The sequence below is a fragment of the Chiloscyllium plagiosum genome, unplaced genomic scaffold, assembly GCF_037043375.1.
Source record: "Chiloscyllium plagiosum isolate Xiang-an unplaced genomic scaffold, Cpla_swu_hap1 HiC_scaffold_4, whole genome shotgun sequence".
Lineage (NCBI taxonomy): Eukaryota > Metazoa > Chordata > Chondrichthyes > Orectolobiformes > Hemiscylliidae > Chiloscyllium > Chiloscyllium plagiosum.
In genome coordinates, this window is record NW_028270142.1 from 53121128 (window position 1) to 53265306 (window position 144179).

At 39.7% G+C, this 144179-nt stretch overlaps 1 protein-coding gene and 1 long non-coding RNA gene across 2 annotated transcripts; one reads left to right on the top strand and one right to left on the bottom strand.

Moving 5' to 3' along the window:
- Positions 1-12222: 12222 nt before the first annotated feature.
- LOC122549187 (desmoplakin-like) lies at positions 12223-82897 on the bottom strand. Its single transcript, XM_087986255.1, has 24 exons — positions 82417-82897; positions 76888-76984; positions 68647-68798; positions 65098-65260; positions 62644-62772; positions 60552-60620; positions 60284-60445; positions 58404-58508; positions 56834-56929; positions 55514-55639; positions 54522-54686; positions 50970-51124; positions 50736-50862; positions 47411-47612; positions 46463-46656; positions 43882-44054; positions 42296-42434; positions 37966-38159; positions 35228-35390; positions 33548-33631; positions 33353-33460; positions 26794-26892; positions 24668-26485; positions 12223-17286 (listed from the first exon to the last, which is right to left on the bottom strand). Exons 1-24 carry the CDS (start codon positions 82743-82745, stop codon positions 14134-14136), a joined length of 8202 nt encoding a protein of 2733 aa, XP_087842381.1. The 5' UTR covers positions 82746-82897; the 3' UTR covers positions 12223-14133.
- Positions 82898-83441: 544 nt separating this feature from the next.
- On the top strand, positions 83442-100898 carry LOC122549188 (uncharacterized). Its single transcript, XR_006311454.2, has 3 exons — positions 83442-83648; positions 85310-85382; positions 99078-100898. It is a non-coding gene; the product is annotated as an uncharacterized LOC122549188 (long non-coding RNA).
- The last annotated feature ends 43281 nt before the right edge of the window (positions 100899-144179 follow it).

A 144179-nucleotide genomic window follows, 5' to 3' on the forward strand; every position in this document is an offset into this window, starting at 1 on the left:
TTTACCTTGATAGCCTGCATGCAGGCACTAGTCACTCTTGTTCAAGCCCAAGGGAGTGCTCCCAATAAATAAGTCTGCCCATCCCAGACATCTTCCTCATTGGAGAGAAGTGGGCTCACAACTGACTTGCATTCACTACCTCTGCACAAAAAAAACTAGCTTGACTCCTCTTCTCACTCCTGTGTTGTTGGACTGGATACTACACCCCGCCATTACATGTATTTTCAGCAGATAGGCGTGTAACACAGGCTAATTGTTCAGCCCTTCCTACTACCTCCTTCTGATCTACCTTCAAACTCAACCCGTGTCGGGGAAGAGGGAGTTCATGGGTGGAGGTGTCCTTGAATTAGCAATACGTCCACCAAATGTAATTAAACAATTAAGAGTCAAATGAACTGGTTGAAAGCTGTTGGGATAGGCAGTCCTTTTAAAGGGTTTATAAAATGGCGAGAAGAAAGGTGGGGTATTATTATCAGGGGGCACACATTGAGACACTGCTTTTAAAAGCCCACCTCCAAACACCCCATCTCCCTCAAAATCCCAAGCTTTTCAAATCATCCTCCAGCCAACACTTCACACCAGGATCCATGCTGTTTTCTTTCTGGGCCTGCCTGCAGTTCCAGCAGTGCTCACAGGTGAGTTCATGGTATTGTTGGAACTGCTGGCCTATCCAATTGGATGGCAACTCCTGGGGTTGGTATTTTCTCCCCAAAGAGGGGTGGAATTTCCACAATTAGGTGCTTTAGTCAGCTTGCAATGTATTGTGGCTTCAAAATAGGCTTCTTTCTGATCTTCCAGCTCACCAGTGGGGAGGGGGGTTCAAGCAATCCACCCCTCTGCAATGTTATAATTAATTTCACCAATTGCCCCTGATATTTCTCATCTGTACACTGACCTTTGGTGGAATTTATCTTCAGGCACAAATTCAGTTTCTGTACATACAGTGATAATGTTCAGTTCTACCTCTCCTGCCTTGGCAACTCAGCTGATTCTGATTTTTCATAGTTTGGACAATTAACTAACATTCAGTATTGAATGAGCAAAACATCTTTTCCAATTGATCAATGCTGTTGTCTTCATTCTTTGTCACAAACTCCATTCCCTGGCAATTAATTCTATCCCCATCTAGTCCCCATCCACCCCACCCAACCCCATCCACCACCACTCTCCTTTACCGGAATAAGCTTGTCCACACTCTGAACAACTTCTCTTTCAACACCTCATTTTCTTCAGGTCAAAGATGTGGCCGTAGGTACCCATTTGGGCCCCAGTTATGTCTATCTCTTTATGGGTTACATGAAACATTCCTTGTTCCAGCATCACTTGGGTCCCCATCCACAATTGTTTCTCCAGTACATTTGTTTCCCTCTCTTATCCGAAATTAGAAATGTTTATCTATTTTGCTTTTAATTTCCACATCCCTTCCACCCCCACCTCTCACCCTTGCTGATTCATCTCTGAATCCACCCTTCCCTTCTTCGACATTTCTGTTTCCATTTCTGAGGATTGGCTGGCCACCAATATGTATTACAAACCCATCAACTTCCACAGTTACCTTGACTATACATCCTCACACACAGCTTCCTGTAAAGAATCTATTCCATTGACCTGGTTCCTCCGCCTCTGTTGCATCTGTTCTGAAGTTGCCAACTTCAAAAGGCCCTTATATATGGCCACTTAAGAGTCTCTTCCCACTGCTATAACGGGTGGTCCAAAATGTCCATCTTCCACAACCAAGGATTCCCCAGCACCATGATTGACATAGCCCTTGGTCATGTCCGACCCATCTCCCACACTTCGGCTCTTACCCCCTGTCTTCCCTCTCACAACAGTAAAAGAGTCCCCCTTGCCCTCCCTGACCATCCCACCAGCATCCACATCCAAAGGATCAATAGCCACCACTTCCACCACCACCAATAGGTTGCCACCACCAGACACATATTCCCCTTCCCTCCCTTGTCAGTCTTCTGCAGAGACTGTTCCTTCCAGGACACCATGGTCCACTCCTCCTTCACTCCCAACACAACTCTACAATCGCAGAAGGTGTAACACCTACCCGTTTACTGCCTTCCTCCTCAACGTCCAAAGGCACAAACATATCTTCCAGATGAAGCAGCACTTTACCTGCACTTCACTCAATCTAGTTTTCTGCATTTGCTGCTCACAATGTGGTCTCCTCCACATTAGGAAAACTACTTTCCAGAACACCTATGTTCTGTCTGCAAAATAACACTGAGCTTCCAGTTACCTGCCACTTTGAAACATCATCAAGTCTGTGGCCAATATCTTTGTTTCAGGCTTGTTGCAGTGCTCCAGTGAAGCTCAGTGCAAGCCAGAACAGTGCCTCATTTTCCATTTGGAAGCTCTGCAAACGTTTGGACTCAGTATTGAGTTCAACAATTTTTGGCTTGAGCATCTTTTCCCATGTCCTCACCCCAATCCCCACACACCAGGTCTTGTCATCACATGGGCTGTTACCACACAATCTATTGTCAACTAATAGTCCCCATTAACAGTTATTCATCTCCCAGACTGATCTTTACCCACTCCTTTACCTGTTTTTCTCTCTCTATCTCCAATTATTGTTTAGTCACCCCTCTCCTTCCCCCCACCCTTCTGTATAAATACCAACCTCTTCTTAGCTAAAATCTGTTCTGAAGAAGGGTCACTGAACCTGAAACATCAACTTGATTTCTTTCCACAGATGCTGCCGTACCTGCTGAATTTTTACAGCAGTATCTTCTGTTTGTAAATAATTTCATCCCTCTCTGAGGCTCAATTGCACACTGTTGACCACAAGATGGGATTCTGACATCATATCTGTCAAACACCAAGACTGACTACAGTACTCCCATGTCTGATTCTCCTCTGCTGAAGCAGAGGAGAAAATTCAGCAGGTACGGCAGCATCTGTGGAAAGAAATCAAGTTGATGTTTCAGGTTCAGTGACCCTTCTTCAGAACAGATTTTAGCTAAGAAGAGGTCAAGATGCTCAAGCCAAAAATTGTTGAACTCAATTGCAATTGGGACCTTTACCTTGACTTTGTGATCTATAACCCACCAATTCTAAAACACTAGTGGTTGGTCACCCATATTCTACTTGCCAAAACTCTTCTGACTAGACTTTAACTCACACTAAGCCATGATCATCCATCATCCCTAAGCTTGCTAACTTATGTTGAGTCCTATGGCAACACTTCAATTCTAAAACTTTCTTTCTTTTCAAATTGCTCCATAGATTTCTTCCTTATTGCCTCTGTAACATTATCCAGCTCTACAATTATTTCAATTCTGGCATCTCTAATATCCTTGATTTTAAACATTCAATGATTGTTGGTGGTGTTTCCAATTGCCTCAATCTAAAATCTGACATTCCCTCCCTAAATCAGCAGCTTCTCTCTTAGGATAAAGTTTTTAAAAAATTAATAAATTTCACTTGATCAATAAAGTGAGGAATTAAATTATATACTACTTAATTATGATTAGGATAATAGAATACCTACATTGCAAAAAGACCCCATTTGGTTTATCAAGTCTGCAAAATCCATCAAAGAGCATCTCACCCAGTCCCATCCTGACCATATCCCTGTAACCCCTTACCCCCATGGCTAATCCTCCTAACCTACACATACCTGTACACTTCAGGACAATTTAGAATTGTCAATCCACCTAACCTGCACATCTTTGGACTGTGAGAGGAAATTAGAGCAACTGGAGGAAACCCACACAGACATGGGGAGAATGTGCAAACTCGATACAGACTGTCATCTGAGTGGAATCAAACCTGGGTCCCTGGCACTGTGAGGCACTGAGCTACCATGCCACTTGTTGCATAAGTTTGTTCTGTAAGAAGATGCAGGTAGACAGGGTGGTGAAGAAGGCGTTTGGCACACTTGCCTTCATTAGTCAGAACACTGAATATAGGACTTGGGATGTCATGTTGCAGCTGTCCAGGACATTGGTGAGGTCACTGATAGAAGACTGTGTACAATTTTGATCGGCCTTCTATAGGAAGGATGTTGTTAAAACTGAGAGGGTGCAGAAAAGATTTACAAAGATGTTGCCAGAACTGGCGGGTTTGAGTTATAGGGAGAGGCGGAATAGGTTGGGGCTTTTTACCCTGGAGCTTTGACAGCGGAGGGGTGACCTTTTGGAGATCATGAGAAGCATGAATAGCCAAGGTCTTTTTTCTAGAGTGGGTGAGTCCAAAACTAGAGGACATAAGTTTAAGATGAGAGGGGAAAAATTTGAAAAGGACCTGAGGAGTACGTTTTTCATGCTGAGGATGATGCAAGTATGGAACAAGCTGCCAGATGTGATGGAGGCTGGTACAGTTACAACATTTAAAAGGCATCTCCATGGATATATGAATAGGGAGGGTTTAAGAGGGATGGCAAATGGGACTAGGTCAGATTGGGATATCTGGTCAGTGCAGATGAGTTGGACCAAAGGGTCTGTTTCCTTATTGTAATACTCTAGAGGCTTTTTTTTGTATGGAAGAAAGTCATACATCTCAGGTCAAAATTAAGGTTTGTGATTTTGGTGCCACGTTATGGCTCAGACTAAAGCAGATTGTTTTTAATATCGACTTGCTAATGAATGTATGACGTTTCTGTGGAGCAGATGGATTTGAACCTAGGTCTTCTGGGGACACTACACTGTCCAACAAGAGCTCTCTCAGCTAATGTAAACATAGGCTAACACACATGAGAGTATGCTTTGAGATAAAAGGCTTTTAATCAAAGGCATGGCTATGTTTTAAAACACAGTTTTGTGAAAAAAGTCTATATGCATGTGTGCATATATGCACAATGTTGGAATTAGGTTCTGTAATGAGTATAGTTGTAGTTAAGTTCTTTTGAGATGTATTATTGGAGACATCTGTGATCTTAGTGAACTTCTAGGATGTGACACTACATCCTCTAAACTCTAAGTTTCCAGGTCATTATGGAAAGGGATAAGAATAGTGCAGAAGTTAAGTATCTATATTGAAGGAAGGCAGATTTCAATAGCATTAGACAGGATCTGGCAAACATAGTGTGTGGATAAATCACCACAAGCTATATTTAATTCAGCTATTCACAGACAACCAAGTGCTGAAACAATGATTTAAACTTTACTGCAAAATAAGACCCCTCAAATAAGCAAGTTCAGCTTCACAACTCAACTTAGCTATTATCCAATTAACTGTAGAATTTAGCTATGATTCCAACCAACAGTGTCTGTCTCTGATATCCAAGGTTTGTTCCTTGTTCAGTGTTGTCCTTCAAAGTTCTACTGCTGAAGAGTTCTGTGTTGAGATCTTATACAGTTTCTTGTCCTTCAGGCCTATTGTGTGACATTATTGATGATCTTTTAGATTCTGTCATCCAAAACATTGATTACTCTTCTGGAGTCCTTGAGTCTTCGATTTGCTTCCTTATTAAATGTAACTCCTCTGTTCCTTATTACATTTGGCCTTAACTGTCTGTTTGACCTCCCACGAGGAGGTTGAACAGTTCATTAACTTCACCAACACTCCCACGAGGAGGTTGAACAGTTCATTAACTTCACCAACACATTCCACCCCGACCTTAAATTCACCTGGACTATCTCAGACATCTCCCTCCCCTTCCTGGACCTCTCTATCTCCATCAACGGTGACTGACTCAACACTGACATTTTCTACAAACCCACAGTTACCTAGTTTACACCTCCTCCACCCTGTCTCCTGTAAAAATGCTATCCCTTATTCCCAATTCCTCCGCCCCCGCTGCATCTGCTCCCAGGAGAACCAGTTCCACCACAGAACACACCAGATGGCCTCCTTCTTTAATGACCGCAATTTCCCCTCCCACGTGGTTGATGATGCCCTCCAGCACATCTCATCCACTTCCCGCACCTCCGCCATCAAACCTCACCCCCTCCAACCACAACAAGGACAGAACAGCCCTGGTCCTCACCTTCCACCCCACCACCATCCATATACATTGCATCATCCTCCGCCATTTCCGCCATCTACAAACCGACCCCACCACTGGAGATATATTTCCCTGCACACCCCTATCTGCTTTCCATAAAGATCATTCCCTCTGCGACTACCTCACCAGGTCCACATCCCCCACCAACCCACCCTCCCCTCCCAGCAACTTCCCCTGCCACCGCAGGAATTGCAAAACCTGCGCCCACACCTCCCCCCTCACCTCCATCCAAAGCTCCAAAAGAGTCTTCCACATCCATCAAAGTTTCAACTGCATTTCCACAAATATCATTTACTGTATCTGTTGCTCTTGATGCAGTCTTCTCTACATTGGGAAGACAGGATGTCTACTCGCAGAGCGCTTCAGAGAATGTCTCTGGGACACCAACCAACCCCACCGCCCCGTGGCTGAACACTTTAACTCCCCCTCCCGCTCCGCTGAGGACATGCAGGTCCTGGGCCTCCTCCATCGCCACTCCCTCACCACCCGACACCTGGAGGAAGAACGCCTCATCTTCCGCCTCGGGACCCTCCAACCCCATGGCATCAATGTGGATTTCACCAGTTTCCTCATTTACCTTCTCCCCACCTTACCCCAGTTCCAACATTCTAGCTCAGCTGCATCCTCATGACCGGTTCCACCTGTCAATCTTTCTTTCCCCCCACCTATCCTCTCCGACCTCCCCTCCGACCTATCACCATTACCCCCAACTCCATCCATCTATTTCACGCTCAGCTACCTCTCCCCCAGCACCACGCACCCCTCCCATTTACCTCTTCATCCCCGAGGCTCCCAGCCTCATTCCTGATGAAGGGCTTTTGCCCAAAGCATCAATTTTCCTGCTCTTCGGATGCTGCCTGACATGCTGTGCTTTTCAGGCACTACACTCTTGACTCTAAACTCCAGCATCTGCAGTCCTCACTTTTGCCTGTCTTGCAAATAATTCCATAAGTTCTTCAGCAGGGCAGTCATTTGTCCTTGTGACATAAGGCAGCCAGTTATCAAGCAGGTATCAAAACAACCTGTTTGGGTAGCCTCAACTCCTCCTTTTCCCATGTATGGCTAACAGCTTTCAATCCCCTATGTAACAACTCTATTCCAGACAGAGTTATTGCTGGTCTCTTCATGTGTAACAGTCGATCTTTGTTGATTCTTTCTATCCATGATCAGTTACTAAAGTTCTAAAGTTTATAATATCACAATAGACTGGGAGCAGCTACTTGCGGGCACGTCTACATTTGGAATGTGGGAGTTTGTTAAAAGTACTAGTGAGAATTCAGGGCCAGCATGAAGGGCAAAGACAGCAAATCCAAGGATATTTAGAGTTTGATAAAGAAAGAAAAGGAAGCATATGTCAGGAACACTGCATTGAAAACACAGGAGGTCCTTACAAAGGAAATTAGGTGGGCAAAGAAGGGTAACGAAATACCTTTGACAGATGGGATCAAGGAAAACACTAAGGCTTTTTATAAGTATATGAAGATTAAGAGGATTGCCAAGGAAAGAAGTGATTGATGCCAAAGGGGCAATCCATGTGTGGCGCCAGTAGATGTAGGTGAAGTCTTAAATGAATATTTCTCATCTGTATTCACAGAGGAGATTTAATATTTAGCATATAAATTTATCATTTAATATTTTGCTGACCACACTTAGATTTCCATCAGTCATTGGCACTTCATGTGCTTCCTTTGTTCAAGATAGGCAGCAAGGATAGGCCAGGTAAATCCAGTTAGTCTGATGTCAGTGGAAGGGAAATAATTGGAAAAAAATTCGTAAGGTCAGGATTAATGAATACTTGGAAAGGCAGGGATTGACCAGGAATAGTCAGCATGGATTTGTTAGACAAAGATCCTGCCCATATAATTTAACAGCTTTTTGAAAAGTTGCCCAAATATATTGTTCAGAGTAGTGCAGTTGATGTGGATTTCATGGACTTCAGTAAGGCCATCGACAAGGTCCTACATGAAAGGCTGGTCCAAAAGATAAGCGTTCATGGGATCCAAGACAAGTTGGTAAACTGGATCCAAAATTGGCTTACAAACAGGAGTCAAAGGGTGATGCTGGAGGATTGTTTTTGCATTTGGAAGCCTGTGACCAGTGGTGTAACATAGGGATTTTTTAGATTAGATTAGATTAGATTCCCGACAGTGTCCAAACAGGTCATTCACCCAACCTGTCCACACCGACCTGAAGAGAACCCACCCAGCCCCATTTCCCTCTGACTAATGCACCTAATACTATGGGCAATTTAGCATGGCCAGTTCACCTGACCAGCACACCTTTGGACTGTGGGAGGAAATCAGAGCACCCAGAGGAAACCCACGCAAAACACGGAGAATGTGCAAACTCCACACAGATAGTCACCTGATCCTGGTGCTGTGAGGTAGCAGTGCTAGCCACTGTGCCACCCCCAGTTGTTCTGGGACCTTTATTTGTAATGCACATTAATGACCTAGATGTCAATATATAAGATTGAAATAGTAAATTTGCAGATGATGTGAAAATTGATCGCATAATTGATAGTGAGGAGGGTGGTTCCCAAGCTACAGCCTGATACTGATCAGCTGGAAAATTGGGCAGAGCGATGACAGATGGAATTTAATCCCAATAATCGTGAGCTGATGCATTTTGGGAGGTCTAATAAGAGGATATACACAATGAATAGTATAGGGAATACGGAGGAACAAAGGGATCTTGGTCTACAAGCCCATAGATCCCTCAAGATGTTAGCACAGATAGACAGCATAGTGAAGCAGGCATATGGGATGCTTGCCTTCATTAGCCAGGGTATAGAATATAGTAGCAAGGAAGTTTCGTTACAACTTCAAACATTTATTAGGCCACATATGGAATACTGTGTGCAGTTCTGGTCTACTAGGACTCCTACTGCACTGGAGCGTGTGTACAGGAGATTCACCACGATGTTGCCTGGGGTGAAACGTCTCAGTTATGAGGAAAGAATGGATAGGCTGGATTTGGTTTCCTTGGAGCAGAGGAGGCTGATGGAGGGAAATCTGATGCAGTTATACAAAAGTAGGAGAGGCATAAACAAATTAAGTCGTGATAATCTCTTCTTCCCAGCGGATGTATCTAAGGACACAGGGCACAACTTTAAAGTGACGAGCAAGTGGTTTAGAGGAGATCGGAGATTTAAAAAATAAAATTCCAGAGGATTATCGATGTATGAAACATGCAGCCTGAGAAAGTGGTAAAGCAGGCACTCTTACAACATTAAAAAAAAACACCTGGTGAGTACTTAAAATGCCAGAGCACAGAAAACTAAAAATCAAGTGCAGGTAATTGGATTAGTTTGGTGTTTGTTGGTCAGCATAGACACAGTGGGCCAAAGGGCCTGTTGCTATGCTATATGACTAGTAAGCAATTGGTGCATCTCATAGTGCCACCTTATTTTGGTGAAGATGTATGAAATGGATAAACTATGAGAGACAAGCTTTCATAAAGGGAATAATCTTTTATTGGCATGTGCAAGGATGAATCAGGAGACAATGTGAAGTGCTAGCATTATGATGACCATTACTTTAAAACAAAAGCAATCAGAAACTGGGCATACATTGTTCAAACAAACAAAATTGATTGTGAATTACTCATGCACTAATAAGCCAATTACAATTCAAAATGCCTTTGTTCATTCAGAAGACGTAATGGTAAGTAAGGTCTGGGTTTTAAGTGATTCAAAACACTAAAAGGAAGATTGCAGTCAGAAGATGATCTTCAATAAACAGAACACAAGTGACCTGTATCCAGCCACCTAGTGGGATGAACTGACATTCTTAAGTGCGTGGCCTCTTTAAAAAAAAAAAATCACATTTGAGTATTATTTATTTTATGTTCTGATAAACTTAATAAATTTGTGAACCCTGTGAAAACTTATTTCTGGCTGGAATAGGCCCAGTAACTAATAATGACCTTTGAACTTCGGCTCTCTCAAAATCAGGTCTTTCAAATAAATTACAATTAGAGACTATGTCAAAGTGCACCCCAAAATCTTAGTCTTTGCGCCATAAAATCCCTCTTCTTCTGAGCTGCTGTGCCAAGCTGGATTAATAGCGCTCTTGAAAAGCACCTTGGCATGTTTTATTACATTAACAACACTACGTAATAAAAGTTGTTGAAATGACAGCCAAAATAAAGAAACTCAGCAAGTTTGCCAACATCTGTGAAGAGCAAAAGAATATTAACGTGGAGTCCAATGTGACCCTTCTTCCGAACTACAGATCATGCAAGATTTGGAGTCAGTGACCTCTTCAACAAGGATTGAGTATATGGATTATGAATATAACCATTAAAATGAGGGTAAAGTGTGTGCCAGCAGAAGAGGATAGGCCGACAATCTGCTATATATCTGTCATGGTACAGTCATTAAACCTCTTGGGATAGAGGTCTGCAATTCTGAGATAAGAATTGGCAGAAGACATCTGTGCCATACATCTCAATGTGGTACAAGAAAACATTTTAAAGATTTCTTGGCAAACCCAGCATTGTCTTGATCCTTCACTGTTCGGATTCAAATAATGGTTTAGAGCTGAGACTCAAGCTGGGTATGGAAGGTTTAAGTTATAAAGAAAGGCTAGATAGGTTGGGACTTTTTTCACTAAGAGGTTGAGAGGAGACCTTATAGACGTTTATAAAATTATGAGCAGTATTGATAGGGTTAATGGTAGGTGTCTTTTCCCGAGGATGTGCGATATCAAACTAGGGGACACATTTTAAAGGTAAGAAGAGAAAGATTTGAAAAAGTCATGAGGGGCAATTTTTTTTTTTTTAAAAAGAGGGTGATTTGCGTGTGAAATGAATTTTCTGAGGAAGTGGTGGATGTGGGAACAATTACAATGCTTAAAAGACATTTAGATAAGTACATGAATAGGAAAGGTTTGGAGGGATCAGTACCAGGAGCAGGAAGGTGGGACTAGCTTAGTTTGGGATAACATTCAGCACAGACTTGTTGGATCAAAGGGTCTATTTCCATGCTGTATGACTGAGTCTTCTTCAAAAAAGATATCTTAAGTTATAATCAGTAAATCAATACAATGATAAACATTAAAAGATTGGATTTTTATTTTAAATAAGTACTGTATAATCTTGAAGATTTCGCAAGTGTGCAAAACTAGCAGAAACCGTTCTATCAAAGGAACCTTTCCAACTTTTGATACACCATGAAACATCATCTGTCAGTCTAGCCCAAATATAAGGCTCATTGTTCAGAACCTGATTTAAGATTAGTTTTCCTCCAAAAATGTTAATTACATCTTGGTATAAAATTTCAGCTTGAACTACTCAGTAACCTAATAGTGATATCCTGTAAAGTGGTTTTAAAAAAAGCCTCTCGAGAGACCCACTGTTCGTAATCTATTGGAAAATCTGAAGCGTTAAGATGCTAGTCAAGAATTGCTATCAAAGAAGAGGAACTGAGGGTTATGCTTCTATGACCTGATCACTTGGCAAAAGTCATAAAAGTTATCATGGTGGACACTGTCCATTTCACAACTACAAGGCTATTTGAATCCTTGATGAGAGGTTATCAATTCCAGTGCTTAATGCACATGAAAGAAAATGTTGACTTTTCTAAGACTTCATTGAAGTGAAGGAATTGAAATATAATAAATGGGTTTTTATGATTAGCATTTTTTTCACTATAATAAAATCCAAAATAACCCTTACAGTATCTAAATTATTTTTACTTTGTCTGACCTATTTATGGGTCCTTAGGTCTACCCAGAATACATACTAGGTGAGTTGGCATGGTCGGTGAAAAGGCAAAGATAATGGATGAGATACATGGAATGCTTAAATAAGCCTGAGGGAGCAAACGGGGATATAAATCAACATGTATGGGTCACTAGACAAGTGTACAAAGTGAGGTGAGTATCTAATTTTTAATTTAAAACTTTATACACCAGGCTCAAGTCCCAAGACAGGCAGGCAGGCTTTCTGCCCAGCTGGCTCCATACCTGGCATCCTGCTCAGGTCTTCCTGGGTCACTTGCCAATTTTCCAATCCCCTGCACTGAAAATTAGGTGGCAGCCATTTTAAAGGACAGATTCACATACCTGGAAATTCATCTGTCTCTGCACACACCCAGCCCAGGAGAAACATTTGGAACCGAGGTGTGGCCAATCATGCACCAAAAAATATGCCTCCTCTACCCTGAAATTGCATTGCCCACTTATATAATGATATTTCAACATGTGAACATAATAGGATTGATAACATAATTATTTAATGAGATACAAAGTCACTTAAAATAATGAAACTATGAAACTTTATTAATAAAAGAAAAGAATACAATCTTCAAATTCAGCATGCACTCAAACCGAAAATCCAAGTAATGAATATTCATCAAAAAAATGCAATGTTAAGAATGATTTCCTCTACCCCACTACTAAAAACGTCCTACTATAAGGCAGTTATGAGATTACATTGACTCCAGTGAAGCCCCTTAAGATCAACTTATATTCTTTATGTACACAAACCTTTCAATACAGAATAAACTCAGTGCTACACAATAAAATCCCATGAAGAATTAACATTTTTAACTGTGTTTCTTCATTGGCACAAATGTAGGGCATTTTGAACTAGCTATATGATAGTGTTAACCACATAAAAGAATCTCTTCAATAGGTTTTGTACTGAAGTCCATAAGCAATAAGAAAAGTAGGCCAATTTGAATAGGTTGTTAACTCCATTTTTCTCCCTGTCACATTAACACCGGACCCACCAAATGATCAAAACTCAGCCTTGAGCATATTCAATGACATAGCCTTCACCGCTCTCTGTGGAAAAGAATTTCAAATACTCTCAGAAGGAAAGTCTTTCTCATCTCTATTTTAAATGGGAAATCCCTTAGATTGAAATTGTACCCTCTAGCTCTAAAACGCGATGGAAACACTCGGGTCTGGCAGCATGCACAGAGTGAGAAAAGAGAGTTCAGGCCAGTGAGGTGAACAGTGTGTAAAAAAAAGCAAATTACTGCAGATGCTGGAATCTGAAACCAAAAGAGAAAATGCTGGAAAATCTCAGCAGGTCTGGCAGCATCTGTAAGGAGAGAAAAGAGCTGACGTTTCAAGTCTAACTGACCCTTTGTCAAAGCTGCCAGACCTGCTGAGATTTTCCAGCATTTTCTCTTTTGGTTTCAGATTCCAGCATCCGCAGTAATTTGCTTTTATCCAGTGTTTAGCCCACTGCCACCTCTCTTCCAAGAATGCCTACCCTGAAGTACTGCTCTTCTCTCAGACAGGGATTTCATTTGTCTCTCTCCCCCTGTCCACCTTCACTGCTTTCCTTTTCTCTGAGTGTTAGACAAGATACTTACTAAGACTCGCTTCCACAGCCATATTTCCTTCCTCGGTGACTGTCTTCACCTCCGACTTACTCCACATGGATTTTAATTCAAATTCCACCCTGCATGCAGCCTCCAGGATTACAGGTACTTGCACACAGCTTTGACAAAGGGTTAGTTAAACTCGAAACGTCAGCTCTTTTCTCTCCTTCAGATGCTGCCAGACCTGCTGAGATTTTCCAGCATTTTCTCTTTTGGAGGTGAATGGTGACCCTTCTTCAGAATAGAGCACACAATCTATTTTGGAGCGGTGTTATTCTTGACTTGAAACCTGAACCCTGCCTCCCAGTCTCTCATCATTTTCAATACTATACTTTCATTTTAGATTTCCAGCGTCAATATTTTGTTTTTGTTTTGCTTCAGGTATTATCTATCAAAGGAGCCAGATGCTTAGCAATTGCATGGTAAAGTATTAGGTAATCTCCCATAACCTCATAATTCCCATATAAATATCACTGGCTATGAGAGTTATTGTGGCATTTGGGGATGTGTGTGTCAGCTGCAGTCTTCAATTTTGAATGTGGGTTGGGCCATCAGTCTTCCATAGCATCCCAGCTCTCTAATGGTACCATGTGGCTGATAATGCACACAAGTGGGCAATCTCTTAATACCTCACCTCAGCTGACAAGCTAACCTAAGTGAATCGTTTATTATTTGAAATCTTGGGATATTGATTAATAAACATAGCACAAATTAAACAGGTACTGATTTTGACAGGGCACAGGTGTGGAATAAAACAATCTGAAAATAAAAGTAAAGATTTGGATCTTCAACAAATTTCGAAAATCCACATTGCTTTGATATTTGTAGCAAACGGTTAGCGCATGGAAGTGCTCAAATGGGTTGTGTGTGTACTGACAGACACATTGTAGGAGGTGGCGTCAAAACTTCCTCTTCGTGACCCGCTTCGTGAACCTGAACGAGAACCTGAACGCGAATTTGGTCCAGAGAATCCACCTGTATTATAAGCACTGTTAATTCCTTTTGTAGAAAATGATGCAGCTTCCAACATCCGTAGGCCAGTTTTATCTTCAACCATAGATCGATCTACTGCCTCTTTATATGAAATCTTCAATTTTGTTTTAGGACAGGTTAGGCTTTTTGAATGGCTACTGGTATCTTTCAGTTTCTCCGCTGTTTTGGCACCCATGAAACCTTTTCTTACTGCTTCATCAACAGTAATTCGTCCTGAAACATTTGGTACAACGAGTCCACCTGTCGCCATCTGATACTCAAGGAATCGTTGTCCGGCTTCATACGGTAACCAATTTTCTTGCATTGCTTCTACCGCAGACAGCCTTTTTTTGCTCTTCACATCTTCAAACCCAACATATGCTTTCTGTGCTGGCTTTAATCTCTTTCCCATGTCTTCATCAATAATAGCCTGAGATACAGCATCGTGAATGAGCAGTTTTTGACCATTTCCAGGATTTATTATACCTCCTGTACAGGCCTGGGCTTCCAACAACCTCTGCCCTGTAATAGCATCAACAATGCTACGACGTATGGCTTCAGAAATTGTTATCTTTTCCAATGTTTCAATATCAAATATAGCTGCAATCGGACTGGCATCATCTAAAGATTCAAAAGATGTTATTTTAATAGTTGGGGATAGGCATGGATTAAGGTTTGTCAAACTGTTTGGTGCACTTCCATTATATGTGCTGATATTAATCTTATCAGTGAACATGTCTGCAAACTGCGTAAGTGTCATACTTCCAGAGCGGTAGGCGTCAAGACTCTTATTATCAATTAAACCTTTCTTTAAAGACTCTTCAATGTCATACTGATTACCAGTTTTTCTGTCAACAATAACTGTCCTTGTGGTTCCATCCGAACCCGTTATTGTTATTTCTTCCCACTCTGCTTCCTGTTCAGAAAGCTCTAGAAAAGTCTCATAATCAATCAAATCCTTATGGTAGGCTTCACGTACTGTCATTTCTTGATTTGTATCAGGATCTACAATTACAACTCTACGTTTTCTCACTGCAGATGACCTAGTGGTTTTGGATTCTTTTTTCTTTTCTCTCAGTGGCAACAAACAAAGACCTGTGGATTTATCAGTTATGCACCGGTCAACTAACTGAAGATAGGTCAGATTTTCTTCTGTGTTGGGATCAAAGAAGCCTTTAGTATCATCATCTGGATCCATCAAAATTTCATTCAATTCTTCATCAAAATAATTACGTTTGTAAGCAACATCAACTGGCAAACGATGGCTATGCTTTGGATCAATAATTCCTCCGGTTGCAATTTGAGCTTCCAGCAAGCGAATACCATGACTATGCTCGATCAGGCCTTTCCTCATTGCCTGAAACAATGAGATGGTGTTCCCAGTTTCTGGATCTTTATAACCAGTAACAGCCCTTTCTGCTGAAAGTAGTTTGCTTTTGAATTCTTGACCTATAATTCCTTTTGCAGCGGCATCCTCAACTGTCAGCTTTTGGTTATTGACAGGATCAACTACAAAGCCTGTGGCTGCCTGAGCTTCCAGAAGCTCGAGGGCTGTGCCCTGTCTAAGCAAGCCTTTCCTCATGGCATGGTAGATTGGAAGCTTCTCCTTTGTGGCTTCAACATATACTCCTGAAATGCTATTGCTGCCTTGCAGGTAGCCCCTATACTTGTCACTGATTTGCTCTACTGTTACTGTTCCATGCGCAAGAGCAGCAGCTGTATTTTTATCTATAACCTTGGCTTCCACAAGATGGTCGACTGACACATCTGCTCTAATCCCTGGTATCATTATTTCATGCTTTTCCACTGGCAAAAGAAGCAAGTCTGTTCCAGGATCTGTTCTACAGGCCAACTTCAGTTGTTGATAGGACACTTTTGTCTTTGTATTTGGATCAACAAAAATTTTTGAGTCATCAAAAGGAGAGGCAAGTGTTTGATACATTTCTGCATCAATCAGTCCCCTTTTATAAGCAAGCTCTTTTGGCAGATATACACTGTTCACCGAATCAATTATCCCTCCTGCTGCAATCTGTGCTGCAAACAAACGAAGACCAGTCTCTCGGTCAACAATATCTTTCTTCATTGCTTCATACAGGGAGATAGCTTTTCCTGTAAATGGGTCTTTAAACCCAGTTGCAGCCTTCTCTGCTGCCAGAAGTTTGTCTCGGTCTTTATAGTCGACAAGGCCCACAGCCACAGCTTCATCCACTGTCATCTTCTTGTTTTTGTTTGGATCAATGATATGCCCAGTAGCTGCCTGTGCTTCTAAAAGTGACAAGGCCACATCAGGAGTAAGAATATTCCTTTTCGTTGCTTCTGACATTGAAAGTTTTTCTCCATTTTTCTGTGAGTAGACTCCAGCTATGTTCTCCAAACCACGTAGATTCAATTTAATTTCATCTGAAACATCCATTGTTGTTTTCTGGCCTCTTAACAGCTGATCTAAAGTTGATTTATCAATAAGTTGGCAATCATACAACTGGTTTGCTGTGACCTTTTTACGGACTCCATCAAATAGAAGTTTTGATGAATCAACTGTAACTATATTCTCTGTCTGAGTCTGTTTGTTGAAGGTTGGCACTTCTCGACTGAGTTTTTCTATTTCTAATTTAGTTTTAATATGCAGTGCTTCCAGTTCTGATCTCTTCGTTCTTTCACTTTCCTCCAGTTTCTGTCTATACCTTTCTTCGGTCATTCGCAGTTCCAATTTCAATCTGTCAATTTCAGCTTTTAACTGCTCAAATTCATTGCTGGTTTTCCCCTTCTCTAATTGTCGTATTTCTGCTTGATTCTTCCAATAACTTAGATCAGATTTAACTGCATCAATTTCATCCTGAAGTCGTTGCTTCAAGCGGGATTCAGCTTCTAGTTGTGCCTTTATTCGACTTAGATCATCTTCATACCGTTGAAGTCTCGATTTATCCTGCTCTAAGAGCTTGATTTTTAGTAGGAGAGACTCCTTTTCTTGCAAAATCTCTTTTTGAGCAGAATGTGTCTGCTGAATCATATTAGTCGCCTAAATGTTAAGGTAAAAGATAAATAATTATTTCTTTCCACATTTCAAAAGTGAAATCATCAAAATACAGATTTTTAAAATGATTACTTTAAACCAAATATATATGTTTGCTCAATATCAATATTATTCTTCCAACTAGTTGTTTAATTTAAAGTTTGTGCTACAGAGATTAATCTTTCAAATGAAAAACTAAGTTATTCTATGTTACCAATCTCAAAAATATTTCTCTTGTGGTTTAATTATCCATTTTTAACATTATAATTTCTTGACTTTTCGTAGTGAAGTAGAAATGTTTTAACATGCAACATTATGAGCTCTTCATCAGAACAATTGCTAAGCAAATTTAAAGACTGTAAAGAACTGGAGCCTGTATTGAATGGGGAAGAGAGGCCTTGGAGTATTCTTATTTAAATTCTCCAAAAAATCTTTAAGTCATCATTTCCTCAATAACAATTGTAAGCAGAGGAGATACTTGGGCCCATTTTAGACAAACTAACTCAAGTAGGGCCATTGCAAGGCTGACTGCTATTGTCTTTTCATATGTGACCACCCTTCTGAGTTTGTTGCTATGTCTTACTGCATCTGGAAGGCAGTGAAACACCATTTCAAGCACACAACTCTTCCCCCCACCCCTGCAAACACCACAGATCACTCAAATGCAACTGGACAGTTGAATGAAAATCCCAGGGACAATTCCTTCCTGCCTCCAAGATAGGCAATCAAATTCAATATGATACTCCATGTTTTTGCAGTTTAGGAATCTGTGATTTTCTGCTGTATGATACACACATATGAAAGATTTAGTCTATTTGCAGTCTGGTCTGTTTGCTTGCTAATACTCAACTAAGGGCTAGAAAGGATTTTGGAAAGATATATCTTGGCAATACTCAAAGGAAGTTAAGATGAGAAATTCACATTTTATGAAAAGGCCAGGAAGAGAGCTATGATCATTCACCTGGTGAATACTTGATTTGAAAACAAGTTATACATATCATTGGATTAAGCCTAAGAATACTGCAGAGAATGAAACAAGGGATATCTCTTTTAAATGCTTTCAGCATCAATTATAGCATCAATTCTCTTACACTGCCTCCTACACTTTATTAAGCTGTCATTTTCATTGCTGTTCCCCCATTCTACAATAAGAGAAACACATCACCATACACTTACAGGATATATAAATTGCATTAATGACTGTTAGTGTCTCCTTTTCATCCTTAATGATAACAAGGATTGGATGGGACAAGTGGGGTAGTAAATTAAGGACATGCTCCACGAAATGATAAAGAAAACTCTTTCATTGCAATGTGTGTGTTTCAACATCTACATTCCCATCTACCCCCAAAAATCTAGCATTTCCTTTCCTAAACCAAATCTGTCTCTGCTTTAAAAATAACACTACTCTGAAGAAAATTCCCTTCATCTGTTTTGAAGGAGCAACCCTTCATTTGAAAATAGTGACGCCTAGTTCTGGGTTACCACAAGAAGAAACTTCATTCTATGTCCACTTTGTTAAGAACATTCAGGATCTTGTCTCAATCAAGCCAGTCCTCACTCTAAACCCCAGTGGAAACAAGCCTTGCCTGTTGAACCTATCCTTTTAAGTTTCATTTGAGGTATCAATCCAGTGAATCTCCTCTGAATTACCTTCAATGCATTTACAGCTCTCAATTTTGTTACCAAAACCACATAAGAGCATTCAAAGTGTGGTCTCATCAATGAGCAATATAAACAAAGCATGACATCCTCACTTTTAAGTTCAACTGGTTTTATAATAAAAGGATAGTATCCCACGAGTCTTCTTCTGACCTGTACCTGCATATTAACTTTTAGTGACTCTAGAACACTTCGATCCCTCCGCAATTCAGAATTCCATAGTTGCTTTCCATTTCTCCAGTAATAATCTGCTTCTTCATTGCTACTATCAGAGTGAATAATTTTACATTTTTCAAAATTATACATTATCTGCCCGATTTTTGCCTACTCACTAAACCTTATTTGTATCCTCTGACAACCATCTTATCTCTTCTTCACAACCTACTTTCCTACCTATCTTGATATCTATGTACAATTATAGATAGCAAGCTAAGAATAGTCAGAGTTAATTATAAGTAATTTGGCCTCGAGCACAGAGCCTTGTGATACTTCTCTCACTATAATCTTACTAACAGCCCAGTTGTGCATACTGTATTTCCTGCCAGCCAATATTCAATACATATCAATAAGTTAACTCCTGTACTATGAGCTTTCATTTTCTGCAATGATCTTTGATGTGATATCTTACTACAATTCCTTCTGGAAATCCAAGTAAAGTATGTTTCCAGGTTTCGTTTTATCCACAGCATGTTGTTACTTATTCAAAAAATTTGGTTAGACAGGATTTCCTTTGGATGAAAGCATGCAGACTCCTCCCACTTACCTTGAGATTTTCTAAATGCGCAGCTACAAATATTTTAATGATCAATTTTATACATTCCGCATGACAGATGGCAATCTAACTTATCTTTAGTTTCCTGGTTGCTGCCATTGTTTATTCTTGAATAAAGGGATTGTATTTGCTAATTTCCAATCTAAAGGAACCATTCATGAAAAGAGGGAACTTTTTGAAAATTTACAGCAATGCATCTAGTTCATTAGCAATCTCTGAGATTCTAGGGTGAAGTCTATTCAGACTTGGAGACTAGTCAGCTCACAACTCTTTCAGCTTGCTTCATATCACTTCCCTTTTGATTGCAGTTTCACCAAGTTCCTCTCTCCCTTCCACATGTTGGAATGTTTTTCCTATCCTCTATTGTGAAGATAGGATCAAGATATTTGTTTGTTTCATTTCCTTATAGTCTACAAAAGGAGCTAAACTCACTTTATTTACTCTTTTCCATTTTAAAAAGGCCCGTAGAAACTCTTGCTGTTTTTACAACTCCAGCAAGCTTCATCTCATACTTTAATTTCTTCCTCTTAATTAACCTTTTCGGGCCGAAACTAACAAAACCATTCTAAAAGGTGAAAGACTTAATCTAAGTCTGTTTAATATATTTTAACTGCATGATAGTGTAATCTTTTGCTATAAAGTCTGTGTCTTATAGTCCTGTTCCACAACTTACCTGATGAAGGAGCATCGCTCTGAAAGCTAGTGCTTCCAAATAAATCTGTTGGACTATTGCCTGGCATTGTGTGATTTTGAACTAAATATATTTCCAAGTCTAGATGGTAAGTGTCTTGGAGCAGAACTTATAGGGAATGGTATTCCCATGTATCTGTTGTTCTTGTCCTTTTAGGTGGTGCTGATTGCAGGTTTGTGCGTACTGTCAAAGGACGCTTGGTGAATTGTTCTAGTGCATTTTATAGATGGTACACACTGTTGTTAATGTGTATCGGTGGCTGAAGGAGTAATTGCTTTTGGGCATAGTGCCAATCAAAAGGGATGCTTTGTGGTGTCAAATTTCCTGAGTGTTGCTGGAGCTGCAACCATCTAAACAAATAGGAAATAGTCCATCGCACACTTGACTTGTGCGTTTTAGATTAGATTACTTACAGTATGGAAACAGGCCCTTCGGCCCAACAAGTCCACACCGACCCTCCGAAGAACAACCCACCCAGACCCATTTCCCTACATTTACCCCTTCACCTAGCACTACGGGCAATTTAGCATGGCCAATTCACCTAACCGGCACATTTTGGACTGTGGGAGGAAACCGGAGCACCCAGAGGAAACCCACGCAGACACGGGGAGAATGTGCAAACTCCACACAGGTGCCTGAGGCGGGAAATGAACCCAGGTCTCTAGTGCTGTGAGGCAGCAGTGCTAACCACTGTGCCACCATGCCACTTGGTAGACAGGCTTTGGGATTCAGGAGGGGAGTTATTCGCTACAGGATCCTGAGCCTTTCACCTGCTCTTGTAGCCACAGTATTTATATGATAGTCCAGTTCAGTTTATGATCAATGGTAATGCCCAAGACGTTGATTTTGGGATTCAGCAATGGTAATTCCAATGAATGTCAAATGGCAATGGTCTAGGTTTTATCTTGTTGGCACTTATGTGGCACAAATGTTACCTGCTAAATCTGGATGTTGTCCAGATCTTTCTGAATATAGACTTGGACAGCTTGGGTAAAAGAAAAATCGTGAATGTTGCTGAACCCTGTGTAAGCATCAGCAAACATCCTCACTTCTGACCTAATGAAGGACGGAAGGTCATTGATGAAGCAACTGAAGATTATTGACCCTAGGCCACTGTTCTGAGCAATTCATGCAGAGATATCCTGAAGCTGAGATGAGTGGCTTCCAACAACCACAAACATCTTCCTTTGTGCTTGCATAATTCCAATCAGCGGAGAGTTTCCCCCTGGATTCCCACTGACTCCAGATTTGCTCGGGCTCCTTGATGCCACACTTGGTCAAATGCTGTATTCAGTTCAGCTTTTGTCCATGTTTGAACAGAGGTTATAATGAGGTCTAGAGCCAAATGCCCTTGGCAGAATCCAACCCAAACTGAACATCAATAAGCAGTTTTTGGAAAGCAAGTGCTGCTTGATAACATTGTTGATGACCATCTTCCCTCACCTTACTGATAACTGAGAGTGTGGGATGGTAATTGGATTGGATTTGTCTTGCTTTTAGTGTACAGGATGTACCTGGGAAAAGCTCCTCATTGTCAGGTAGATGCCAGTGCTGTACTGAACTTGGCTCAGAGCATGGAGCACAAGTTGTCAGTATTATTGCTAGAATGGGTTCAGGGGCCCATACTTTATTCTGAAACATCCCTTTAAATGTATGCAACCATCTCAACTGATCCATTCTATAGTATAGTATGCCAATGAGAATATTTTCACTTTTGCAATATTAACTAATTTCAGCCATCCCACAGTTCATGTTTCTGGCAAAACCCTCATCAATGCCTTTCAGTATCTTGAGACATTACTATGGTAATGTCTTTATGGCTGGACTTCAATGTTCCACCCTCTGTAAACATGGTGATTCAAAACTCCTGTGTTCTACTTGTGTCCTAACTAGCAACAAGTTCCCCTATTACCTGTGTATCGACTAACTTAACATTGACTCCTGGCTTGCGATCACAAAATGCTTAGCTTTTAAAATTCTTATCCTTGCTTTCAAACACCTCCATGGACTTGCCCCTTTCCACCTTTATAAATTGTTCCAACCCTACAATTTTTCAAACTATCAGTACTTCTCTACCTCTAACCTCCTGAGCATCGCTGATGTTGGTCACTCCACTATTGGTGGCCAAGTCAATAACTGCTTAAGGCCTAACCTCGAGAACTGCATTCCCTAAACTTCTTTTCCACTCTACCCTAGTTTCCCTCTCTAAAGAATTTATTGAAGTCTACTACACTGGCCAAGGTTTTGTAATTTACCCAAACTCAGTATTACATCCTGTTGTATAATGTTGCTACAAAGTACCTTAAGATCAGATGGGATGGGAGAGTGGTGATTCATTAAGGGTGGACTGCAAAGGTAGCAACTTGAAAACAGTGTTTTGAAACTTCCACCAACTACAATAATACTTAGGATTACAGAAGTTAGCCAAAACTGAAAAGTCTAAATTAAATAAAATATATTGAATATATTATTGAATACATCTACTGAATATATAAATTTATCCTCGAGTATCAAGGAAGAATCTTTGTAGTGGACACAGAGAAGGCTTCATTTATGCAGGTCATAGACTTCTTTCATGAGAAAGTTTTAAAAACATTAAGCCACAAGGATAAAGGGTAAGAAAAAAAGCCAGTACATGACATGAAACAATTAGAATATGTAATAATCTTAAGAACAAACAATCTTGCACACAGTTAGGTCAGTAAAGGATCAGGACAAGGAGCAAATAATAGAAGTCCTTAACATTTCTCTGTCTCAAAATGATAAAAAGTGATTTTAGTAGCAGAAAATGAGCAATTTAAAGAACAAGAGGATCAACCTTCAAATTGTAAAGAAATAAAACATTTCCATTTGTTATAGCATCTTTCATGATCTCAACATGTTTCAAATCATTTTGCAGACATTAAAACTGCTTTTGAAGTGTGGTCACCGCTACAACACAAAGAGCTGCAGTCAATTTTCACAGAACAAACAGCACAGAGGTACTGACCTGACATCAGGGTTTGAAAAGTAACTTCAATTAAAGGGTATCTGTTGGCCACAGCACGGATAAGAACTCACTTCTTGGTAAGAAACATTCATAGTTAATTCTATTCACGACATTGGCAAGGGAAGTGTAAATTTGCAAAGATTTTCTTTTTATTCACGGGCACCATTAGAAAAGACAATGGCTACCCTCAAGAAGGTATTGCTCTTGTTACATATTGCTGTGCTGTTAGAATTCTATTTTTGGCCCACCACCAACAATCAAACATCAATATTTTTTACAAATCAAGGTGGTGGAAGGGAACTCTTACTCTTCTACGTGAAGCCAACAGCTTTGTTTGTTTTTGAGACAGATAGAATCATAGGACTTATATCACAATGTCACTCGTGCTCAAAATATTCTCAGAAGATATGATGTAAATGTTTTATTTATATAAATGTAGTTATTCCTGGAATCTGATCATTTTGGTGGGAGTCTCCAATCTCATTGAAACCTTGGAAATAGATCATCTGAATCCAACTGAATTGAACAGCATTAGCTGTGCTAATTCCTTGAAGGTTTTGATGATTTTCTGCCCAAATAACAGCATTTGTTCACTTGACTGGTTTTAAAATTGCATTTTGCTGACATATGGATCAACATTTGTGAAATAATCAAATTTATAACAAATCCCTACACATAATGTTGAAGTTAATTCGCAATTGCCTTAATGCAATTTTTAAGATCTGAAACAAAATGTTAACCTCTGTATTTTCCATTATCCTCTAAGCTTGGAAGTAAGTAGCAATAACTACTGTAGAAAGTCAGTCATTGTCTCTAGTAATTTTAATGGAAACCACGGGGGAATTATATATGCAGCCATTTTATCAATCACTCATGTTAGATTAGGGAACTTCAGAAATTCTGCTTCAATTCATGTCCACAATTATGGGTAGAAAATATGTTGCTGGAAAAGCGCAGCAGGTCAGACAGCATCCAAGGAGCAGGAGAATCGAGGTTTCGGGCATGAGCCCTTCTTCGAAACGTCGATTCACCTGCTCCTTGGATGCTGCCTGACCTGCTGCGCTTTTCCAGCAACACATTTTCAGCTCTGATCTCCAGCATCTGCAGTCCTCACTTTCTCCCACAATTAAGAATACCCAACTAAGAATATCTGAAATACTGCAAAGAAGTGAATGACATTAGCTTTGACATTTTCTTTAAAAACACAGTAAACACTGTTAATAAGACTAATAGAAAATACTTCACATGATAAAACAGTAAAACTTGCATGTACCTCTAGAGCCTGCTTTTGGAATGTTTCAACTTCCAGTCTCAATTTTTCCCTTTCATTCTTTAACTCATTAATTAGCCCTTGAAGGTCAGTGGTTCTTTTGTATGTTAGTTCAAGTTGCTGCCTCAATTCAGAGATGGTTCTTGATTTATCACCTTCTGCATCATCTCTGAATCTCTTAAAATCATCAAAATTTGACTTCAAACTTCTCAACTCTTCTTCCAGCTTCAGTCGTTCTTTTGTGAGGTTCTCTACAACCGAACGCAGTCTGTCTATTTCACTTAGACTCTCATTCAAAGCCTTGGTTTTTTCTTCACTAGTTTTTTGGACATGTTCATATCTCTGACAAGCCTGTCTTGTACTTTCTTGCTCTTGACTCAACTGGCGACGCAATGTTTCAACATCAGCATACAGTCTATTCAATTCTCCTGTGCTAATATTCTTCTCTTTCAGCTGCTGGTCAAAAGCTTTCTGCTGTTTGGAAAGATCATCTTCAACTTTTTTCTTCATGATTGAGATATGATTAATTTGTTCTGTGAGCTGAGTAATTGAGAATGTATGATCCTTGCATTTTTGTTCAAGGCACTCAGCCTCTTCCTCAGCCCTCTTTCGCTTTGATGATTCTTCAAGTACGTTCCTTCTTAATTGTATTAGTTCTTCATCAATCTTATATTTGGCATTGTTTGCTTCCCTTATATTGTTTTGCAAACGTTCAACTTCTTGTTGCAACTTAGATCTTTCTCTGGATACTTTCTCACGTTCTACCTTTATGACTGTAATCTCTTGTTCTGTAGTTTTAAGTTTGGTAAGTTTTTCTGTGTCCTTCTTCTGAAAATCAATTTGCTGTTGTTTTAATTTATCATTTTCATTTTCTAAATGTTTCCGTTTATTGACTTCTTCCTCTAATAAAATTCTTAGCTTTTCAATCTCCTTTCCTTTGTCTTGGATAGCCTTGGAGGTATCCTGCTGAAGTGATTTAAGCCTCAGTGTTTCGTCAGTTTTAAGTTTTGTGAGTGTTTGAAATTCTCTTTCAAGTTCCTCTCTCCTCCTAGATTCCTCAATACAAGCTGACTTCTGCTGCAAAGAATCCTTTTCTGCCTTTTTTCTATTGAATTCAGTTTCTCTGATAGAGCTTCTTAATCGTTCTATTTCTTCCATGAGATTCCGTTTCTCATTCAGAGCTTTCTCCAATTGAATTTTCAAAGTTGCAATATCATCTTCCTTTTTTATAGTTAACCTTTCAACTATAGTTTCTCTCTCATGAACCTCTCTTTCAACCCGTGACTTTAAGATCCTGTTTTCCTGCTCATACTTGACCCTAAGCTCATCTAGTTCACTTTCAAACTGTCTCCTTTTTAAAGACTCTTCCTGAAATGCATTCTTAAGCTTTTCTAGCTCTCTCTCTTTGTCTTTGATTGATTTCTCAATCTCCAATTTTATCAGCACTATTTCATCCAGTTCCTTTTGTTTAATTCGGAAAGCACTGTCATGTTCATTCTTTTGCTGATCATACCAATTTTCAGCTGCTTTTCTCTTCCTTCTTTCCTCATCAATTTCAAGTGTCAATTTTGTAATCTTCTCATGGATTTCTTTTATTTGGAGAAGGTACGAGTCCTCCCTCTGCTTGATGGTATCACGGTCCAATTCAACATTTCTCTTCTGCTCCTCGAGGACCATAATTCTTTTCCTGAAGTCTGCATACTCAGTTTGAACTTGGCTCAAATGTTGATCAAGAAACCTCTTCTGCTGAACACTATCAGCATTCTCATCTTGGGCATGTTTAAGTGCCTCTTCCAAAAGTTCTATTTTTGTGTTTTTTATCTGTATAATTAAAATTAGATGGAAGTGGCCTGTGATATTTTGCTTTGTATCCTACATCTTTAATATAAACATAAATTCAACAAACTAAAAAGTTATTTACATTTATAACCTTAGATATATTTTGAGAGCAAATAGTTAAGGCTGTCCAAATAATAAATACGTTCAGCTTTTAAAATGACATGAGAATATATTGGATAAATTTAATACTTTTACTTCCTATTTGAAAACAGACATCAATATTTCATTATTTTCAAGAACAGCTACAACATGAATATTAACTTTCCCGGAACAGAAAAATAAAAATTCACCTTTACTTCTTCCATATTCTTCAGCATCTCACTTAGATACTTGTAATAGTCACCAGATCTCGTAAGAAGTTCTATGTAACGAGACTGTAGATCTGCAGACTAAATGAAAACAAAGAGTAATTTTATAACAACGCGGCTACTTTAAGGATTATTTCTGGAACTATATGATCATGATTATTGAATTCAGACCCCGGCGAGATAGGATCTCAAACCATGAACTTTGGATGACTAGCTTAATGTCATAAGTATTGCTACTAAATCCAGTGACCTGTAGCAACTGCCAGATTCAGTGCCAGATTTTAAATGACAATTTGTTTGATTATTCTCTTCACTTTATATCACCATCAAAGAAAGCTTTCTACTATTTGTATCGCATTTCATAGGTTTTCTTTCTGAAGAAGAAAATAACTGTCAACCAGGGACATGCAGTCTCAGAAAACTTGTTCTGGGAAGCACATACTAGCTATCGCAAATTCCAACCACTGGATGATGCACAAGTAAAACATAGGAGGTAGGGACTGAAATGCACCAATAGGAAACTTAGAAAAATAAAGCAAAAATGAGGTAGATTTATTTTACCTAGCTTAAGACTTGCATTCCTTCCAAGATGTGATGTCCAGAACTGCTCTCAATATTCAGAGCATAGTAGAGGTAAAATAAGACTTCCCCTTTCTTGTACTTTAGTCATTAGGTATAAAGTCAAGTATTTCAATGGTCTATTTTAATTACTTTCTGCACTTGTTCATGAAACATTAATAATAATTGTACCTAGACCCAAAGTTTGTTCAGACCTCTATGGTGTCTGGCTTTTCACCATTTAGAAGGTACCTTATTCCAATCTTATCTCCAAAATGGATAAGCTCATATTTCCTACCGTGAAACGCATTTGTAACAGTTCTATCTGTTCAATTAAAAAGTGTTAATACCTCTGGAATTGTATGCATTCATTCACACAGTTTATTATGCTACCAACCTTTGTCACTTTGGATATATGGTCATTTACCTTAAGTTATTAATAGATACAATGTATAGTTGAGACCCCACTGCAGGCCTGAGGTCATATCCTGCCAAATAGAGAAACTGCCCATTACATCTACTCTGTCTTCTACACTATTCAGCCAATTTCCTAACTGGGTTAATAGCTTGCCAACAATTTTATTCACTTCAGTTATCAGATTCTGAGGGCCTTTTGTGAATGCCATCAGGAACACCATATGAAAGATATCCGCAGACATTACCCTGTCCTTGACTTCAGTCACCTCTTCAAAAATAATTCACTAATCTGTCACAAATGATTTACTTTATACAAGTAATGCTGATGCTCTGATCAGTTCAAAGTTTTCAAGATGGCTAGTCACCCTGTCCTTAAACATAGAGTCCTGAGAGGTTAAATGCCCCATAATTCCCTGACTGTGCTCTATAACCTTCTTAAAAGAGTGGAGGAATGGATACAAATTTCTAAATTAAAAGGAACAGTTCCTAAAACAAGATGACTTATGATTACAATTAAGGCATCTGTAATGTTCTCATTTAATTTTCTTAATCTCCGGGATGGAAGTGATCTAATCTCACTCTTCAGTATCATTACATGAGAATAGAAGTTGTGTGTGTTCTGCCTAGAGAATTTATAACAATGGGTATTGGTTCCAGATCAGGGGAAACACATAAGGGCTGCAACAACCAGAAACGTCTTCACTGAAGCAGTCAATTTCCAAATGCAGTAAGATCTGCACAATATCATGGCTTGAGCTGAAAAGAAGCAATAACATTCACACCATACAAATGCCAGGCAATATCTATTGGCAGTAAGAGACAAAGCAACAATCACCCAACATTCAAAGGCATTATCATCACTGAATCAACATCCTGGGGGGTCATCATTGACCAGAAACTGAACTGGACTTGCCATATAATAGAATAGCTACAAGAGGTCAGAGGTAGAGAAATACTAGAGTAAGTAGCTTACTTCCTGACTCCCCAAAGCCTGTCAAACATCTACAAGGCACAAGTCAGGAGTGTGATGGAATATTTCCCATTTGCCTGGATAAGTGCAGCTCTAACACTGCTCAAGAAAGTTGACACCATCTAGCATAAAGCAATCCACTTACTTGAGAAAGGATGTACTGGCACTAGGTTGATCTGGAGTTGAGGAGGTTGGCTTATGAGGAAAGACTGAGTAGGCTGGGATCATATTTGGAAGAATGATGGGGCATATTACAGAAACATATAAAATTATGAAGGGAATAGTTAAGATAGAGGATATTTCCACTGGTCGGTGAAACTAGGACATAGCCTCAAGATTAGGGGTGCAGATTTAGGACTAAATTGAGAAGGAACTTCTTCACCCAGAGAGTTATGAATCTGTGGAATTCCCTGCCCCAATACTACTTCAGTAGATGTTTTTAAAGCTAAGATAGATTTTTTTTTGAACAATTAAGGAATTAAGGGTTACAGTGAGAAGGCGGGTAAGTGGAGCTGAGGCCATGAAAAGGTCAGCCATGATCTTACTGAATGGCGGAACAGGCTCAAAAGGGACAGATGGCTTACTCCTGCCCCTAGTTCTTCTGTTCTTATCTGGCATCACATCCGCAGATATCCACATCCTCCTCCACCAATTCTCAGTAGCAGCTGTGTGTACCATCTACAAGATGCACTGCAGTAATTCACCAAAACGTCTGAGACAGAACCTTCCAAACCCATGACCACTTGCACCTCTAAGGACAAATGCAGTAAACACACGGGAAGACCACCACCTCCAAGCCAAATACCATCCTGATTTGAAAATATACATCAACTCCTTCAATGTCACTGGCACTGTGGGTCTTTCAACAGCACACTGCCTTCAGCAGTTCACCATTAACTCAAGGGCAACTAGAGATGGGCAATAAATCCTAGTAGACCATCTCAAGTGGATAAAAGACTCACCCAGTTGTGTATGTTGTATTTCTCCACTTCAATGGGCCATGGATACTCAAGTCAGAGTATACTCAAGGCTGATTGGTAGAATTTGTGGACACAAAGGGAATCAAGGAATCTGGTCAAGGAGCAGGTTTGAAGGTTAGTATGGCATCCTCCTGCTTCTTATTTGACCCTTAATTAGGAATAGCAGACAGCCTGAAGATTTGGAAAGACAATCAGAACACGCATGTTAAAGGTCAGCCAGCAAACCGAACATGAATGCTGTCTGCTGCTGAGGGAATTGGAGAAGGAGACGGCAACACAAGGACACCATATTGCTGATTTGATCAGAAACTGCTTCATCAGCACAATCACTGATGTAAGTGATAAGCAGCATCGAAAACATTTGTCTAATCACCACAAATGCATCTCATGGTGTGCCAATTTCCTGCACAACTGCAAACACTGCAGCAGTCCAATGCACCATAGGTAACATTCCACAGCTTTCCGTCTACTAATCACTTTGATAATAAGAACAAAGAATAAAGAACAAAACAGCACAGGAACAATCCCTTTGGCCCTTCAGACTGCGCTGACACATTTTGACCTTCAATATTAAAACTACCCTTACTTACAGGATCTATATCCCTCTATTCCCTTCCTATTCATGTATTCCCTCCCCCAGGTGTTTCTTGAATGCTGCTACTGTGTCTGCTTCCACCACCTCCTTTGGCAGGCACTCAAAACTGTTTGTGTCAAAAACATGCCTTGCACATCTCTTTTAAACTTCCCCTTTGCACCTTGAACCGGTGTCCCGTAGTAATTCACTTATTGGCTTCCCATCACTAATGCATGAGTTGCTGCCACCACTCAGAAGTCACCTCCAGTAGAAGTGCTGGAGGCAGGAATATCTCTGCAAACTGGCCTATTAAATCTTTTTAAAAATAATATTCCTCTCTCATTCTGCTCCAAATATGCCCCTAGAATGCTGGGAATCGTTTTCAGAAAGCGCTTTCATTCCCCAATGTCATGCATTGTCTGCACCTCTGAGATGATGTTTCCCAAGACGGAAACATTGACTCACAATATCCCCCAAACATCCACATGCTTCGATTGCAGAACATCAACCAAAGTGCCACCCATACATAAACATAAAGAAGGTGAAATAAATTAACTGAAGGATTAAAAATAAGCTAGCTTAATTAAACACATGGACTAATGAAATAAATAAAGAATTATGTTTATACATGTATAGTCATCAATAGTTTTCTTTATTTTGTCACAGAATGTGTGAGTGACTTAAATGGCTGGCATTTAGAAAGGGGTGGTAGGTACACCCTTAGTGCCACTAGAAAGGAATCATGACTCCGTGGCAGTGCAGGATTGCTGATATAGTTCCATCAAGAATGGATCTGAACAATTTGAAAGGGAACTCACATGTGGTGGTGTTTCCATGTTCCTGTCCTTGTCCTTCTAGGTGGTAGATGCTATTGTCAAAGGCGATTTACTGCAGTGGATCTTTAGATAGTACACATTGTATGTTGGAGGTAGAGTAGAAGTGAATGTGGTGCCAATCAAGAGGGGCAACTTTGTTCTGGATGGTGTCAAGCTTCCAAAGTGTTACTAAAGTTGAACTTATCCAGGCAACTGGAGAGAATTCTATCACGCTCCTGACCTGGGTCTTGTGGATGGTGGAGAGGCTTTGGGAATTTAGGACGTGAGTTACTTGCGGCAGGATTTATAGATTCTGATCTACTATTTTTAGCGAATGTACTTATTTTAAAAAAAAACACACATTTCTCTTCAGTTTCCTGGTCAATTATGAGGATGCTGATAATGGGGGATGATTTGGAGATGCTGTTGTTGGACTATAACCTGGTGTTGTGTGATTTTTAACTTTGATAATGGGGGATGCAGTGATAGCAGAGCCATTCAACATCAAAGAGAGATGGTTAGATTGTCTCTTGTTGGACATGGTTATAGCTTGGCACCTAAGTGGCAAGTAACACTGGCACCCCATCGTTACACCAGGCCTGGATGATCTAATCTTGATTTATGTGGACATGACATTTATCTGTAACATAAACTACCACAAGTAATGGAAAAGCAGCACATTTTTACCATTCTGAACTCAATTTCCAACTTTTGCATGCAGACAGATACTATACAGATTCCTGCTGAAGGGCTTGTGCCCAAAACGTCGATTCTCCTGCTCCTTGGATGCTGCCTGGCCTGCTGTGTTTTTCTAGCACCACACTCTCGACTCAGATACGATACACCCGGTCTGATTTTCCTTTCCACAAATGAACTAGAAATTGGACGAGGTATGCAAGACTATTGGTGTACATTATCCAGTTTGCCACCTGTGTCCAGAGTGAAAATTGCCACATGGAAATTTCACTGAATGGAATGAAAATCAATAATGACACAAAAGGCCAGCCTGATCAATGTGCATTTGAGCATGGACTCAAAAAGAGTACACTGGGAAATGTGAATGGAGATGATGTCATTGCTGAGTTCACACCTTATTAAATATGTAAATAGAATATCAAACAGGTTCTACTATGGACAAACATTCCACCTCAAAACTTAACTCTGCACTACACCCAGATGATCCTTTTTGTCCAAACACAAGCACATACAGAAGAAAATTTATCTCATTAATTTCTCACTAGAAAGTATGAGGAATTGGTGAATATTAACTTACATATAATACCAATAGGTTTAATTGGTGTTCGCCCTTTAAAATTAATGATCTAAATGATGAATTAGTTGAGAAAACATGAAGGCTGTACAAACAACTACAAACAAATGCTTAACAACTAGTCGTAACATCTTACTTGATGACCATCATATAGCTGATAGAAAATGATTCCATGGTATCTTTCAAATACAGAAATAAAGTATATGGAAGCATAACAGAGCAATGTGGAAAAGAAATCTGACATAAGCTGCTTAACTTGGAAATGCTAACAGTGGGATTGAATTTTTTTGGGCTTTTCCTGATCTTTCACTAGAACTTTGGTACAAATCCTGATGAAACACCATTGAAGGCCATTCACACTATTAGGCTCCACATTTTGGCTGCTCTTAGACTGAAGTTAGGGGCTATAGTCAGGAGACATCTTTGGAAATTGTTGGTGAATTTCTCAATTTATGGTCAATTTTAACACCGAAAAATAAAGCAAACAAAATGCCAGTGCTCATTTCTGAAGTGGAAGAAAAACAAACAAACTCTAAATGTTGTTTAAATTCAGTAGTGATTTCAACATTACTGTTTGCTCCCTACAATGGAAGTTGGTGCTTGATGGATGGAGGTTGGAATTTTAACCAGTAGTTCTCTCTAAAATAATACCACTAAGATATAGACTGAAATTGAAAAACCAGGTTTACACCTTAAAACAAATAAATAATAAAGCTGGAAAATTACTGTAGGTTGTAGGAGTAGCCAGATGGTTAATGGCTTAAATAAAGGAGGTTTGTGCTCACATTCAAAACGCGAACAAAGAATGCTGTATGAAGAGCTTAAACATTCAATTATTAATAAAAACTAAAGAAACTTCTGATCTTTAAAACTAGGGAGATAGATTTCAGAATACCGCAGCTTGCAGAATACTGCAGCTTCAGGCAAAAGTAGTGAACAAATAAATGGTTTACACACCTCATGAAGAATTTTACTGGAAATTGATTGTGCCAGCTGCCTCTTGATGGGAATATTAAGCAGTGTTTCCAGACCAGCACTGTACGATGCTAATTGTAGCTCATAATCCTGTTTCACAAATAAGATTATGCATATGAGACATCCCACTCTCACATACAAAAATAATACTTTTCAGTCCATATTGGAGTTTCTTACCTTCACTGATGTTGCACATAGGTCTGCATGTTTTTGGTAGGCTTCGACATTGCCTCTTTTGCCCTTTATTTCAGCATACAACTTCTATTCAACAATAATAAAAGAATATTAACACCAAACTGGAAGACGATATAAAATTAGCCCATTTCGGTAATAATATTCAACAGTAGGCAACTGAATTAATATATTTTCAGAATTGATGCATATTTGAGGGGTACCATATATTTGATTTAAAATGTAAACTCTGTTCCTCTCTCGAAAAATCCTCAGTACTCCAAACAGGCTTTTGACTAAAGGTCAAGAAATTCCTTCCTATACCTTTCCACATGACAAGCACTGTCTGAAACCTTCTTATTTGAGAACTTTGAAACCTTCCTCTTCAACCAGGTTGCTGTCATTTGTCTTAAGTGTCAAAGCCTGACAATACTTCAATAACACACAGTCGGTCATATAACAATGCCAAACATGCCACAAAAGTGCAATTTGTCGAAAACCCCCTGGTTTGTGTTTTCTCATAATACGTCTTTACTAATGCTTCAGGCCTAAAAGGACTCATCAGCAGGCATAGGCCAGTCAGGGTAATGGGGTGCATTTGGTGTTTGGAAAGCTTTGAACTCAGCTGCACTCTGACAGACAATTGAGCCAAGAGGAAGGAGAAATATTAATGTTCATATGGTCGATTTCAAGTGGAAAGATATCAATGAGTTTCCTATCTCATTCCTGGTGCTGTGTAGAGGGATATGAAAAGCTAGACTGGTGTGTAATGGATAACAATGTTAAGTGTGTGTGAGAGAGTGAGAGCAAGAGAGAGCATGAAAGAGAGGGTGTGAGAAAGAGAGAGACACAGACAGAGAGAGAGAAAAAGAGAATACAAAATCATGTGTGTTCATCCCCAAGGTCCTGAATGTATTTTAAATGTGTGCCAGTCTACAATCCATGGTCCATATTTTCGATTGAAAGAGATGGTGAAGCTATGAATGTTTATTGTCTTTCTAAAATACATCAGACAAAAATTTCTGGAGCTTGCACCAATGCAATTAAATCTGGAAAATTAAAACTTACTGCTCCAGCCATGCTGCTCTTCCATTAGAATCAACATAACAGCATCTGACCAACAGACTGAAATTGAAAGCCAACCAAGAATGTTTTCAGCTTTACAGAAATTTTAAAAATTTTAAAAATTGTTTTTGTCTGTTACCTCTCTCTCACACATATATAATCTCATATGCCTTTCTTCTTTATTTTGCTTTCAGAAAATGGTTTAGATTTCCTGGCTTGGACTTTTCATGTCTTGGAGATAATTCTTCAAATTGATTGGTTTGACAAATTGCATCACATGTCTAATACAAGTTCAAAAGCACCCACCCCCCCCCCCACACTGATCTGTAGGTCTCTGCACAAGTATAATGAATCATTTAATAATTCATAGTCTCCAATATAAACATCAAAGCAAAAGGAATACTGAATGTCCGATACTGTAATTAGTATTTTGCAGAAACATGCAGCCATGATTACAATTAGTTTCCACATTGTGATTTAGTACAAGATATAATCTGGAAATTTCATTACATTGGGCAATCTGGATTTAACCCTTCAAAATCGGTTTGTTAAGTAATACAATGAACAGACAGTCATTTTATAAGAAAGCAAATGCTATAAAACGTTAAATGACATACCAACCTTCTGCTCATTTAGCTGATCCACAATTGCATTTGTGTCCCCAAATCTATTGACCTGCAACCCATCCTGTTTCTGTTTTGTTGCATCAATCCACTTGCTCAGATTCTGAAACAAATCTCCATAGTCTTTTAGCTGCCTATATTCCTTGTCTAGGTCCAAGTATCTGCATAATGAAAGCAAAGAAAGTCTAATTCCACAAGAATAATAATACTTTTTTTTTAGAAAATGATTTAACTATTAGTTAACGTGATGAGTTTTCTTGTGAATTATTATGCAACCAAGTTATATTCTGAATGTTTTGCATGACAACCTCAGGAAGGTTGAGGTTCTAGCAAGGAACTACAGGAGATGCAAGTCTGAGAAAGGTCATTTAGATTTGTTAACTTGAGCATGGCTTTGGAATATATATTATGCATTGTTCATTCCAATATTTCAAATTTCCAGTGCAATTACAATTGCACTGAAGTCAATTCAGAATATTGATCCTCTTCAATATACTTAAATTGGGAGTATTATACTTTGAAGACTTTGATCCCTGTTCTGAGGGCTTCAAGAAATTCAGACACCGCTACCTCGACTTTCGATTGATCACAGTTCTAAACACCCTCTCAACCTCTTTTCAAGTATAACATAATTATAGTCAATGCAATTTGAGAAAGGTTCAGGAGTCCACCCATATCCCTCACCTGCATTTCTTCCTGCAAAGCAAGAATGCAAGTGATGAGAGTTTAATTATTTAATTCCTTTGTTAAGAAATACTGAGCTTATATTTTCACATCACTGAATCTCAAGGTCCCTTCTCTGCTGGCTCTATTATAAGAGAACAGCCTAGGGTTGGTTGAGCCTCAAGTCAGTCAAGGAGTCAAAAGAGGACATACAATCAAAGACTAATACTGAACAATTAGTGTGCAAAAAAAAAGTGACCCAAAGCCTCATCACTATGGCTCCAGATGCCAAGGTGGAGACTTTCCTTAAAGCAGGAATTCTTACCTTTTTTTTAATATATGTATCAGCCCCAAAAGATTGACACACAGAAACAAATCCTACATGGAAACATTTTCCAGCAGGATTTGGTGCTGTTACAGTATCTCTCTACATACAATGAAGTAGATTTGGTGCAAACATAATCTAGTAGTTATCTTTTTTGTTTGAACATACAATATAGGAGTATATGCAGGCCATTCAGCCCACCAAATGAGATCATGGCTGATTAATAATCCTTAACTCCACTTTGCTGCTTTTTATCCATAATCCTCAATTCCCTTAATGAATAGCAATTTGCCTATTTCAGCTGTGAATACACTTAACTTCGACAGCCACCTGCAGTAAAGAAATCCACAGGATCACCATTGTTAGAAAATTCACCCACATCTCTGTCTTAAATGGACTACTCCTTATTCTGAGATTATGTTTACCTATCCCTAAGAATTTTATGTTTTTGATTGTTGTGTTTTTAAAAAAAAGTCCCATTCCTCTTAAATACCACTAATCGTTGCCATATTATAGGAGTTTTCTTTCAATTTGATCACGTCCATAACTCCTTAACCATGGTTAACAATGGTTGGCTTATCCACTTCCTAAAATCCTTCTTCCTCTCTGGGATACATCTTTGTTGTGTATTGCATACCTTCAATGTCTCCTCAATCTAGAACTGAAACCTAGATCTTAACACCATAAGACACAGGAGCAGAAATTAGGCCACACAGCCCATCGAGTCTGCTCCACCATTCAATCACGGCTAAGTTTCTCATCCCATTCTCCCACTTTCTCCTAGGAACCCTTGATCCCTCTTGACAAATCAAGAAACTATCTATTTGAGTCTTAAATACACCCAATAACCTGGCCTCCACAGCATTCTGTGGCAGTGAATGCCATAGATTCACCACTCTCTGGCTGAAGAAGTTTCTCCTTATCTCCATTCTAAAAGGTCTTCCTTTTATTACAAGGCTGTACTCCATGATCCTAGTCTTTCCTACCAATTGAAACATCTTCCCAACATCCACTCTGTTCAAGCCATCCAATATTCTTTAAGTTTCAATTAGATCTCCCCCTATCCTTCTAAACGCCATCAAGTACAGACCCAGAGTCCTCAGATGTGCCTCATATGTTAAGCTTTTCACTCCTGGAACCATTCTCATGAACGTCCTCTGAACACGCTCCAGGACCAGTACATCCTTCGTAAAGATAGGAAACCCAAAACTGCTCACAATACTCCAAATGTGGTCTGACGGGAGCCTTATAGAGCCACAGAACTACATCCCTGCTTTTATATTCAAGTCCTCTCAAAATAAGTGCCATCATTGCATTTGCCTTCTTGACTACTGACTCAACCTGCAATTTTACTTTGAAAGAATCCTGGCCTAGAACTCCCAAACCCCTTGCACTTCAGACTTCTGAATTTTCTCCCCATTTAGAAAACAGTCCATGCCTCTATTCTTCCTACCAAAGTGCATGACCTCACACTGTCCTACCTTGTACTCCTTCTGCCCCTTCTTTGCCCACTCTCCTAATCTGTCTAAATCTTTCTGCAATCTCCCCTCCTCCTCAGTGCTACCTCTCCCTTTATCTATTGTTCTATAGTCTTCTTATAGTTTTTGGAAAATTCAGTCTTCCAGGACCCTTGATGACATTGGATTTGAACCTTCAATCTCATCATTCAAGTTAAGGTTGTCACAAAACGGAGCCAAAACAATATAATCAAATAAGTTATTTTCTTTCATAGATTGGCAATACCCAACCTGCTGTCAATTTCTTTGTTAATTCTCTGCCATCGGTCAGATAGCTGCGTGACTTTTTCATTGTATTTAGTGAGGTCTATGTCACACTTGTAGAAAGATGGCATGATGTAATCATTGATCCGAAGGGATTCCTGCATATTTTGCTGCATTGACATGATTAAGTTCTTCTTCTGATCCAGTTCACTCTTCATTTTCTAAAAAAAAGTGCAAAAAAATTAAATGAGTTTTGTTCAAAAAAAACTGGGTACTATTTATCCAACTTCCACATTACTTGATCCGACTTTTCGTTCAAAACATTGCCGCAAGCTAGGTTAGCCAGCATGAAACTAGCAGCGCATGCCTGAGAGTAGACCAGCGAGAGCAGAGGAATCTTATGCGATTTTCTGGACTTTTCGTTCTTAAAAACAACAACCTATTTGTTAGCTGGAAGCACGGTTATTTTTGCTTATTGAATAGAAAAAGGGAGACAGGAATTCAGGTGCTGCACTGCTGCGAGGGTCTGTCTAAAGTAGAGACAGAACTTTAGAGAACTGTAACTAGAAGTATGTGTTGGCAGACCATCTGTAAGCTCCTGGGGTTTTCAGATTCTGTTGTGGACATGCTGGTGGACCAGGGCTGGGATACAAGCAACACCCTTTCAACTTTATAAAGATGCTTGAAATACCTGTTTAACATCTCACTCATGTTTTGTCTGCGTTACTTGGAAGGAATATTATTTTACAAGTACTTCTAAAATTGTAATGGTTCTTAAGTGGCAGTAGAGTTTTGAAATATTCTGGATTGTGACAAATGCTCAAGAAATACAAATCTCTATTTGACAGAAAGAAATCAGAAGGATGTGAAATGTAGGTAAGCCATCCAACCAATCGAGCCTGCATTAACATTCAATTAGATTGCCGCATACCCATACGAAACACATCAAAAGATGCAACGATATTCTTCAGAAATTTATCAATTTTTGTTTTCCCTCATTCTCTGAGGTCGGAGATTCCAACAAATCACCACCCCCTGGGTGAAGAGATTCTTTCCATCTCAGTTTTAAATGACCTATCCTTCTTTCTGAGATTATGTCCCCTGGTTATAGACTCCCTTGCTGGCAAACTGCTCTACCTATGGTTACCTTGTCATTCCTTGTAAGAATTTTGTAAGTTTAAATCTCTTATTCTTCAAAGCTCCAGAGAATACAAGCTCAGTTTCCATAATCTCTTCTCATAAAACAATGCCATCATCCCAGGGATGAGTATGTTGTACATATGTTGCACACGTATAGTGAGTATATCCTTTCTTAGATAAAGACTGCAAATACAATACTCCAGATGTGGTCTCACCAAGGCTCTATACAACTGCTAAAGGCATCTTTACTTCTGTACTCAAATCACCTTGCAATGATTTGCCTTTCGTATTGATTATTGCACCTGCGTGCTAATTTTTAGTGACTTATGGAGTAGAACATTCACGTCCTGTTGTACCACCACTTTCCAGCCACTCAGTATTTATGAAATATCATGTCTGAATTTTTCTAACAAAGTGGATAATTTCTTCACATTATATTCCACCTGCCATGTTCTAGCCCATTCACTGAGCCGATATCCAAATTTGCTTGAAGCCTCCTTGCATCTTCTTCCCAACCTCCACTTCCACATAGTTTTTTTTTGAAATCAGCAAAATTAGACATATGAGAATTGTATTCACATCCAACTTATTAATATAGATTGTGAATTAGTTGTGGATCAGCACTGATCTTTGCAGTATCCTATGCCTTACAACTAACATCCTGAGAATGATCCTACTATATAAAATATATGAATATTTCTCTTGTGTTTACCGCCTGCTGATATCTTATAAAAATACATGTTAACTATGTCACTTCTTTCAAGGCTGTTGAAAAATCTGAAGAAAAATATGTATTTAAAAAAAACAATGATAGCAAAACTTTCTGCGAGGTTTCAGGATGCTTTGGTAGGAAGGTTTACAATCTTTTTTATCCAAAAAAAAAAGCATACATTTGCAACTAAATAAAGAGATTCCCAAACAAAAGAGAATTAAATGTTTAATGGAAATTGTATTTTGTCAGAGATCAACGAGAAACTCACCAACTTAAAAAAGGGGTGCTGAGATTGGATGAGAGAGACAGAATGCTAATGGCATTGGAAAACCCCTTGATCACCAGGCTAGAGAAAGGTAGGAAACGAAACTGACATTTCAATGAGTTGCAATTGCAAGCTATAGCAAGTGAACAAGTGCATGAAAGATTAGGCTTAGCTGCATCAGCTGTCTCAATGAAATGATCAACCAACACAGATTTTGACAGTGTATGAATGGCCATTGTGTCAAGTCATCAGAGATGGCAACATCCATGGAATTTTAATTGAGCATGAGGTGGCATATTTAGAGGATTGGGTAACATGAGAATGTTATGAAAATATAATAACGACCTCAGAAGCTAACAATTTGTTCTTTTGAAATAGAAATACTAAATCCTTTACTGTCCCAACTGAATATTTTATTATGTTAAGATATAGTCTCAATACATATTTGGGTCATTTATGTTCTATGCTGAATTCCAAGGTCAGCAAAGCTCTTGAAATAATTAAACTGAGGGGGATTTGAAATTTGTTACAGATTAATATTGAAAAACAATTAAGAAATCCATTTTATGCTAAAAGATTGCCACACTGCTTCCATTGTTAGTCCTGTATTTGAAACCTTACAACTGAGAAAACCTTTCAAATGCAACTGACATACAATATCTGTAAGATACCAATAAATCTGTAAGCAATGGGTAAAACAGCATTGGACAGGTTAAGAACCATATGCTTATTCTTTTCTGTGGAAAGAAATAGATAAAATAGCTTATATTGTTACTTATATCGAAACCTACACTGTAGAGCCTTTGATTTTTGGTATTTGTATTAACAGTACCTAGCAAGAGCAAGGCTAAATGTCATGGAGGAGGTTATGTGGAGACTGGTCAGCTGAGCATTAAAGCAAAATCATTGTAATAAAAGATTGAGAGATCAACCAGATCTGCATCTGGAGGGTTGAATGTAAAACGCGCATCTTCTATGACTGCATCTTATATAATCGCATTATTAGCCCAAGTATGTTGGTTAATTTAATAAACCTTCAATGACTTAGAGTCATAGAGATGCACAGCACAGAAACAGACCCTTAAGTTCAACTCATGTATGCCAACCAGATATCCTAAAATAATCTAGTCCCATTCACCAGCATTTAGCCCATATCCCTCTAAACCCATCCTATTTATGTACCCATCCAGATGCTTTTTAGATTTGTAATTGAACCTGCCTCCATCGCTTCCTCTGGCAGGTCATTCCATACACGCACCACCCTCTGCCTGAGAAGTTGCCCCTTAGGTCCCTTTTATATCTTTCCCTCTCACCCTAACCTATACCCTCTAGTTTTGGACTCACCTACCTTGGGAAAAAGACCTTGCCTATTCACTGTATCCATGACTCTCATAATTTTATAAACCTCCATAAGGTCACCCTTCAGCCTCTGACGCTCCAAGGAAAAAAGCCTCAGCCTATTCATCCACTCCCTATAGCTCAAACCCTTTAAACCTGGCAAATTCTTTGCAAATCTTTTCTGCACCCTTTCAAGTTTAACAACATCTTTCCTGTAGCAGGGAGCCCAGAATTGAATGCAGTATTTTAAAAGTGGCCTAACCAAAAACCTGTACAACCGCAAAATGACATCCCAACTCTTGTACTCAATGCCCTGACCAATAAAGGCAAGTGTATCAAACACCTTTTTCACTACCCGGCCCACCTAGGACTCCACTTTCAAACAACTATGAACCTGCAACCCAGGGTTTCTTTATTCGGCAACAATCCTCAAGACTTGACTGTATGTTAAATGCATTTTGGAGTAAAGTTATAAACTGCAGTCCATATATGTAATACTGCAAAATTCATATTCTTAACAAACATTAGCCTGTTGTTGATCCACTGACCACTATCAGAATATTTACCTCTGTTCAGTGAGTATAGGTTCAATCTTGGGTGGAACCCTCTGCATAGCTTAAAAAAACTGTACACTCAATATTAAGACTTTCATTCCAAAAATGATCACCTTGTATTGCAGGGGATATGCTTGTCTACTGAGATGTACCTCAGTGATAATTTCTCATAGTAGATTACATTGTCTTTTTAGAAATCACAGTGAATAAAATAGGCAAGTTCCACAATCATTAGACAACTCACTCCAGCAAATGAATCAACCACTTGAAGAAGCAGAAAACTACTTCTAATGTCTTCTGGAAGAGAACTGAAAGTAACATAAGCAGTTTTGATAAGATTCGGTTTACCTTCAGATTGTTTCTGTATGACTCTATTTTATCCAAACTCATCGGGACGGTTTCCTCCTCAGTTAATCTCGCTTCATAAACTTTTATCACATCTTCTGCCTCAAGAATATTTTGGAAGAGTAACTTCAAGGCCTTCATTCTAAAAATAAATCAATGCAATCAGATTAGATTCCCTACAGTATGGAAACAGACCCTTCGGCCCAACAAGTCTACACTGACCCTCCAAAGAGTAACCCACCCACTCCCATTCCCCGTCCCTATATTTATCCCTGACTAATGCACCTAACAATATGGGCAATTTAGCATGGCCAATTCACCTAACCTGCACATCTTTGGACTGTGGGAGGAAACCTACGCAGACACAGGGAGAATGTGCAAACTCCACACAGACAGACAGTCGCCCGAGACAGGAATCAAATTCCGGTCCCTGGTGCAGTGAGGCAGCAGTGCTAACCACTGAGCCACCGTGCCACCATAAATTAGTGCTATCATGCAAAAATATAACAACAAGCAATTAACAATGACTGAGAAAAACATTCCAACATTATTCTTACCAGGATCAGAGATGAAAATCAGAACCCCTGGTGCAGCTGTGGCTTGGGGCCTAAATATCCAAAATAGGCATAGTGGGTCCTGCCCCACACAGCAGACCATAGATCTCTGGATCCTGCTTACTGAGCACTGATGCACCCCACTGACTCAAGCACTGTCTCAGATGTTTTCTAAGAGGTCAAAACAAGCAACTGCAGGATTCGATTTTCTGTTACCAATAACAACGATGCATGGAGTGCTCTGTTGTTGGATATCAGCAAGGGTCTTGCAACTTTTTGATGCACACTGTGGTGTATGAGCTCCAGCTTTACTTCCAAGGGTTCACTTCTTCAAATAGCAAGCAAGAATCCACAATGATTTTAGGTTAAAAGTCTATTAAATATGAAATTATTATGCTTTAAAATGTTAGCCCAGTATTTCTGAGCAAAAGAGGCTTCCTCTGCCAATCCATAAAGGCCATGTTAAAAAAAAAATCAATGGATTGAATCTTCAGGTTGAAAGTTTCTGAAATTTTGTTTTTAAATTAAATCCAAGCTTTTAGCATGATTGATCAGGTTCTTGATCAAAATATTGTAATTTTGAAAAATAGACATGTGGTTTCAAAGGTTACATTTTAAAAATATCGTAACTTTAAGCAAATCTGTTTGATCTAGTTTTCTAATGCCTTTTTACTGCTGTGACTATTTTATACAGTGTGCACTCCAGTGACTGTTAGCTAATGCTTGGTGTCAAGACAGCCAACACAGGAAAGGAACATTGCTTTAACGTAATTGACATTCTCACCATGGGGCTCCCAGTAAGTGATCACACAGATCTGCTCTGGTGAATGTGAAGTGCAGCCTATTTAGGGTTGTTATCTGATTGTTATCAGATTTTACATTTGGAGCTGCTTGACACCATTGATTGGAAAATGATTCCAATCGCAGAAACCTACACTAGACAAAAGATTTAAGCAAAAGAAAGAAATGTATTTTTGACAATTATTCACATTACTTAAAATGTTATAAAACATGGTTAACACTTCCTTCACTCACCTCTCTAAATAGGCAGATGAAAAATCACTGCCATTCTTCAGTCTCTGGCCTATCAGACCAAATTCTGTTTCAAAATATCCTCTTGACTCACTTGATGCATTGGGCGAGTTATACCACGTTTTCTGTAGGCTGACAAAGTCATCATCAATTGTATTCAACTCATCTTGTGCAAGCTGTACAAGTCAAAAGTGAAAATAAAAATTAGAACACAGACAAAAATTCAATGTTCATTTTATCTGAATCTGAAGTTAAATGCAACATATTCTGCAAAAATTCAGAACAGCTTTTGAAGTTAGTGATTGTATCAGGCTTTTAGACTACTTCCAAAAGGTAGTGCACAAAGACCAAGCAACCAGCAAAGGTCTGTTACTTCATTTTTATGTTAATACCCAATTTTATTCTGTTTCTTCTTATTCAGAAGGAACACAGAACAAGTTTAATTTTGTCAATTTTGTACCCATCATGATCAATGTTGCTAACAGTGTCTAACAAAGTATATTCTTATTTTACACCTACCTTCAAATTAGTTGGAAAATCATCCACTTTGGAACGGTAGCTAAATATCAGAATTTCTCTACTCCAAGCCTGTGATTTTGTATTCATTAAATTTAAAGCTGAGTATCAGTTAGCTGTTAGAATAATAAGCAATATTGAGGACCTCAAGATTCAACCTATTTAAAATTAACACCTCCAATAAAATCAGATTCAAAAAACTCATTAAGGGAGCCCAATAATTGAATAATCAAAATTTAAATGTTTTCTTGTCAACTACAAGACTGCTACTGGGAGAATGTAGCCATTTCAATTACAAAGCTCCTCTAATCTGCTACTCCACATCTTAGGACTAATCTAAAATTAGTTCCTTTTTGGAAATAACATTGTACTTCTAGTTCTCATTTCAAGACGGAAGGCTAGTGTTTAATAAAGATGGTTTTACATTGTTGATGGCCTACATCCAGAAGGCTTTGCTTAAGACTGACCAAAATCATTTAACATTGCTGACCTCTGCTCCTTGCAGAAAAAGGAAGGCCTCATTCTATTTAATTTGCATTGAGTTGAGAGGTGAAAAGACTATCTTAATGACAAAAGCTAGAGTAGCAGATGTTCTGTTCTGTTCAGATACAAATGGCACATTGGGAAGAGCAAACAAATGAAAATTAGGCAGGACAGGACAAATGTCATGTGCATAGGAATTGCTTGCTTTCTGTTCTTGGTATTTAATTGAAAGAAAAAAACATGTAGCCTTCATGACTGTCCAACGTTCCCATATGCAGTCTATTCAGTGTTATGATGGATTCACACTTTATCCTTTTTGGGGAGCTTGAGTTTGAAGAATTGCACAGACATATTGGAACTTTAAAAAAAATCAAAAAAATACATTGGAACTTCGCTATTAAACAAAACATTTCTTAGAACCTACATTCAGATAATTACTGCCTTGGTTGCTTGAACTCACTTCAGGAAAAACACCTGACTGTTTTTACAGCTGGGTTTTTTTTGGGCAGTACTAATTGAACTGTGCTTTTGCATTTTGGATTTCAGTTGGAATTGGGGCTAAGGTTTGTGAAACAATCAGTTGCTCAGCTCATACGTTCTGTTTCTACAGCAGCTTTTGTGAATCCAGTATGAAAACAGTTTGTCCTCTTGAAGCATCATTGGAAGGCTCCTCAATACTGTAATCTTCTGAGTAAGCTGCATTTGCCCAGAGCCAAGAGCCTGCTGTCAGCCAATTTATCATCAGCACAAATTAGAGTCAAGTTGGGGGAAGGCTTGTTCTAGTTTTCACATCCATGGCTCATGGAGATTAAACGTGCACATGTTGAAGTGCAGTTCCTGGGAAACACCCAATTTTTATCGGTGTGATGCCAAGCTAAACATGACTTATGGACTTGACACTTCAGTAGGAAAAAATTAAAGCTGCATGATTTGTTTGAGGGATAGGGGAAGCTTTTTGGATAAGTACAGGGACACCATTTGAAACAATAATATCCCTTTGGAAGAGAGTAGATGAACTCCGGGATTGTTAACAGTGAACATGACAGCTGCTAAAAAGTGGATAAACACTTGGAACTGTCAAGCTATTAAGGCATTTAAAACACTTGGCAATTAAATGTTTGAGGAAACAGTCGACAGTTTCAAGAAAAAAAAAGCAATGCTGATAGTTTCTTCTGTCTTTTAACTCAAGTCCAAGGGCATTATTATAGGGTTTGTCTCCAGCACTGATTTTACACCTTGTCATTCTTATAATGAGATACCTGTCAGGTCCAAATGATTATAATTTCTTTAATCTGGGCTATGAATCCAAGTCTTTGTTTTAATCACACATTATATTGTTGAAGAACTCAAAATGCAGCCTTTTGAATAAAACATAACAAAGTCACCAAAGATGCTAAAGAACTTCATTTTGTTTCATCTCACAACAGGCCAGACGTCAGGCCATGGTGCATATTGTATGAGTATCTCAGCATGGTGCTGAAATCTGCCCGTGGTAGATAATTGGATGGAGGGCACAGGAACAGTAAAGTGTGAATACAGCATAAATCATGAAGGAGTACACAGGTTTCTGATTCTTCACACTCACCTCTAACTCAGACATCCTTTGTGCAAAGTCCATGTGTGCATCAGCATCAATGAGGAGATGTATTTTTTGCATCATTTTATACTCATTCTGTTCCAAACGACGACGTATCTTTTGGAGCTCCTGTTGGAAATTCACGTCAACCTTTGGTGGTGCTAATTGCGGTGGTGCTGCAACAGCTTGAATTATTACTGGTCCTGTATTTCAAGACAATATAAAAGATTGGTATTAGAAAAAGTAATAACTAGGAAGGCCAATATCTTCACAGAACACACAAACATTGCCTCATAGCCAGTCTCATCAAGCAAATGACCATTCACAAAAGAATTCAAATGTCCAGAGAGAAAACAAAGTTTATTTTCTTAACACACCAATCCCTCAAAATGCAAACAATTCTGAAATACTTAATGCAATCTTGCAAACTGTGCAAACCTTTCCCACTCTTTTTGTTAAATGAGGTTCATACAATTCCATCAATATAGCAGCACCCTGCTACATATGGTAATAGATTAACTGAACTATTCTTATCTTAAATTCTTTTAATTCCATTCTTAATCAGGTAGTTACTAAACTGTTTTAATAAGTTAATCTTGATGTCATGACATGACATTTCTTCTTTCTCTAGATGGTGGGGGACATGGGACAAAAGTGACAGAAAACCTGGGAGGCAAGAAATGTTTTGAATTTCAATATGAGGCTAAAATAAAATAAAGAATTCCTGACCTTTCTGCAGAACTAGAATTGAAACATTAATGCTAGTTTCTCTCCACAGATACTACCAAACTTGCTGAGTTTCTGAAGCAATTTAAATTTCTGTTTGCTTATGGCTCGTTGATCTTGCAAGCAACTAAAATACTCTTAAAATTGATTATGGTGGAGAGTTATCTTTCATCTTTGAAATTATACAGGACATTAAAGAAATATAAAGGCATCACAGTGAATGTTACAAACCACGATCATTTTTTCTTTCTTCCTCCAAAACAGTCACCAAGTTTACGTAGTGCGTCTTGCTTGAGCCAAAATCAGATTCTAGTTTTCTCTTATCTGCATCAGTGAAATATTCTGAAGTTTTGCTGTACATCTGGAAAGTTTGAAAGTTCTTTTCCAGATTTTTAATGACAAGCTCATAATCCTCACGAGACATTGTCCGTAACTGAAAAAACACAAAACAGGGATATTAATTGCAAGAGAAAGTTTTTTGATTTAATTACCCTAGCAATTCACATCAGCTTTTCGGTGGGGAGAGCTGTAGATGAGCTCCTCACTATTTATGGTATAAAGATTGGAAAATCAGGAGCAACATAATCTCAAATTTCTGATATGCATTCCTAAAACAGGCAGGCTCTTCACGAGATGAGATCAAAAATGTCCTCATAAGCTGCAAATGTTGAATAAACAGGTTGTGCATTTTCATTTCCATCTCATCTTCCAATTTTTTAAAATTACTTACACAAATATTTTAAGAGCAATCACACAATGGAGAGAATACATGGTCTTTTGACACTACAGATAAATCCATAAACTAACAGAGGCAGGTGATTCACTGCAGCCTAACAGATCATTAGCATGGATCTTATTGTCAATGGCAAAGGAAGGGTACTGTACACTGACTTCAAAAGATCTAGGAATTCTTGTGGTGGGAATCTGGTGCTAAGTCAAAGGGTATATCTTCACATGCAGCAGAGATGTCATCACCAGTCAGACAACCAAGGAAACCAGAATAGGAACAGAGGTAGGCCATTCAGTTGTCGAGTCTGCCCCAACATTCAACATTATTATAGCTGATCAAACGCTTCAACTCCTTTTACTCCCCTATCCCCATAACCATGGTATGCCACTAGCAATCACAAACTATCAAAACTTAAATTAAAAATATTGAATGTCTGAGCTTTCACAGCCTCTGTGTTAGAGAATTCCAAAAATTCACACCCCTCTGAATAAGTGGCACCTCCCTAATTTGTGCCCTCTGACTTTTAGACTCCTCAACCAGGGGAAACATTTTACACATCAATCCCTTAGAGCATTTTATGGATTTCACTGAGACCACCCCTTATTCTCCTCAAATCTCGAGAATACAGGCCCAGCTTGCCCAACCTCTCTTCAGAGGACAGTCCCACCATCCCAAGAACAAATATGGTGAACCTTCATTGCAGTCCCTCTATTCCCTGGAATGATTGGCTTGTCTTATGAGGAAAGATTGGACAGGGTAGTCTGACTTTTAATAGAATTCAGAAGAGAGGAGGGCAATTTGATTTAAATTTAACAGATGGATGTCGAAAGAATATTTCCTCTTGTGAGTGAATACAGAACTCTTTCGAATAGGAGGCATTCTTTGAAGACATAGATAAGGAGAATTTATTTCCTCAGAGATGGTTGAGAATTTTTCGATCACTCTGCTCCAGAAAGCAGTGGAGACAATGTCTTTTAAGGTAGAGTTGAATTGATTTTATAGCGTAACAAGAATCTAAGGTTATTAGAGGTAGAAGGAAATGTGGAATTTAGAATCAGAGATGTACAGCACGGAAATAGACCCTTGGGTCCAACCCGTCCATGCCGAGTAGATATCCCAACCCAATCTAGTCCCACTTGCCAGCACCCGGCCCATATCCCTCCAAACCCCTCTTATTCATATACCCATCCAGATGCCTTTTAAATGCTGCAATTGTACTAGCCTCCACCACTTCCTCTGGCAGCTCATTCCATACACGTACCATACAAATCTTCTCAAAACTCGCTAGTACCACCCTTTGCATGAAAAAGTTGCCCCTTAGGTCTCTTTTATATCTTTCTCCTCTCACTCTAAACCTATGCCCTCTAGTTCTGGACTCTTCCACCCAAGAAGAGACCTTGTCTATTTATCCTATCGATATCCCTCATGATTTTGTAAACCTTTATAAGGTCACCCTTCGGCCTCCGACGCTCCAGGGAAAGCAGCCCCAGCCTATTCAACGTCTTCAATAGCTCAATTCCTCCAACCCTAGCAAAATCCTTGTAAATATTTTCTAAATACTTCCAAGTTTCACAACATCCTTCTGATCGGAAGGAGACCAGAATTGCATGCAATATTCCAAAAGTGGCCTCACCAATGTCCTGTACAGCCACAACATGAGCTCCCAACTCCTGTATCAATACTTTGACCAATAAAGGAAAGCATACTAAATGCCATCTTTTCTACCCACGACTCCACTTTCAAGGAGCTATGAACCTGCATTCCAAGGTCTCTTTGTTCAGCAACACTCCCTAGGACCTTACCATTAAGTGTATAAGTCCTGCTAAGATTTGCTTTTCCAAAATGCAGCAGCTCAGATTTATCTAAATTAAACTCCATCTGCCACTTCTCAGCCCATTGGCCCATCTGATCAAGATCCCATTGTAATTGGAGGTAACCTTCTTTGCTGTCCACTACTCCTCCCATTTAAAACATGATTTTATTGAACTTGAAGGGCCAAATGGCTCCTAATCTGTGTGTCTGTACACCAGAAACAGGAAGTTAAAAGCACTTAAAATACTTTACTATTTATCTAAATTTTCAGAGAACAAAGTTCAATTGTAGAATTGACTGTATTAAGATAACAGGTTAAATAAAGACAGAATTTTTAAAGAATATGTTTTTGCTACCAGGATAATAAATCTAACGTCCCACAAAAACAGAGTAAGCTTTTCAGTGTAGTAAGAGTACATTTAAAAAGTGGTTTTTATAAAGTTAGTATTTATAAAGTGGATTTTATAACAAATCAGTATTTTTTTAAAGTTAGCACATTGCTAAAAATTCAGATACATCCCGTTTCACAATGTGCTAACTTTTACAGTAGGATTAATCGCATAAATGTGGACGTTTTCACCAAATCATGATTGCAGCCCCAGGAACTTTTATAGTGCACCATGTAAATGTGGATGACCCAACTGCAACCTCTGAACTTCTGCATTTACCTTGTGTTCATTCGGATTCCTGAAGGTGCTGCCAGCTTCACTGCAATAATGATGGCAAGTGCTGACAGTATGCCTATTATTAATATTATTATCATTATTTGCCTTTTATTATCGCAGCCAAATCCATAACTATTTCTAGTCTTTCCTTCCCCTAGGAAAAAGGTGCTCCCCCTCCAGTAGGGGTACCATACACAACTAATGTGGAACTTCAGTCTCTCCCATTAAATCAAGAGTGAATGACATGCACTTTTGCCATGTTTGTATGATGTATTACCTTATTTACTTTCATTAACTTCCTCCAAATAAATAAACTTTCAGGAATAAAAATTTATTTTGAAGTTCTTACCACTGACATGGTCCAACTGCGTATCTTTTCAACGTCCATCATGCAGTATTGCCAAGACACCAAGCTCTTCATGTTAATGTACAATTGATTCCACAGAGAAAGGATAGCTTCATAGTATTGATCAATTCTGAATTCAAAAGACATAAAAAGCACCATTTAATAATTAACAAAGCACCCAAAATTGTATTTGAAACTTAGCGTGACATATAAAGGAACAAGGATGGAGTTTCCTACTTGTTTGCAAGGTCAATTGCACCAGAATTTGGAGGTGGGATGAGAAGACAAACCGATGGAACCATCATTTCCATTCCCCCAGGTCCTATCACCCTCCACTTGCTGCGTTGGCTGTTGTCCAATAAAATGCATTCATCTCCCCGATGAACAACCCTCTAAAAGTTGTGAATCAAAGAGAATTACTATATTAGGATTATCACAAAATTAATTTTTTAAAATTACATTGCCTTAAAGTATCCACAAGGGAGTACATTTTATAAGTCCTAAGCATATTGGTTCCAATAAACCACAGGAAACAAAAACCATCCACACAGCACCAGCAACCTGGATTCCATTCCACTATTCGGCACTCTTCTGTGTGGAGTTTACACATTCTCTCAAGTCTGCGTAGTTTCCTCCGTGTGATCCACTTTTCTCCCACAGTCAAAAAGATATGCAGGTTAGATGGATTGGACATGGTAAATTATCCAAAGTGTCCAGGAATGCGCAGGCTCGGTGGATTTGCCATGGCAGATAAAGAGTTATGGGAAATGGGTGGGCTATTCTTCGGTGGTTTGGTGCAGTCTCAATGGGATAAATGGCCTCTTGCTGCACTGTAGTGAGTCTATGATTTACCTATACCAAACACATTTGGTAAAAGGGTTCCTGGGAGATACTTTTAATTTGAATCTCAAATGATTCAATCGCTAACATAAAAAGGTCTAATGCAGTCTATTCCACCTATTCAAAATTGCTGAATTTCAATCACTTGATAATTAAGATTGCATTAAAAATAGTCTTCAATTAAGTTTAATTACAATTACTTATTCAAATTACTGGGCAATTCAAAATCCATAAGATATTGAATTGTACAGTACTTTTGTTTTATACGTACGTGGGTATTGTACATTGCTGGCAAGGCCAACATTTATTGCTAACATAATTGCCCTTGAGTTGAGTAGCTGGCTAGACCACTTCAGAAGGCAGTTAATAGTCAACCATATTGCTGTGTAGACTCAAATGTTGGTATAAGTAGACCCAGGTAAGATTGGTAATGACCTTTCCTACAGGGAACCAGGTGGCTATTTATAACACATGGACAATGACTACATGGTTGCTATTAGACAAGTTTTCTAATTCCAGTTGTTTACTGAATTCACATTTCACCATCTGCCATGGTTGGATTGGAACCCATGTCCCTTGAACATTAGTCTGGGACTCTGGATCACTAGTCCAGTGACATCACCACTGTGCCACCACCTCCCCATTAATGTAATCAAAAAAAGTAAAAACAAAACTACAGACATAACATAAAGCTTAAAAGAATGCATTTATAAATGAATGATACTGTTAGACAATTTGATAGCACAGCAAACAAACATATATGCCACTAACATCATAATGGACTTGATCCAACCTGAGCTTAAAAATGTGTTGCTGGAAAAGTGCAGCAGGTCAGGCAGCATCCAAGGAGAAGGAGAATCAATGTTTTAGACATAAGCCCTTCTTCAGGATTCCTTGGATGCTACCTGACCTGCTGCGCTTTTCCAGCAACACATTTTTAAGCTCTGATCTCCAGCATCTGCAGTCCTCATTTTCTCCTAGTTGATCCAACCTGAGTTAGAGCAGTTTCAGCCTTGAACTGATACTAACTTCAGTATAAATGTGACCTCAAAATTTCATGAAAAAAAAGCCACAAAACTTCCCTGAGTTATGTCCAGTTCACACATTGGTTACTTAGTTATCGCATCCAAAAAGGTTAATTATGTTGTTTGATTATTGCAAAGTCACCATATTTTCATGGTTAATTTTACACTTAAGTGAGTAAATATGGAAAGAATTCAAAAAGGAAATCAAGGTAAATTGAAAGATAACACCTAAATTGAACTTTTCTGGTATTGAGGAAAGATTTGAATAGTTCAAGTTTAAGCTTAAAATTACACAATGAGAATTTCTCATTTTGACTGGACATTTTCCATTTAGACTCACAGAGTCATAAAGATGTATAGCATAGAAATTGGGTCCAATTGGTCCAATTCATCCACACTTTGCATAAAAAACTTGCCCCTTAGGTCACTTTTAAACTTTTCCCCCTCTCACCATAAACCTATGCCCTAGAGTTCTGGACTCCCTACACCCGAGGGAAAAGACCTTTTCTATTTACCCTATCTATGCCGCTCATGATCTTATAAACTTCCAAAAGGTCACCCCTCAACCTCCAATGATCTAGGGAAAACAGCCCCAGCTTATTCAACTTCTCCCTATAGCTCAAAACCTCCAACCCTGGCAACATTCTTATAAATTTGTTCATAGGAAGGAGACCAGAATTGCACACAATATTCCAAAAGTGGCCTAACCAATGTCCTGTAAAGCCACAACATGACCTCCCAACTCAAATACTCAATGCTCTGACCAATAAAGGAAAGCATACCAAACACCTTCTTCACTATCCTATCTACCTGCGACTCCACTTTCAAGGAACTATGAACCTGCACTTCATGGTATTTTTGTTCAGCAACACACCCCAGGTCTTTATCATTAGGTGTACAAGTCCTGCTCTGATTTGCCTTTCCAAATGCAGCACCTCAAATTTATCTAATCAAGATCCCATTGTACTCTAAAGTAACCTGTCCACTACACCTCCAATTTTGGAGTCATCTGTCAATTTACTAACCATATCTCTGATGTATACATCCAAATCATTCATATAAATGATGAAAGACAGTGGACCCAACACCAAATCCTTGTGGCACCCCACGAGTCACAGATCTCCAGTCTAAAATGCAACCCTCCACCACCGCTCAGTCTTCTACCTTTGAACCAGTTCTATATCCAAGTGGCTAGTTCTCCCTGTATTCCATGAGATCTAACCTTACTAACCAGTCTACCATGAAGAACCTTATCGAAAGCCTTACATAAGTCCATAAAGATTACATCCACCACTCTGCCCTCATCAATTCTCTTGGTTACTTCTTCAAAAAAACTTAAATCAAGTTAGTGAGACATGATTTCCCACACACAAAGCCATGTTGACAATCCCTATCAGTCCTTGCCTTTCCAAATACATGTAAATCCTGTCCTTCAGATTTCCCTTCAACAACTTGTCCACCACCAATGTCAGGCTCACTGGTCTATAGCTCCCTGGTTTTTCCTTACCACCTTTCTTAAATAGTGATACCACTAGCTAACCTCCAGTCTTCCGGCTCCTCACCTGTGACTATCGATGATACAAATATCTCAGCAAGGGGCCCAGCAATCACTTCCCTAACTTCCCATAGAGTTCTAAGGTACATCTGATCAAGTCCTAGGAATTTATCCACCTTTATGCATTTTAAGACGTCCAGCACCACCTCCTCTGTATTGTTCCAATGGCTTATGTTAACCGCGTAAATCAAATACATTTCCTCAAAGTTACAATAAAGCATTGTCATTTAATTTATTACAAATATAATCCACTAGTCAGTACCTCATCACTTAAAAACAGAAATCCCACTGTGCAATGGTTGTTTTCAAGATTTCGAAACTGACTGAACTGACAGGGCCATTTAGGAAAATGCTCAGCAGAAACTGTACCTGATCCTGTTTGTAGTCACAAAGAGCCTTGAGAACGATTTGGTTTGAAGTTCGCTGATCAGCACTAATCAGGGGATTGCGTGGTTTCAACTGTACTATTTTCTTGGATTTGTTTACCAAGTTTGACACCTGTCTTTTATATTCATGGATTTTTTCTTTATCCTTCTGCCAAATTAAAACAAAGAAAACATGTATCATAAACAAAAAGCAAAGTGAAGAGAAGAAATAGGTCACAGATGATCACATACTCTTGAAAACGTACCACTGCATTACAGCAAAGTGTTGAGCAGTTATATAGTTGAATACTGGCTAATGTCTCATGTTAGAACATTCCAGAAAGCACGTGAACAAAAGTAACAACCCACAAGGTTAAGTGCTTTGATTTCTCTAATTCCCTCCTCCAACAATCATCACCATTCAAGCTGAGCCATGACAAAGTTGCCGTTTGTTAATAATAACATGCAACAAATCAGATACAGGCCAGTGCCTTAGCAGAGGTGCCCAGAGGTAATTTATTAAAAATAGTAACCTGTTGGAACATGTTATGTAACACCTCCAAAGCAGATGGGACTCGAGCCCAACTTTCTGACCAAGAACATTATCACCATGCCACAAGATCCTTGGATCACGAAAGAGAAGTTAAGGAAGGCACTAATGAGATTGCAGCTGTACATTTCAGCATCAACCTTCCCGATTTATGATTGCTCTTGAACAACAGGGATCAAAGACACTATTCTCCTTGGATTGCCTGTGCAACACTGAAGTGGAGGGGAGTTGAGAAGGGGTGGGGGGGGGCGTGGGGATCATACATGGCAAAGTAGGTATCTAGCCCTTTATACCTGGAGAACAGGCACTCCACAAGGCAAACTGCAGGAATGTTAGGCCTAATGCTTAATTGTCAGATCTTTAAGAAGCCTAACCAATGTCATAATCTGGCAAACATTACACATCCAAAAAAAAAAAGTCTTCATTTTGAAAATCATATTGAATACCTCGGATTCTGTGATCATCTTCTCCAGTTGTGGCAGTGATGTTGATCTATCACAAACAAATTTCTTCCTTAGGGAATCCTGCATTTTCTTCAATGAATTTTCAGTTGCTTGAGCATCCTCAAAAAACTATAAAATGAAGGTAGCATGTGAGTCACTGAACTATTAGCATGAACAGAATCATGATTAATTTGTTGCAGTTGATCACCTAACCATTTATATCCTCGACTTGGCCCCCACCTAAATGCCATAGTTGGACTGATTGAGGGTGCAGAAGTATGTAAGAGGAAAAGAAATGCTGAAAAGAATGATTTCCTTTGGAGGGTGAGGCTTCTGAGTTAATAAACAGAAAGGGCAGAGACATAATGAATATTTTCACAGTGGAGGGCACAGGTACAATCGCAACAGTGACAGGTAATGCAGAGGTTATGTCAAAGGAGGAACGTAGAACAATCAACATCACTAGGGAAAAAGTACTGAGCAAATTATCAGGATGGAAGGCAGACAAGTTCCAAAGCCTGATGGCCTACATTCTCAGGTCTTAAAGGAAGTGGCAACAGGAAAATGGATACACTGATTATAAGATATCTAAATTCTCTGGATAGCGGAAAAGTTTCAGTGGATTGGTACAATACTAATATAATGCTCTTATTCAAAAAAGAGGGCAACAGTACATAGGAAACAGTAGACCAGTTAATTTAACATCTGTCATTAGATATAGTTAAAATCCAATATTAAGGGATATGACCCATCTGGTTGCATCAACTGGGGTCATAACACATCGTAAAGCATGGATTATAATATCTCTACAACTATCCAGACTGATAGGATACTGAAAAGGAAAAATATAGTTAGCTTCTGAAGCAGTTTATATAAGACTAGTATGTTGTCACTGTCTGGAAGGCCCATAGAAGGCTAAGAGGTTCAACAAGAATGTAGCTAGTACCTAATATGGAATTAAAAAGTGATGTCAGTAAATTCATAAGGTATACGTAGCATAACTACAACTGGCCAGTGTGATGTTTTTATACAAATCTCAGTGGAATTGGCCATGGATCATGTATTTACTGCATGAACAGTCTGTGCAGGCTCTCAATTGGATGACTGCGATAATACATTAGTAGGTATTGTAATCGTTGCAAATGAAGCATAAAGCCTTTGCTTGCAATTGAATAAGTGAGGTCATGTTTCAGCTTGGCTGAGACATCTTGTCCTTGCATACATCTGAATGAAGTAATTTGAGGCTTGTCTGATTACTGCAGGTACGGGAGGGTGGTACATATTTAAATTAAATCAATTGATCTGCAGAATTATATAGCATACCTGGAAATAGTTGGAATTTTCTTTGAGATGAACTTCAATGCACTTTGTAAGCTGGAGAATCCAACTCCACTGTGTCTGCAGAGTATCAATGTAGGCCTGCAATTTTATAAAAAGTGCACAGATTTTTCAATCAATATATAAAGCAGATTGTTATTTAATAACGTGGGTAATTTTTGACAACGAAAATTATTCTTATACAAGCTCAGTTATCAATATCATTTTAGGTCCTGGTGCCCTGTCATTTGGAAAAAAGCCTGGCAGATGATCCATCATATGTATATATGATCAGATGTTAGAACTTTAAAAAAATTCCAAAGCTGTATGAACTGAAGATTAGTCTATCCAACCCATTCCCCAAGTTGATGAACTCCTTTTTAATTCCAATTCTTGTTTTTATTAAAATATTCAGCATTTGGTGCTTTGTCTCTGTAGGGTTAAGCATAGAAAAATCAAAACTCTACTTCTTCAAAAACAAATGAGGCTACTTTTTAAAACAAAAAACTATGCAGGCACTGCCAGAATGCAAATCTAATACTTCTGCGTGAGAGAACAGAAATGTCTAGTAAGAATGTAAATTGACAATTTGCAAGGATGCAATTACATTAATTATAGATGCTAGTATATTTTTCCATTGTATTGCAAATGGAAATACTAAAATGGGTTGACAATAGCAGCGACTCTGTTAAAATGCAAGCTGAAGTATTGCAATTAAAACTGTTTTAAATACTAAGTATTAATTTTTTTTATCCACACATGCTGACTTTAAAAAAAATCATGTCCCCATTGAAACAGGATTTTCAAGGCAGAATTGGATGGCAAGTTTTGTTTTAAACTTCTAGGCTTTTAATATGTTAAAATAAATGTGATCAAGATAGGAAATGAATACAGGGAAAGTCTTCGCTAGATATCAAATAATGCAATTTCTATTCCACAAATGCGACCAATGAAGAATTCAGCAATTAACAACAATGATCTCCGTTGCACTTTTGCATCAATCAATTGCCTCCTGTGACATGAGGCATTACTTTAAACACGTTCTTAAGTAGCAAACAAGTCTGATATAAGCATCATCCTGATCAAAGGTTTGGAGCAATTATCACTAACATCTCATACAAATACCTCGGTAATGAACAGTGACAGAAAAACAGCACGTTCTATTTGGGGAGAGAGAGAGAGAGAGAGAGAGAGAGAGAGAGAGAGAGAGAGAGAGAGAGAGAGAGAGAGAGAGAGAGAGAGAGAGAGAGAGAGAGAGAGAGAGAGAGAGGGAGAGGGAGAGAGAGAAAGAAGAAAAAGGGGGCAAGATTACCTGGACTCCAACCATTAACACTGTTTCTCTTCCTACATATGCTGCCAGGCATGCTGAGTTTCTCCAACACTTCCTGTTTTTGTTTCAGTTTTCCAGCACCTTCGATTCTTTGTATTATTTTAGCAATTGTGATCATGCTTCAAATTTTTGAGCTGGGTTGGCTGTAGCAGTCACTTCCCCATCTTTAAACTTAATAGTAAACTTGACTATACTTATTCAAGATTCACACTGCTTCTAAATAATTGATTATCCAGGCACCCCCACCTCAATCTTGTCAGCTGCGGGATGATTATTTGCTATTAGCTGGTCACCATCTTGTTTGAGTCTGTTTAACTGCTTTTCCTTTTCTTCCAACTTGCTCATCATCATCTAACAAAAGCAAGTAAAATTTAAATGATTAAACACAAGGTGCTGGTAAGTAAAGCAGTAAGCAGTCACTTGTTAGTACAAAACGCCAATATTGCCGAAGCTTTCCATTTGGTTCTTATTAGGCCAAACACAAGAATGCCAAATTTTCAATGATCACAACAATTTACACAGAGCAATAGGATAACAGAGCAGTTGTGTTATCAAGTCAACCCTGTCTGAGGCAGTGCTTTGCAGAATGCAACAGAACTACAGGTTCCCCTGGGTAATTCAAAACAAAGATCCAAGGCGTGAATATCTCCCTTTTATTTTCAGAGAAAATAGGGATACATTCACTGACCAAATATGTTTTAAAATAGAGAGGACCATTCTCACTATCTAGACTACAAGGACATTTACAGGTACAATGTGTATAACGCTTGAAGCTCATCAAGTTATCATTTCAAGACAGTTTAGCTTCACCACCATATTCTGTTTTCTTTCAGTGTTCCAGCTCGAGATTCAGTAGTCATTTTTTTAAAAAAAGGAAATCAATTTGCTTTCCATAATTTCCTTTTTTTACAATTAAGAGTAGTTTGCTGTATGATATTCATAATTATGCATTTATTACCAAAGGTTAATTATACAGGATGCAAGCACAACAAAACTCCATGTAGAAAACAAAACAATAAAGCTGAAATATTCCCTCTCCACATCCAATTTTCCCTTACCAAGCAATGTTTCATGCAGGAAGTCAGAGTTTCCAAAGTTAACCAATAGATATAATGATTGGTACCCATTAATTATTCAAAAATATGGAAAATTTTGACTGAACATGTGAAGCTTTTGCCAACTATTTTGGTGGATTAAAATTTCAAATTTGAAAGCATTAAATTTGCCAGTAATTTGAAATTTCACTCACTTTAGAAATTTGAGGAAAGAGGCTGAGAAGACAGAGTACAGGGACAGAAGTAGTAATGTGGCCTGCATAGTCATGTGTGTTTGTTTTTATTCAAATTTGGTTTGGTAAAGCAAGCCAATTATCAAGTGTCAGTCATCTTTTAAAAGTGCTTGGTATTAACTCACATGCATAATTCTGAAATTAACACGAAGATTTCTTTCCAGCTGTGTCCAGTTATCAGAAGGATATTATTATGCTGGAGAGGGTTCAGAAGAGATTTACCAGGATGTTGCGAGTATGGAAGGTTTGAGTTATAAAGAAAGGCTGGATTGGCTGGGACATTTTTTTCACTGGAGCATAGAAGGTTAAGAGATGTGACCTGATATGTGTTTATAAAATAGTGAGGGGTATAGTTAGGGCTAATTGTAATTGTCTTTTCCCTAGGATGGGGGATTTCAAGATGAGGGGACACATTTTTTAAGGTGACAGGAGAGAGATTTTAAAAAGCCACGAGGAGCAATTTTTGTTAACATTGAGGGTGGTTCGTATGTGGACTGAACTTCCTGAGGAAGTGGTGGATGTCCGTACAATTACACCATTTAAAAGACATTTGGATAAGTACATTAATAGGAAACATCTGGAGGGATATCGGCCAGGAGCAGTTAGGTGGGATTAGTTTAATTTGGGATTAATTTGGCATGGACTGGTTGGACTGAAGGGTCTGTATCTACACTATGACTCTGTTAATAGTCTCACCTCACCCAATCCTATTAGTTAAATTACTGGGAGGTTAGAAGCAACGGCTATGAAACACAGAGAACCAATTTGCAATTCTATCTTGTAACTGTAAAGTGCAGCTTTTGTGAGTTTTGTGGTATTCTGAAATATATGAACTTACAGAGAAAGCTTCTTGCTTTTCAGCAATTCTTGTATTTTTATCACTCCAATCATGAACAAGTTCTTCTTCTTCACGGTCATTGATCCACATTATTTCATTTGAAGTTGCTGAAATGATATTCTGGAGTTTTCTCAGTTGTTCAAGTCTCTCTGTGGAAGCTTTCTATTGAGGTACACAAACATAAAACTAAGACTCATTACTTGCTCAACTAAAATACCAAATTCGAAAAAAAAATCTGATTTTATCTTTGTGAAGGCTTTCTGCTCACCAACATACTGTCGTATTCATTTTGCAATGCTTGCATGTGTTCCCTGCTGCTTTCAGAGAAGTTGCCTTGCTACATGAGGAAGACAAAGTAATCAGTATTTCTGAATGCACAATTAGTTTCTGATTTACACATCTATCAGAAGAAAAAGGCATTGGCAATTGCCGTGCAATCCAGATATTGCAATTAATTTAGCAAATTTGCATAAACAAACACTTCTCTAGTTAAGCATTTCCAGCAGCAATCAAGTCTCTTGTGATACTCAATTCCCCATTCAGGAGCAATTAGTAACTTAAATGAAACCTGTTTTCTATCACATCTGCCAACCAGTCCTCTATCCATGTCTGCACACCACCCCCAATCCGTTATGCTTGATTTTTACATGCTAACTTCATTTCTGGGATCTCCTTGAAAAACTTCCAAAAGTCCAAGAAAATCACATCAACCAGCTCCATCTTACCAATTCCACTAATTACTCCTCAATAAATTCAATTAGATTTGTTGAACATGATTTCCCTTTTTTAAAATCAATGCTAACTAGGCTTGAGATTGAAGATGCAAAATCGATGGCATGTATCCAGCACAAGGCTGCACCAAAAGTCCAGCAGCTCAATAAAAAAATGGTGTCTAGTTATAATATTTGCAGTGAGTAACAGATTCCTGGTGCACATAAGAATAAGGAAGGCCCACATATTGACAAACAGTGGTCCCTTTATAGACTGCGAATTAGGACACAGTGGAACTGTAAATTGAGTTTGAAAATGAATGGCAAAATGTATTCTTGACCTCAGCAATTTATGTTGATTTTACTTCCAGTGCAAAGGAATCCTATTTGAGCAGCACATCAATTGCCTTGTAGTAGTTTGAGGGAAGAGACACTTTAAAGCACAAAAGTACAGCTATGTGAATAAAAATGGATTTTGGAGTACATTAGAATATTTATGATATGCACACAATTTTTTATTGACCAGTTAATGCTAAGTGCTCATTCATTTTTTTTACTGTAAAATACATTGCTGAAAATAAGCCGCTTTCATATCTATTTATAAGAATTTTCTCCCAAAGCGTGAATATAAGCTCAAAGAAAACTGTAAAAATTACCAACGGAGGGCAGCATGCCATTTAGCATCTATAACCTTGAAAAGTTAAGACAGTTTTATAGGAATAGTCATCTTGAAAACCTATTGGTGACCAGCAGTAAAACTTTAGTAACGGCTATAACAAAATTCCAGTCTTCACAACCCTGCAAATAAAATTTCCAAGATATTGCTTTTGCTAAGGTAGTGATTCTCATAACAACATAATGCGCTTCAGAAATTAACACACAGACCACTTGCAGCAAGTCATCTCCTTGACTGTAACCATCAACTGCACATCTTTGCTGTCTGCTCAGAATTGTCTTAGCCTAGGGGTACTGCTAGAATCAAGGTCTAGCTTCTTTCCCTCTTCTAATGCAAAATAAAAGCTGTACTTTGTGATGTGGTAATAAATACATGACAACTCCACTCCTGGTTAAGAAATTGCACTGTCCTTAATGGAACAATCCCACATGACTCATAGCAAGGCACTTCTTGGGCCTGTAAATCTCAACAAAACATGAACTACATTGGAGTAAAACGTTGTGCTGTTGTCAAGTACACCATTTCTTAGGCTCGATTTTAAAACATGTTCCTCTCATTCACTTCAGTGTTCTTCATACACACTTCCCACACAAGCTTAATACTTCTAAACACAGTTTCTAACTACACATCATGCTCCTTTTCAAACGCTGAAAATTATAACTGATTGGAGCTTCAAGTACTGTTCATCTAACAAAACAAAAACTCCTCCATCAAAACATAGGCCACGAATTTCTGATTCTGTACTTGCCACAGAAAGATCTTCAATCGATTCACTTTAAAAGAATTCAAATCCCAGTGCCCATGACAGGAGTGGAAAACCTCAGTCACTATACCTTTCTAATGTTGGAATATTTTAAATTCAAGACAGCTACTCAAAGTATAGTAATGGCATTCTTTTACATTTATCCTTTCATTTACAGTAACACAATTTACTTATTTATACAAAATACTTAACAATTACTTTGTTTAATTACCTGTTCCATTCTAGCTTTATCTATTTTCCAGCGAAAGTCTTCGAGGTTCCTATGGTAATTTTGTTGTTCATTTATCTGACGCTCTACTGAGGTTGCATCTACTCCCCAATCTTGCATGTCCATCAGACTCTGTTTGGAAAATGGAATACCACATTTTTGTAATATTGACATTTTATCCCCTTTTTTATTGTGATTTAAATGACTTTAACTTTAAAGGAAATATGGTTGATATACTGCCTTAATATAAGACACATCAAAATGGCATCAAAACTAAAAACAAACAGGCACAGTTCCATCACATGGTTCACAAGATTCCGCGTAAAATGAACACCAATGATATTTTCTATATGTAATACACAGAGCTGAATAAACTCTCCTTTACCATCTAAGGACTATAGACAGATGCCTGCCCTTTAATCTTCCACTCAAGCCACTTTACATTGAGATGAGAACATGAATATGGCCCACCACCTCACAGTAAATGGTAACATATAATAACATTCTCATTATATTCACTTTGGGAAAATGTCTAATTTGTATCTAATCATAAAATCCTGACAGTGTAGAAGCAGTCTATTCGGCACATCAAGTCCACATCAACCCTCTAAACAGCATCCCACCCAGTCCCACCCTATCCCTGTAACCCTGCATTTTCCATGGCTAACCTACCCAAAATGCAAATCCCTGAATGCTACGGGCAATTTAGCATGGCCAACCCACCTGACATGCACATTTTTGGACTGTGGGAGGAAACCAGAGCACCTGGAGGAAACCCACGCAGACATGGAGAGAATGTGCAAACTCTGTTGCCAGAGGGTGGAATTGAACCTGGATCCCTAGTGCTGTGAGGCAGCAGTGCTAACCACTGAGCCACCGTGTTGCCCAAAACTCTAACTGATCCAAACACCAACATCAGCTAATATCCATTCTAATATCTATTACGAATTATTCATCATCTTTGGTGCACATTTTAAATTAAATAGAGGGATCCATAGACAGATGTCTGTCCTTAAACCAAATAGCCACTGCAAAACATATCTAAATAGCCCAACAGACTAATATATACTGTGTTTTTTCAAAAGTTTTAAAAACACCTTAAGAATCATTGTGTAGATGGACTTAGCATAATAAGTACAAAGTGATAAAAGTTGATATTGCAGAAACATATAACATTATCATCTGCAATTCCATGGCAATCATACTTGGAGTAAGAGGATGATGAGGCTACATGCTTGAGAAGAAGGAAGCCAAGAATGGACAGCATATTGAACAAAGGGAGCATCCAACTTGTGAGTACAGGCACCAAACAGTTGACAAACCAAAGAGTTCCTTATCTAGGGTTTTCTTATCGGCATTGTATGAGTTCCCTATCCCTCAGCACATAAAGTGAGATTTGTCAACTATTGGCACTTGACCTGCAGCTTTTGGATACAAGGACACAGCTGCAAGTGTGACAACTACTATAACTTGTTAATTCAAGAGGGGTCAGGTAATAGTCAACAAGCAACAGTTAAAATGTGGGCAGGAATACACTAAAAGGGTACAAGGGAGCAACAGAGAAATCAATAATTTTTTTAGCGTGAAATCCTACAAGAGCAGTGTACTTATGTCAATGTGGCAATTAAGGTCTCATTTGGAAATACAAGTCCAATGGTGTTGATTACCATTGAAGTTAATTATTTTATTCTGCACATCAATGAACATTATGCAGGAAGCAGCTGCAATTCTTTTGTTCTCAGACCACCTGCGATACTTGAAACATAATCATAGCAACATGACCAAGAATGATTAACGACACCTCTCTGTCAATCAAGGACAAAAGCTGTAAACAATGATCTATTGAGTGCTATTTGATTAATAATTGAGGTTCTACAGACATTTCAATGTGATAATGTTTGGCAATGCCAGAGTCCCTCAAGTTGTCACTCAAACATTTCCATCTTTGGGTTGAGGAAGTGGAGTAAGGAATGATATGAGGGAAATCTTATAAAGGATAAAGTGAATGAGTCAGTTATTGGTCATAATACATGGAGAATAACGGTAGGAGAACTCTATCTCTTCTTCAACCAAGACGAGTATCTTCCACTCAAGCCACTTGGTATCGAGATGAGGACTTGAATATGGCCCATCATCTTATAATAAATAATTGCATATCTTCAGATGTTCCCATTATATTCACTTTGGAAAAAAAAAATGTCCAATTTGTACCTAATTGATGTAAACACAAATATCATATAGTTATAACATAACTATAACATTTATTATGATTTATTCATTATTTTCTGTGCAATTTTTAAAAATAAACTTACAATTTAGGGGATTAGTAGTATAATGCAAGGACAGAAAACTGTGAAAAGAAATACTAATTTAAAACCTTGAATACAAAAATGCTAATTCCCCTTTTCATTATTGTGTAAGTATTTCAAAATGTTTTAATGCTGCAATTAGACTTACCTTCTGCTGATGTAACCAACTGAACAGCTCTTTAGTTGATCTTGAGAGCCCTTCATCCCAGGATCTTTTGGATCTCTGGGACCTTAATGTCCTGGTGCGGTCAACCATTCGTTCAGTGATTGCTTTTGAAATGGCACGCATTTGATTACGATGGAAATTCACACTGCACAGAGTTTTGAAGATAGTGAATACTAATCAGTAAATAGCTGAAGAGGACACCAACAAATTATCATACTGATCCTCCACTCTTAGTTTTTAAATTGCATTATCTATATCAATCTTATGTGGATTAAACTATTCCAGCAATTTTGTGGATTCAAATTTTCATCTTTGCTTTCTAGGTGTAAAACATTATGAAGCAGTAAAGGGGCTTTGGTATAGGATGATAACATGTTGATAAGAGAGATTGCCTGGCAGGGCCAAGCAAAGAGAGGATTGAGGATAACTTAATTACACATCCTCCTAAAGAACTCAACTGATATTTCTTTTAAATCTCACTCATCTCCACGTTGTCCAGTTACTACACTGTCACCAAGATGAGATCATAAATTTAAATTATGCTCTTGTTCAACTGTAGCAGGAGCCTCAGCTGATTTGAAAATTTATGCAAGATAACAGCCTGAGATAATGCCTAGTGATAAGTAGATTTTACTTTATCTAAACTAGTTTTCTATTCTCATTAAGTGAGGGGAGTTAAAATTGGCCCCAAACAGGGCAACAACAGATAGTCATGTTATCACAATGCAGATCAACTTCCAACACTAGAAAAACTAAATAAACAACAATGTGGCCCAGTTTATTTTCTGTTAACCCTGCTTATTGTTGGATTTCCATAATTACTTTGATTTGAAACTAATTTGTGATTACGTCAGTAATTTGAGGTCATCCAACATCGTCCTGTCCTGGCAACTAAATTTAATAGTAAGTTCAATTAGAAAAAGCTGAGCATGCAATGGAAATAAAATGTGAAGTAAATCTCCACCCAGCAGCTTTTTGAGTTGGAATTTTTAAACTTTGTCCTACCAGCCAACGTTTGATAAGTTGTATCACAGTCTGACAGATTGGATCTCTCCTACAATGATTGCCTTATCTTAAACAGACTGTCAGAGGGATGGAGTAAGATTGTTAGAATACCAGTAAACATTCTAACAATATGATGTAGCAGCATAACAAGATACAGAACTGAGATAATTAGTGTTAATTCAAAACTAAATATTGGACCCTGGCTAAAGAGAATCCTTTTTAAAAGGTTCACGTCCATGATCTTTCTTATACTCTGTACAGTTAAATCTGTTCAAAGTTTGTGCGAAGATTTGTAGCTCGGGTGCTCGTTGCTGTGGTTCTGTTCGCCGAGCTGGAGTTTTTGTTGCAAACGTTTCGTCCCCTGGCTAGGCGACATCATCAGTGCTTGGGAGCCTCCTGCGAAGCGCTTCTTTGATGTTTCCTCCAGTGTTTATAGTGGTCTGTCCCTGCCGCTTCCGGTTGTCAGTTTCAGCTGTCCGCTGTAGTGGTTGGTATATTGGGTCCAGGTCGATGTGTTTGTTGATGGAGTTTGTGGCCTAGAGGCATGGCATTCATCCACAAACTCCATCAACAAACACATCGACCTGGACCCAATATACCAACCACTACAGCGGACAGCTGAAACTGACAACCGGAAGCGGCAGGGACAGACCACTATAAACACCGGAGGAAACATCATAGAAGCGCTTCGCAGGAGGCTCCCAAGCACTGATGATGTCGCCTAGCCAGGGGACGAAACGTTTGCAACAAAAATTTCCAGCTCGGCAAACAGAACCACAGCAAATCTGTCTTGGGCTGTAAAACTGTCCTGATATTGTGTATCAATCATTATGACCTCAAAGTCTATTTGGGTTCTATCACGACAGCATTCATTATTGGGCAAAAGGTTTATGAAGAAATAGCTTTCAAAATTTCAAAGTTTTATCATTCAGATTCATTATTGAGCTATTTACGATAATAAAGGTGGTTACTTAAGGTATAAAAGATGCTAAAAGAAATTGATGAAGCAGACAGAAAAGATGTTTCCACTTGTGGGGCAATTTAGGATAAAACCTCAAAAGTTTTAGGTCATAGAGTGGCTGATTTAAACAGAAACGAGGACAATTTACTTCTCTCAAAAGGGTCGAGAGTCTGTGGAAGTCACTATGCTATACTGTGGTGGACACGGGGACACAAGCAACAGTTTGAAGAGTTGTGGGGAATGAGCAGGAAAGTGGAGTTGATGCCAGGATGAGATAAACCATGATGATGTTAAATGACAGAGCAGGCTCCAGGGGCTGCACCTAGTTCTTATATTGATAGAAATAGCCCATTGGATAACAACCATTAACAGTAATGGCAAAAAGGGATAAAGAAAGTAGGGTAGGGACAGAGAGAGGAGGACCAACAAGGAGATCGGAACTAGTTTATTTATTAAAAACATAGTATGCATTGAAATCTTTCCAGTGCAATTTTTCTTTTAATACTAATAAATCATCTAATTATAATGTAGGATTTGTTTCACAAAATGAAGTACGTCAAAGGTCATCTTCCTAAAGTTATAGCATAACATTTTCTCTTCCTGTTGCTTGGCATTCACTTAACTATCAGTATTTTGTTTCATTACAGTGTGTTGGGCTACTGAAGTTTGTGCTAAATCAAACACCTACACTCTGACTTGTCACATTTTGAAACAGTGTACAGGTATCCCCCGCTTTTCGAAAATTTGTTTTACGCCACTTGGCTTTTATGAAAGACCTACATTGGTACCTTTTTTGCTAAACAAAAGCAATCCAAAGAGGATTTTTGCTTTTACAAAAAATGGCAAAATTTTTCCAATATAAATTAATGCTTCTTTGTTTTACGCCATTTTGGTTTACAAAATGTTTCATAGGAATGTTCTGCTTTGGGAAAGCGGGGGATATCTATATCAGTTTTTTTTAAAGACAGTGTATTAAAGGATCATTTTATTTCAATCAATGCAAAATAAATTACTTCTTTTGAACCTCAAAGTCTTCAATATATTTTTTGCATAGTGAAAGCGGTTTCCTGTCTCATTGCCCAAAACGTTGGTGGATGGACAATGTGGCTTTACTTGCATAAGGATTAGATTTCCATGCCCCTTTTGGGGGAAACTCCTGCCTTAGAATGCTGCTGGCCAATTGGAGGTGTAATAATTGTTAGCCCAGTCATACCAGTTTCTCGTTCTTAAAATGGGAGACAGGTCAGGAATGAGCAGTTAACACACATGCTGTATTTTACAAACTATCATCCCCTTCCATCACCTTCAAAACAGCCTGCGAGAGATCGTAAAATTCTACATAATAAGTCCCAAATTTTGCTTTGTCTAGACAACGTTTTCTGTTATACATCACAAGATTTTTGTGAACATTTTAACAGGTTTGGAATGACACATAATCGAGCAAGAGCTCCACCATGATCAGTGAATAGTGGAGTAGGGCATAAGGCTGCAAACAGCACATCCTTGTGTGACTGAACAAGATTTCCAGTATATTTCAGTTTTTAACTCAAAGCAGTTTTCCTTACCTTTTTTGGATTGATTCATAAGGTTTCCCACTGCGTTTTAAATCATTAGCATAGCCTTCAATTATAGCTAGTTGCTCCCCAGCCACTTTCAACAATTCATCAATTTCTATTCTGTGTCTTCCATGCAGCCCAACATCAAAAGCATCCAAATCCTGTAAATGAAATAGCGTGAGAAAGAAAATTGAACTTCTGAAAGTTTTAACCAAGGAAAATTCTACTCCACTGCAACATAACTCAAACAGATCTCTCATTCTTCTGAACAGTTCATAAAACATGGCCCAGAAATTCCAATCAGCCAAGTGAAGTAGAATACTGCATGCAATTCTGGTTTCCTTCCGATCGACAAGATGTTGTGAAACTTGAAAGGGTTCAGAAGGAATTTACAAGGATGTTGCCAGGGTTAGAGGCTTTGAGATGGAAATGTGTTGCTGGAGAAGCGCAGCAGGTCAGGCAGCATCTAGGGAACAGGAGAATCTTCTTCCTGAAGAAGGGCTAATGCCCGAAACGTCGATTCTCCTGTTCCCTAGATGCTGCCTGACCTGCTGCGCTTCTCCAGCAACACATTTCCATCTCTGATCTCCAGCATCTGCAGACCTCATTTTCTCTTTAGAGGCTTTGAGCTATAGGGAGAGGTTGAATAGGCTAGGGCTGTTTTCCCTGGAGTGTCGGAGGCTGAGGGGTGACCTTATAGAGGTTTATAAAATCATGAGGGGCATGGATAGGGTAAACAGACAAAGTCTTATTCCTGGGGTAGTGGAGTCCAGAACTAGAAGTCATAGATTTAGGGTAAGAGGGGAAAGATATAAAAGGGACCTAAGGGGCAACATTTTCACGCAGAGGGTGGTGTGTGTATGGAATGAGCTGCCAGAGAAAGTGGTGGAGGCTAGTACAATTGCAACATTTAAAAGGCATCTAGGTGGGTGTATGAATAGGAAGGGTTTGGAGGGATATGGGCCGGGCGCTGGCAGATGGGACTAGATTAGGTTGGGATTTCTGGTCAGCATGGACAAGTTGGACCGAAGGGTCTGTTTCCGTGCTGTACATCTCTATGACTCTAAGTCTATCTTTTAATTGGATCTCCCTTTGTTAATATGGTATGTGTGGTGTGGGTGGGTGTAATGTTTGCACATAGAGAATTAGAGTCCAACTTAACAGTTTAACAGCAGGTTTTGTGGATAACTATTAAGCTCTAGTCAGTCAGAGCCCTCCAAAATCTCTAACTCTCTACCTGGAGTTGGGGTCGTTTTTGGTGGTTTCTAAACACATGTCAATTCCCCAAGGAAATTTCAATTTCCACTGAGTCAGCCCTGTGGGGATCTCCAGGTGGTCCTAATGCACAACTCCAATTCACACTCGTGCAACAACAATACGATCAATGGATTTTCTGGGCCAACACGTTATCATTTTGCAAATAATTATTTGAATATCTGAAGATGACATTTTACTGCTTCAGTTAAACTAGGAACTCAAACTAATGTTATTTAAACACATGATGTATTTTGTGCAGTTTTTAGATGTTGCACAAATTCTTGACTGTATCCTGAATTAGGGGAATACAAGAACACAAGAACTAGGAGCAGGAACAGCAGCAGACAATTCAGGCACTTGAACATGCTCCACCATTTAATATGATCATGGCTGACCTCATTTTAGCTTCAACTGTACCTTCATTAACACTTCATCCCATTACTAATTTTAAAAATCTGTCTTATTTTCCTTAACCGTATTCAATTTCCTGGCATCCACTACTCTTTTGGACAGTGAATTCTACAGTTCGCAACCCTTTGAGAGAAGTCATTTCTCATTTCCATTTTAAATCTGCTACCCCTTATACTAAAACTATGATGTCTCATTTTAGAACATCCCACATAAGGAAACATCCTGTCTGTAACTACTTTGTCAATCACCTTTTGGCATCTCATAACTCAAACAGATCTCTCATTCTTCTGAACTCCAGCACAGTATAGGCAGAAACTGCTCAATCTCTCTTCATAAGAATGACTCATTTCTAGATGGTCCATTTACCTAACCTATCCTTATCTATTTATGAATTTCTTAATTCTTCATTGCAACTTCCTTGCCCATCTATGTTAGTGTCATATGCAAATTTGGTAATATTACTTTCTGTAGTGGTTATAATGAGGTCAGTCAGGTGGACCTCATAGAACAGGAGTTTCCTAGTTAGGGCTGTTAATCTAGTCCACCAATCAGGGAGCCCTGGCTGACAGATATATAACAGGAGTGAAAAAGAAAAAGAAAAGGAAAAAAAAAATAAAATAAAATAAAAAAAAATATATATAACAGGAGTGTGAAGACCTCCTCGTGGGTCTGCTCCTGGGCCTGACCAAACTGGCCATTAACAGGTCCAGGCAGCGGGCCGTGGAGGGGGTCGTTAGGGCCGACTGCCTGCGCCTCTTCCGCTGTTACGTTAGAGCCCGGGTGTCCTTGGAGAAGGAGCACGCGGTGTCCACCAACACCCTGGTGTTGTTCAGGGAGAGGTGGGCGCCGCAGGGAGTGGAGTGCATCATTTCTCCCTCCAACTCTATTTTGATTTAGTCCCTACCCTCCCCTTCACTGTTTTGATCACACAGCACTGCCCTCTGATGTGAAGGGCAGTGTTTGTCACTGGCCACCCGGGTGTTTTCCTATTTTCCTGGTGGTGGAAATTGAATAAAGATTTGTGCACTGTGTCTTACACGTATACACACACACCATGGGTGCTGGGGAAAAAAAAATAAGCAAAAGAAGAAAAAAAAAGAAAAAGAAAAAAAAAACAGGAATGTCTTCACTGTGTCTCAAAAAAAAATAAACAAGAGGGGAAGAGGGCAAAAAAAAAATATATAAATAGGGATTGGAACAGGTCCAGGCACCGGCCAAAAAAAAATAACAGGAGTGCACTGGCCACTCGGGTGTTTTCCTATCTTCCTGGTGGTGGAAATTGAACAAAGATTTGTGCACCTTGTGTCTCTCACACCTACACACACACACACACCATGGGTGCTGGGGAAAAATAAGCACTACCGCAGTTAGGCGGTAAAGAAAACAAAACAGTATTGTCTTCCGCGGTTACGAAAAAAAAATATAACAGGAGTGTTACAGGTTCTGTTTACTCCGAGAACTAGCTCCGAGGGAGCCAGTCAAGTGTAAAGTACTAAGCACATGTAGATAAGAGGGTGACGTAGTGATGGGATACCAGTCTTTGTAGAGTTATTCCACTTTCTACCTGTATATCCAAGTCATTAATGTAGGTGGTAAATAGTTGCAACCAAAGGACTGAATAATCTGGTACTCCACTACCTGTAGTTACATTTTACAAATCAAAAAAAGATTAATTTATCTTAACTTTATTTTCTGTTGGTTAGCCAATCCTCTATCCAAGCTAATAAATTACCCCTAACTCAATGTGATATTAACGTGTATATTGACCATTTGAGCAGCACCTTATCAAATACATCCCAGAAATACAGATATACTACCTTTACAACATCCCCTAATTCACCTTGTAAAACGAGCAAATTAGCCAAACATGATTTAGCCTTCATAATATTAAGGTCTCTGATGGACTGTGTTTTGACTATCCAAATGATCTGTTATTACTTCCATAATCCATTCAACAATTTCCCAATGGCTCATCAAACTAACTGGTCTATAGTTTCCCGCTTTATGCCTCCATCCATTTTTGAATAAGGACATTACATTATTATTTCCCCATCCATTGCAACATTTCCTGCATGCAGAGAATTTTGGAATATTATAACCAATGGATCCAATATCTCTGCTGCCCCTTCCTTTAAGGCCCTAGGATGTGTGCCATCAGCCTGCGGACTTGTCTGCGTTCAACATCAAAAATTTGCTCAGTACTTTTTTCCCTAGTGATGATGGTTGTTCTAAGTTCCTCTTTCCATAATCTCTGCATTATCTGTTACTATTGGGATTGTACTAGCATCCTCCATCGTAAAAAAAGTAACAAAATGTTGACTGTGTGACCCCAACATTTCTATGCTCTCTACTATCAACTCCCCTGATATCAGTCATTCACTGCAGCAAGGTGGCTCAGTAGAAGCCAAGAAAATGCAGTTTCAAGTGACTCTCAACGTTAGTCAAGTGAAGGGTAATAGTAACCTGGTGGGAGGCAACAACTGTAGGATTAAGTTCCATCTACCATGGTGGCTAATAATTGGCCTGGTTTATACAGTGTATTGCAAGGTTTGTGATTTTTATATATTTTAATATAATTTACTATAATTTAAAAATCATTCACATGCCTGGAAAAGAAAATGCTTAGTGGACAATCTATTCACTATTAACCAAATGTTGTGGTGTTCATGAACTTACATAAAATATGGTTGCTGTGTAACTCACTTTAATATGTTACTACCGTTAATATGATATAGAAATAGTGTTAAGATAATCTGAAATAGATTGTTCTTTGGTGGATGCAGAAGTGTCAGATTCATATACATTTTAGGATATCATAATACAGAGTTTGGATCTTTGAACTATATCATATGTAAGTAGTTTGGTTTATTTGATTTTTTGTTCTGCAAAATAAACTTATGTTTTGTTGTTAAAACCAAATCTGCAGCATTGTGTACTTGTGCTTTAGTCAGAAATCACTTATTTGAAGAAGAAAATATAAACTATTAAGCCACAATTCATTCTGGGATCTGAACTGCCCAGTAATGGCAACAACTGGATCATAAGGATTACAAGCTTCAAATAACGGGTGCCCACGCCAGGCAGCAGCACCTCCATATCCTTGGTTCTTCACAAGGATAACAAGCCCCATAAACAATGCGTGGGCTACTGTCCACCACCACCTCCCCCCAGTACTTCACTTGGGGTTTTGCGGAGTTTGCAACCTGAGCTTTGCTTATCAGCAAGAGGAATATCTTAAAATGAAAACAGAATGAGGGAATTATGATTATTCTCCAGGAGAAACGTACCTCACTTCAAGTGGTTATGCATCCAGCATTGTGGATCGAATGGACAATGAGCTAATTCTGTAAGATATGACCGAGAATAGGAATGAACTTGTATGGGAAAACCATCAGTTAAGGACTCACAGCAATGCTGTTGAGCGAGTCCTTTCCTTCGTTTGTTCTGTACCTTTTAGCAGTCCCTATAAAAGGACTGTTATGATCACTGCAGAACTGGAATAACTTGTCACAACAAACACAACACATACTCCATCTTTATTTGTTTTTACACATTTTATGTAACAGATACGTGAAGCAGGTGCAGAATCGTTCCTTATACTTTAAAATTGATCTAACACCATTTTGAGATGGCCATCAGAGATGCCACTAAACAGTAAAGATCAATAATGTGACTGTTGCGTAACTGACTACAGGCTAAAATAAATTTCATGCCCAAACACTGACATATGACAACTTCTAGCCCAAGATGTCCAACTTATATTTACTGAATGTGACTAATCCCTCAGGTTTAGAAATCAGATCTAAAAGACAATATTTCACACAGCAGAAAATTTGATATAGCACTGAAGTAGAAATTTATTTTCCAGGGCACAAATCAGGCTATAAACATTTTTATTGATTAGCTTTCCACACACACAATGGGCAGAATCTCAGAGGAGTCTGAATGATGTGGTCTATGGCAAGATACATTGCACAATCAGCCAACAATTGCAGAGAGACCCCTCTCAATGCCAAGATTATCGCAGTCCATTGTTTACACTTTCAACAAGGGGTCTGCACAGATACCATTTGACAGGGATTAGCACTCGTACGAGTCACAAATCGCTCATTAATATTCAACCGCCCTTCGTATCAAAGTTGTCAAACAAGTGAAAACCAGAGACAGCACCTGAAGGATTCAGCTCAATGCTTGCTTCAATCACCATCCATGTTGGGACACTGGGCACCAAAGTCTAACAGTAAACCCCATGAGCACAGGCCACTCCATGGATTCCATAACCATGAACATCTGACACATGCCAACCTCACAGAACCCACATGGCTGACGTTCCCTCTAAGCTGCACAGCTGGAAAATTCCATACACTCCACTTCATTTCCTGATCCATTTGCCTCTTCTTCCAGAAGGCATGGCCATTCATAAATTTCAGAGGTCCACATATTGGAAAGAGAGGGAATGTTGCTCATGTACATCTCTATTCCACTTACAGGATGCTGCTGCACTTTAATGCTGCAATGGCATCTATTGTTACAATGCTGCAAAAAGGACACTCTGTGCTCAGGAACACTGAGATTGTGGTCTGAACTGTGTTGCATCTCTGGGGTGATCACAACATCCGTTCCTTGCATGCCTTGCCTCTGTTTTACCCGTTCAGCCAGATACACCAGACTCATTAATACAGCCTTGCTTTGCCATTTAGCACAGGCACAAAGGCAGAAAGCATGTCATGGTTGCCAGAGACATTGGTTAGGTCAAGGAGCATTGCCTTTGCTCAGCAGCTCCCAGGCAGATTCTGATACCAGTCCAGGCTTTCTTGATGTGGTCAAAGTCACCAGGTGAGAAGCTGAATGATGGGCAGTGCACCATTAGAACAATCAGAGACAGACAGAGGTTGAAAGTGGGTGGCACAGTTGTTACTTCTGGTGCAGGTGGGGAGGTGTCCTAAGTGCAGAGGGCATGCAGAAATTAGTGGTGTTGAGATGTATGAGACGGAGTGGAAAAGTTGCAAGCAGCAGTGATAGTGGTGGAACATGAGACTTACTGGGAGATGGCTACAATGGCATACAGTGAGAGAGGGGTTTTGGAGAGAAGATGTTGATGGGTTTTACCCGGGCTGAGTGGAGAAGGATCTTACATTCATGGGTCTTCCTCTAGGTGACTGCGTTCATGGAATACATAGAAATATAGATACTAGGAACAGAAGGCCCTTTAAGCATGATGTACCATTCAATATGATCACAGCTCATCCTTTATCTTGATACCATATTCCCACTTTCTGCCCATACCATTTAATGCCTTTAAAACCTAAAAAAAAGAGCTATAATCTATTTCTTGAATACATTTAGTGACATGGCTGCCACAGACAAAGATTTCCACAAGTTCACTACTCTACAAAAATATGTCTCCTTATTACTGTATTGCTAAATGGTCTACCCAGTAACCTGGAAGTGTGGGCCCTGAAACTGGACTCACCAACCAGGGAAAACATCCTTCTTGTGTCTGATCTGTCCAACCCTGTTAGAAGTTTATGTTTCAATGAGATTACCTCTCATCCTGTAAGCTCTAGTGAATACAGGCCTAGGTGAACCCATCTTTCCTCATAGGATTTCCAGTATCAGCCTCGAAGCCCCACTGTATTCCCTATATGGTTGTATATCCTCTCAAGTAGTGAGACCAAAATTGCAGACAGTTCACCATGGCCCCATATAACTGCCGTATGACATCGCTACTTTTGAATGCAAATCATCTTGCAATGAAGGACAACACACATTTGCCTTCCTAATTGCGCTTGACTGTCTATTTGGAAAAGGAGCAAGTCAAACAAACAGTCAGGGAAGACAGGAACAAAGCAGAGAACAAGGTCGGACTGATAAAATGCAATAGGAAGAATACAAAGGGGAGACAAGAGAGGAAGGGGAGTGGCATTTCTGATAAGGGATAGCATTACAGCTGTACTTAGGGAGGATATTCCTGGGAATACATCCCAGGAAATTATTTGGGTGGCTTTAATTATAATTATGCCAATGTTAATTAAATCAACATGTTCTTTTTTTTAAAAAAGCTGGGGGACAGATATTTGTCTTGGTGCTTGGTATTTTGTTGCATAGCTGAATGACCACCTATCATACGCAATACATGATATTTATTTTTATTTCTATTTTGAAGGATAAGCCAAATTTGATGTGATGTCTAACAGCTGACATTTTCTGTACTGTTGTTTTGTACTGTCATCTTAGAATGCTTTTGACTGCTCTACCTCTAAAGAATATAGTAACAATTGTAAAGTTGAAGGTTGGCTGAATTATTATAGATCTAATAAAAGAACATTCAAAACTTTATGGAGGGTGAAATGAAAACAATACACAGTTATTTGAAAAAACTCTAGAAAAATAACTCTGGAAAGTTTTAAGGACACAAAAAACCTCGTGGTGATGCACCAGATCAAACACGGAGCTCATTTGTGAGTTATTTTTGATTTTTGCTAAATTGAGTGGACAGGGACGTGAATATAAATTTTTGTTGTAATGTAAGTTCCTCTTATAACTTAATAATGATAGCTTTTGATCAGAACAAGAATTTACCTCTTGGAGCAGAATCTCAGCCCGATTAAGATTGTTCGCACATTCATCTGTCATCGCTTGAATCCAGTTATGTTGTCTTTTAAGTGAGTCCATTTTACTTCAAGGAAAAGAAAGTGTGCATTATGTAAATACATTTATCAAAACTCATTTTACTGTGCTAATGTACACATGAATATCTTTAAATTATTGCATTTTACCCTCATCACTCCTGTCTTCACATCTATGCTCATTTCTCTCCTCTGCACTCATTATCGGATCACGTCTTGATCTGTTCCCTTAAAGCTTGGGACTTTGCCGGATGAGCATCCATGTACCATTACAGCTTTCTCACCAAGATATTTTCACTGCTTCCATCCTTTATCCTCTGCCTGAAGTGGTTTCTCAGCCTCAGCAATTTCAATCTCCACTCATGTTTTCTTCTAAGTTCATTGCCTTCTTAATTTCTCCCTCCATGTAAAACACCACAGCCTATATTCATCACCACCCCCTCAATGCGGTCATCATATCAAACATAGGTAAGGCAATTTCTGATCACTCCATTAGATCATTGTCCACTCTCATCTACCCACTCCAGCCTATGGCATTAAATCTACCTGACAAAAAATTATTTTTAAAAAAATACAACTGTCTAGCCTCAGTCTCAAAAATAAACTTTGTTGCATCTAACATACCATCACCTTCAAAATTGATGCTCCAATTCTTAGTGAAATCGTTGTACTCTCTCTCACTCTGACTGCTGTGCTCCATAAGGACAGGGATATAGATAGGGTGGACAATGGGTATAGCCATTCATTACCAGATCAGGTTAGATGTCAGCACCCCATTGAAATTGCTCATTATACTTCAGGATGATCCTGAAATAAAGAAAAACCTAGGTCCTTTTCTCAACAGCAAATCTTCTACTTAAACCTTTCTCCAGTCTAATCCAGGGAGAAAGTGAGGACTGCAGATGCTGGAGATCGGAGTCAAAACGTGTGGAGCTGGAAAAGGACAGCCGGTTAAGAAGCATCCGAGGAGTAGGAGAGCTGATGTTGAGCATAAGCTCTTCAGCATGACATTCCTGATGAATAGCTTATGCTCGAAATGTCAATTCTCCTGCTCCTTGGATGTTGCGTGACCAGCTGTGCTTTTCCAGCACCATACTTTTTGACTTTAGTCTATTCCACCCTTGTCTCCACCAAGTGCAATTGAAAGGAGTCCATGGGCATGTTGGTCACATAGATTGAGATCATCCTATCTGCTGCTTTTTGTCACCTAACCCCCTATTCCATACCTCTCCACTACCTTCACCCACAATGCCCACTCTGAGCTCTTCTTGTCCACAAGACTCACCAGTGAGCCTACTGCTAAAGCATTGACCACCCAATTTCCTTTTTGGCTATCTCAAGCTTCTCTTTCTTCTAGTACTGCCACAGGTCCCCAAGCTAAATCTGCTTTAATTATCCTTTTATTAAAAAGGACTAACCATCTTACCTCCTTTCTACCTTCTTTTCTGCTCTCATGTGTGATCACCTCTTGAAAGTTTCCAACTTTTACTTTACTAAAACTGCTAAAACTGCTTTCAAAGTCATAAACAATATCCTGCTTTAACTTGATCATGGTCAAACAGTCTGATCAGTCTCAAGCTGTCTACAACTTTCCACACAACTGACCACATCCTCCTCCTCCAAAACCTCTCCACCATTATCCAACTGTGTGGGACTGCACTAAATGAGGTCAGTATCACTCAATAGCTTACCTTCGTATTCACATATCATAATCTCTAATGTTAACATCAATTCTCATCACCACAGCACCCTTTCGTCTACGTGTTGTCCCTCAAATATAAGAATATTATTTACCATATTCAAGCTAACATCACTTGGTTCACATTATTTCTCTCAATGGTGTGGGTTTCCTCTGGGTGCTCTGGTTTCCGCCCACAGTCCAAAGATGTGCAGGTTAGGTGGATTGGCAATGCTAAATTGCCCATAGTGTTAGGTGCATAAGTCAGAGGGAAATGGGTCTGGGTGGTTACTCTTCCAAGGGTTGGTGTGGACTGGTTGGGCCAAAGGGCCTGTTTCCACACTGTAGAAAATCTAGTCTAATCAATTTGTACACTCTGAAAAGTCAGATTCCTTATTTCACAGCCAGTAATGATTGAAGGAATTTTCTATTCAAGCAAATATTGGGAAGAGTGAAGAAATTGGCTGCAGTGTCCAGCAGAGATTTCACAACCTAGTCACTAACTCCACCCTTTACTCTGGCAAAGATGACACTGAACCAGAATAAATACAACCTCAATATCATGTTTAACCCCCGATACATCAGCAGGACTACCTGTCACCACTTCTGTAGCATTACTGGGCCTTGTCAATGCCTCAGCTCCTCTGCTGCTGGAACTCTCTTCCCAATCTTTCCTACTTCTCAGCTTGACCATCCCTATTACACCCTTGGCTGGTGTTCCATATTCCGTTCTCCCCTCCACTCAAAACCAGAAGTCAATTAAAACACATCTGCCCATGTTTGAATTTGCATAAAAAGTTTCATTCACTAGTTAACTCCGTGCTCACTCGACTACATTGAGAGGTTTCATCAATGAAAGTCAATTTTTAAAAATGTTTCATCCTCAATTTGAGATCCATTCATGGCCTCACCCTCTAACCTCCATAATGTTCATATCAGGTACTCATGAGCATCCTTAATTTGAATTAGCACACCTTCAGTTGTTAAGGTTTTGAGCTTGGAAATTCCTTCAAACCACCTCACTTTTTTCCTTTAAAAAGATCTACATCAGATCAAGCTTATGAACATCTCCCTTAAAATCTCTTGGCTTACTTTTTTGGGCTTTATAATGCTTCTGTGAAACACCTTGTGACATTTTATTACAGTAGAGAGTCTGCGCAAGTATAAGTTGTTGTTTCCCTTACATGCTCATACATTTCAACTCTTATATGCCACAATACAGTTTGAATGTTGGAAATATTTAGATCAGCAATTCAAAGTGCTAAGACAAAAAGGTTGAATGCAATTGTTCAAAAAAAAGGTGCATGAAGTAAACAGCACACCTAACCATATTTGAACTGAGAAAATTAAACATTTCACAATCCGCCACTCAAACAAAATAAAGTGAATTCAGGGAGAATGACACTTTCAGCCTTTGGTTCACAATGGGAGAGGAGAGGAGGAGGAAGAGGACGAGGAGGAAGGGTTATCAATAGGTTGGAAGATCTTGGAAGATCACAAGCACACGAGATTTCTGACTACTCGTTTTACTCTCATGGTTGGGTTCATGGTAGGAAGTGAGGAAAAGAATTGTAAAAGAAAAAGGAAATGCCTTCCTCTCGATAGTCAACAGTTGTTTATTCATTTGGGCAAAAATTGCTCAGAACATGCAGCTTTTAGGTAGATTTTAAATAAGTTACAGTTCTCATCTCGTCATCTCATTTGAGGTTGGCTCAGCGGTTAGCACTGCTGCCTCAGTGCCAGGAACCCGGGTTCGATTTCAGTCTGGGTGCATACTTGCCCCATGTCTGCATGGGTTTCCTCTGGATGCTCTGGTTTCCTCCCACAATCCAAAGATGTGTAAGTTAGATGAATTGCCCAGCGAGTTCAGGGATGTGTAGGATAGGCGCATTACTCAGGGTAAATGTCGAGTAATAGGGCAAAGGAATGGGTCTGGTTCGATTACTCTTCGAAGGTCGGTGTGGACTTGTTGGGCTTAACAGCCTATTTCCACACTGCAGGGGTTCTATGATTTCTATGCTGTCTTCCCTCCACACACAAAATGTGAAAGAATGAGTAAGGAGAATGAAACACCAGGATATTTATATTGTCCCTTTAACATTTCTGAACACTGCATAGAAGAGTTATGAAGCTTTGACACCAACTCAGAGGAGGAGTTTATGGCAAGTAATCAAAGCATCTTAGGAGGTAGAATCAGAGGGACATTGTTAAAAAACAGAGAAAAGGCGACATAAAAAGAGCCTATGAATGAAATTGCAGACATTAGGACCTAGGCAGTAGAATGTACTGGCATCAGTGGTTGAAGCATTACAATAAAGGATATGCAAGATGCCAAAACTGGAGGCGTGCAAAGATCTCGAAGATTGTAAGGGAGGAGATTAGACAGATTGGGTGTGGTAAAACCATGGAGGGACTTAAAACTAAATTTAAATTTTAAAAAGTTAAGTTATTGCCAAATCGGAGCCTAAAAGGTCTGCAGGCACCAGAATCACAGATGAATGACATTAGTGCAATTCAGGATACTGGCAACATGATTTTGGATGAGCGTAGGTTTATGTTTGTGAAAGAGAGATGGCAACAGTCATGAGCCCACAGGGAAGAAAGACATGGTTCCTGCAGATGAGCTGCAGTAGGGTAATGACAGGCAATGTCACGGAGATTAAATTAACCTTCCCACTTTAAAATATCTGAAAGTATTTATAGCCAATGAACTCCTTTTGAAGCATAGTTACTGTCCTAATACAGGGAACAAACAGCTCATTAGCATATGGCATAGTCTTATAAATCATCCTGTAAATGTCGAGTAATAGGGCAATAGATCATCAGGGGTGGCACAGTGGTTACATGCTACCTCAGTGCCAGGGACCTGGGTTCGATTCCCACCTTGGGCGACTGTCTGTGTGGGATTCCTCTGGGTGCTCCGGTTCCCTCCCACAGTCCAAAGACGTGCAGGTCAGGTGAACTAGCCATGCTAAATTGCCCAGTGTTAGGTGCATTTGTCAGAGGGAAACGGGTCAGTATGGATGACTCTTTGGAGAGTCAGTGTGGGCCTATTGGTCCGAAGGACCCATTTCCACACTGTTGGGAATACAATCATTAGATAAATAGTTTTACTGGTGAGAGCTGAAGGATAGACATTATCCAGAACAAAACAAAATCCGCACTCTATAGTACTTATTTATGAAAATGCATCACTTTACAAAGTATACAATAAAATTTGACCAGTCATAGCGAGAGCTATGCAACAGTAACAGACCCTTCAGTTCAACTTGTCCACGCCAACCAAATATCCTAAATTAATCTAGTCCCATTTGCCAGCATTTGGTTCCTATTCCTCTAAACTCTTCCTATTTATGCACTCATCCAGATGTCCTTTAAATGTTGTAATTGCGCCAGCCTCCACCACCTCCTCTAGCAGCTCATTCCATACACACACCACCCTCTGTGTGAAAAGATTGCTCCGTAGGTACCTCAAATCTTTCACCTCCCATCTTAACCCCGTGCCCTCTAGTTTTAGACTCTCCTACCCCAAGGAAAAGACCTTGGCTATTCACCTTATCTGTGCCCCTCATGATTTTATAAAGTTTGACACGCCCAGTTACAGGTGAGGCTCTCTCAACCCCCAGTGTCCATTTTGAAGCAGTAAATACTGTACTTCCTACTTCTCTCATTTTCAATTTTTTCTCTACCCGCAGCATTAAAAAACAAACAAGATGGCATGCAATTTTAAAAAAAAAATCCAAAACTTCACCACAAAGTTGGTTAAATCGCTCGGGAAGGAAGAGTGATTCATTTTGTCTTTACCTGGAGTACGGAGCTGTCTCGACCATGTTGTAGCTTCTGGACTCGGAGATCCGGGGGTTCTTGGAGGGATATGTCATTCGGGTGGTGGTGGTGGTGGTGGCCCCGAGCAGTTCACCACCGCCGCCAATCCCTGAGCCCAGACCGTATGGATGTTGCCCAGACAGGTGGAGGTCACCCCCGCCAGCTCCGTACTGCAGGTGGATCGGAGACGTGAAGACATCGCCTGCCCCGTCGCTGCGGGTGGAATAGTCACCGGACGATCGGAAGGTGTAGTGTCGGTCAGACACCGAGCGGCGATTCAGCGCCGTCTGAGAACCGTGCAGACTCATCCCCCTCCTCCGCCAACTGTTAGTTAGCTAACCCTCTGCAGCACTCCTCAGGTCCAGCCGCGACTGGAGAGACAGGGATAGAAATTGAAAAAAAAAATCCAGCCTTTGGCTCAGGACGACGGACAAGCCCAGCACCTCCACACCTTCCCGCAACACTGCGAGCAAATCGCAGGAAAAATTCCCCTTTGGCTGCAGAAACTCCGCCTTGAAATTTGAGGGCGCGACACAGTTACACCCTCTCGGCATCCGCCCATACCTGAGTGAGGCCCAACCGGTGTTTGTGTCCTCGAATCTGAAACGCCTGAAGCAGTAAAGTCTAGGGTGTGTGTGTGTCTTTAATGTATATATTTAAATAAGACAAAGATCAAACCGCCGCTCTCTCTTATTCTTTTTTCCCCTATAAACCAAGCGGAGCATTAATAAGAATTTAGTGAAATAAAACTGGACACGACTGACTGTTGTGAGGGTGCTGGTATCTCGTTGTTAATTATTTACTGTGTGGGGGAGAGGTCTGTTTTGGCGATAAAGTTACGCAATTCATGAGTGACCTGGGTTGTGATCGAGCTGTTTGTGGAATAGCTTTAATCAGGAGACAAACTTACACAGATCTCTGTTGTCAGATCTATCCAATGATCCAATTAATTTAAGCTCCAGTTGTTAAAACTGTAATTTGGAAGTTTAAAACTTTCGATTTCGACTGATATTTACTCCGATCAAGCGACTTCGGGTCGATGAAGTGCACAGTTTTCCTGTAAAACAAAATCCAAGTGGAGGTAGTAGGGCGTCCAAGATGTTGGGTTGTTAATAACCGATCGGCTAGAATTTGATCTGGAACAATGTTTCGTGCATTCGTAATGTAATTACTTTCACACTGAAAATGATCCGACATTTGGGAGAATGAAGGTTGTTTGTGTTTTGACTTTAAAAAGTAGAATGCCTCAACCCCCTGGCTTTTCGAAACCTTTTGCAGTGGAGAGCCAGTGGGTGGAGTGAGACCGGTTATGTTTCAATTTAACTCGAATTTACATGTTTTATGTCGCTACTCTAATGTGGCCGTTTGCAAGCATCTGTTTTAACCTGATTTTTTCCCCCCAAAAGTACGTCGACAGTAATAAACACTGAGACGTTTACACGAATGTAAATGCGTCACAATTAATTGCAGTTTTCCACTTCCGGTTTCTCATTTCAGTGTCATGCATTCTCACCCAAAATGTAGGAGAAACTTTGATTAGGTGCAGGGTAAAGGGTGAACAACTTGGTTAGGCTGAACTATGTAATAGTTTCAATGCAACACTGCTCTAGTTCTGATGTGGAGGAGCCGGTGTTGGACTGGGGTGGACAAAATTAAAAATCACACAACACCGGGTCATACTCCAACAGGTTTATTTGGAAGCACTAGCTTCCATAGCACTGCTCCTTCAGGTCGTTGTGGAGACACAGCATTTATAGCAAAACATTAGTGTCATACAGTGATATATTGAATAAACCTGCAGGTTACTGTTCATTAATATGTAAATCCCAGACCTTCTTTGAAGTAATCTTCTCAAGATAACTTAAGGTTCCACTTCAAAAGGTGACATCTCAGCTCAGACAATGCATTAAAAGTGTGAGATCAGAGTCTGTCTGTATCCCAATCTTGAGTCAGACTGGTCCTGTTTCCAAAGTGGAATTTATAAAATATTACATGTATTGACTGCCTGTAGATTGTATTTTGCTTAAAATGCACAATGTGTCTGCAAATATAATTCTGCAAATACAGATTCACCCCATATACTTGTATGTGTGTATGTATGCATGAGAAAAGTGTGTGTTTGAGTGCATGTGAGAGAGTGTTTGGATGTGTGAAAGCTTGGTAAAGTGTGTATGTGTGGGTATGATGGAGCAAAGGCTGTGCGAGGGTGTGTGTATGAGAGAGAGTCTGTGTGAGTGTGTGGGTATGTAAGAGTGTGTGTGCACGTGTGCCTGTGTGTGTGTGAGACAGTGTATGGTGTAGTGGAGTTACCTGTAGCATGAAATGAACACAAGATCCTGGATGAGGTCATCCTCATGGGTACTGAACTTGGCTATCAGCCTCTGCTCAGCCACTTTGTGTTGCTGCCTATCCTGAAGTTCACCTGCTCCAGTTCGTCATCCTCGTCCCTTAACATGAACACTCCATCATTCCATTATTCACACCAAGTCCTTTGGAACTTCATCGAGACTGATTCAACCAATTTAAATAGAAATTTACCATCTGCAAAATGGAGGTGACTTTCATTTTAGATTAATTGTGAATTTTAGGCAACTTTCATTTCGGATTAATTTTGAATTTTAGGGTGCCTTTTCTATCCTAGTTCACCTTACCTCAATGTGAATATACTTCAATATGATGAATGCAAAGGAGTTGGAACTTTTAGAGTAAACTTACATCTGGTTTCTGCTTTGGAATTTTTTTTTGGAACTTTACTGATAATCTGATTAATATCTTTTGTATACTCTAATGTGGCCGGCAAACATCTGTTCAAACCGGATTTTTTAATAAAAAAAGTCAGAAGTAATGAACACTGAGCCATTTGTTATTACAGTCCTGATCTCTTGCTAGAAGACAGCACCATGAACAACGATCAGATCCAGGAGTCCACTCAGAATTGTCTCCAGGTAAAGAGTGACTCCAACTGTGTCTTAAATGCTCATCGGTGTCCTTCTTTGTGCAGTAAAGAATTTCTTCTTTGATCAGAGCTTGAGTTAAGTTTCTAATTATATATTGTGTCTCTGTCTGAAGTATTATGAGCGCTGAAGCTATGTTCCAACCTATGGCCCTGAGTGAGATACTGGTGAATCCAACAATTAAATAAAGAAGGAAAATGATAAACATTGATGACAGAGGCCACAGTCACGGATTGGAGTTCTATGTCACCTGGTGACCAGTTTAAGTGAACCGCCAGTATAGATTTTAATGCCTTTTGATATACTGTGTTCTGCAGTGAGATAAAGATTGTAATAGCAATTCTGCTATGTAATGGATATTGAAGTGTATCAGGACACATTCCATTAACTTCAGTTCTGCCACATAGAGTCAGAGAGTCATAGAGGTGTACAGCATGGAAACAGACCCTTCGGTCCAACCTGTCAATGCCGACGAGATATCCCAACCCAATCTAGTCCCACCTGCCAGCACCCGGCCCATATCCCTCCAAACCCTTCCCATTCATATACCCATCCAAATGCCTCTTAAATGTTGCAATTGTACCAGTCTCCACCACATCCTCTGGCAGCTCATTCCATACATGTACCACCATCTGCGTGAAAAAGTTGCCCCTTAGATCTCTTTTATATTTTTCCCATCTCACCCTAAACCTATGCCCTCTAGTTCTGGACTCCCCGACCCCAGGGAAAAGACTTTGTCTATTTATCCTATCCATGCCCCTCATAATTTTGTAAACCTCTATAAGGTCACCCCTCAGCCTCCGACGCGCCAAGGAAAACAGCCCCAGCCTGTTCAGCCCCTCCCTATAGCTCAAATCCTCCAACCCTGGCAACAGCCTTGTAAATCTTTTCTGAACCCTTTCAAATTTCACAACATCTTTCCGATAGGAAGGAGACCAGAATTGCACACAATATTCCAACAGTGGCCTAACCAATGTCCTGTACAGCCGCAACATGATCTCCGAACTCCTGTACTCAATACTCTGACCAATAAAGGAAAGCATACCAAACGCCTTCTTCACTATCCTATCTACCTGTGACTCCACTTTCAAGGAGCTATGAACCTGCACTCCAAGGTCTCTTTGTTCAGCAACACTCCCTAGGGCCTTACTATTAAGTGTATAAGTCCTGCTAAGATTTGCTTTCCCAAAAAGTAATGACTTGGTGGAGGAAAGCAGTTAAATATGCAGATGACACAAAAATAAGTGGAAAGGCAGGTTATGACAGGGATAAAACAATTGAAAGAGAGGTATTGATAGGTTAAGTGGTAGGCAAAAAGTTGGAAATGGTATGTAATGTGGGAAAATATGAATTTATTCATTTTGAAAGAGAAAACAGAAAAACAAAGAATTATTTTAATGAAAAAGAAACTGCAGAAAGCTGCAACACAGAGTCTTGCACACTATGATATAATAGAGGGCGGTCACAACAAATTATTTTACAGTCGAAGAATGTGCCCAAAAGTGGCAAAATGCAGAAACAAAAAAAAGCTTTGCTGGCAGAATAAAAAAAAGTATGCATAAAACACAGACAACTAATACACAGATGCAGCAGGTAATCATGAAGGCTACTGGAACATTGGAATATATGTCTTACTGCTATTGTACAAGGTACTGGAGAAACCACATCTGGAGTACTCTAAGCTGGTTTGGTTATTTAAGGAAATATATTTGTTTAAGAGAAGGCTGATAACTCAATCACTCCATACTGAGGGTTATGAGCAAAGACTAAACAGGCTAGGAATCTACTCCATAGCCTTTAGAAAAATGAGAGGTGATCTCAATGAAACATATAGGGCTTGATAGAGTAAATGCTGAGAGGATGTTTCCCTTCATGGGTGAGTCTAAGTCCAGAGGGCATAGACTCAGAATTAAGGGGTGCCAATTTAAGATTGAGATGAGAAGGAATTTCTTCTGTCAAAGGGTTGAGAATCTTTGGAATCCTTGTCACAGAGACCTGTGGGGCAGAGACTTTGTGTATTTTTAAGGCTGAGATAGATTCTTGATCAGTCGGGGAATCAAGGGTTGTGGAGAAAGGGTAGGACACCAGGTGAAAGGAGTGTCAGATCAGTCATGATTCTATTGAATTGTGTATCAAGCTCAAGGGGTCGAATGGCCTATTCCTGTTCCTACTTCTTAGCATTCTATGGGAAGCTGATACCCTTGATGCACACTATGACATAATAGAGGGCGGTCACAACAAATTATTTTATAGTCGAAGAATGTGCCCAAAAGTGGCAAAATGCAGAAACAGAAAAAATATTTTGCTGGCAGAATAAAAATATTCAAAGGATATTCAATGGAACTAGATAATGTCAGAAAGTTATTACAGGCTATAGGAGAACAGCTTAGCTGAACTTGTCAAATGCAGCAGGGATGATGCTGAAGGTATAAGCAGGGATAATGTACTGTGGATGCAGTCCAGAAGATGAAATTTGTGATTTTGGTCAGGGTAATCGTGGTATTACCAACAGGGCAGACAAGACAAATAGATTCAAATGGTGAATTGCAAGAGTTTAAACATGCAACCAACACATTCAAGTAACTCAAAGAGGAAAGGGAGAGTAAGGATGGACCATTATTAGGATTCATTTCTTTCTCCTGTCATTGCCTTCACATTCATCACTTAACTGCACCTTCCCAGCCCAATGGACAGATTGATAATGGATGCTATTTGGACCTGGAAAAATTGAAGGAGGGCCATGGAGGTTTTGAAACAAGTAGGAGTTGTATTCAAACAATGAAACACTAGAAGATTGCCTGTAATTTCACCCTTACCTGTTTGAACATACCAGGAAATACTCTCAATGACAGAAAGTCCTGTTGCTCTTCCAGCTTTCACGAACCCCTTTGCACAGTCTCACAAACAGTACAGTGGTCTTTTGGCACAGAATAATGATCGGGAGAAACCCTTATAAAGTAAGAAAGAGTACTCGAACATCCAAGTTACTTTTAGAAGAGACAGATGCTCCTCACAAAGCTCAGATTTTTGCATATTAGCAATATTTGTTTAATTTTTGGTTAGGATTCATTCATAAAATATCTTGAAAAAAATAAAAATCACACAACACCAGGTTATAGTCCAACAGGTTTAATTGGAAGCACACTAGCTTTCGGAGCGACGCTCCTTCATCAGGTGATAGTGGAGGGCTCGATCGTAACACAGAATTTATAGCAAAAATTTACAGTGTGATGTAACTGAAATTATACATTGAAAAATTGATTGTCTGTTAAGCCTTTCATCTGTTGGAATACAATGATAGTTTCACTTCTTTCATGTGTAAATCACAAACTTTTTTTTAAGTTGCATTCTCAGGTTAGCTGTTAACAATGGTGATAGCTAGACAATATGTTGAAGGTGTTAGCCCCCTGTGTTCTCTGTCTATGACCTGATGTTTAGATTGATTCTAATCTAAAAAGTGAGATAACAGAGTTTTACATAAATTCATGCAGTTTTTGAGCTCAGAGTTCTACATGAATGTATACAGTTTTTGAGCAAAGTACAATGTAACTCTGCAAGTACAAATTCACCACACAAAATATATGTGTGCATGTGGGTCTTTGTCTGTCTGTGTGTGTCTGTCTGTCTGGGGTGGGGGTTGTGAGTATGAGAAAGTGTGTGTGTATGTAGTGAGTGCAGAGTGTCTTAAGTCTGTGAGGAGGTGCATGTGTGGATGTGGGAGTGTGTGTGTCTATAAGGGTATGTGTGGATGTCTGTGTGCGCGTCTGTGTGTACCTGTGTCCGTGTGTATGTGAGAGTGCGTGTGTGTAGGAATATCTGTGTGTGTGTGTGTGTGTAGTGCAAGGGTGATCACCTGTAATGTGACATGAACCCAAGGTCTCGGTTGAGGCCCTCCCTATGGGTACCGAACTTAACTATCAGCCTCTGCTCGGCCACTTTTCTCTGCTGCCTATCCCGAAGTCCACCTTGGAGGATGGTCACCCGAAGGTCCAAGGCTGAATGTCCTGGACCACTGAAGTGTTCCCCAACTGGGAGGGAACCCTCCTGTCTGTTGATTGTTGTGCAGTGCCCATTCATCCGTTGTCGTAGCCTTTGCTCGTTTTCACCAATGTACCATGCCTCCGGGCATCCTTGCCTGCAACGTATAAGATAGACAACGTTGGCTGAGTCACATGAGTACCTGCCATGTACAAGGTGGGAGGTGTTCCCATGCGTAATAGTGATATCTATGTCCACAATCTGACACGTCTTGCAGTGTCCACCGTGACAGGGGTGTATGGAGTTGCCCTGAGAGCCGGGCAGTTTGCTACGAACAATGATCTGTTTGAGGTTTGGCGGTTGTTTAAAGGCAAGTGGAGGTGTGGGGAAGGTCTTGGTGAGGTGCTCATTCTCATCGATAATGTGTTGCAGGTCATGAAGAACATGGCATAATTTTTCAGCCCCCGGGAAGTACTCCAAATCTTGAAAAAAAGTACTTACCATTCTGGATGCCTGCTGAGCAATCATGTAAACTGTCCAGCCATTGGCTACATTTTCCAATTGTTGTTTTATTACACTTTTGACTTCAGAAGACAACGTTTTCTGATTGTCTGCATTTTTGTAGCCAATGCTACCAGAAGTTCTTGTTACATAAAATTAAAATTTTACTGTAAGACTTCCAATGCATTTTCAAACCATGTTTTGTTCACCAGTTTAGTGTATGTTCATATTTATATGAACGAAGCAAGTACCTTTTTACTATTGTAAGTGAATTGACTTGTTCTTGCCAAAATAATCAATAGATGGAGTAGGGTATAGAAATCTGAGAAGCAGCATTACTTCATTAACACAAATGTAACAATAAGATTATCAATGTAACAATAAGTAGTATGTAAAGTTCTTGTTAATTTATTTCATTAGCAAGATTTAAGCATGACAGATTAATGTGGTTATCGCAATAACTAAACATCATTTATTTAATTTCGTGTTGGAGAAATGTACAATCAATATCTGATATTAAGGGTATTAGCTAGGCTCTTGCAATGTTATTTCTCCTCCCATGTGGACCAGATCCACCACAGAACACACCAGATGGCCTCCTTCTTCAAAGATCGCAATTTCCCCTCCTAAATGGTCGATGATGCCCTCCAGTGCACTTCATCCACTTCCTGCACCTCTGCCCTCAAACTTGACCCCTCCAACCACAACAAGGACAGAACCCTCCTGGTCCTCACCCTCCACCCCACCAACCTTCATATACATTACATCATCCTCTGCCATTTTTGCCACCTACAAAACGGATTCCACCACCAGAGATAGATTTCGCTCCCCTCCCCTATCACTTTCCATAAAGACTATTTCCTCCGCGACTCTCTTGTCAGGTCCACAACCCCACCAACCCACCCTTCCCTCTTGGGAAGAGCGAAACTAATGTCATTTACAAAATACCTTGCAAGAACTGTAACAATAGACAATAGACAATAGACAATAGGTGCAGGAGTAGGCCATTCAGCCCTTCGAGCCTGCACCGCCATTCAATATAATCATGGCTGATCATTCCTAATCAGTATCCTGTTCCTGCCTTATCTCCATAACCCTTGATTCCACTATCTTTGAGAGCTCTATCCAACTCCTTCTTAAATGAATCCAGAGAGTGGGCCTCCACTGCCGCCTGTGGCAGAGCATTCCACACAGCAACCACTCTCTGGGTGAAGAAGTTTCTCCTGAGCTCTGTCCTAAATGGTCTACCCCGTATTTTTAAGCTGTGTCCTCTGGTTCGGCACTCACCCATCAGTGGAAATATGTTTCCTACTGCCAGAGTGTCCAATCCTTTCATAATCTTATACGTCTCAATCAGATCCCCTCTCAATCTTCGAAACTCAAGGGTATACAAGCCCAGTCGCTTCAGTTTTTCAGTGTAAGGTAATCCTGCCATTCCAGGAATTGACCTCGTGAACCTACGCTGCACTCCCTCAATAGCCAGAATGTCTTTTCTCAAATTTGGAGACCTGAACTGCACACAGTACTCCAGGTGTGGTCTCACCAGGGCCCTGTACAGCGGCAGAAGCACCTCTTTGCTTCTATACTCAATTCCTCTTGTTATGAAGGCCAGCATGCTATTAGCCTTCTTCACTACCTGCTGTACCTGCATGCTTGCCTTCATTGACTGGTGTACAAGAACACCCAGATCTCTCTGTACTGCCCCTTTACATAAATTGATTCCATTGAGGTAGTAGTCTGCCTTCCTGTTCTTGCTACCAAAATGGATAACCATACATTTATCCACATTAAACTGCATCTGCCATGCATCTGCCCACTCACCTAACTTGTCCAAGTCGCCCTGTAATCTCTTAACATCCTCATCACTTTTCACCCTGCCACCCAGCTTTGTATCATCAGCAAATTTGCTAATGTTATTGCTGATACTATCTTCTATATGATTAACAGATATTGTAAAAAGCTGTGGTCCCAGCACGGATCCCTGCGGTACCCCACTGGTCACTGCCTGCCATTCCAAAATGGAGCCGTTTATCACTACCCTTTGTTTCCTATTAGCCAACCAATTTTCAATCCAATCTAGTACTTTGCCCCCAATACCATGCACCCTAATTTTACTCACTAACCTCCTGTGTGGGACTTTATCAAAAGCTTTCTGAAAGTCCAGGTACACTACATCTACTGGATTTCCCTCGTCCAACTTCATAGTTACATCCTCAAAAAATTCAAGAAGATTAGTCAAGCATGATGTCCCCTTCATAAATCCATGCTGACTCTGTCCTATCCTGTTACTACTATCCAGATGTGCAGTAATTTCATCCTTTATAATAGACTCCAGCATCTTTCCCACCACTGAGGTCAGACTAACTGGTCTATAATTACCTGCTTTCTCTCGCCCACCTTTCTTAAAAAGTAGTATAACATTTGCCACCCTCCAATCCTCAGGAACCGACCCCGAATCTATTGAACTCTGGAAAATAATCACCAACACATCCACGATTTCCCGAGCCACCTCCTTCAGTACCCTGGGATGCAGACCATCAGGCTCCGGAGACTTATCAACCTTCAGACCTAACAGTCTCTCCAACACCAAATCCTGGCAAATATAAATTCCCTTAAGTTCAGGTCCTTCAGCCACTGTTACCTCAGGGAGATTGCTTGTGTCTTCCCAAGTGAACACAGATCTGAAGTACCCATTTAATTCCTCTGCCATTTCTTTGTTCCTAGTAATATATTCCCTTGTTTCTGTCTTCAAGGGCCCAATTTTTGTCCTAACCATTTTTTTGCCTTGCACATACCTAAAAAAGCTTTTACTATCCTCCTTAATATTCTTGGCCAGTTTACCTTCGTACCTCATTTTCCCTCTGCGTATTTCCTTCTTAGTAATCCTAAGTAACAAACACTACATTGGACAAACAGGCAGAAAAGTAGCCACCAGGATATATGAACATCAATTAGCCACAAAAATAAATGACCTACTCTCACTAGTATCTTTACATACAGCTAAGGAAAAACTCCACTTTGACTGGGACAACACATTCATCCTAGGACAAGCCAAACAGAGACATGCGCGAGAATTCCCAGAAGCATGGCTCCAACCGGAACTCTATCGTCAAACATATTGACTTGGATCCCATTTACCACCCCCTGAGAAAAAGAACAGGAAATGACATTACCAACCCAAGGCAACCTAAACATATAAATAAAAAGTGTGACATACCACCAGTCCTTCACCGGAGGTTCACTAGTTACCTAGTATGGTGACGAAACATCTGAAAACGAACCTTCCAGCTTAGCGAGCAAACTTACATCCAAGTAATGAAGAGGATTGATGAGGGTAGAGTGGAATATGTGATCTGGGCTTCAGTAAGGTGATCAACAAGTTTCTGTATGGTAAACTGATTAGTAAGGTTAGATCACATGGAACATAGGCGGCACGGTGGCACAGTGGCACAGTGGTTAGCACTGTGGGCGGCACGGTGGCACAGTGGTTAGCACTGCTGCCTGACAGAGCCAGAGACCCGGGTTCAATTCCCGCCTCAGGCAACTGACTGTGTGGAGTTTGCACGTTCTCCCCGTGTCTGCGTGGGTTTCCTCCGGGTGCTCCGGTTTCCTCCCACAGTCCAAAGATGTGCAGGTAAGGTGAATTGGCCATAATAAATTGCCCATAGTGTTAGGTAAGCGGTAAATGTAGGGGTATGGGTGGGTTGCGCTTCGACGGGTCGGTGTGGACTTGTTGGGCCGAAGGGCCTGTTTCCACACTGTAATGTAATCTAATCTAATAGGGAGAACTAGCCATTTGGATAGGGAACTGGCTCAAAGGTAGAAGATAGGGAGTGGAGGTGGAGGGTTGCTTTTCAGACTGGAGACCTGTCACAAGGATTGGTGCTGTTTTCCCTCATTTCCTCATTTTCCTAATTTATATAAATGATTTGGATGTAAACGTAGGCAAATGACACCAAAATTGAAGGTGTAGTGAACAGAAAGAAGATTACCTCAGAGTACAACAGGATCTTGATCAGATGGGCAAATGGGCTGAAGAGTGGCAGATGGAGTTTATAAATACAAGGTGCTGCGTTTTGTAAAGGCAAATCAGGCCAGGACTTATACACTTAATAAGGTCCTGGGGAGTGTTGCTGAATAAAGAGACCATGAAGTAAAAGTTCATGGTTCCTTGAAAGTGAAGTTGCAGGTAGACAGGATAATGAAGAAGGTGTTTGATATGCTTTCCTTTATCAGTCAGAGCATTGAGTATAGGAGTTGGGAGGTCATGTTGCAGCTGTACAGGACACTTTTGGTAAGGCCACTTTTGGAATATTGTGTGCAATTCTGGTCTCCTTGCTATAGGAAGAATGTTGTGAAAATTGAAAGGTTTCAGAAAAGATTTATAGGGATGTTGCCAAGGTTGGAGGGTTTGAACTATAGGGAGAGGCTGAATAGACTGGGATTTTCCCTGGAGCGTCAGAGGCTGAGGGGTGACCATATAGAGGTTTATAAAATCATGAAAGGCATGGATACAGTGAATAGCCAATGTGTTTTTCCCAGGGTGGGAGAGTCCAAAGCTCGAAGGGATAGGTTTCAGGTGAGAGGGGAAAGATTTAAAAGGGACCTAAGGGCGAACCTTTTTCACTCAGAGGGTGGTGCATATATGGAATAAGTTGCCAGAGGAACTGATGGAGGCTGGTACAATAGCAACACTTGAAGGCATCTAAATTGGCATATGAATTGGAAGGGCTTAAGGGAATATGGGCCAAATGCTGGCAAATGGAGCTAGATTAATTTAGGATATCTGATTGGCATGGAATTGGACTGAAGGGTCTGTTTCTGTGCTGTATAACTCAATGACACAAAGTTCTAAAGATCACAAAAGAAATGGACAGACTGGGCTCTTTTCTCCAGAAAACAGTATGAGGAATGATCTTATTTGAAGATTTAATATAGTAAAAAGTTTCAATAGGGTAGATGTGGAGAAAATGTTTTCACTTGCAAAGGACACCAAATCTAGACCCATAATTATAAGATAGTTGCTAATAAATCTTATAGGGAATTCAGCAAAAACTCCTTTAGCCAAAGCATGGGGAAAATGTGGAACCTGATAGTAGAGATGGCCAATATATTTGCTTTTAAGGGGAAGCTAAATTAACAGATAAGGAAGAAAGGAATAGAATGGGTTACTGATGAGATGAATAAGTGTTGGTAGGACGCCTGTGCTTAGCACAGAGACATCAGGATTGATCAGTTAGATCAGAATTTATGAAGTTCTGTAAGACTCTCAAATGCTCAGGATACAAGAATTGAGCACAGTTCTGACGGACATCTTCAACATCTCCCTGAGCTGCGCCATCATTCCAATGTGCTTCAAAGCTGCTACCATCGTCCCCATGCCGAAGATGTCTTCAGCATCCTGTCTCAATAACTACCTCCTTATTGCACTTACACCTATCATCATGAAGTGTTTCGAGAGTTTCTGTGCTTTAGTCTTGACTAAATTCGTATTACAACTTGATTATTCATTTTCCTTCCTGGGATATTTGTCCCAGAACAGATTCACGAGGCAATCACACAAAACCTTCCTTAGCTGATGTGAAATTTATGATGTTCATAATCATTGAAGAAAAATTAGTTAGGATTTGGCTTTTTTTTTACTCTCAGTTTTTAGCTTGGACAAAATATTTGTGCTTTTTTATGTATTAGGGTTTTATCCTTTACTGCAACTCTAGAGTCCATTCAATATGGTTCAGCATCCAGTTTAATTTACTTTAGACATATAATTCCGTCTGTATATTGCAAGTTTTATTAGCTGAATTTTACATTTCACTTCTTGGCAATAAAGAGTTAAAGCAAAAGTGAAGATGAGCAAAAGATTTTCATTTTTTAATTTATACTTTCAACAATCATGAATTACTCAGGTGGGTGTATGCACCTATGGAAATGTTGAAGCAGCAGTCCTTTTTTGTCTTCAAATCCAGTATCCTGTCACCAACAAATTATTTTGACTAATTCTCTACCTGAAACACACCCTCCCACTTCAACACAGAAACCCTACTCCACCCATGTGAAGATTTACGTTTGGTTCAGCTTGATTTAGTTTAAGCCCCAAGTTATCACTCAAGTTGGCTTTACTCCCAGCACCCTTGTAGTATTTTGGTACAGAATAAAAATCCCACCAAAGTAGATTTTAATTGTATAGTAATTTACAGATGGTAACCCAGAAATGCTATTTTGTCTCTATCCATATTAAAGAAGATGAAAAGAGTATAAAGGAAGTAGGAGTATACTTAAGAGGGAAATCAGGAGGGCAAAAAGAGACATGAGATAACTTTGGCAAATAGAATTAAGGAAAATCCAAATAGTTTTTACAAATACATTAAGGACAAAAGGGTAACTAGGGAGAGAATAGGGCCCCTCAAAGATCAGCAAGGCAGCCTTTGAGCCGCAGAAAATGGGGGAGATACTAAATGAAATTTTGCATCAGTATTTACAGAGGAGGAAGTGCTGGATGTCTTGAAATGGGTAAAGGTGGATAAATCCCCAGGACCTGATCAGGTATACCCGAGAACTCTGTGGGAAGCTAGAGAAGTGATTTCTGGGCCTCTTGCTGAGATATTTGCATCATCGATAGTCACAGGTGCTGGAAGACTGGAGGTTGGCTAACGTGGTGCCACTGTTTAAGAAGGGGGGGGGTAAGGTCAAGCCAGGGAACTATAGACCAGTGAGCCTGACCTTGGTGGTGGGCAAATTGTTGGAAGGAATCCTGAGGGACAGGATGTACATGTATTTGGAAAGGCAAGGACTGATTAGGGATAGTCAACATGGCTTTGTGTGTGGGAAATCATGTCTCACAAACTTGATTGAGTTTTTTGAAGAAGTAATAAAGAGGATTGATGAGGGGTGAGCAGTAGATATGATCTACAAGGACTTCAGTAAGGCATTCGACAAGGTTTCCCATGGGAGACTGATTAGCAAGGTTAGATCTCATGGAATACAGGGAGAACTAGCCATTTGGATACAGAACTGGCTCAAAGTTAGAAGACAGAGGGTGATGGTGGAGGGTTGTTTTTCAGACTGGAGGCCTGTGACCAGTGGAGTGCCACAAGGATCGGTGCTGGGCCCTCTACGTTTTGTCATTTACATAAATGACTTGGATGCGAGCATAAGAGGTACAGTTAGTAAGTTTGCAGATGACACCAACATTGGAGGTGTAGTGGACAGTGAAGAAGGTTACCTCAGATTACAACAGGATCTTGACCAGATGGGCCAATGGGCTGAGAAGTGGCAGATGGAGTTTAATTCAGATAAACGCAAGGTGCTGCATTTTGGGAAAGCAAATCTTAGCAGGACTTATACACCTAATGGTAAGGTACTAGGGAGTGTTTCTGAACAAAGAGACCTTGGAGTGCAGGTTCATAGCTCCTTGAAAGTGGAGTCGCAGGTAGATAGGATAGTGAAGAAAGCATTTGGTATGCTTTCCTTTATTGGTCGGAGTATTGAGTACAGGAGTTGGGAGGTCATGTTGCCGCTGTACAGGACATTGGTTAGGCCACTGTTGGGATATTGCATGCAATTCTGGTCTCCTTCCTATCGGAAAGATATTGTGAAACTTGAAAGGGTTCAGAAAAGATTTACAAGGATGTTGCCAGGGTTGAAGGATCTGAGCTACAGGGAGAGGCTGAACAGGCTGGGGCTGTTTTCCCTGGAGCTTTGGAGGCTGAGGGGTGACCTTATAGAGGTTTACAAAATTATGAGGGGCATGGATAGATAGGATAAATAGGCAAAGTCTTTTCCCTGGGGTTGGGGAGTCCAGAACTGGAGGGCATAGGTTTAGGGAGAGAGGGGAAAGATATAAAAGAGACCTAAGGAGCAACCTTTTCACACACAGGGTGGTGTGGGTATGGAATGAGCTGCCAGAGGAAGTGGTGGAGGCTGGTGCAATTGCAACATTTAAAAGGCATTTGGATGGGTATATGAATAGAAAGGGTTTGGAGGGATATGGACCATGTACTGGCAGGTGGGACGAGATTGGGTTGGGATATCTGGTCAGCATGGACTGGTTGGACCGAAGGGTCTGTTTCCATGCTGTACATCTCTATGACTCTAAGTGCCTCCAATTCTATTTAATTGTGCCATGATAATGATGAAAATGTACTGTGGATTTTCAAATTCTATCATCCAACTGTATGTCTGTGGTTTTCACGGATTGTGTCACAAAGCTAGTCCCTTTTTTCCCTAAAAGCTGTTCCTTGGCTCAAGGAGACTCTGTCCTTGAATTTTTTCAGAGGGGCAATAAACTTGGCTGGACTCCAATCAGTCTGGTTTGGGACAGAGATGAAAAGGATTTTCAGAGGCCTTTTGTTTATATATAAACAGATGAGACTTCGGGCCAAAGTGGTCATGCTTTAGAAGTGACTGTATAAAGAGAGGGGAGTGGTCAGCTCTCCAGCTAGCTGAGCTGACCTGAGCTGAGCAGTTTTAGTTCAGTCCTAAACTAGGAAGTTCAACAGGGAGCTGTGTGGAAACTCCCTCTCTTTTCTGCCCTTCAACTTCAACCTGTAAGCGTGTGTTCCATTTATACTGTTTTTTAAAGCGAGTTTGCTTATTGGAACTGTTGTGTGTATTTAGAACAGTATAATTAAGTCTCGATGGATAGGTTGAGTTCTGTAGGGGTTCTTTATTCTGTTTTTTGTGTTTCATTGTGTAATTTTGTGAATACATTTTTTGTCTGTTTTAAAATCTAGTGGTCAACCTAGCTACTGTACACTTACCAAAACAAATTGCAAAGTTAGGTCTAGGGATACCTGCTTAAGAATGTTTTGAGTGGTCTGGCTTAGTCCATAACAATTGAAATAGTTTTAAAAATGAAAAATGCCTGCTAAAAATGGCCAGAGCAATCAGATGTTCACAATGGTTGGAACCAACATGAAATAAACAAAATAATCTGAACTGAAATTTTAAAAATATATCAAAGCTAGTCAATCCAGTCAGGCAATGCAGAAATCCTAGTCTCCTGTTTTTATTTACGCCATATGATAAATTTCACATATTGAAGCTGAAAGACATCATCTGCAATCATCAAACACAGAAGCAGTGAATATTTATACGAAATGTATAAACAAATTTGTATTTCAGAGAATTGATTTTTGCAGAGCAGGGGTAATGATTTGTTGCTGCAGAACTGAGAATGCTCTCTCTCTCTCTCTCTGCCTCTCAAAGGACAAAGCACCCCATTACAACACAAAGTGGAGAAAAACAAGTGGACATCAAGAACGAGCTGTTTTTTTGAGAAGATTTGTAGCTCAGGTTGATGTTCTGGATGTAGGTTTGCTTGCTGAGCTGGAAGGTTAATTTTCAGATGCTTCATCACCATACTCGGTCATATCTTCGGACGAAGCTTCGCCCGGAGGCTCACTGAAGATGCTACCCAGTATGGTGATGAAACATCTGAAAATCAACCTTCCAGCTCAGCAAGCAAACCTACATCCAGGACAGCAAGAATTTAAGAGGTTCTATAAGATTTGCAAGTGCTCAGGATACAAGAATTGAGCACACCCCACAGTTCTCACAGACATCTTCAACATCTCCCTGAGCTGCACCATCATTCCAACATGCTTCAAGGCCGCTACCATCGTCCCTGTGCTGAAGCAGTCTCAGCATCCTGTCTTAACAACTACCTCCCTGTTGCGCTTACACCCATCATCATGAAGTGCTTCGAGAGGCTCATGATGAGGCATATTAAGATCCTGCTGGACATCCTGCAGTTCACGTATCGACCCAACCGCTCAACAGATGATGCGATTTCCACCACCCTCCATCTGGCCCTCACCCACCTGGAGAAGAAGGATACCCACATCTGATTACTGTTCATAGACATCAGTTCTGCATTTAACACTGTCATTCCTCAGCACCTGATCGGGAAGCTGAGTCTGTTGGGCCTAAATATCTCCCTGTGTAACTGGATCCTGGATTTCCTGACTGGGAGACCTCAGTCAGTCCAGATTGGGAATAGGATCTCCAACACCATCACAACAAGCATGGGGGCCCCCCAGGGTTGTGTGCTCGGTCCACTGCTGTACACCCTGCTGACACATGACTGTGCAGTAATGCATAGGTCGATGACATCATTACGTTCGCTGATGATACGACTGTAGTGGGTCTCACCAGCACGAATGATGAGTCAGCATATAGAGAGGAGGTGCAGCAGCTAACGGACTGGTGCAATGACAACAACCTGTCTCTGAACGTGGACAAGACGAAAGAAATGGATGTTGATTTCAGGAGGGCACGTAGCGACCACACTCTACTGGACATTGACTCCACTGAGGAGATCTTGAAGAGCACCAAATCTCTTGGCGTACACCTGATGAAGAATCTCACCTGGACCCTCAACACCAGCTCCATAGCCAAGAAAGCCCAGCAGCATCTCTATTTGTGTGCAGCCTAAGGAAAGCCCACCACCCAGCCCCCATCCTCACCACGTTTAACAGAGGGTTCATCGAGAGTACTCTGAGCTGCTGCATCACTGCATGGTTCAGGAATTGCACAGTCTCAGATCGTAAGACCCTGCAACGGATAGTGAGGATAGCTGAGGGGATCATCAAGGTCTCTCTTCCCTCCATTACAGACATTTACTCCACACGCTGCATCCGAAAGGCTGAGAACATTGTGGAAGACCCCATAACCCCTCACTCAAACTCTTCTCCCTCCTGCCATCTGGCAGAGGATACCAGCGCATTCAGTGTCTCACAGCCAGATGTGCAACAGTTTCTTGCCCCAAGCCATCGGGCTCCTTAACACAGTTTAATTGGAAAGAGTCTGATCTGAAATTCATTCGTATTGCTGGTAGAAAAATGTCTATCAGTCACCATTTTTCTGTTACACTGTAACTTGTGTGTTTTGTAATTTATGTTGTACAATTGTGAAATTTGTTCTATCCATGTAGCACCTTAGTTCTGGAGGAATGCTGTCTCATTTTTACTGTATCTGTTGCATTTGGTAGAAATGACAAATAAAAGCTACTCTACTATAAGTCTCAGGTTAAAACAATTATGTCTCACGGAATTTAACCTTTCATCTTTTGTGGCTTCTTTTGGAATATTGTGTGCAATTCTGGTCTCCCTCCTATTGGAAGGATGTTGTGAAATTTGAAAGCGTTCAAAAAAGGTTTACAAGGATGTTGCCAGGGTTGGAGAGTTTGAGCTATAGGGAGAGGCTGAACAGGCTGGAGCTGTTTTCCCTGAAGCATTGGAGGCTGAGGGGTGACCTTATAGAGGTTTACAAAATTATGAGGGGCATGGATAGGATAAATAGATAAAGTATTTTCCCTGGGGTGGGGTAGTCCAGAATTAGAGGGCATAGGTTTAGGGTGAGAGGGGAAAGATTAAAAGGGACCTAAGGGGCAACTTTTTTACACAGAAGGTAGTGTGTGTATGGAATGAGCTGCCAGAGGAAGTGGTGGAGGTTGATACAATTACAACAATTGAAAGACATCTGGAAGGATATATGAGTAGGAAGGGTTTAAGAGGGATTTATGGCAAGTGCTGACAAATGAGACTAGATTAATTTAGGATATCTGGTCGGCATGGACAAGTTGGACCAAAGGGTCTGTTTCCGTGCTGTACATTTCTCACACTACTGAACTCTTACCCCGCCAGTGCATTTACAAGCTTAGTGTTGTATCATTTTTCTTCTCAATGTTGACATAATAAAACTGGAGACATAGAGAGTCCTGCATGAAAAGAGGCTCACCATGTCCATAACTGTCATCAAATGTCCACCTATTCTAATCCCATTTTCCAGCACTTGGCCCGTAGTTTTGCATGCTATGGCATTTCAAGTGTTCATCCAAATCAATTTTAAATGTCGTGAGTGTTCCCACCTATGCCACCATTTTTCTCATCAAATCCAGGTATCTATAAAAATGTTTCATTAAATCCCCTCTAAATCTCCAGCTTTTTAACTTAAAAACTGTGTCCCCTGGTTATTGACCCCTTTCCGGGGAAACATTTCTCCCTAGCTACCCTGTCAATGCCGTTAGAGCTTGTATACCTTAATCCAATGCCTCCCTCAGCCTTCTCTGCTTTAAGGAAACAAGCTGAAAATGTGTTGCTGGAGAAGCGCAGCAGGTCAGGCAGCATCCAGGGAACAGGAGAATCAACGTTTCGGGCATAAGCCCTTATGCCCGAAACGTCGATTCTCCTGTTCCCTGGATGCTGCCTGACCTGCTGCACTTCTCCAGCAACACATTTTCAGCTCTGATCTCCAGCATCTGCAGACCTCACTTTCTCCTTTAAGGAAACAACCCCAGGGTAATCTCTCTTCATAGCTGAATCACTCTAACTGAGGCAGTGTCCTGGTGAAAATCATCAGTATCCACTCTAAATTGCACTTGCATGCAAAAAAACTCTGAAATTGACACCTTACTGACAAATAGACATTGGATAACTAATGAAAGAGAGATGTAATTTTCTGCTTTAAAAAATGTAAATCCCTCCTCACCTGTTCACAACAAGATCAGGGAATAACTTTGCAAGTTAGTTCATACAGATCTAGTGAATGAATTAGGGGGAGAGAATGAATTTTGTTGAAAATCTATTTTTAAACAGTTACAAAAAAGCTTTTTTGGGGCCCATACTATTATAGTTTTCAGATGTTTATTTTTGAAGTTAATAATTTCATAGAACAGGACAAGGTAATTTACAAAGAATTAAAAGCCTTGGAAGAACCAAAAGATGCATTTTTGTACTTAAAGTCAGAGTTCTGCCCATAAACCAGGAAAAAACGAAACTGTAAAATGGGTAGTGAGACATTAGTAGTGGAAATTGAGACAGAATTAGAGAGGTGGAAATCGGAAATAGACTTCAAAAAGAGGGAGAAGAACAGAAAATAAGATACGGGGAAAGAAAGGAAATTTAAGGAAAGGTAAGAGTGGAGGAGGAGTTGGGAAAGCAGAAGGAAATTTAAATTGAAACACGTGTTGGGGGGGGGGGGATGTTAGGTGAGAAAAGAGTCTCTACAGAAGGTACCTCTGGTGAGGGAATTACCCCTAGAGCAGCTCTAAGGACCAAGATATTCAATTCCCCTATTTAATCGCGAAAGTTTAACAAAGACAAGTTGAGCACCTTTATCTTTTTCAAATAAGATCATAAGACTAGAATCAGAAATTAGGCTATTCAGCCCATTGAATCTGCTCTGCTATTCAGTCATGGCTAATAAGTTTCTCAACCCCATTCTCCCACTTTCTCCCCGTAACCCTTGGTCCCCTTATAATCAAGAACCTATCTATATCAGCCTTAAATATATTCAATCACATGGCCTTCACAGACTTCTGTGGCAATGAATTCCATGGATTCACCACTGTCTGGCTGAAGAAGTTTCTTCTTATTTCTATTCTAAAAGGTCTTTCCTTTACTCTAAGCCTGTGTCTTCGGGTCCTGGTCTCTCCTACCAATGGAAACATCTTCCCAACATTTACTTTGTCCAGGCCATTCAGTATTCTGTGTGTCTTAATCAGATCTCCCCTCATCCTTCTAAACTCCATTGAGTATAGACCCAGAATCCTCAAATGTTCCTCATATGTTAAACTTTTCATTGCTAGGACCATTCTCATGAATCTCCTCTGAAAATGCTTTCAGACTAGTACATCCTTCCTGAGATATGGCTCCCAAAGCAGCACATAATACTCCAAATGTGGTCTGACCAGAGCCTTATAGAGCCTCAGAAGTACATCCCTGCTTTTATATTTAGGTCCTCTCAAAATAAAAGCCATCATTGCATTGCCTTCCTAACTACTGACTCAATCTGCAAGTTTACCTTGAGAGAATCCTGGACTAGGACTCTCAAGTCTCTTTGCGCTTCAGACCTCTGAATTTTCTCCCCATTCAGAAAATAGTCCATGCCTCTATTCTTCTTCCTAAAGTGCATGACCTCATACTTACCCACATTGTACTCCATCTGCCATTTCTTTGGCCCCTCTCCTAACCTGTCCAAATAGTTGGGAGAGCAATTAAAATGGCCAATCAACTGTTGTAGAGTAAGCAAACAAAAAACAAAGCTCACAAAGTTTACTCCTTCTTGCTTGAGAATGATGCAACCAGCTATGTGGCAACAAAAGGGGCTTTTTAAGTGCCTGCCTGAAGGAAACCAGTAAAAGCTCCTGGAAATGGCCTAACCAGATATACAGAGAATTTGAATGCCTTAAGTAACTTTCTTTTGATTAGTGGCAAAACACACTTAAAATTAAGGGCACCTTCATCACTTAATTCTTTAAGGAGTTCAAAGACATCATATCTTTTCTAATCCTGACACATGTTAAGGAGCAAAGGGTAATAGGGCCTGGAATGGCTACCTTTCTATCTGACGATGGATGTCAGAGTACAAAAGGACCTTGATAAAATAGGCCGAGGAGTGGCAGATGGAGTTTAATTTAGATAAATGTGAGGTACTGCATTTTGGAAAGGCAAATCAAGGCAGGACTTAAACACTTGATAGTAAGGCCCTGGGGAGTTTTGCTGAACATAGAGACGTTGGAGTTCCTTGAAAGTGGAGACACGGTAGATAGGATAATGCAGAATGCGTTTGGTATGCTTTTCTTTATTGATCAAAGCATTGAGTATAGGAGTTGGGAGGTCATGTTGCAGCTGTACAGGACACTTTTGGTAAGGCCACTAATGGAATATTGAGTGCAACTCATGTCTCCCTGCTATAGAAAGGATGTTGTGAAACTTGAAAGCGTTCAGAAAAGCTTTACAAGGATGTTGCCCGGTTGGGGGATTTGAATTATAGGGAGAGGCTGAATAGGCTGTGGTTGTTTTCCCTGGAGCATCGGAGGCTGAAGGATGACCTTACAGAAGTTTATAAAATCATGAGGGGCACAGATTTGGTGAATAGCCAAGGTCTTTCCCCCAGGGTAGCGGAGACCAAAACTAGAGGGCATAAGTTTAAGGTGAGAGGGGAAAGATTTAAAAGGAACCTAAGGGACAACTTTTTCATACAGAGGGTAGTGTGTGTAAGGAATAAGATGCAAGAGAAAGTGGAGTAGTTTGGGAACCATGGCAACATTTAAAAGGCATCTGGATGGGTAAATGAATAGAAAGGATTTAGAGGAATGTGGGCCAAATGCTGGCAAATGAGACTAAATTATTCAGGATGTCTGGTTGGCATGGATGTGTTGTACTAAAAGGTCTGTTTCCATGCTGTTCATTACTATGACTATATGACTCTATGCTGTTGCACAACTCTAGAACAGGTAGAACTTGGATCTTCTAGCCCAGAGGTAGGGACACCACAACAGTGACGCAACGGCCCTTAGGAACTCAATGTTTTAGATATTATTAAGTCAACCACATCCACAACTATCTACTCCTTCCACCACCAACAATGTAATAGCAATATCAAAATGATGCACTGCAGAAATTCACCAAAAATCCTGAGACAGCACTTTCCAAACTCATGGCTACTTCAATCTAGAAGGACAAGAGGCAGCAAATATATGGGAACACCACCATCTGCAAATTAATAACCATCCTGACTTGGAAATATGTTGACATTCTTTCACTGTAACTGATTCAAAATCCTTGAATTCCCTTCCTAACAGCATTGTGGGTCTATCTCCAGCATGTGGACAACAGATGTTCAAGAAGGTCGCTCACCACTAGATTCTCAAAGTCGACTAGGGATGGGCAATAAATGCTGGTATGCCAGTGGCAACCATATCCCATGAGTAATAAAAAAGACAAGTTGAAGTTTCACCTTGTGGAAGAGCCACAAGGAATATCATTGACCCTGAAATTTTGCCTGAGAAAAGTAGTGTTCCAGCGAAAGCGGAATGGATTAAGGAAAAACCCAGTTCATGCCCCAAAGTGGGCACTACTTGTGGAGACCAACAGAGACATAACAGCGAGCTGAAAGATCAAATAAACAGAACCAAGTTTCAAGCCTCAACTAGTACAGTTGGGTTCAGGTAAAGTTCAGTGCATTTGCAGATGCACATACAGGCATTGAATGGGATGCAAATGTCAGATCACCACGCACTAACCTCCAAGAAATCAAATTTGAAAAAAATGTCAGAATCTAGTACATGGATTGATGGATTGGGCAGTGGAGTTTTAAAACTCAGACAGATAGCATCGCTCAGGGAACATCTCTAGCTACTATTCGCAAAGCAGGTTTTGAACTTGGGCTAGAAAGAAGAGAGTGAAATTACAATGTGTGTGTGTGTTATTTCTCCAATTTCTGTATCATTATTTCATTCTTGTCTTGAAATGGAATGCTCAACATAAACAGGAAAGAGAAGTATTGTTCGCATTCATTAGTCATGATGGGCAAGTGTTGTGATAGTGATAACATATGGACTATTACTTTAAAGGTTCATCATTAATTTTAATGCCTAGCATTTTAATGGACTGAAATGGATTTGCAAAGGAAAACCATTGATTTTAAAAGTAAACAGCTGATCATACAAGTGAAGCATACTTCATGAAACCAAAGTGGAATAACTGAAATCAACTCAAATGAAATTTAACTTATATCAACACACACTGCAACTAGCTCATTCCATCTTCCATTTTATTTACTCCTGTGTGATAGGCTTTACATCTTGAAGATGAAAAATATCACCTGTAATATTGAGTTTGGAAGTGGGCTCAAACATTGAAGTTCACAAATCTGCTAGTATTTCAGAAAACCAATTTTTGATGAAGATAGACTTGTGATTGCAGAACTGGATAAAGCTCTTGGTTTCTCTCTGCCTCTCAAAGGACAAAACACCTCTTGACAAAATAAATTGGAGATAAACCTAGACATTAACAACATATCCTCATGCTACTACTAAGGATGTAAAACAGTGGTAAAAAAATCAGGGTCTCAGGTTAAACCTTTATTCATGAAGAATACCTTTAGGACATTAGACTGTGTATTCCTTTTATATTTTTAAAATGTATTCATGAAATTTGGGCAATACTGGCTGGACTAGCATTTATTGACAATTCCTAATTGCCCAGAGGCCAGTTAAGAGTCAGCCATGTTGCTGTGAGTCTGGTGTCATGTGGCGTAAATTGAATTGGCTGAAGACTGGCATCCATGATGCTGGGGAACCCCGCAGAAGATCAAGATATATAATCAATTTGGCACTTCTGTCTGAAGATTGTTGCAAATGTTTCAATGCTATCTTTTTCACTTACATGCTGGATTTCCTTGTATGGGGAATAGGGACATTTGTGGAGAATCCTCCTCTGTAGAGTTGTTTAATTCTCCACTACTATTTCTGACTGGATGTGACAGGATGGCAGAGCTTCGATCTGATCCATTGAGTATGAAATTGCTTACCCTAGTCTTTCCATTGCTGCTCATACTAATTGGCACATAAGTAGTCCTGTGTTACAGCTTCATCAGATTAACATCACATTTTTGGAGTTGAAAAGTGTGGCACTGGAAAAACACAGCAGATCAGGTAGCATCTGAGGAGCAGGGAGTCGATGTTTCAGGTATAAGCTCTTCGTCAGGAATGGGGGGGGAAGGGGGCTGAGAGATGAATAGGAGGGTGTGGGTGGGAGTGAGGGGAAGGTAGCTGGGAAGGTGATAGGTAGATGTAGGAGGGGGTGATAGTGATAGGTTGGAGGGGAGGGTGGAGTAGATAGGTGGGAAGGAAGATGGACAGGTAGGTCAGGTCAAGATGGCAGTGCAGAGTTGGAAGGTTGGATCTTGGATGAGATGGGGGGGAGGGAAGATGAGGAAACTGATGAAGTTGACATTGATGCCATGTGGTTGGAGGGTCCTAAGGCGGAAGATGAGGCGTTCTTCCTCTGGGCATCGGATGGCTAGGATTTGGTGGTGGAGGAGGCCTGGGACTTGCATGTCCTTGGCGGAGTGGGAGGGGGAGCTGAAGTGGTTGGCCACAGGGTGGTGGGATTGTTTGGTACATGTGAGCTAGAGATGTTCCTTGAAACGTTCTATGAGTTGGCATCCTGTCTCCCAATGTGGAGGAGACCACATCAAAAGCGATGGACACAGTAGATGAGGTGTTTGGATGTGCATAAAAATCTCTGCTGGATGTGGAAGGATGCTATGGGGCCTTGGACAGAGGTGAGGGGAGAGTTTTGGGTGCAGGTTTATTACCTCTTGCGGCAGCAAGATATGGTGCTGGGAGTGGAGGTGTGTTGGTGAGAAATGTGGACTTAATGAGGGAATTGCGGAGGGAATGGTCTCTGCAGAATGGTTTCTGCAGAATGCAGATAGGGGTGGGGAGGGAAATATATTGCTGGTGGGGGGTCTGATGATAGGTAGGGAAAATGGTGGAGGTACATTTTCAAATCTGAGTGCTGCTGCACCTGGCATGCCCTCCTGCATTTCTCATTGAACCAAGATTGATCCCCAGGCTTGATGGTAATGTAGAGTAGGGTAGATGCCATGCCATGAGTAGGTGCAGTTCTGTTGCCAGTTACATACAGTGCCTCATAGATGCTGTTATGCTTCGCTGGCTTAAAATGCTGAAAATCAAGCCTTGCTATTTACAGAGTTCACAAAATTTAAAATTAATTTTATGACACAAAGATTCTTAATATTTTTGAAGGATGTAAATGTGCAAGACTTGATGTATTTCAATTATTGTGGAAATATCTGAGGTAGTTTCTTTCAAAGAGTTTGTTGAAAAGTCACTATGGACATTGGAGTGTTTAATCAAGGCTTCTCAGAAATCACACAACTGGTGATAACTGCTTGCTTTGCTGTGGATCCTGAATAGTTTGGAGAAGGGTCACTGGACTCAAAAATTTTAACTCTGATTTCTGTAATTTTCTGTTTTTGTTTAAGATTTTCAGTATTGTCAGCTCTCTGTTTTATTATCCTGACATGAATTGGCTTGGAGAAAGTGCTTTTGTATCTGAATGACTTGAGGACATGAAGTCTGTTAGGAAGGTCCGCTCCACTGATTTTTTTTCTATTTCTGAAAGAATCCTCTTTTGAGCTTAGGTTGAAACCTATTTGTTCTTCTGACAGAGTTATTGGAGAAATTACACAATATTGTACTTCCTGAGCAAGCTGTGCCCGAAAGTCACCAGAGACGATAGTGCGATTAGTGAGAGTCAGATGTCCCAGAACAACAGTTCAACAAATTTTGGAACATTTTATGCATTATTCTTCTTTGCATGAAGAACAACCATCTTTGACCAGACAGTTTTTTTATGTTTAAAGTGAATCACTGTAAACAGAAATCTATTGTTTTCCCTCTTTAATGTGTGGTTATTTTGCAAATATTTAGAGTGATAGCATTTGCGCTTTTATATCACTGATTGTTAACCACTTATGGTATTTAATTGACTGTTTTATTTGATAATAAACCAATAATTGTGTTCATTAAGAAACTTGATTGATCAAACTTGTTGTTTAAAATCTGACGTAACCTATTTAATTGGCCACCTTGATAACTGGAAAAAGTACTTATATTTTATGCAATAGTGTAACTAGTCAATATTGCACTCTTCTAGCCTTGATCATAACAGTACGTTTGATGTTGAATCTGTACTGGAACAGATTTCCTGGTGAGTGGCAAGCTCATGTAGATTGCTATTCAAGCTGGTTTTATTAATGAATATTGGAGACTTTTTTAAATCATGGCTTCCTGAAAATCACATGACTGGTGATAACTGTTTGCTTTGCTGTGGATTCTGATTTGGACTGGAGAAAGGTCACTGGACTCAAACTTGAAAAAGAGAAAAGCATTTCTGAGAAAAGATTCCAATCAGCTCTCCCTCAGAAATGCAGAAGCGTACTTGCATTCTGATAGTTCTTTCCCAGTGTAGACCTGTCAGAGGCAAGCCATAGGCTCTTTTGACAGCAGTCAGCTGTCATAATCAGGAATGTGAAGGTACTGACAGCCACTCTGATAGCTGCTGTCAAAGGCTAAGTACACAAGGTAAGAGTAATGTTCAGGTGCTAAGAGGGTTGGATGCTGGATGGATAGAGGTTTGGTGTACCAGGTAAGTAGTGTGCTATCTGGGGTACAAGATAGCACTCTAGCTGAGATGGGGGGTTAGTGTGCCACCTGGCTGTGTTAGGATGCCAGCTAGAGAGATGTCAATTACAGGGGGGTAGGGTGCCAACATAGAGTGCCATGCACCAAGGGAGCAAGTAAGTGTTTCAGATATGTTGGGGAGGCTGGAAAATTCAGGTCCAGTAGGAGTTGCAGAGGCTAGGTGTCAGAACTGGGGGACTTCAGGTCCAGCGTGGAGAGGTGGTAGGTGTTGGGTACGGCCAACGGGCAAAGGGGAATGGACAGTTGGGTCCAGCGACAGGAGTTTGAAGTCACATTGGGTCCAGTGACAGGGGAGTCAGTCTGGCGGAGGTAGAGTTCAGCTGCAGAATGGGTGGGGGTGTCGTTTGCAGGAAGGGGTGAATGTCAGGTCCCTGGCACATAGTGAGGGCCAGATCTGGTGACAATAGCATGTGGAGTGTTAGGAGTTGGGGGGTCAGGGAGGGTCTAACAGAAGGTGTTTTGGGTGGTGATGTGGGGTGGGGGTGGTTCTGTCAGTTCCTGGAGGTGGGCAAATGGAACTATTTAGTACCAAGAAAGGTAGGCGGAGTGTCAAGTCTGGAGGTGAGTGGCTGTTAAGTCAGGTTTTGGGGATATAAGGTGGCTTGGGATGTGTGAGTGGGGTATGTATGGTCTCTATTTAATAGTTACATGCGAATTATATGTATTTAATAGACTAAATTTTCCTGAGTAACAGTTTTACTTAATTATATTAGAATCATCTGAAGTCTCCAGATTATATAGACTTCCATGGGTTTTTGGTATAGTGGGAATTGCCCAGCAGAAAATTCAATTTCCAGGTGAATTCCTTTGGAGTCTGCTAGGTTGGGGATTTCAGTGTCTCCAAGTACAACATCAATCCCTGCTCACCATCCCACTATTTGGCCAGTGGAAAATCTGCCCAATTGTTTACTCAGGGTTAGCAGATGATAAAAAATCTTTCTTTCACTCAAGGAAACTTTGCAGTTGGCTCTTCACTGATACAGTAGACATTGAGTATTACACTTTTATTAGCCTTATGCTAAAAAGAATATACTCAGAAGTTTGAAAAGTGAGGAGAAGATATACTCTTTCTCATTTGGTCACAGCGATAGATAGTTAGCAAATAACGCAAATAATTTTCACAGAAACTGTACTTCAATCAATTACTATTCTCTTGATCAAATTAGTGTATTATTCCTGAAACCTAGTTAATGAAGAAATGGATTGAGATAAGGAGATAATTACATTGGTTACATTTCTTTCTAAAGCTTTAAATCAGACTGCTTACTAATATAATATTTGTGCTCACATCTGAGAATGCAGTTAATCAATCATTCACTCGACAAATTCAAGGTTGCCAAAAGCTAATTACTAATTCCAATAACGTGATAAGGTAAACCATTCTTCAACTGGAGCCCGGCCCAAACTTGGGCTAGACCCAAAGTCAAAGTTCAGCCCCAGCTGAACCATATCCCATATAGAGACCAGCCTCACCTTAATTGTCTGCTTCTAGCACAATTTTTTTGGAATATACTCACATATTCCTGCACAAGTTAGGATTAATATTTGCATTTTGCACCTTTAATGCAAGGCAGACTTTCCAAGTATTTGGGCAATATGAAATTGGGTTTAGATATTTTTAATGAGATTTTGAGAAATCTGCTATACATTGAAACTCACAGAAGATCAAAATATCCATATTATGCCAATGCTTTATTCATAATTGCTCTTTATTTTGAATTATAAGTCAATTCATGTTTCTGCTTAAAATGATGCCATTTGTACCTGTGTTAATTAGTCAGATAATCTCAATTGAAATAGAATTTACCTTTTGCTAATCATCACAACCCAATATTAATGTAAGGATATATTCACTTTCAACTTATTAAATAACCTGAATAGACAAGATGTTCATTTCCAGTCCTTTAGTGTATTGTTCTTTGACAACGGCATCTCACATTTATAAAGGCCAATGTAATGTATTGAAACATCCAAAGGTCTTTACAGGAGCTTTATTTAAAGCTTATGCAAATGGGCATCTTGAAGAAGAGGGAGGGATTGAGATGGAGTGGTTTAGAAAGAGGATTTCCAAGCATAGGACCCAGACTGCTGAAAGTACAGCCACTAACAGTAGAACAACTAGAATAGGAGAAGAGCATAGATCTTGGAAGTTTGTGGGACGAGAGGAAAAGGGATTAGGGAGCTAAATAAACAGATACAGTGGTAAGAAGAGATGAGATCATAAAGTGATTTGAAAATATGGATGAGAGTATTAAAATCGAAATATTGCTGATGACATAGCCTATGTAGATATTTTTAATCATCTTACTCCAGATGTGTTACGACACACCTCTGCACATGTAGAGCAAGTGGGACTTGAACCCAGGCCTTCTTGCCCAGAGGTTAGGGCATAGCTAATGTATTTTAGTGAGCACAGGAGTGATAGGTGAACAAGCCTTGGTGTGAGTTAGGATATGGACAGCAGTGTTTTTGATAAGAGTATGGAGAACAGTGGATAGGAGATAAGCCAGAAGTACATTCGAATAGTCAAGTATAAATAACAACAAATACATAGATGAATCTGGGGTGATGGCAGGCAATGTCAAGGTGCAAGGGGTCATGATGATTGAGTGAACATGGGATCTTGTGGTCAGATGAGATGTGAAGATGACAAATTGTGTGGTTCAATCTCAGAGGGCAATGAAAGAGACGGACAGATCTGGTAGCCAGTGTTGTCAGAGAATGAAGACAATGGTTTGGATCTCTGCAATATTTATTTACGGGAAATATCTGCTCAGCCAGAGATGGATGGTGGACAATTTTTTAATATATATTCACTTGTGGGATGTGGGCATCACTGGCTGGCCAGCATTTATTACCCATCCCTAGTTGCCCTTGAGAAGGTGGTGGTTAGCTGCCATCCTGAACTACTGCATTCCACCTACTGTAGGTTGACCATGATGCCATTAAGGAGGGAGTTCCAGGATTTTGACCCAGTGACAGTGAAGAAATGGTGATACATTTCCAAGTCAGAATAGTGAATGGGTTGAAAGGGAATTTAAAGATGGTGGTGTTCCCATATATTTGTTGCCTTTGTCCTTCTAGTTGGAAGTAGTCATGGGTTTGGAAGCTGCTATCTGGGGATTTTTGGTGAATTTCTGCAGTGCATCTTGTAGATAGTACACACTGCTGCTACCGAGCATTGGTGGTGGGTTGTGGCTGCTTGTGGATGTAATGCCAATAAAGCGGACTGCTTTGCCCTGGATGGTGTCAAGCTTCTTGAGTGTTGTTGGGGCTACACTCATCCAGTTAAGTGGGGAATATTCCATCACACTCCTGACTAGTGCAGTCTAAATGGTTGACAGGCTTTGGGGAGTCAGGAGATGTGTTACTCGCTGCAGTATTCCTAGCCTCTGACCTGCTCTTGTAGTCACAATGTTTATGCAGTGAGTCCAGTTGAACTTCTGGTCAATAATAATCCCCACTACCAACATCCTGGGAATGCAGTAATGGTGACAGCATTGAATATCAAGGGGTGATGGTAAGATTATCTCTTATTGATGACAGTCATAGACTGGTGTTCGTGTGGCGGGAATGTTACTTGGCATTTGTCAGCCCAAGCCTGGACATTGTCCAGATCTTGTTGTATTTGAACATGGACTGCTTCAGTATCTGAGGAGTCATGAATGATTCTGAACATTGTGCAATCATTGGCAAATAGCCCCACTTCTACCCTATGATGGAGGGAAGGTCATTGATAAACCACCTGAAGATGATTGGGTCCAGGATGCTATCCTGAGGAGCTCCTGCAGAGGTGTCCTAGAGCTGAGATGACTGACCTCAAACAACTACAGCCATCTTCCTATGTGTCAGGTATGACTAACCACCAGAAAGTTTGCCTCCTGATACCCATTGATTGCACTTTTGTTAGGATTCCTTGATGCCACAGTCAGTCAAATGCCACCTTGATATCAAGGGATGTCACTCTCACCTCACCTCTGGAATTCAGCTCTTTTATCCATGTGTGAACCAACGCTGTAATGAGATCAGGAGCTGGGTGGAACTGGCGGAACCCAAACTGGGCATCCCTGAGCAGGTTATTGCTGAACAGGTACTGCTTGATAGCAATGGTGATGATAACTTCCACCACTTTACTGATGATTGAGAGTTGAGTGAAGGGGTGGAAAATAGCTGGGTTGGATTAGTCCTGCTTTTTATGTACAGGACATACCTGGGCAATATTCCACATTGTCAGATAGATACCAGTGTTGTAACTGTACTGGAACAGCTTGATTAGGGGAGCAGCAGGTTCTGAAACACAAGTCTTCAGTACTATTGGTGGAATGTTGTCAGGGGCCATTGCCTTTGTAGTATCCAGTGTCTCCAACTGTTTCTTGATATAAAGTGGAGTGAATTGAATTGGCTGAAGACTGGTACAGTAGCGCCTCGACATACGAACGACCCCGTTCACGAACAAATCAGTTTACGAACAGGATTGTATGTAAAATTTTGCTTCAACATACACATGAAATTCAAGGTACGAACGAAGGTACGAATGCAAAAAGCTCGTGTGCGACCACGTGGTTTCATTGTTCTGCTTTGCTACGCGCTTGTTGAACGCAAAAGCTCTCGGGCCCCGTGTGATCTCATTCAGTTCATCTTTGGCGCGTGCGCTGTGGACAGCGTTCATTGCCACGTCCAAGCATTCTTACACTATCCAAACAATGGGAAAAATTGATTCAGTTCGCGAACCGGGTCCTGGAACAGATTAAGTTCGTAAGTCGAGGCGCTACTGTATCTGTAATGCTGGGGATCACTGGAGGAGGCCGAGATGGATCATCCAATCAGCACTTATGGCTGAAGATTGCTGCAAAAGCATCAGCCTTATCTCTTGTGATAAGTCAGAGACAGTGGCTCAGAGAAATGACAGTCAGGTAGAGCTGGATGTTATCAGTATATATTTGGAGTTGTATTTTCAAATTATATTGCCAAGGGATAACATATAGTTCAGAAATAGGAGGCACCAAAGGCAAAACATAAATTGTTGTATATTTCTCATTTTAAATAAAATAATACTTTGATAAATCCTTAATTTTTGTATTTGCTTTGGGCCAGTTTTTGCTGCAGAAGAGCATTTAATAGAGTCTACTAACTTGGTCTTGCATTCTTCAGCTCAAAAATGTTTTTGGTCACAAACTGCTGAAAATGAAGGTGATAACAGGAAGCAGGAAATCTAAGACCCAAATAAGCACATTAGTGCCGAACCAAATAAATTGTAAGATTGGGAAATAAACACAGGAATATTGACAAGAAGTTTGAATTGAATTTGTCATCTTACCTAGAAAGTGAAGTAAAGGGAAGGAAATAAAGATTAAGGGAGAATTAAAAGCATAGGAAGAAAAAAGATCTTTTGATTGAAAAATGTAAAGATAACTAACTTCAGAATGAAGAATTTTCAATGTAAACTTTTTCCCACACAAAATAAAAGTAAGCAAGAAGGAATCAAAATATATTTCCAGGAGTGAAAGCATGTTAGTTTATACCTCTTACTATTAGACAATCAGTTTTTGTGCAATCATGAAGACAGATTTGCATTAACATGGAACCTTTCACGTCTATTGGATGTCTTAAAGTGCATTATAATGAATGAGTTACTTTTGAGGAATAGCATTGTTGAAATGTAAGAAATACGACAACTAATTATGTACTCAATAAGTTCCCACGAAGAACAATGACCAGATATTAATACCTTGTGATATTTATTGAGGGATAACTATTGGCCAGGACCGGAGGAATTGCTCCCCTTCATGCTTGATGTTTAATCTGGTAGACAGAACTTGGAACAGCATATAAGCCAGTCAAACTTGCATTGGGTTGGGTGTTCAACCTTGTTTCTTAAGCTCAAGTGGAACTTGAGCCTAGAACATTCTGACTCATCAGTGCTCGTATCTGCGCCATAGATATCGCTGAAGTACAGTGAGACTTGAGTGTGGGAAGTTAACAACTGCAGAAACCACAATGATCTATACATTAATTCCTGGGTGTGGCAGCCAACTTGTAATGTTTGTGACCTGGCAGAGGCTTCACTGAGTGAATAGATTTACAGTACTTCACAAGTAGATTTAAAAGATAAATGTTTGCCAACAAAATGAAGTATAATGAAACTTGCATTTTTTAAAGAATGAGTTATGCATACTCATATTTTATGTCTTAAAACATGTAGTTGTACAAGCACTCCAGGTGTCATTTCAATGGCTGCAGTTAACCTTCAATGCCAATAGCTAAAACATTGTGTGTTCATTCTATTATGGAGAAAATTGTTACAAAGGTACTTCATATTTAGTATTTCTTGGAGGATGTAGGTTTTGAAGAGCTGTGGAAAATGGATTTATATCATATTTTGAGGAAATATCTGAAGTGCTTTCCTTAAAAGAGTTTATTGAATGGTCACTGTAGTCATTGGAAACTTTCTTTCAATCAGCCTTCATATGACTGGTGTTAATGGTTCGCTTTGCTAGCCTGGAGAGCTTTTGGTTTGATTTGGTCTGCAGTTGAGGGAGACAGGGAGGGGAGGGGAGGGGAACTGCCAGATAGAGCTGCCCAACCTTTTCTGAAAAGAAAATCTGTTGTTAACTTCAGCTTGAAACCAGCTTTTTTTTTTCTGAAAGAGTGATTGCAGGAACATCACAATATTGTATTTCTGAGCTAGTCTTGTTGATAGTGACTCCAGAGACAGACATGCATATTCATGACTTGACCATATGTCCTGCAACATTAGAACAACAGATAGCAGATCATCTAACCATTGGCCAAATAGAGTCAGAGAGTCATAGAGTGGTACGGCACAGAAACAAACCCTTCAGTCCAACTCATCCATGCCGACCAGATATCCCAACCCAATCTAGTCCGACCTGTCAGCACCCGCCGCATATCCCTCCAAACCCTTCCTATTCATATACCCATCCAGATGCCTTTTAAATGCTGCAATTGTACTGACCTCCACCACTTCATCTGGCAGCTCATTCCATGCATGTACCATCCTCTGCGTGAAAAAGGTGCCCATTAGGTCTCTTCTATATCATTCCCCTCTCACCCTAAACCTATACCTTCTAGTTCTGAACTCCCCCACCCCAGGGAAAAGACCTTGTCTATTTACCCTATCCATGCCCCTCATGATTTTATAAACTGCTATAATGTCACCCCTCAGCCTCCAACACTCCAGGGAAAACAGCTCTAACCTATTCAACCTCTCCCTACAGCTCAAATCATCCAAACCTGGCAACATGTTAAATCTTTTCTGAACCCTTTCAAATTTCAAAACATCCTTCTGATAGGAAGGAGACCAGAATTGCACGCAATATTCCAACAGTGGCCTAACCAATGTTCTGTACTGTCGCAACATGATCTCAGAACTCCTGTACTCAATATTCTGACCAATAAAGGAAAGCACCTTCTTCACTCTCCTATCTACTTGCAACTCTACTTTCAAGGAGCTATGCACCTGCACTCCAAGGTCTCTTTGTTCAGCAGCACCCCCAAGGACCATACCATTAAGCGTATAAATCCTGCTAAGGTTTGCTTTCCCAAAATGCAGCACCTCACATTTATCTAAATTAAACCCCATCTGCCACTCCTCAACCCATTGGTTCATCTGATCAAGATCACATTGTAATCCAAAGTAACTTTCTTCGCTGTCCACTACACCTCCAATTTTGGTGTCATCTGCAAACATACTAACTATACCGCTGAAGCTCACATCCAAATCATTTATGTAAATGACGAAAAGTAGTGGACCCTGCACTGATCCTTGTGGCATTCCACTGGTCACAGGCCTCCAGTCTGAAAAACAACCCTCCACCATCACCCTCTGTCTTCTACTCTAAGCCAGTTCTGTATCCAATGTATGTTCACTGAGTGAAAGGATTTACAGTACTTGGAAGTGTATATGTGTTTGCTTGTGCATGATGAGATTTGGAGGGTTAATCATTTATATTTCTATCTAGTCAACAGTATGTAGTAACCAGCTATTGTGTTTTCATTGAAAGTTGCTAGAGTTGGAGGGTTTGAGGGACAGGCTGAATAGGCTGCGGCTATTTTCCCTGGAGCATCGGAAACTGAGGGATGACTTTATAGCAGTTTATAAAATCATGAGGGGCATGGATAGGGTGACTAGCCAAGGTCTTACCCAGGGAAAGAGTCCAAAACTAGAGGGTTTAACATGAGAGGGTAAAGATATAAAAGGAACCTAAGGGGCAACTTTTTCACACAAAAGGTGATGTATATATGGATTGAGTTGCTAGAGGAAGTGGTGGAGGCTGGTACGATTACATTTAAAGGCATCCAGATGGATATATGAATAGGAAGGGTTTAGAGAGATATGGGCTAAATGCTGACAAATTGTACTAGATTAATTTAAAATATCTTGTCAGCATGGACGAATTGGACTGAAGGATCTGTTTTCATACTGTACAACTCTATGACTCTAAAACTTATGCTTTGTCTAGATAATAAACCAAAATATATTTTCATTTAAAAAAAACTGATTTATTTAAATACAAGCAAAGTCCTGTGGCTGCTGGAAATTTAAAATATAAACATAAACTCTATGCATCTGACAACATCTGTGGAAAGAGAAGCAGAGTTAACAATTTGAGTCTGATGTGAGTCCTCTACAAAATTGAGGGGCTCTGAAAAAATGATGTCTGTTATACTGTTGAAACAGGGGGGAGGAGAAGCAAATTAAACAGATGGTAAGGCATCCTGGAACAAAAGTCAAAGGGAATCCTGATGATAATGGAGAAGCTATATAGATGAAGAATAAGTGTTATTCCTTTGTCATAATAGGAGGAAATGGATCAACTCTGTTGAGAGTAAAATGCATTCCAACAAGGCACTGGATGAGGGAGAGGGGTAATGAAAATGAAAGGCAGAGTTCATGGTCTGAAGGTACTTATATCAATGTCGAGTCCTGACAAGGAAAGGAAAAATGAGATGCTGTTCCTCGAATTTGCATTGGAATTCTCTGGAACGCTGCAGCAGACCTGGGAGAGAAATGTTAGTCTGAGAGTGAGTTGATGTTTTGAGGTGAAAAGTGACCAGCAAGTTTGAGCCAGAATACAAGTGTTGAGGCCCCAGTACAAACACTTACAGGACTACACTCATTAATCATGCCAATCAGACAAAGACCAATTTATGCAGACACTCTGTTTTCTTCCAGCCAGCTAATCTTCTCTCCATATGAGTCGAGAGTGTGGTGCTGGAAAAGCACAGCAGGTCAGGCAACATCCGAGGAGTAGGAGAATCGACGTTTGGGCATAAGTCCCTCATCAGGAATGAGGCTTGTGGGCCAGGGGTCTCATTCCTGATGAAGGGCTTATGCCCAAAACATCGATTCTCCTGCTCCTCAGATGCTGCCTGACCTGCTGTGCTTTTCCAGCACCACACTCTGAACTCTGATCACCAGCATCTGCAGTCCTCAGTTACTCTTTCTCTCCATTTGACTGTGTTACTCACTTCATCATGAGCTTTAATTATCCACAATAACATTTAATATGGCTCCTTATGTAATGCCTTCTGGATGTCAAAGTGCAGTACATTTGTAGATTCCCTTTTATCCATAGCACATTTTACTCCTTCAAACAACTACAATAAGTTGGTGAAATTTGATTTTCCTTTCAAGAAACCATGCTAACTTTTCCCAATTATCTTCAGATTTTCTAGGTGTGCAGCTTTAATCTCTTTAATTGTTGCTTCTAACACATTCCCCGCAGCAGACAATAAACTAACTGGCTTATAGATTCCTGCTTTCTGCCTTCTTGAATAGAGGTATTATATTTGCTACTATCTAATTCAATGGATTCCTGAATCAAGCAAACCTTGAAAAATTTACACCAAGGCATCTACTACCTTATTAGTAGGACTACCTCATCTTTCTCGAGTCATGCTTGCTTGGGACTCAAGTACTTAAATGACCTCCATATCTGAAATATTGCTGCCACACCTATCCCTATTAAGTTCCACTATCCATTTATTCCAATATATATTAGTTCCTTGACCTGCAAAGCAACAAATTAATAATTCTCCTTCTTACTCTAGATTATTTATTCAATCACAAGCTAGGTGTGCCACTGGGAAAGCCAGCATCTATCATTCATCCCTAATTACTCTTGAGAAGATGATTGTCATGAGCACACCAAATGTATCCTCAAGGTAATTGGTGAGCTCCAAATTTGTCTCAGTCATACATAGCATATTTTCAGTTTGAACATTTTAATTTAGAAATAATCAGCAGCACAGTTCTGTGCTTTAAACAAAAAATAAAAGTTAGTTTACTACACAACTATTCTTAAAAATGATTTAAATAAACATTTATGGGGCAATTGGTAAAATATAGATACAAAGAATCAAAGTAGGTAAAGATGAAAATAAAATCAGTCTATAAAATCATTACAGTTTGCTAGAAGCTTTCTGATTCCAAAATGAAAGGGGTTGAAAGTTAGAAGTTAGATTCAGCAGCTGCACTGGCTTCTGAGGTAAAATAGCTGGAGGTTGATCCAATGGGTGGACTGAGTAGTACACGTTCTGGGAGGGAGCGAAGGTTCCTTTACTTCACTTTCACTATTTATTTCAATTCTGCTTCAGTACCATAATCCTTCAGTTGGTTTGTTTTCCTTTCCCTCAGTAGTCTTTCTCATGGATTCTGCACAAACTCACTCAGCGCCCGTCCTATACAGAGCAAAAAAATTAAAATAGCTGCTATCTTAAAACCAGCAAATCATGCTTTCATATTAGGTATTAGACTAATCCAATATATTTTCAATCAAGGTAATTAATTTTATTTTCACTATCTCAGCTATTAACTTGAACAGTTCTCAGTGTCAAGTTGTATAACTTTTCATCTAGCTTTTCACACCTCCAGAGAAACCACTATCAAGCAGTTTCTGTTTACCTTTGGAAAGGTTCATAGAATTTCAAAGGGTCTCTATGCTTTCTTCCTGAGCTAAGTAGTGTCTTCCCATTTGCAGCTCAATCCGCAAGTGTAAGTCATTTGATTTCTGGGGTCTTTTTAAAACATTTTTTGTCTATTTAAAAGACAGATAGACTGACTTTCTTGAGAAATATAAAACTTTTATAATTATACAGTTGTGACAGTATAGGTGCTGTCATCTTGAATATAAAGGAATGCTAGGTAATTTCGGAGAACAATTAAGAATCAATAACATATCTGAGTTGGAGTCACATGTAAGATTTGACCAGCTAAAGATAACTGATTTTCTTCATTAAAGGACATTATTGAATCAGTTGGGTTATTGCAAAAGTCCACTAGTTTCCCGGTCACCATTCTTGGTACTACCTTTTAGAAATTCCGTAACTATTTCATTTAACTTCAGCCATCATTGTGGGATTTGTCACTACACCATTAGTCAAAACCTTTTAGTCCAGTAAAATAACCAATATGCTATAGTTTCCCATATTCCTCCATGCTTTTGTACCACACTAGTTTTGCATTATACTTTCACTCTATTTGCTCTATACTTTCGGTCGACAGTACTTTTTACCTTCTCATCTCCCATTATTGGAAGCAAAGCTTTCAACCTTTTATGGCCCAAGTTCTGAAGCGCCCTTCTTCTATAACTTCCTTAAAGGACTTTATTGATACCTTAAAACCATGAAAAACAATCTTTTCATAAATTCTCCCAATTCTACCATTTTTTTCCTTGTTCTCACAGATAAAACACTGAGATATTTTATGAAATTACTATTATGCTAATGTCACTGGACTAGTCATCTAGACTCTTTACTGTAATGTTCTTTTTTGTCTCTTTCACTCCAGCATGATAACGAGAAACCTTGTATGAAGTACTGTATAATTTGTAAGTCTATAAAAAGTACAAGTGTGCTGGTAAGTTATGAGTGGCTTAAATGGCTTGTTAAAATCATGACAAAGTTTCTGCTCCACAGAGCCAACCCCAGTTCATCTTATGAACTGGAAACATTGATGTCAGTCCCATCAACCTTCAAGATTTAGTGCTATCAACAGTACAGAATAGTGTATGATCCACAATATCCATATCTGATCCTAGAAAGTATGTACATTTTGTTGAATTCATTGAAGATTTTTGTGTAGCAAAGCAAGCCACATAAAAATGGAAAAGTGAAGTGGCTATCAAATGATAGTGTGGAAACACAATTTGCAGTTAGAGTAGATTGGCAATTCCTCATAAACTTTAAATGTATTATCCAAAGGAAGTTGCTCCTATTAGGTAAATAATTTATAACTTCATAAATTATAGATTCAGCATTCTACAGCTGTTAAATGTATTCAGGTGAATATTGAAAGAAGCAAATACACAAACCTGAAAATCATATCATGTATATCTCATCTTTAACACAACTAATTTACTTTTCAAATCATCCAGTCCTCCTCAGCAGAATTATCAAGATCCAAATATCTGATGGGGAATTCTCACAATAACACAGAATATTTTTTAATGAAAGTTCATATTAGACATTGAATGAAGTCAAAAATTCCACATGAAACCCAAATATCTTTTAAAATGTTTAGATGTGTATAAAAGATTTGTTGTAATGTTAAAATAGGACATTTCCTCGTGCATAGATATTTGTCATCCAAAACAGTAATCAAAAACAAGTAGGCTATATTACTGGAACAGGTTGACACCTGTGAAGGGTTTTTGAAATCACTTCATAAACACGTATGAGATGCACACACCTAGTATTAAATTCAATGCATATCTCTCATTGTAGAATTTGTAAGCAGAAAAAATAAGCTAACAGTTCCAACCAAATGCACAACAGTCAGGTTAGGTTTTGTGTGAAAAGTCACATTCATAATGTAATCAAATCTACTGACAAAAGTAGTTTGATGGTACAAGTGTATTCAACATGAAATAGCAAAAAATATCACCTTCCATGCAGAAAAGAAAATAGGTCAATATATAGAGGGAAATATATCAAGTTTCATTCATCATATTATGAATGCAAATATAAAGTGGACCTGAAAGAAAGGTGCAATTATGACATTTGAATGTGCAGGAAGATGTTAACATAAAGTTTCCAAGGGAATTCTTGAGTATTGAAGTCAGGTATCATAGCTTTGTTAAGCATACAGTCATAGTACTTAAACATGCATTTAAAGATTGGAATTACAACCGCATCTGAAAACGGTTTGGACATTCAGACCAGTCCAAAGAAGAACCATAATGGATTTAAAAGGTTAACACAGTTTCTCTTTCCACAGATGCTGCCAAACCTGCAGAGTTTCTCCAGCATTCTGTTTATATTACTTTACAGGGAAGTTCCACCATTTGCATGCCCACCCTTCTCAAGTTCACTCATCCACACAAAACCTACTCTGCACCTTTTGTCGATTGAGATCACTCATTCTTGGTTTCCTGGGAGTGAACTTGCACAATGTACATGCATTGTATATGCGCATTCGAAAATTATTGACTGTGATGGTTCTTCAAGCATGCGTCCCCTTGTAAACAGCAAAGCGTTACTGTATTCTATAGTTAAAAGCTCAGTGCCCTTAGCCTTTATGAATGTTAACAGTTATTACATGTTTCCATTTCTTATGAGTTTTTTATACATTCCTTGTCTCTATGAGACAAACCAAATTTCTATGTTACATAATTTGACAACTTTGTAAAAGAAAAAATACTACTCATCACTTATCAATAACTGTACTTCTCCTTACTTAATAAGTTTTTATCCTATGGATAAAAAGAAGTTAACTCCTGAAATTATCAACAATAATTTCACTCACTTTACAGATAATTGTGACCATATTTACCAGGTGAAGTCTGTAATTATAAGTCTATTTTAGTTTTGTAAAATAGTACCAATTGCAAAGTATTATGTATACCGAGGCATTTTCCTTTGTAAAACAAACTGTTCTGCCGCACTTGTTATCAAATAATTAAAATTCCTGCAACTTATGACATGATATGCAATAGCATGTCTTTGATTAAGTTGGCCATTGGCATAGTATCAGCCTTAGTTCAACAATCCATTGCTCACTGGTTTAACATTGACTATACCCTTAAACTTAGCAGGCAAAGGCTAAAGGTGAATATTACAACAATGTAATCATAATTAACTAGTAGCATAGTATCGATAGACATGGTCAGTCTGAATAACCTTATTCAAATAGCGTTATGAAAATATTGCTTTCTTGAAAAGCTAAAGTATGGGCAGTTGAATTAGATATTGAGGAAAGCAGAGGGCATGAAGAAAGGAATCTCAGCAGAGTTCATTCTAGGGATAAGTTGACAATTCATAACTTATACAAATACAATTTAGCTTTTCTGAATTCACAAATGAGTAACTGTGCATGTTGTTTATTAAATTCAATAGCAATACATAGTGTGTGCATTGCATTTCAGTCTTACCAATGTACTGTGATTTATTTGATAGATCTTGACAGATTTCACATACTCTGAGCAAAGTATCCTACATCATCTACTGTCAAATGCATTCTTGGCTGAGAAAACAGCCTTACACCCTCTTAGAAAACAGTCAAATGTTAGCCCTTTCGTATCATTGTATTCCATTTCTGTCCTGTCAGTTAAGTTTTGTAACTTCAGTTTAAGGTAGGACATGGAGGAAAATCTAACCTGTATGTTGCCTCATGTAACAGGGTTGGATTTCCTGAATAACTTATCAATGTGGCTACTCTGTGTAAATGAAAGATACAGTAACGAGTATGAACCTGACTGCTTCAGTTAATTCAAATTTAATACTTTAAAGCATAATGTTTTACAGTAAGCAGAGCTGTCAATATGCATACCACATGTTCCTTAAAGCAATGTGGAATATACAATAAGTTGTTTCATCTGTGCATGTCCTGAGACATCTCTCATACATAGAAACAATAATTTGCAAAATATTGTGGAGTTTGTGTAAATACCTAAAATCTGTGTGCATCTCCTGTATATTCGGGTGGCACGGTGGCTCAGTGGTTAGCACTGCTGCCTCACAGCGCCAGGGACCTGGGGTTCAATTCATACATTGGGTGACTGTATGCATGGAGTTTGCACATTCTCACTGTGTCTGCTTGGGTTTCCTCTAGATGCTCTGGTTTCCGCCCACAATCCAAAGATGTGCAGGTTAGGTGAATTGGCCATGCTAAATTGCCCATAGTGTTAGGCGCATTTGTCAGGGGTAAATAAAGGGTAGGGGAATGGGTCTGGGTGGGTTACTCTTCGGAGGGTCGCTGTGGACTTGTTGGGCCGAAGGGCCCGTTTCCACATTGTAGGGAATCTAATCTAATTATGAACAGGAATGAGAAACATTGACATTTACTCAAAAATAATGATGTCAAGCAATTATTTTATAAGAAGGGCTCTTATCTCAGGATGAAGGTGGATTTTAGTTCACAGCATTTAACACCATGGTTAATAAGAAATGTATACTATTTATTCATGGGCCAAGAAAATGTAAGTACTACTACAGGCTCCAGAAAACCTAGAAGATCTATTACAAAATCCTGGGGTAGATACTTGCTGAAACATCAAGGGTCTCACCTGTTCGCTGCAGAGTCAGCAGGAGACCTATATGCTGTTTTTGAGAAGACCCACTGAAGCCAATGAAACAGTGATGACAAGGCCACTATCATCCCTCTCTTGAAGACGCAGGGTTAGAAGTCTTGCCGGCTGAGAAGAACATGTGTGAAGTTGCGACACAGGGAGGGCCGTGGCTATAGCAGGAGAAGTACCATCCAGTCCCAGGATCACAGATGGGCCACAAGGGGTGGGAGAGTCCGAGGGGAGGTCATGGGGTGAAGGACACAGGGCCTTTCACTGTAGAGATGAGATGTTCAATGTTCAATTTTTAACTGCCATGAATGCCAACTGGCAATTGCATGAGGTAACACGAGGTATTTGAACGGTCATTAATTTGCCAGTTAAGGGCCTTAATAGGCATTGGTGTGGGACCGTTGACCATGGACCTTCTGCCTTGCACTTAATACTGACAGAGGCAGGAAGGAGCAGGGTTCATGTGTACTACTATCCTAAATAATTAAGAGTCTTCCCACCTCCAGGCTTGCTGTGGATCCTGTCCATAGAATTATTACAGCACAGAATGAGGCTATTACATCTATGCAAGTACTTTGTATTGCAATCCAGTCATTTCTATTCCCTCATTGTATCCTCATAAACCTAGTAAGCTTCTATCCCTCAAGTGCCCATCCAGTTTTCTTTTGAAATCATACATCTTCTCCATTTCCACCACTCCTTGTAAGCAGTAAATTACATGAACTCTACATGCATTATGAAAATCTCCTCTGCATTGTTTGACAAAGATATTAAATTTCTGCTCAGGCCGAATCCTTGTACAATCGGCAAATGGGAATAAATTGCTTTTGTTTATCTTTTTTAAATCTGGTGGCAACCATCCATCTCATGAGAGAATAGTTTGCACCTTTGGTGGTCAGTTCTGTGTTAAGTATCATCTAATGTGGCTCAGGAATTCCAGTTTGGCAAAGTAGCCTTTGTAGTGTTTATTGCAGAGAAAGATAGTGGGCTGAGAAGATGTGGGTTTGCTGATCTCTGTTTTCTCTGGACCATCTTCTCTGCCAGCTGAGTTTTTTGTTACTATTTATCTCTCTCATTGACCTGTTAAACAGTCAGCCATCAGAAATCACAGCCATCTGAACTGTTTCACAGTTGTCACTCTCAATATCCACTACCTCCATATCTTGCTTGAGGGTGCCTTTGTAAATGAGGATGAAGGCCCAGGGGTTCTGACCAGTGGGCAAAGTATAGAACAACTTTAGGTATTCCCTTCATCCATTTGAAAAACATTGTTGAACCAATCTAAACATTGTTGAACCAGTTGAAACCAGTCTAATAGATTGAGCATGCTCCACAGTCCAGGGCCTCTGCATTGGTGACATTTTCCTGACAAGGGATGCTGCAGATATGTCATAATCTTGTACACCTCTATTTTCCCTCACCTCCTTATACTCCAAACAGGACAATGGCAATTTCTCCAATCTTACCTTGTCAGTAAAATCCGTTATCCTTGCAACCATTCTGGTAATCTTCCACTATGTTCTCTCATGGGCTCTTATATCCTTACTAAAGTGTGATAACCAGAACTAGATGAAGTACTATTGTTGCAGCCTAATCAGAGCATTATAAAGATTAACATACTTTTATAGTCATACATCCATTTATGAACATTCAATTTGTTTTACGAATTACTCTTTTAATTAGTCCTGGCATGGTAATAGTTCTAAGTCCATGGTTCTCATGTCCTAATGTGCTATTAAATCTAACAAGTCCATACTGACCCTCCAAAGAGTAACCCATCCAGACCCAATCCCCTACTCTATATTTACCCCTGATTAATGCATCTAGCCTACACATCCCAGAACACTATGGGGAACTTAGCATGGCCAATTCACCTAACCTGTACATCTTTGAATTGTGGGATGAAACCGAAGCACCTGGAGGAAACCCACACAGACATGGGGAGAATGTGCAAACTCCACACAGACAGTCACCCAAGGGTGGAATTGAACCAGGGTTCCTTACGCTGTGATGCAGCAGTCCTAACCACTGAGCCACCATGCTGCCTTATTGTTTAATCTGCTGAATATTTCCAGTATTTCCGGTCGATGATCACTGAGATAGTTCCAATTTTGGTTTTGAAAGTGATAAGTCAATATTTTTCCGCCCTTATTTCTGTGCAAAGTCTGTCTTCCCACATTAATAATGTCTGAAATCGGCCACTTTTTGAAGGTTTGGAAAATAATAAACCAGACTTTGCAAATGCAATAGAAGTGAGTCACAAGAAGATTTGTTTTGTTGTGATCTTATTACTAACTATTTCGTTGCTGTGATGTGGTACAATCAGTTTATTTGTACATTAGTTATCCGATAAGAGGCAATGAAAAGAGTTCAGTACTCAGAGAGGGCCTGCCAGACAGTCTCTCAAACTACACCTTCTCCCAGCAGAAGGTACAAGGGTACAGTTGTTTTTGACTCTGACAATTCAGGTTTTTACTTGCTTGTTATGAGCACGTTTTCACTTTTATGCAGTTAAAATTTCAGTTGCATTTAAAATATTTGTACGTTTCTCACTCAGTATGTTAAACAATGTAACATGTTTTGAATTGAATACAGGAAAGCTTTTCAGTTGATAACTGAGCAGGGATATTTTTTCCAGTTACCATTCATTTTTGAAGGCAATAATTAACAGAGGTCTGCAATTCCACACAGGCATTGGCAGCCTTCAGGTATTTTGTTGTAATTTTTAATGGCTAATCCTAGATGCTGAACTTTAGCAGAAATCATTGTATATAAGTCCAATATTAAGTGGGTTGAAAATCAGTGTAAAGAGTCTAGCACTCACAAAATTCTTAAAATAAAGTCAGGGGAGCCTTTTCACTAGTATATAGTAAGCCCAACCTCTTAAGGGGTAGTTCTGGATTTAGTTCCAGAAATGAAGCTGTGTCAGGTGGAGAGGATCTCAATGGGAGCACATTTGCAGGTAATGATAGAATTCAATTAGATTTAACAGCTTAAAGGAATAGGACAAAGAATTTGAAGGTATGGAATTCAGTGCCGGTGTGATTTCAGGCAGTGCATTTCAGCAACTGGCTGATCAAATCATACAGCATGTTCCTTTGGTTGTTTCAAATTAACAGATTACAGACCTTACCCAAACAGCCCCTGCTTGTAAAAGCCAAAGCACATTGTCTATTGTTAAACATTATTCCAGCAATTCTGTGTATGCAATAGTTACACTGGCAACAATTCAAGTCAATTTCGAAATATGGCTTATTTAAAACATGCTGGATGTGACATACATTCTTAAACAGTGACCCATTCTCTACAATCAAAAGGAATACGTTCAAACCTTACGCCTTTTTTGAATTATCCAGGAGTTTGGGGAACCTACTCTTCCCTGTTGCTTTGTTTATGACAACACCTCAGCTAATCACAGTCAAAATGTCAACCAATCAGCACCTTTTATCTCCTGTGGTATAAACTTATGCATTCATGCATTTGTCTGGATTGAAGTAGGATGAAAAATACAGCAATATCACTAACTTTTGCTTAAAACACTTTTACTTTACTCATGGCAGGTATTGTGGTTCATGCCTTTGAGTCTAGGAGAGCATTAGCTGTAAGGAAAGGAGACAGCTATGTGCAAGGATTGCTGGCAGAAGCTGGAGGAGGAAAAGACCACTACAGAGGAAGCTGTAAATATTGTGTATGTTCAGTGAGTTTTGCATGCTTTAACTTTTTCAGGAGCAATATCGTATTTCCCAATAACTGTTGCCCTAAACCTCATGTCGATGGATCATTCCAGTATGTAGTGGATGACATCAATGATAGATGCCATGTCACAGTCTGCATTGTATTATGGACCTTAGCAGTACTCACCACACCAGCTGGAAGACCTCCATCGATGTCACTGTGGCAAAGTAGGCAAGACAACTCTTGCCTTTTTCAGCCTTTGTAGTTTCCCATGTGCCCAAAGTACTGTAGACTACATTCATATTCTCCTGTGCACTCCTTATCACCAGCCAAGAATCTTCTTCAACAGAAAGTGATATCACTCCTTTGGCATTCAGCTTCATTGTAATGAGGTTTTCATATGGTGTCGAGTCCATGCCCAGTTTCTTGGTAGAAACCTTGATGCATTCATCATGGGCTGGTCCTCCATCTCATTCACACACTCAGAAGCTGGTTACTTGGTCACATGGGATATTGGCCTCACCCTCATCCCACCACTATGTCATCCCCTCGTTTCTCTAGACATGGCTTATGGCTCTATCCAACGAAGGCCAATCTGCATAAATGGCTCATAAATGAGAAAAACAATTAGAATACTTAAAAATATAATTCTGCTGTCAGCTGGACAAAGTCTGCAATACACATCCTAATCATTTTCAATTCTTTTATGGTTTTCTGCATTCTACATCATTTTGATACATTGAGTGAGACCAACCCTCACAATTTCCAGGACAAGAAAAAGTAGACAAAGCAGCAAAAGAGCAAAAGTAGCTATAAGGGGTAGGAAGTGTCATAGAAATGCCAATTATCAGTTTCCTAAAAGGCTAGAACTCTAAATGAACAACAAGAAAAATAATATTTCAGCTGGATCATTTTGTCCACTGCCTATTAGCACTTTAGGCTTTTACCATTGGAATATAGTTTGGGTGTTGCATGACATGGCCTTTGTACTGGACTTCATGCCTTCAGTAGGTGTGCTTGTCCATTTGAGGCTTGGCTTTTACATACCTCTTCAGGGTCCGTTCAGTTTCTTTCTGATTAATTTGGTGATTTTCATTGTTGCCTCATGCTTTTATTTCATTGGCATACTGTGGAGAGAATGCTGGTATTGAATTTCGCAATCTTTTAAGAAGCGGCTGAACTCTTCATTCCCAAACTCAGGGCTATTGTTGCTATTGTACTTGAGTAGGACTCGATCCATGTCTGTGCTGGCATACTGGAAGAGCCAGTTAGTGCTGTTGAAGATAATAAGTGTGATCTCACAGCCACACAACATACTCAGTTCATATGCTTCCTTCATCAGGCCAAACATTCTCTTAGTGAAAGTCACCTGTACTCCATGGCAATGAGGTAACCAGTTTCTGTGAGAATGAGCTTCATCCATAATCTGTCTGGGATGTCATGTGTCAATTGGTGGCTCTCAAGCTTGGTAAGCTTGGTATTCATTCCAAGCATTGTCCTGGTTGAGTGATCCTTGATTTAATTGCTCACGTTTGACAATTACAGAACCTGTCTTGCTTTCCTCAGATTTTACACCATTCCTTAATGGCTTTCAAAGATGTACCTTAGCATGTCTCTACTTAATCAAGTCAAGCCTTCAGTAAGGTATAGTGAGTGAGTGAGTCAAGGATAGCTGTCCAGGGGTTTGGACACCATCAGCCTTCCAGGTCCAGTGTAACCAGTCTAGGCGTTGCAGTAAATGAGCTGCACACAGATTAATCTGGGGTCTGGTCAGGCATCAGTTGGGGTCATTTGATGGGTGGTTCATCCTGGACTAATAGTCAAGAGAATTTGCAAGGGCCACTGCTGTGTGATATGGAAGGGGCTGATTCAACCGTGGAGATTGGGGACAGCATGCAGCGAGGATAACAATTATGAAGAGGGCAACGCAATATATAAGGGGCAATATAGAGCATTGGAAGGAAAGTAATAACACAGGGCGGGGGAAGTCCTTGACAGTCAGTACCATCCTGGCCTCAATATGGGGCATGATGTCATAGTATGCCTAGAGTTTGGGGGTAAAGTAGGGAGATGAGTAGTTAAATAAATGGGCTGGGTGGGAATGTGAGGAAGATCAAAGCCAATGGGGTTAATTGGGAAAGCAAGCAAGAAGGGAATACTTGTGGAGTCAGCTAGACTGAGAGGCTGATTATGTGACTGATTAGCCTTGAAGATCCAAATAACAGTGTTTATACATTACTGTGAATAGAAAATTTTGGAAGCTGCTTCGTTTTGAAAAATTATTTTCCTGTTTGTGAACATCACTGATGAGGTCTGCATTTTTGCTCATTTTAATTGCCCATTTGAAGATGGTGGGGGTGGAACCCATTCTTGAAGTGCTGCTTTATATCTTGTGTAGATATATCTATTGCACAACACTGGAACTATTCTAGTAATCCAAGAGGCCAGGGCTAATATTGGTGGAACATGGTTTAAAGTACAATACCACCAAGACAGTTGGTGGAATTTGATTAAACTAATGATTAAAATCTGGAAAATAAAATTATCACCAGTAATGGTTTACATGAAATATCAGATTGTTGTAAAAACCTATTTAGCTCACTAAGGTCCTTTAGGGAAGGAAATCTGACATCCTGATTTGGACTGGCCTACATGTGACTTGAGATGCATAATGTGGGTTGATTCTTAATTGTCTTTCAAAGTAGCTGAGCAAACAACTCAGTTGTAACCATCCATTGCATCTAAAGAAGTGAGTGTGATGTGAACACTATGCTGAAAGAGTTCAGGATACGACCTGCGTCCTTGAATAGATAGATTTTGATGATATCTTTGATTTTAGGGAACATTTTAGCAAGATTAAGTAGAGAAAAAAAATCAAAGAGTAGGGACATGAAATACCACCAATAGCAGACTTGAAGGAAGGAGACGTTTAGTAAACAAAGTAGAATGAATGTGTAGAGAATGCAAGTCAGGACATCAGAGCAGTGGGCAATACTGTGGGGAGGTTTATGGGCAGGAGACATTGAAAGATCTTATAAGGGCAGTAAGATTTTGATCAGTGAGCTTTGAATGAAAAGCTATTAGGTAGACCAAATATTGAGGAGAATATTGGAGAAGTGGAAACTGGCAGTTGTAAAAGCACAATCAAAGTTTCATCAGCTGTAGAGGCAAAGGGAGGTTAGAGACATGAAACATTATAGAAGTTGAAGAGGCTATGATATGATAGGATATGGTATTTGAATCTCAGCTTGTAGTCAAAGAGGACACCAAGATTCAAAATATTATTTGCATTTCATCATCATCATCATCATGAGCTGTCCCTCTCAGACGTGGATGACTCTCTTCTACTCTCAGGGTGAGTCAGTGAGTGGTATATCGACCAATGCGGCGTCAGCGGGATCTGCTCCATTTGGGACAGAAGGTGGTTGTGAGAAGAGGAGGGTGGGGCATTGGTGTAGCAGTGGTCTCCTTACGCAGTTTCTGCCTGGCTTCCACTTTTTCCTGATGACAAGTCTCGAGGTATTCAATGTCCTCCAAGATGCTCCTCCTCCAATTTGGATGGTCCTGGGCCAATGATTCCCAGGTGTTCACCAGTGAGGCCTTGACAGTATCACAGATTATGCTTCCTCTGTCCACCTGGGGCACGTCTGCCATTTCAGAGCTGGGAGTAGAGCATCTACCTGGGTAGTCTCGTGTCAGTCACGCGGGCAATGTGTCCAGCCCATTGTAGCCAATAAAGTGTGGTCTGTGCCTCCATGCTGGGGATGTTGGCCTGGTTGAAGGTACTGGTGTTGGTGTATCTGTTTTCCCAGTAGATTTGCAGGATCTTGTGCAACGTTGCTCCAGCGCCTTGAGGTGTAGAATTTGCATTCTGTAAGTAGTTTGGGAGAGAATGGAATTAGGAATGTGATGTAGAGTGAGTATCTGGGTTTGAGTTGGCAGAATTCCATATTATTATCTTAAATTCTGATGGAATTTGATTACAATTGTTTGTTACCTATTAAATGAATGTCTAGACTTCAATTCATCATTTGGCTCACTTGACATAATCCCCTGCCTCACTCTTTCCAAATCTCCCGTAGTGATCTTAATTTTACTGATCATTGTTTAAAAATCTGGTTGCAAAACCTCATGATAAGGGAATTTGCTTTTGCTTCCATTAATGACTTCAGCCATGCTATTGCCTGAGTGAATTGTTTTGGTATTTGAAAGCCAGTTAGGAGAATCCTCAAGAAGATTTTTGTGTGCACACAGCTTATTTGGATTTGACTATCTCATTGGCATCAGGAAACATAAACAAATGCAAAACATTTGCAAATACTGGCATAGTCTGTGGGGAAATAGCTGAAGGGATCAGAGGAGGGATTAGTGTTCATCTTTAGTACAATTCTATGAATCAATCATTCTCTCTACTTACTACTCTGCAATCACAGCCTTGGGTTTGTCAAAAACAGTGCATGTGGGCGGCAGCCAGCAGTGGCCTTTATGGATGAACAGTAGCAAGGTTATTCATCTTTTATTCATTCCTTTCTGCTTGAACATTTAAAGGTGTATTGATGTCCAACTTTGAAAAGTGAAAAGTTAGTAAGTATGCTAAGATTTGGAATTGTCCAGAACAATGATGAGTTTAAAATTGTTAAAATTGTTAATAACTGGATTGCACTTTTTAAAAAAGTGTTCCATATCTGATAGCCATGAAATACATTATTGTGTTTCTTAAAAGAGCTCCATTAACATATTTAGAATCATAGAATACAATAAAATTCTGAAGGAAATAAATCAACCAGTCTTGACTCATTTGAAGAAAATTCAATTGGTTCTTGAGTCCAAGAACCATTGATAAGAGCAACATTTTGTTTCCATCTCTTGTAGCCCTCAAGAAGATGGTGGTGACCCACATTCTTGAGCTGCTGAAGTTCATGTGGTCTATATACGTTCACAGTGCTATTAGGGGCAGTGATCTAGGATCTATCAGTGACAGTGAAAGAACAGTGAAAGAGTTCAAAGTCAGAGTGGCGTGTGACTTGAAGGGCATCATGTAGTGATGATGTTCCTGTCCCTCTGCTGCTCTTGGCTTTCTAGATGGTAGAGATCCTGGTTTTGGACGATGCTGTCAGAGGAGTCTGGATGAGTTGCTGCAGTGCATCTTGTAGATTGTTTGCCTACACTAACCTTATTTCATTCAGTCCATAATTTATTCCACACAATGCCAGACCTTGTATCAAACTTAACTCTTCTATCAGATTCTCCACCTCTTTGCAACCTTTCCATCCTCAGAGAACTTTATAGAACGATCACCATAACCCATTGCTTAAAAGATTAATAATGGTTCTCTTTCCACAGTCCTGCCATCTTCAAAACTTCTATTCTCAAAAGTCACCGTCAGCCCATTATCCATTCAATTGCTACCCTGTCCCATCTTCCATTCCTGTCTACTGTCCTCAAATGTGCAAGTGCTGCCCAATTTCAAGCCCATATCTTTATTCTGTCTCTTTTACAATATGAACATTGCTGTCTTGGTCCTGCCTACAGTTACAAGATTAATCGTAGAGTTTTAAAAGAAGCTGCAAAACCTCACATACCTTTTTCATTTTTTTTGCAACTATACGTTGAATTGGAGATTGGACTGCTGTGATTGAAAAACCAGAAACATTTTGCAACTTGCCAAACAAGCTTTGCATGTTATTGAGCTGTTTAATGCAATGTTGGTTTTTGGAAGCATTAAGATGGAGAATTTGAAATGGAAGTGAACCAAGAACCTTTTAAGTTCAGGTAATTCTGATTGACCCTCTGTTAGCTGAGATGCAGAGTTTAACATAAACAGTCAGCGATAAGAGCAGTGGAGAGTGGAAAAGTATCCAGTCTGCAGGCAGAAGGCTTTTCTCTCTATCTCTCTTTCCCTCTCCTTGTCGGAAAAAAGACAGAAAACCCAAGCAAGCTTAAAAGAAAGAATTCATGCAAGAAAAATACCTAAGTTCATCTAATAAACCATCAAACTGAAGGATGACTGTCATTCTCCAAACAATATAACCTCATAATTGCAAAAAGCAAAAGAACTGTGAGCAAACTAATTTTCCTTTGTGTATTGTTTTCCACCCATAGCATATGTATTAAACCATTTGGCTTTTATCTGTCCTAATCTTGATTGAGTCGTGTGTGTTTGGGATTATGCAGGGTTATAGTTTCAATTGGGTACGTTAGAAATTTCTCTTATCACTGTTCTTGTTAAAGTTAAGTGTGTTACAATAAATAGTTATTTTTTCAGTTACCTTGAAAACTGGTGCAAATTTGTTTTGTCCTTCATAGCAATCAGTCAAGAAAATCTTCAGAGGTCTCATTAGGATTTTATACATTTATACATTTTGTGATAATTTGAGAAACAGTGCGATTATGATTATCAGCACAATGTACTGAGTTACATCATGACAAAATTAATATAAACATTTCCAAAGATCATTTGAAGACCTGACAAGTTAAAAATAAAAATACATCTGTTAGACAGAAAATGCATAACTCAGTACACATTAAGTAGGGAAACAGAAAACCAGTGTGCAGAAATATGGCACTTAAAATATATATGCTGGCATTATACTGTTTGAATTGAAGCTGGCAGGACCTCCAGCCCATGTGCAGTAAGGGTGAGTTATCTAGTAGGCTGTGTAAGTAACTCTGCAATGGCTCAGGACATGACTTGCTCCACGAGGAACAAAACATTGTGAAGCAGGTACTAGTTATGCCCCAAGTTGGCCATTAGACGTTGATATTGCTGCTTGTTGCTACTCCTGTTAGGAGGTGTGCCATCATTGCTATACTGCACTCATTTGACTTCCAGTCCAGCTCATCAACAACCACTTTGTGACGTTCCCCTATCCAAAACCTAAACTGAGTCCTCCTTTTGCTTTACTCTGTATTTCTCTCTGGAAGAGATCTCTATAGATTTTCAGCTTTGCTTAAATGACTGAAAACTGACATTTTCTTTACTGGATGTCATTATTTCGTGTCCTTTTAACCTCTTGCAACTTCAAGCACCTCTTCCTTAAACTTAAGCTCACATATGGAAATTTTAATATTTGTCATAGCACCCATTTTCAAAAATCTCTATGTTCTCCCGTAAATCGTTAGTTATTTACTTTATTGTCCTAGTTTCTGAGACATACAGGAAAGTGGATAGAATGTTGCAGTCTTGTGAGTATTTTCCTTGTAACACGCTTGATTTTTCTTATTGGTAACATATTAGAAACTAAAGGAACTGTAAACGCCTAAGAGGAGAGTTGAAGAGGAGAATCAAATGAACTGCGGATGTTGTAAATCAGAAACAAAAACAAAAATTGCTGGAAAAGCTCAGCAGGCCTGGCAACATCTGTGGAGAGAAATCAGAGTTAATATTTCAGGTCGAGTGACCCTTCCTCAGAACTCAACCAAAAATCATGTATTGAATATTTTGATGTTTAGAGATTTGTCAGTAATAAAAGATTGAGAAGTAATCTAACTAAATTGATAACGTTAGTAAGTGGTTGTGCTATGACCTCAAATCTCAGTCAAGCTTTGAATGTATCTGTTTCTGTGGTAACGCTGATAAATTGCCAAGCCTTACTCACTAATGCAACAGACCATGAATGGACAGACACAGTCAAACAAACCAGTGACATTAGACAGCAACAAACACAGAAAAGGAAAAAAAAACACACCTGCAAAAAAAACTAGACAAATTTACACAAAATAACAACACAGAAGCATGGATTAAAAAAACTTATGTGACCAACCCTTAACAAACGCTGAAAAACGCCGTCTTAGTAATAGGATTAAACTACAACTTCCAGGATGCGGGCAAGAAAGATTTCTTAGCAGCATTGGAAACAACACTGAAAGACAACGAACTCACAGAAGAAACCCAGCAACAATTAGTCGCACCAACATTAAGCAGGAAAAAGTAAGGAAACATACTCAATACACAAGAAAGAAAAGCACTAGAAGGACTAAAAAAGGTGAAAACATTGTTATGCAGACAACGGATTCTTGACAGTCATTTTAAATCAGAGACTACATTGAGAAAGCGAACACACTGTGTGCAGATACCAATACTTACCAACAAGTGGTGATAGACCTGACCCCACAACTAGAGAACCGAATCACAGCAATGCACAAAAAACTTCAGAAATCTGGAGAAATAAATAAGACCTACGTCCAAAAGATGAAACCAGACAAATCCAACACACCATGCTTCTACGGATTACCCAAAATTCACAAACCAGGAGCCCCGCTCACACCAATAGTTTCATATGTGGAACACCAACTTACAGTTTGGCCAAGGAGCCACACCAAAGACTAAAACACTTAGTAGAAGACTCACACCACTCCATCCACTCCACCCAAGAACTCCTGAAGACCATCAAAGACACCAAGAGAGAAGAGATGAAATAATGATCTCCTTTGACGTAACAGCCCTGTTCACATCCATCATTCAGTGTTTGGTCCGTATTTGTTATTTTCCTGTAGACGCTGGTTTGAAGTTCCCCATTGGCTGTTCACTCTACTGCAACATCTAAAATTGGCAGTTTGTTGTTGTTTTCCACCAAACACCAAACACCACCAACTTCATCAACAAGGACAATATCGTCAAGCTAGTGGACCTATGCTTTACCATCCAATTCACCTTCAACAACAAAACCTACAGACAAACCAACGGAACACCCATGGGATCTCCGATATCAGGGTTCTTAGCAGACACGCGAACAAACAGCTCTGCCAACCATCCAACCCACACTTTGGGTCCGCTACATGGATGACACCTTTGTCATCACTAAACAAAATAAATTAGAGGAAACCCTCAAGACCATCAATAATATCCTTATGGGCATAAAATTCACCAAAGAGGAGGAAAACAACAACAAACTGCCAATTTTAGATGTTGCAGTAGAGTGAACAGCCAATGGGGAACTTCAAACCAGCGTCTACAGGAAAACAACAAATACGGACCAAACACTGAACTACAGAAGCAATCATCCCAACATCCACAAACGAAGCTGCATTAGAACATTATTTCAACAAGCCACCACACACTGCAGCACAGAGGAACTGCAAAGAGTAGAGGAAAATCACCTATACACAGTATTCAAAAAGAACAGGTACCCAATGAACACAGTCTGCCGATTTCTCAGCAACAAACCCAAATAAGCAGACAAAACAGGTCCAGAAACCCTAGCCACTCTCCCCTACATCAAAGACATCTCGGAAATGACTGCCAGACTACTCAGACCTCTTGGCATCATGGTAGCCCACAAACCCACCAATACACTAAAATAGCAGTTAATGAACTTGAAAGACCCTATATACAGACAACAAACAAAACTCATGTCATTTACAAAATACCTTGCAAGAACTGTAACAAACACTACATTGGACAAACAGGTAGAAAACTAGCCACCAGGATACATGAACATCAACTAGCCACAAAAAGACATGACCCTCTCTCACTAGTATCCTTACAAACAGATGAGGAAGGACACCACTTCAACTCGGACAATGCATCCATCCTAGTACAAGCCAAACAGAGACATGTGTGCGAATTCCTGGAGGCATGGCATTCCAACCAGAATTCTATCAACAAACATATTTGACTTGGATCCTATTTACCACCCCCTGAGAAAAAGAACAGGAAATGACATCACCACAAGAAAAGACATCATCAAACCAAGGAAACCTAAACACATAAATAAAATGCAGGCCATACCACCAGTGTGTCATCCAGAGGCTCACTGAAGATGTTACCAGCATGGTGACAAAATGTCTGAAAATGAACTTTCTAGGTCAGCAAGCAAACCTACATCTGCAAGCCTTTTGGATATTAACAGTAGTTAGTTGTTTGCATGCATGTCTGCATTTCATTTAATTGCTTGTTATTATGCTGTGATTATCAGTATAAAATATGATACTGTATTGAAACATTCCCAAAACGCAAGGTGAAATATGGTGATGTAGCATTTACATGGCCTTTGCAACCATCAAGAACATAGACAGAAAATGGTTCTTCAAGAAGCTCTATCTGAAACAACATAAAAGTAACTATTTCAATAATTTGGTTTCACCTTGAATGAAATGTTGAATGCTGTAAGCATCTACAATGAATTAGATGGCATTAGGTAATATTGTTTAATGCATCTCCATTTGTTTTAAATCTCATCAACTCATAGATTTCATTCTCTGGTCATTTATCATTCCCTGACTTCCGGAGGTGACTTTTTCTTCTGGCCTCTTATCAATAAGAGGGGCAACTGTGGAGAGAAATCAGAGTTAACGTTTCAGGTTGAGTGCCCCTTCCTCAGAGCTGAGGAATGGCAGGGTAATCAATGGTTAGCACTGCTGCCTCATAGCACCAGGGACCTAGATTCAATTCCAACCTTGGCGACTGTCTGTGTGGAGTTTGCACACTCTCCCTGTGTCTGTGTAGATTTCTTCTGGGTGCTCTGATTTCCTCCCATAATCCAAAGATGTGCAGGCTAGGTGAATTGGCTATGTTAAATTGCTCATCATGTTCAGGGATGTGTAGATTAGTTGGTGTGGACTTGTTGGGCCGAAGGACCTGTTTCCACTCTGTATGGATTCTATCAAATAATTGTGTCATAAACCAGCTGTGGTGGATCCAGTTATCCCTCCTGAAGATGTATTTTTTTTTACAGCAGACAAGAAAATTGACTACATCCTCATCATAATTGCACCCAAAGCCTATCATTACATTTCAATATTACACTAAAGTTCTGGCATTTCACCAAAATTAAACTCAAACCTGGATTTCAATTTAAATGATACCAAAGAACAGAAGTCCCTGCTTTTATTGAAATTAATCCATCATTTGCAAACTCAGCATAATTATCAGTGAACTTTAATCCAAACTAAGGGTTAGGTGCTTCACAAAACATCAACATCTGGAACATTAATCTCTTTTTTTGTTTTAACGAAGTCTATTTATCCCCTGTATATTCAAAGTTTTACTTCAGATTTCCATACATCTTTACAACATTTTTGTTTCCTTTTTTATTGTACTGAATTTAATCGAACTCGAATTGAGTGCCAATTGGTATCCTTTCTCCATTTTGTTTCTGAGAAGCCAAAGATACAGTTTGTCAAAAATGTAGCATTCACAGTAATGTTCAAAATCAAACTCACAAGGAACCTGTCAGTAGTTGCATGTTGAATCTTTTTTATATTTTCCACTCTAAATATAAACACACGCACAAACTTTTATAGGTTGTGATTGATATTCATTGATTGAAATGTCATGACAAAAACAAACTGGAAGTGGAATGTAACATCATGTTAATTTGCAAAAGGGAGTGTCTTGCTAACATGCATTCCTCAATCTGTTTTAAATGAACTATACCCATGAAAGATCTCTAAAGCTGTACTTTTTTTTGGCAAAAGAAGCAATGGTGACGTGAGAAACTTTTTTACAATGAAGTGGTTAAGTGAGTATGCTACCTGAGGGTGTGGTGTAGACAGATACATTTGAGGCTTTCAACAAGGTATTGGATGAGCACCAATAGAATAAAAGATTTACACAGCTACTGTGAGAAGATTGGGGATTAGGTCAAGCTGTATTGCCATTTTGGAGAGCGAACATGAGACGACAGGCCAAATGGCCGAAAGGCTGTAGCCATTCTATTATTCTATGTGGCTCAGTGTCAAATTTTATTTCATAATCACTCCTGGGAAGCTTTATGGCCTTAAAGGTGCTATATAAATGCAAGTTGATGTTGCTTAAAAAGAAACTTAGTGGCTTAGTTTGTTGAATTTGTATAATTGGCTTCAATGTTTATCATTAACTGTATCCCAAGTGTACAGAATGAAGCAGATGAGCAATTTAACATAGCCAATTCACCTAGCCTGCACATCTTTGGATTATGGGAGGAAATCAGAGCACCCAGAAGAAATCTACGTAAATATTGTTTGCAAAGGCCTAACCATTAGCTGTAAATTTACATTTAGATTTTTCTCATCTGCTAGTACAAGACGAGGAAGAATATTTCACCATAGATCATCATACCACACCCTTATCATTCGAAACATATTATCTTCAACAAGAACCTTTGCCTGAGGTAGAATTATCACCAACACAAAGAACAATTTATGAGCTCTAGCACTCACTTGGGTTGGTGTATAATTGTCACTGTTGCATCACAAACATGTTCCAATCGCCTAGTGGGACGGATAAACCTCAAGTTACTTCTGCTGTTAGCATGCACAGAAGGTGGTATCAAATGAGTGTCCTGAGTTACACAAAAATCGCATAGCTTACACAAGGAACAGTTCTTGTGCTCAAACTTGGCTATGCTTCAAACAAGCCTTCTTTCACCCCTTACCAAATCAATATGACCTGTATTCCTTTCTATTACACTTAGGTCAATTTATAAATCATAATTAGACCATAAGTAGCACTTGAACCAGGAGCAATTTATTATATATCATTACAACTACGCAGTCAGACCTAGACTGGCTGAAAACTCCTGCTTCAGGTGACCAAACCCATTCTCTTAAAGGGACAGCAAGCCCCTACAACTACTAACAGAATGCTTTCCCCTTTGTGTTTATTTTTCCTGCAATGAATTGAAGCTATTCACCTCAACCACTCCTTGAGATGGTGATGTTCACGTTCTGAGCAAAGAATTCTCTCAATTCCCTATTGGATATATGAGTGACAATCTTATATTTTTGACTCTCAGCATGGGTCTCTCAAACATGTGGAAGTAGCTTCCCACATCTACCCGACCAAACCAGATCACCAAAGTCTCCTCAAACTTGTTCTGTCTTTCCTGATGGGTATAACCACTCCATTCTGGCATTAATCTTGTAAATCTTTTTTGCACTTTCTGCAGTGGCACTAGAAAAATTATTTGATAAATGTTATCGGTATTTATGGCAGCCTGTCATTCAACAGACTTCACCAGGATTCAAGTAATTCTATAACCAAAAAAAAACTCAATGAAATTTCAACTCTCCTCCCTACAATTACTAACTACTGAGCTTTTTAAGGGTTCAGTTGTTATCACTGTAATGTCTAAATCAGAAAATCATCTGTTCAAGTCCCATTTCAGATTCTTGATTATTAAATCCAGGTTGGCAGTCATGCCATTCTTTAAGATGAGACATTTAACTGAAACCCTGTTCATTCTTGCAGGTGGTTATAAAAGATCTTGTGAGACTGTTTGCTTTCTTTATGTGTTCATCAGATGTAGGTGCCACTGGCGAGGCTTATATTCGTTGCATGTCCTAAATAACCCTTGAACTGAGTGGTTTGCTGAGCCATTTCAGAGACCACTTACAAGTTAACCACATTTCTGTACATTTGATTGATTGATGTATTGTTGTCAGATGTACAGAGATACAATGAAAAGTGTTGTTTTGCATGCTCTTCAGGCAGATAGTACCATACAAAGTGCATTAGGGTAGCAGGACAGAGTGCTGAACACAAAGTTAGATTTGCAGAGAATGAGAGAGAGATCAGAATTAACATTTGAGAGGTCCATTCAGAAGTCTGATAACGGCGGGGAAGAAGCTGTTCTTGAATCTATTCATGTATGTATTCAAACTTTTATACCTTCTGCCCAACAGAAGAGGGTGGAAGAGAGTGTAACCAGGATGGGAGGGGTTTTTCATTATGTTGGTTGCTTTTCCAAGGCAGCAAGAAATATAGCTGAAGTCAATCAATGGAAGGCTGGTTTGCATGATGGATTGGCCTGTGTTTACAATTTTCTCTAGTTTGTTGCGCAGTTGGGAAAAGCAGTTGCCAAACCATGCTGTGGTGCATCCAGATAGGATGTATTCTATGGTGCATCTATAAAAAATTAGTAAGAGTCCTTGTTGACATGTCAATTTTCCCTAGCCTCCCGAGGAAATAGAGACATGGTTGTGCTTTCTTGACCATAATGTTGACGTGGATGGATCAGGACATATTAGACAATAGACAATAGACAATAGGTGCAGGAGGAGGCCATTCAGCCCTTCGAGCCTGCACCGCCATTCAATATAATCATGGCTGATCATTCCTAATCAGTATCCTGTTCCTGCCTTATCTCCATAACCCTTGATTCCACTATCTTTGAGAGCTCTATCCAACTCCTTATTAAATGAATCCAGACAGTGGGCCTCCACTGCCCTCTGGGGCAGAGCATTCCACACAGCCACCACTCTCTGGGTGAAGAAGTTTCTCCTGAGCTCTGTCCTAAATGGTCTACCCCGTATTTTTAAGCTGTGTCCTCTGGTTCGGCACTCACCCATCAATGGAAATATGTTTCCTACTGCCAGAGTGTCCAATCCTTTCATAATCTTAAACGTCTCAATCAGATCCCCTCTCAATCTTCGAAACTCAAGGGTTTACAAGCCCAGTCGCTTCAGTCTTTCAGTGTAAGGTAATCCTGCCATTCCAGGAATTGACCTCGTGAACCTACGCTGCACTCCCTCAATAGCCAGAATGTCTTTTCTCAAATTTGGAGACCAGAACTGCACACAGTATTCCAGGTGTGGTTTCACCAGGGCCCTGTACAGCTGCAGAAGCACCTCTTTGCTTCTATACTCAATTCCTCTTGTTATGAAGGCCAGCATGCTATTAGCCTTCTTCACTACCCGCTGTACCTGCATGCTTGCCTTCATTGACTGGTGTACAAGAACACCCAGATCTCTCTGTACTGCCCCTTTACATAAATTGATTCCATTGAGGTAGTAGTCTGCCTTCCTGTTCTTGCTAACAAAGCGGATAACCATACATTTATCCACATTAAACTGCATCTGCCATGCATCTGCCCACTCACCTAAATTGTCCAGGTCACCCTGTAATCTCCTAACATCCTCATCACTTTTCATCCTGCCACCCAGCTTTGTATCATCAGCAAATTTGCTAATGTTATTGCTGATACCATCTTCTATATCATTAACATATATTGTAAAAAGCTGTGGTCCCAGCACGGATCCCTGCGGTACCCCACTGTTCACTGCCTGCCATTCCGAAATGGAGCCGTTTATCACTACCCTTTGTTTCCTATTAGCCAACCAATTTTCAATCCAATCTAGTACTTTGCCCCAATA

Excerpts from the sequence above, each read along its gene's own strand:
- LOC122549187 (XM_087986255.1), bottom strand. The coding sequence starts at position 82,745 with ATGAGTCTGCACGGTTCTCAGACGGCGCTGAATCGCCGCTCGGTGTCT. Across the intron at positions 65,261-68,646 it reads TATGAATCAATCCAAAAAAG|TGTGAATTTCCATCGTAATC; the intron begins GTAAGGAAAACT and ends AACTCTGTGCAG. Across the intron at positions 38,160-42,295 it reads CATACAGAAACAATCTGAAG|AAAATGAAGAGTGAACTGGA; the intron begins GTAAACCGAATC and ends ACTTTTTTTTAG.